This window comes from Mus caroli, unplaced genomic scaffold (assembly GCF_978045245.1).
Source record: "Mus caroli unplaced genomic scaffold, Mus_caroli_1 scaffold_2, whole genome shotgun sequence".
Lineage (NCBI taxonomy): Eukaryota > Metazoa > Chordata > Mammalia > Rodentia > Muridae > Mus > Mus caroli.
Genome location: NW_028227257.1, coordinates 63,150,992 through 63,290,659, shown reverse-complemented (window position 1 = coordinate 63,290,659; position 139,668 = coordinate 63,150,992). Strand labels below are relative to the sequence as shown.

At 40.5% G+C, this 139,668-nt stretch overlaps 1 protein-coding gene across 1 annotated transcript; it reads left to right on the top strand.

Moving 5' to 3' along the window:
- Window positions 1–55,048: 55,048 nt before the first annotated feature.
- Window positions 55,049–120,100, top strand: Spred1 (sprouty related EVH1 domain containing 1). The gene is made up of 7 exons (XM_021156206.3): window positions 55,049–55,325; window positions 89,714–89,888; window positions 98,696–98,864; window positions 100,156–100,205; window positions 106,951–107,109; window positions 110,901–111,002; window positions 112,870–120,100. The coding sequence occupies exons 1-7, from the start codon at window positions 55,294–55,296 to the stop codon at window positions 113,515–113,517; spliced, it is 1,335 nt and encodes a 444-aa protein (XP_021011865.1). The 5' UTR covers window positions 55,049–55,293; the 3' UTR covers window positions 113,518–120,100.
- The last annotated feature ends 19,568 nt before the right edge of the window (window positions 120,101–139,668 follow it).

Here is a 139,668-nt window from a genome sequence, read left to right as displayed (position 1 = left end):
ATCTGGTATTTTTAATCAAGGCTTGTTTAAGATTAGCTGGGCTCTAATTTGAGATTTTCCCCTATGTAATTACTAAATCCATAAACCCTAATTTTTTTCCATTTGTTTTGAATATTACCCTTTAAGCATTTTTCTTTTTCTTTTCTTTTTTATTAGATATTTTCTTTATATACATTTCAAATTCGATCCCAAAAGTTCCCTATAACCTCTCCCTGCCCTACTTCCCTACCCACCCATTCCCACTTCTTGACCCTGGCATTCCCCTGTACTGGGGCATATAAAGTTTGCAATACCAAGGGGCCTCTCTTCCCAGTGATGGTCGACTAGGCCACCTTCTGCTACATATGCAGCTAGAGACACAAGCTCTAGGTGTACTGTTTATTTCATATTGTTGTTCCACCTATAGGGTTGCAGACCCCTTCAGCTTCTTGGGTACTTTCTCTAGCTTCTCCATTGGGGGCCCTGTGTTCCATCTTATAGATGACTGTGAGCATCCACTTCTGTATTTGCCAGGCACTGGCATAACCTCATATGAGACAGCTATACCAGGGACCCTTCAGCAAAATCTTGCTGGCATATGCAATAGTGTCTGGGTTTGGTGGCTGATTATGGGATAGATCCCCGGGTGGGGCAGTCTCTGGATAGTCCATCCTTTCGTCTTAGCTCCAAACTTTGTCTCTGTAACTCCTTTCATGGGTATTTTGTTCCCTATTCTAAGGAGGAATGAAGTATCTACCCATTGGACTTCCGTCTTCTTGATTTTCTTGTGTTTTGCAAATTGTATCTTGGGTATTCTGAGTTTCTGGGCTAATATCCACTTATCAGTGAGTGCAGATCTAATGACTTCTTTTGTGATTGGGTTACTCACTAAGGATGATATCCTCCAGATACATCCACTTTTCCAAGAATTTCATAAATTTATTGTTTTGGTTTGTTTGTTTGTTTGGGTTTTTTGTTGTTATTGGTTTTTTTGTTTGCTTTTTTGCTTTTTGTTTTTCGGGCCCTGGCTGTCCTGGAACTCACTTTGTAGACCAGGCTGGCCTCGAACTCAGAAATCCGCCTGCTTCTGCTTCCTGAGTGCTGGGATTAAAGATGTGCACCACCACACCTGGCAAATTTATTGTTTTTAATAGCTGAATAGTACTCCATTGTATAAATGTACCACATTTTCTGTATCCATTCTTCTGCTGAGGGACATCTGGGCTCTTTCCAGCTTCTGGCTATTATAAATAAGGCTGCTATGAACATAGTGGAGCATGTGTTCTTATTACCAGTTGGAACTTCTTCTGGGTATATGCCCAGGAGAGGTATTGCTGGATCCTCTGGTAATACTATGTCCAATTTTCTGAGGAACTGCCAAACTGATTTCCAGAGTGGTTGTACAAGCTTGCAATCCCACCAACAATGGAGGAGTGTTCCTCTTTCTCCACATCCTCGCCAGCATCTGCTGTCACCTGAATTTTTGATCTCAGCCATTCTGACTGGTGTGAGGTGGAATCTCAAGGTTGTTTTGATTTGCATTTTCCTGATGATTAAGGATGTTGAACATTTTTTCAGGTGCTTCTCAGCCATTCGGTATTCCTCAGTTGAGAATTCTTTGTTTAGCACTGTACCCCATTTTTAATGGGGTTATTTGAATTTCTGGAGTCCAGCTTCTTGAGCTCTTTGTATATACTGGATATTAGTTCCCTATCAGATTTAGAATTGGTAAAAATCCTTTCCCAATCTGTTGGTGGCCTTCTTGTCTTATTGACAGTGTCTTTTGCCTTACAGAAGTTTTGCAATTTTATGAGGTCCCATTTGTCAATTCTTGATCTTACAGCACCAGCCATTGCTGTTCTGTTTAGGAATTTTTCCCCTGTGCCCATATCTTCGAGGCTTTTCCCCACTTTCTCCTCTATTAATTTCAGTGTCTCTGGTTTTATGTGGAGGTCTTTGATTCACTTAGACTTGACCTTAGTACAAGGAGATAGGAATGGATCAATTTGCATTCTTCTACATGATAACTGCCAGTTGTGCCAGCACCATTTATTGAAAATGCTTTTTTCCACTGGATGGTTTTAGCTCCCTTGTCAAAGATCAAGTGATCATAGGTGTGTGGATTCATTTCTGGGTCTTCAATTCTATTCCATTGATCTACCTGTCTGTCATTGTACCAGTACCATGCAGTTTTTTTTTTGTTTTTTTTTTTATCACAATTGCTCTGTAGTACAGCTTTAGGTCAGGCATGGTGATTCCACCAGAGGTTCTTTTATTGTTGAGAATAGTTTTTGCTATACTAGGTTTTTTATTATTCCAAATGAATTTACAAATTGCCCTTTGTATCTCAGTGAAGAATTGAGTTGGAATTTTGATGGGAATTGCATTGAATATGTAGATTGCTTTTGGCATGATAGCCATTTTTACAATGTTGATCCTGCCAATCCATGAGCATGGGAGATCTTTCCATCTTCTGAGATCTTCTTTAATTTCTTTCTTCAGAGAATTGAAGTTCTTATCATACAGATCTTTCACTTCCTTAGTTAGAGTCACACCAAGGTATTTTATATTATTTGTGACTATTGTGAAGGGTGTTGTTTCCCTAATTTCTTTCTTAGTCCGTTTATCCTTTGTGTAGAGGAAGGTCATTGATTTGTTTGAGTTATTTTATATCTAGCTACTGCACTGAAGCTGTTTTTCAGGATTAGGAGTTCTCTGGTGGAATTTTTGGGGTCACTTATATATACTATCATATCATCTGCAAATAATGATATTTTGACTTCTTCCTTTCCAATTTGTATCCCCTTGATCTCCTTTTGTTGTTGAATTGCTCTCGCTAGGACTTCAAGTACTATATTGAATAGGTAGGGAGAAAGTGGGCAGCCTTGTCTAGTCCCTAATTTTAGTGGGATTGATTCAAGTTTCTCTCCATTTAGTTTGATGTTGGCTACTGGTTTGCTGTAGATTGCTTTTATTATGTTTAGGTATGGGCCTTGAATTCCTGATCTTTCCAAGACTTTTATCATGAATGGGTGTTGGATCTTGTCAAATGCTTTGTCAGCATCTAACGAGATGACCATGTGGTTTTTGTCTTTGAGTTTGTTTATATAGTGGATTACCTTGATGAATTTCCATATATTAAACCATCCCTGCATCTCTGGGATGAAGCCTACTTGGTCATGATGGATGATCCTTTTGATGTGTTCTTGGATTCGGTTTTTGAGGATTTAATTGAGTATTTTTGCATCGATATTCCTAAGGGAAATTGGCCTGAAGTTCTCTATCTTTGTTGGATCTTTGTGTAGTTGAGGTATCAGAGTAATTGTGGCTTCATAGAATGAATTGGGTAGAGTACCTTCTGCTTCTGTTTTGTGGAATAGTTTGAGAAGATTGGAATTAGGTCTTCTTTGAATGTCTGATAGAACTCTGCACTAAACCCATCTGGTCCTGGGCTTTTTTTTTTTTTTTTTGGTTGGGAGACTATTGATGACTGCTTCTATTTCTTTAGGGGAAATGGGTCTGTTTAGATCATTATTCTGATCCTGATTTAACTTTGGTACCTGTTATCTGTCTAAGAAGTTGTCCATTTCATCCAGGTTTTCTAGTTTTGTTGAGTATAGCCTTTAGTAGTAGGATCTGATGATGTTTTAGATTTCCTCAGGTTCTGTTGTTATGTCTCCTTTTTAATTTTTTATTTAAAACCTAATTTTTTAAAACAAGTATTACTAGGAGACTTATATAGCTGTGATGGTTTGTATATGCTCAGCCCAGGGAGCGCACTATTAGGCGTGGCCTTGTTGGAGTAGGTGTGTCCCCATGGGCATGGGCTTAAGACCCTTACCATAGTTGCCTGGAAGCCAGTATTCTGCTAGCAGCCTTCAGACAAAGCTGTAGAATTCTCAGCTCCTCCTGCACCATGCCTGCCTAGATGCTGCCATGTTCTCACCTTGATGATAATGGACTGAACCTCTGGATCTATAAGCCAGCCCCGATTAAATGTTGTCCTTTATAAGACTTACCTTGGTCATGGTGTCTGTTCATAGCAAACATCTTACTAAGACAACAACATTGGCAGAAAATGTGATTATACACAGATTTGGGCAATATCAAGTAATGAAAATCTTTTGAATCACAGTTTGAACAGTTTCAATTACTTTCTTGGCTAGCGTTTGGTTGCCATAGAGGTTCAGAATAACCATGACAGCCAGAGAGAATCAGAAACATGCTTGTAGAATATTTAGAAATGGGGTGTGTTACATAAATGTGGATCCATCTTTTCTCTGCTAGGAAATAGGTAGTATCCATGTTATTCAGAAGTTTGTTCTTAATTATGATTGCAGCTTACTTTTTAAGTAAGCCCTTCAAAAGCTGTGTTTGAAGCAAGACCTTAAAGGATGTTTTTCTTCCTCCTGAAGGGAATGAACTAGTAAATAGACAACGTGGTTAAATACAGTTGTGTGAGCTTTAGGAAGCACCTATCAAGTCTGCAGCTCATTTGGAGCTTTGTGTTACCATGGTGCTTCAAGTTGCTTGATATTTCCCCAACTGCAAATGCAAGCAAATATGGAAAGTATGAAATGCAAACCAGCCTCCTCTGCAGATAAGTGTCTATCTATCAGTAGATCTTATGTAACAATGCATAAATTCCCAAGCTTTCACCAGTAGGCAAGGTCATAGCAATTAAGAAACAGTTTGTAACACATGCACTCAATCCAAGCAACAAAATTAAGGCCATAAATTTATTTGCTTGCCAAGTCCCTCATATTCACTTGTTACAAATGGTTTAATATAGATAGGGAAGGCAATCTACCTAAGATTCCCATGATTCCCTAGGAAGTAGCAATTACCAGCAACTACTAAAACAGAGAAAGTAGAAGAGAGCAATTATTACACAATTTCTGTTGCTCTTTGCAAGTGTAGGTCACAACAAATTTGGTTTTGAATGCTTTCATGCACACACTATGTGTGTGTATGTGTGTGTGTGGAGGTCCTTTAGAACTTTATGCCATTTAATGAAGTAAATCATTGAGGCAGTCTTCTAGCAAACTCACTTAGTAGGAATAACTCAAAGGCATCAACCAAATAATGATATATTCTTAGCAAAGGAAACCCCAAGGCAACAATAAAGTGTAAGAAATAGTACTTGAGCTTCCCTCCATATGTAGAGCAGTTTTACACTAATAGCTTTGACACTGTAGACTTACAGATATTGGTAGCTATTCTGAAAGCATCATTACTACAAATTTGGTACCCAAAGTCCTCCAGAGCATCTCCCCACCAAACCATCCTCTTGTTGGAAGTAGCCTTTTGCTCTCAATATGTAAAATTAATGCACTTGCTAAGGTAAGAAACCAAAAGTCTGAATGGCAGGAATATTTTTAAATTGTCCATCTTGTATATTAGTTCAAGGTTTGAATGAATCACAAAATATTCCCAGTGAAAGCTCACAAGTAGCACTCAGCATACCCCCATCTTACAAGGAAGGAAGCTTGGCCAGGAAGACTAAAGTGACAAATTCAAGACCACAGTTCTGGTTTCTGGCTAAGCTCTCAGGTACATTTTCAAGTGCCCCTCTGGAAGGGATGGGCCTTTTATCTCACATTCCACCAACTGGAAATGAAAAATTCTTTGAGGTTAACGACTTTTTCTTATGAATGTATTAAACCTAACGGTCATCCCCATATTTATGTCTTCAGTGCCTTAGGTGGTAACATCTACATGTTTGTGTGGACACCTGAAAGGGGGGTTTGTTTGAAGCTATATGGAGGGAGTAGGGAGCGTGTGCCCAGGAGTGTCGGAGATTGCTGAAATCACGCCTGCTGCTGAAGTGTTTGCTTCCTGATCCCACTCACCGTCACTGTGATCTGAAGCAGGTTGCCTGATGCCACTGAGCCTCAGACTATTTCTGTGACTGGGATAAGAGCTGTAAGCCTCATGTCAGCTTTTTAAATGAATCGTAAGGAAAAAGTAAGCAAAATGTCTTGGAGTTTGTGTTTAATTCTCTTTTCCTTTGTATTCATCAAAAACACACAAATGCACACACATACCACATGCACACACTTGTGCATACACATCCACAGAATGCCTGGGAAAGTGGTGTGAGAAGTGTGTCCTGTGATAGTAGATAGCTGTTGTTGTTAACAACCTGCCAGGATTAGGACATTTTGTTGTAAAGATTTCTTGTACTCATCTCTACTTTCCAAGTATCTACTGTCTTTCTACTGTCTTTTTTTTTTTTTTTTAAATCTTCAGATTGTATATTTTTCCAACAACAAGAAATGTCTCCAGTTTTTGCTGTGTGCTTGGTACCTTGTTGCTGTGTGACAAAGCCCTGCTCCCTGTCAGGGTGGTCTCTCTCCTAATCCATCTCTCTGATAGCACCTCACCACCTCCATTTTCACCACATATAGCCAGATATTTTTTACATTTACATATTCAGTTTCCTATGCTAGAATATGAACTTTTCATGAGCAAAAATTTTATTTGACTTTAAAAGCAAACTAACAGTTGATCAGTGTACTTTGGTTATAACAAACTCACAGTACAACGTTGTTGAATTATTGGTTAGAGCATAAAACTTGGCCAATAGCATTAAAAAAAATTACTTTTGCTTACATTAAAATGACCAGAAACATTTAGAAGTATAAGGCTCCCTGTATTATGTTCATGGTTCTTGGGGCCAAAAACTTGGACAGGGCACAAAGGACATGCATCTGATCTGCTCCAAGATGTCTAATACTGAAAGAATGGAGGCTTGACACTCATCCACTCACAGCTGAAGTTAGCCATCACTGAGCATTTAATGGGAGCTGGGGACTAGAACATCTATATTTGGCTTCTCCACATTGTAAACTAAGATCCTTCACAGTGTTGTGGCTACATTCCAAAAGAGAGTCAGGCAGAAATTGTACCCTCTCTGTGGCCCATCAAGAGTCATACAGGGTCACTTTTGTTGTACTTTAGTGTACAGAGAGAAGCTTGCCGAGAGGAATAAGTTCCACGACTTGATATAAAGCAGTCTGGGTCTGAAATCCACAAGAGTGGACATGCCACTGTGGATATTTTGGGAACAACCTGTCACAAGACTTAATGTTTCTAAAGCAATAAGATCAAGTTTTTTTGGGGGGGGAATTTTAGATATGAAGGGCTATTTTACTCTTCAGACTCTTAAAGGTGACCAGAAACTTAGAGGTCGTTTGTCTCTGTGTTGAGAAGGAGAGGCATAAGCACAGTGAGCCTGAGCCCAGCACCTTCTCCACAGAACCTGAGTAGAATCACCACCCACCCCATACGCAGTGAGCCTGAGTCCAGCACCAGCTCCAGTGGAGAGTCAGGGTGCCCGAGGGAGCTGCCCTTCTGTAACACAAGCCATGGCTCCTGCTGCAACCTCAGGTAACTGTACATTTGTCCATCTAAGGACTACCCTTAGATGCTCTTTAGAATGTTATCTCAGGCTGATGATTCCAGCCTGAGAGTTGGCCTTTCCCTTAGCTTAGATAGCACTGGATTTAGGATGTTCTACATGGCTGTAGGAGGGTATGAGTCTGAGTTCTCTGAGAAACAAAACCAACATTTTATGTCTACACACACACACACACACACACACACACACACACACACAGAGAGAGAGAGAGAGAGAGAGAGAGAGAGAGAGAGAGAGAGAGAGTATGAGGAGTCAGCTCATGTGATTGCAGAGCTCGAGAAAGTCCAACATCTGCCATCATCAGTCTGAAGCCTTGGAGCAAGTGGCAGAGCTACACTCCTACACTTCTAATACTATGAAAAGAAAGACTGCCAGTAGTTCAAGTCTGAGTCCAACAGCAAGGGAAAGCCAGTGTCTCATCTTGCAAAGCAGAGAGAATTCCCTTTTCCTTAGCCTTTTGTCCAATACAGGCCTCCAATGGATTGGAAGAGTCCTATGCACATTGGGAAGAAGAGCTCATTTTACCCAGTCTACTGGTCCAAACATTAGCATCACCAGAAGTAAAACTTAACCAAATAATCATTTTTTTCCAGCAACATCTACTTGCTTGTAGTTTCCAAACAATTGGTGCATTCTAAAATGGTAAATGACAGAGGGGCACCAATAGATATTGATCAATATCTCCATCCATTCAGGTTGCTATAACAATAACAACAAAATTTTGGGGCTGTATAGTTTGCAAGCAACACAAACTTATTTCCTGTTGTTCTGGAGACTAGGGAGTCCAAGATCAAAACTCAACAGCATACTGCGTCTCTGGTGAAGGCCTGTTCTCTTTATAAGGACCTTAGAAGGACTCTGATGCCAATGACAGGGGTGACGCCTTCAACCTAGTCACTTCCAGAAAGGCCCCACCCACCTTGTTTCCTGGAACAGTAGGTTCTACCATACGAATTTTGAGGAAACCTCAAAATTCAGAAGTTAGTAATAATGTTTTTGAAAGATGAGAAGACTGTGAAGAATGTTTCAAAAGAACTGGATCAAACGAAGAGTGTTTTATTAACAATAGAAGGGTTACTACATTCCTCAAAAATGTCAATGACCTCTGCCCATGGCTGTTATATATCTGAACTGGCCATAGCAGCTTTGCTTAGACAGCACTTACCAAAGGACTCAACAGAGAGGGAGGCAAGAGGGCCCCTTCCTGCCTAAGGTGGATTCCTCTAATAGGAACTTTGCTCTGGCACGCCCAGGGAACCAGACTGAGGCCATCTCCTAGCTGGGATACATTCTTTTCCCACTTTATCCCCCGTCCCACCCCCTAGTCCTCTCTCTCCCTTCCCAGGCAGTAGACCTATAGTATCAGTTCTGTCTCTCTTTTCACACTTCCAGCCTTTACCGGCCTGGTTTTCCAGTATGTTGCCTCTAATACATTTGTCTGTGGCTTGAACTTTGGATAAAGAGAAGCCAAATGGGTACAGTTGTGTGTTGTTCCAGATTAAAGGAGACCAGAGAGTTCTAAAAACATAAGCCGTGCCCTGGAAGTTGGGGGTGCCAGAGAGGATATTGTTAAGTCAACTCATGAAATGCAGCATAGGTAAAATTAGAGAAAAACCAATCAATGTAAATTCTTCTGAAGTCGATAATGTGTGTTGTGTTGATGGAAAGAGCGGGAGTTCCTAGGAAATACAGCTGAATAATTTAGAACTAAAGTACCCTGCTGCTTGCCATTCTTATCAGTGGTTCAGATAGCATTGTCTAGGTAAATAAAGGACTCAAAGTATTTAAATAGTGACAATGGAGAATGCTCTTTGTACTGCTCTGTGTGCTTGAAACTGTTCCCAAATAAAATGCTGAAAGAGTGGGGGGGAGAGGGAAGGAGGGAGAGGGAGGGAGAGAGGAAGGAAGGAAGGAAGGAAGGAAGGAAGGAAGGAAGGAAGGAAGGAAGGAAGGAAGGAAGGAAGGAAGGAAGGAAGGAAGAACAGACTTTGGGGAGGAGCCTTAGCAATCACTGGGTCAGTAAGAGAAGTAAATATCCCTCCTAGATGGCCCCACCTGGAGCCTTTCTATGGATGCTTACTAAGATGTACTCAACTACTCAAAGTTTCTCCCAGTGAGAAATCTTGAGATCAGTGTTCCAAATTACACATTGGACTCGAGCTCAGAGAATTAAAGTAAACTGAGGCATAAGGCCAAGAATTCGGATTCTACCACACCACAGCCCCAGAATTCACATGTTCACCCACAGCCCTAGAATTCATGTATTCACCCCACAATCCCAGAATTCATATATTCACACCACAGCCCCAGAAGTCATGTATTCACCTACAACCCCAGAATTCATGTATTCACACCACAGCCCCAGAATTCATGTATTCATACCACAGCCCCAGAATTCATGTATGCATCCCACAACCCCAGAATTCATGTCTTCACCCCACAAGGAAGTAGGTTGATTTAAGCAACCCAGAACATTTTCTTTGCTTATTAACAGCAGTGGTGTACAATACAGGTTAGAAACCTCTGTGGTGACAGTGCTTTAGGGTGGTCCAGCAGCAGATGAGGGATGAGGAAACAGAGAATTCTACCTCTGAAAAGACAGGAAAACACTGCGTCTTCCTCAAGAGCTCTGTGCATCTAACCCCTGCCTCCATTCTTTACCATCAATCTCTGTCTTGTCAAGAGTTTATGAGAGGGGATTTCTCTGTTGCATAGGTGGTCACAAATCCTCAAGACATAAAATTAACAACAGGACACCTTCACAAGAGGAGATTAATTTCAAGCAATTTTTTTTGCATGGGTGGTTATATACCCTCATGATATATGAAATTAATGGCAGGACATTTTCTTATTAGTAAGTTTTTTGCATTCATTTTACCTAGAAAAGTAACAGAATGGGTTATGGTAGGATTACATATGATAGCCACCTTTTCTCCTCACAAGTTTTAAAAACCATGGTTCATTGTTGTGGAATGAGAAGCACAAAACAGCATTTGCTGCCGGGCGTGGTGGCGCACGCCTTTAATCCCAGCACTCGGGAGGCAGAGGCAGGCGGATTTCTGAGTTCGAGGCCAGCCTGGTCTACAAAGTGAGTGCCAGGACAGCCAGGGCTACACAGAGAAACCCTGTCTCGAAAAAACCAAAAAAAAAAATAAATAAATAAAACAGCATTTGCTAAGGTGCCCCGTGTGTATGTGTGTGTGTGGGGGGGGGGGGGGAGGATGTGGGAGGGAATTACATCTTGAAACTGAATCCCCATTTTCAAGTAGGAGGCCTAAAGAATTCAAGTGAAAGTAAGATTTCACTAGAAGTGGTAAAGCTTCAGTACCAGTAAACTATGCTAAATTACCTGTGTCTGTTGGCATACTCTGAGGGGGGAGAACAACAAACAAACAAACAAACAAACAAACAAACATGAAAACATGCATTAAAAATACTACAGATAAAGCAAATCATATGCTTTAACGTTGTTAAATAATATACAAGAAGTCAAAGAAAATGAAAACTACGAGAGTCATAAATTCAGAAAAGCTAGAACTAGCCCAAACATTCTTTAGTAACCATGGTGCATCCATAACCACAGGAGGTTCCTGGGGTGGGGGATGGAGTGCGGGTCTGTACAGGTTATCCAGTGCTTAAGAGCAGACATAGCTCCTGCAGCAGACCCGGCTTTCATCCTCAGCAGCACAGTGCACCTCAGGAGCTTCTGTAACTCCTGTTCCAGGGGAGCCAATGGCCTCTTCTGTCCTCCAAGGGTGCCTGACGCATACATATTGCATACCCACAAGCATAGGTAAAATACTCATATACATAAAACAGCAATAAATAAATATCTTTTTAAACGTTGTTTTAAATAATGTTTTTAAAGAAAAAAACTGTTGGTACACACAGTTTGCAGGAAATTATGTTAGATTACAGAATCCAAACTGGTTTCATAGTCTGGATTTCATAGCTATATGTTGTCAAAATAACAAAATGCTATTTTTAAATTAATTAGTCTTTATATATTTGTATACAATATATTTTGATCATGTTCTTTACCTTGCCTGTCTCATCCAAAGTCTTCTCCACTTCCCTACCCTTCCAACTTTGTATTATCTATCTATCTATCTATCTATCTATCTATCTATCTATCTATCTATCTATCATATATCTATGTCTTAAAAAATTAAAAACAAAAGACGAAAGTAAAACAAAAAAACTAATAAATAACAAAAAAGAAAAAACCCAAACAACACATACATACAAACCATGGAGGCTATTTTGTTGGCCAACTATTCCTGGATACAGCTCCTGCACTGGAGTGATTGATAGACCTGGTGAAAACTGACTTTCCCTTTTCTAGAATGTATCAATTGCAAACTGTTTCTTAGTTAGGAGTGGAATCCTATACAACCCCTTCTCAGTGCTGGGAAGTTGTATGGTTTGAACCCATGCAGGTCTTGTGTGTGTATCGGCACAGTCTCTGCGAGTCTATATGTGTATCAACTCTGTCCTGTCTGGAAGACTCCAATTTTCTAGTCATCCCCGACTTCTGGCTTTCAAAATCTTTTTACTTCCTCTTTGAAATAAAGCCCTGAGCCTTGAGGGGAAGAGTTTGATAAAGGCGTGCCATTTAGGGCTGAATGCTTCAATGTCTCTCATTCTCTGAACATTTCTGGTTATCTCCTACTTCAAGAAGATGTTCCTTGGCTGAGGCTTGAACAATGCCCTCTGGTCTATGGGTATAGAAATATATCTTTAGGAGTCATTTCATTGCCAAGTTCCTTTAGCAGAAGAGGAATAGTAGCTTGTTCCCTAGAGCCCACGTCTGTGTCGTCTCAGCCTAGAGTGGGCCTCAAGTCTGATCAAAAAGTGGTTGATCATTTCTATAACCTTTTGCTCTGCTGTTGTACCAGTATGTCTCACAGCAAGTTGCTGTTGTAGGTTGAAGGGTTTGTAGCTGGGTAATACTGATACTCACTTTCCTCCTCTGGAAGCATGCTAAACATCAGTAGGGCTGACACATCTAGCTCAGCACCACCTTCATTTCTCCATATTCAGTGAAATTATTGGTTGACATGGGACAGGATGGTGGATGGGGGTGAAGTGGAGGGCATATTGTAAGGATTTGAATTTTTTTATCTACATATCTTGAGTATAATAATGGACTATGATGGTGACTATCTCTATTTATACATCATAAAATTGCATATAATTAAAGATATACATGTATATATGTATCTATATATACAAAGGAGTACATGTAAAATTGTGGAAATCAGAATAAAAGACTACAATAGGAATCAATGTCATCTTCCTTGTTGTGATAATGTACTGCAGTCACACAAGGCAGAGAAACCACGTGGAATGTGTGAGGACCCTCTACTATTCTCTCCAACTATGTGTGAATCTGCAATTATCTCAAAATTTTAAATTTTCTCAAAAATAAAAGTTTATGCATTCACACTTTAAATATTACCTATTGTGTTGGCATTTGCCTTTCACATATAATAGATGTTTATTATTTTAATAACACCTATGGAGACAAAGTTTTTATCTTAGCTACCAACGGTTGCCTTTCAGTGTTGGTGACAGAGCCAAGGGAAAGATATTTTGGGGCAGACAAGTGTCCTGATAATGTTCACATCTCATGATACTGGTAGGTGTCTGCTCCACCTAAACTACCTTCCTTCAGTAAATCAAAAGTAAAAGTCAATTCTTATTCATGTTGGCCTTATCCAACTTGTTACCTTTTTGTACATTTATCTGAGCTATGCCACTGAATGAGGCAAATAGAAAACCCTTATATTCTAATTTTCCCAATTTGTTTAATCAATCATAAGATGGGGAAAAAGGTCTATTTTTTTGTTTTGTTTTGGGTTTTTGTTTGTTTGTTTGTTTGAGACAGGATCTCTCTGTGTAGCCCTGGCTGTCCTGGAACTCACTTTGTAGGCCAGGCTGGTCTCGAACTCAGAAATCCACCTGCCTCTGCCTCCTGAGTGCTGGGATTAAAGGGTGCGCCACCACGCCCAGCGAAAAGGTCTATTCTTAAAAAGCTCTGTGTGTGTGTGTGTGTGTGTGTGTGTGTGCATGCGCACGTGTGTGCATTTGTGTGTCTGTCCCAAACATGAGACATAAATAGGAAGATTGAAAAGGTTTGTAAACCTTCCTGCCTCCCCTTCCTCCTAGCCACTCTGAAGGAGTCAAATTCCTTTTCTCTATTAACAATCAATCAACAAACATTTACAGCCTTTCCATCGAGCTTTCTGCCATTACTAGATCCTTCAGGTGAACCTCAGACACTCGAGCTCTTAAAGGGCATGAGGGATTTAGCTGAAGAAAGTAAAGATGAAACCACACACAGTAATGGAGTCCCACTCTGCTTCCAGACTGCAACTGTGGGTAGTTTTTAAAAATCAATTTGTGGTTCTGGACAAGTGGTCTAGACTAGCATAGGGGCTCAGAGCAGAGGCTCCTGGAAGGAGACCAGCAATTAGAACGTCCTTGTTATTGTTAGAATACTACTGGGCTATAATAGACCTCTTTTAAACTAGAAAATCAAAATGCTGAACTGGGAAATGAACATTCATCATCACTTAGGATTCTCGTTTGAGTGACTGAAAGTTTTCTGCAATTAGCACACTTGATAAACCTTCCAGGATGACACATGATCTATTCAGGATGACGAATTTATTAATTGCTTTGCATGCCTCTTAGTAATTCCACAAGTTAGAAATGTACTCACAAGTTTACATATATTTATCTCAAAGTCCTTGCATTTCCAAACAGGGACTTAGCTCATGATCTATATAAAGGAGGGCAGGGACTATATAAAGTATAGAGGAACTCTCTCTATTGTCTCTTCAATCCTATATAAATCTATTTTTTCTGTAACAGTTTATTAATTACAAAGCCTGAATAATTAACAAAGTTTGCCTATAATGTAAAGGGCTGAGTGGAAAGACCATAAGTTCAAGGCTTCACAGACCTACATATTAAGACTCTATCTCAAATAATAATGTAATGCATGAGAATATAACCACATCATAAACTGCCTTGTGGAAAGCCAGAGACAAGGCTACATGCAGATGTCAGTCCTTTCATTCAAATCCCACACTGTCTACCCTAAAACACAACTCCAGCAAAATCCATTCATTCAAGCTCGGGATAAATTCCTGAAATACAAAGCAATAACTAGAGGGAAAGGTCCTGAGACTGTCAGAATGGGGAAAGGAGACAAGCCAAGATGATTCTCCCTCAAGAGGAGAATAAGATGGGGTGGGCTGGCTGAGATGGATTATTCCAGAAGAGAACCCCAGTAGTGATCCTTAGGTACAGTGCCCTTTTGCTTTTTGTAGAAATGGTCATGTCTACTGGAATAAAGAAAGGGGGGAGCATTCTGTACTGGTATGTGGAACATTTTGTATCAGAAAGAGGGTAGACAAGACTGGCAGATGGTTCTGTGGCCCAAGGCCAGGTCCGGAAATACTGGTGTTGCCAGACAGAGATGAATGTGTGGGAATGACTGTAGTCCCTAAGTGCCCACCCCCAAAGGCTCTCCTTCATCAGAACAGAGGAAGGGATTGGGTAAGATGGATGTTCCCACAGGTCACGGGCAAGGGGGGGAGGGCAGAACAATCAATTCGCTACAGTAGGGCATCCCAGCTCTATCTCATGACTAGGGTAGCCCGAGGGAAATACCTGTTATGTAAGGAGTCACTGACATGATTCACCAAATCACACAGGATTATTAAAATGCTGCCTCCTTTGTCAGAAAATTCCTTACTGATTGTTTTCTTTAAGTAAATATACTTTCAGCAAGTCAGAAGATTCAAGTCACATTGGAAAGCGTTAAAACTTTAAGAAGGCTGAGGTCTAGCTTCCTTTCTTACAGTGCTGGAAAGGCTTTTTAGGACAGCAAACCACTTGCAAATCAAATCCTGAGATACACTGCCTTCTGGCTTCCACAAGGAGGGCCCTCAAAGGTTGGATAACCATGAACTGGAGATAATATGCCTGCAGAAACAGCCCCTACATCTCTGCTCCACTGTCGGCATTTTCTGAGCTGTGTAAATACAAAGAAAGAGAACTCCCAACTTCACAGAATACAGCTGAGAAGACAAGATGGTGATCTATAATAATAAAAGCAATTTTTAGAGTGATTCACATGGGACTTCTCAGAAATGCCAGTTCATTGTATTTCCCAAATCCAAAAAAGCCTAGAAGGGTAATTTCCTTTCACAGATCCGGGTAGAGGAAGCAGCATCTGGGGGTTTCCACAGTTCCTTCACAGTTCAAGGGTGCCACGACAATGCTCGGATTCCTAGCACCAAGATTCGGTAGCTGACTTTCTGTATTCTCGATGGTGGGTCATGTAGGAGTACTAATAGCCCTTCCAAGTAGAGGAAACAATGCCAAGACCCGGTTGCGTGTGTCTATGCTGTATCTCTGGATAGACTTTCAGTTACAGCTCATACCAAAGTCTTAGCACAACACAGACCTCTCCTTTAGGGTTTCCCGTGGTGCCCAAAAGATGGCTCTTAGTCTTCTCATCCTGTTGCCTCTAGATGAACCCAGCTCACCTACGCAAGTGCTGGGAGCAACAGGAAGTGCCCTTTGGCCATGGGCACGCACCTCTGGAATTCGTCTAGACTATTTCCCTTAGTGAGATTAAGAAATTTGCTTAAGGTCAGTGCCAGAAGCTGGCAAGACTGGGCTTCACATCTGGGGGGTGGGGGGGAGGTGCCAACCGCATAGCCTACATGTTCATGGATGATGGATTTGTCACCAGGTTCCCAACACCCACTTTCAGGGAAAAACTGTTCTGCCAGTGTGATTTGACAAGTGACTGGTCCAAGACAAGAATGACTCTATTCAAGAGCCCAAGTATAGACCACGAGAGACTCTCCAGCATGCAAGAGTTTGCGTTTCAATTGCTCTTCTCCAGAAGACATCTTGCAAATGGTGCATGCCTCTGGTTACTGAAGATCTGTCCTGAAACCAGTTACTGTGTTCATGGCAATTGCCTTGAGATCAAAGTGTAATAAACAGATTTCCTGTTTTCTAGCAACTCAAGCTTAGGGGGCTGGGGGTGGGAGTTCAGACATGAAAAATGAATCCGAAATGCAAGTGTGTGCTTCTCTGGCCAGGATAAGGTAAATGCCATGGGACAAAATCACCAATCTGTAGAAGGATAGGTACTACTAAAAGGATATTTTCTAAAGTCCCTAAATCTTTGAGCCCTAAGTTCATCTAAGATCATGCAATAATAACTCATATAACGGTTACTTTACCTCAGAATGACTTCCCTGGAAAAAGTCATGACTTGCTACTCCCATAAGCCCCTCATCATCCTATTTTTGAAAATTTCCCCACCACTGGTTTTTGTTGGATTTTTTTTTCTCCCTCAGAGTATTCTTGACATGTTAAGACTTAGCTCCGATCTTTTTTGAGAACGACATAATTGGCAGGAATGTGATCAAGGGCCCTATTCACTCACAACACACACATGCTGCATGGCTGAGTAGTGTTGGTTTCAGAGTCACATAGATGCAGCTTAAAGACACACACACACATGCAGAGAGAGAGAGAGAGAGAGAGAGAGAGAGAGAGAAAGAGAGAGAGATTGATTTCCAGATTTGCTGATTGTTACAATATGACTATTCTGAGCATGTGTCAGCACACCCAATCTATGCTGTTTAATCTTGTCTTTCAGAGCTGACTTTGAGGCATCCTATAGGTCTGATGATACTCAGAAGACAGACTGTAAGGCTGTTTGTTTTGATTCAAGTTTTGCAGTCACCATAGTCCCTGTGCTGTCTGCCCATCACCTGATAACCAAGGAAAGTCTCACAATCCTTTAGCTGTTGTGTTTTTGAAACAAAATAGAACTATCTTCCTGTCAAATACAACAGGGCTGCATACTGCTATTTAAAGATCATTTAAAAATAAGTTGGTCTGATCCTTTGTATCTGAAACTCACTGAAGTCACATACAAATAGAAAGTACAAGACTTTAATCTCCATTTTCATGAAATATGAAGATGCCAAACATTTTATCTGACTCCCTCTTTCTTGTGGTCAAGTGTCAAAGTCCTCCCTGAAATTTCAAACTAAAGAAAATTCTGCACCCACATATTCCCACCTTCAAGAAGCATGGGTCATTCAGGAACCCTGTTACTCAGAGGAATATGGGTCACCACTTCCAAATCATAAGATTGGCTCCAGTCTAAGCCAGGCAGTGGTGGCATATGCCTTAAATCACAGCACTTAGGAGACAGAAGTAGGTAGATCTCTGGGTTTAACTCCAGCCTTGTCTACAGAATGAGTTGCAAGACAGCCAGGCCTACACAGAGAAACCCTGTCTCAAACAAAACAAAACATAGACATAAACAAGCAAACAACAAAAAGATTGGTTCTAGTCAAAGGTGCAGAGGATTTCTTAATAATTTTAAGACTGGGTGTGTTTGTGGATTTTGATTAGTCATAATGAAAAAGAAAAGTATGCAATTTTTCAGAAAATAGGTTAAACTGGAGATTACTATGTTAAACAAAATGAGCCAGACTCACAAGAGCACATGTCAGGCTTTCTCTCTTGCGCATGGTACACATACACACATCCATACATACACATACACATACATGTATGAGTTTTCCAAGCAGATACAGTACCATGTGCAGTAGGAGGAAGGATGGTATCTAAGATGAGGGGAGGACATGAAGTTAGGGATGCTGAGATGGGGACAGAAATGGGTAGTGTGATGCAAATACTAATCCTCTTACTAAGAGCATTCCCCATGTCTCTCAAACACTTGGTTAATTCTAGGATCGTATTATCACAGGCCTGGTTAATCATTTTGACTCTTTTATTGGAAACAGTAAAGAACATTAACCATGGAATATCACCTTAAAGTATGGCTTCACAAATGAGACTGAATTAGATCTACCTATGTCAACATACATCCTGCCAGCCCCCTGTGGAAGAGAAGGGCAGCACTGGCAGTTTATCCAGCTGTGAGCGGGCATCAAATAAACATCAATGACCAACTCTAAGTTATGTTCAGAGTACCATTCCCTAGAGGTCTCCAGAGAAGCAGAACAAATGTCTATACATCAAGAAAGAGTGTAGCCGGGCGTGGTGGCGCACGCCTTTAATCCCAGCACTTGGGAGGCAGAGGCAGGCGGATTTCTGAGTTCGAGGCCAGCCTGGTCTACAAAGTGAGTGCCAGGACAGCCAGGGCTACACAGAGAAACCCTGTCTCGAAAAACCAAAAAAAAAAAAAAAAAAAAAAAGAAAGAGTGTATGGTCAGGATGAGGTAGATTGATTTTTAAGGTTCATATGAATATGAAGCTGAGCAAGCACTTGCAGTCCAGTCTGAAGAGAGTCTTCTGGAAGAACTCCATCTTCTCTGGGGAAGATCAGTTTTTCTATTCAGGCCTTCACCTGGTAGAATGAAGCACACCCACACTACAGTGTCTGTAAACCTCAATACTGATTGCAACCAAAAATAATTCCGCAGAAACATTCAGAATAAGATCTGACCGTATTCTGGCTACTACGGACAAGACAAACGAACACCTTCAATGATCCATTCCAAGACTCTAGTGGTCCAAGTGGATGGGATGTCTTTCTACTTTTCATTGTAAGGAGGAGGTTTGTTTCTTAATCCTGAGGACAGAGCATCCACTGCTGTATATTGTCATAGCTTCTCTGGGTGGGAACACAACCCCCCTCCCAGATGCTTTCTGAACACACAAATCAAAGCTCATGTGCACCACAGTTCAGAATGGAAGGGTAGCAGTTTCTGGAAGCAGCATGTTTGGAAGTCTTCCCTCTGTCAATACTGTTGTTCTTGGAGGAACAGGGCAAGAACTGTTTTCTTGTCAAGGACATTTTATCAGGGAAATAAATACCTTTAGAACTTGACAGTTCTAAGAAGCCATAAACGCCAACAAAGGAGCTGAAAGTCTTCCTCTCCCACTTATTAAAAAAGAAAGAGGAAACACCTCATGGAAGAGGTTTGCCTGGTAGCTCTGTGCTTTTCTGAAGAGGTGTGAGTCATAAGGTGTAAACAAGGAGCGGATGCCGCAAGGTCAGTCGGGTGGGCTGCACAGAGCCTCCTTGCGTTTGTGATACCTAGTAAGTTCTCATCAGTATGACCACTTGGGACTCTAATTCACAAACCTCTTCATTAATACTCAAAAGGGAAGGGTCATTTCCTATCTGTTTGTCCAGTTGCCCCTTATTCAAGAAAATAGGTAAGGAGATTAAAAACAAAAAAATTCCAGAGAGTATAAGAAACTTTCTGAAGACATTCTGTCTAAGGCCATATCTGTTTTGTTGCCTTCTTTCTTAGACACTTATAGCTCAGAGAAGTCCAGTGTACTTAGTAAAGGTAAAAGAAAGTTCTCAAAGTCAAAAATTGTAGAGACTATTTGATTCTGCACTTTCCTCTAGATAGAGCAAGAGATAATAGATGTAGGCTCAGCAAGCCTTAGAGTCCAACAAGGACTCCTGTGTACACAGTAAAAGAAGCAAGAAAAGGTTGGAGCAGAAAAGTCTGCCAGTATCAGCTCACGTAGGCAGCTCTCAAAGCCAAGACACAACACACATTGCAAGTCCAGTGCAGAGGGCTCAGGGATAGCTCACTACCAGAAAGCCATAGCATTATCACCTGGTTGGATCCAGATCAAGAACTGACTGCTCTCTGTTCTAAGAAGCCTTGTTGTTAAGGATGTATGAACAAGTCATCATGGGGGCAGAAAACAGATGGCTCACTCAAGGCAGAGGGATGATGGCAAAGGAAAGCCAACAAAAGATGGAAAAACTAAGCTTACTTTAAAAAGTAAAAGTAACCAGCAATGGCAACCAGAAATCCAAAGCACAAGGGAAGGGAGTGAGGGCTGAGTCCTACTGCAGCCTGCACTATGGGAAGGGACCCCAATGGGAGCCACTGACAAGCTAAGACCTGGAGGGAAGAGGGCAGTGAAAATACTTTATTCATCTCTTTTTCCTTCTGCTCTCTGACTTCTTGCCAACCCTGACCACTAGCCAGACCAAAGCAAAAGCCAGAGGCAAGGAACTCAGTTGATCAAGTCCAAAGCAGTCATCTTCACAGAGCCCAGAGTGGAGAAGGGTAGTAAATAAGTCATCAGGGACACACAGAGTACACAGTGAAGCTGGCCAAGGACAAACAATATATACTATCACCCAGAATAAGGTGGAGGTCTTAGGGGATCTGATTTTAGAATTGAGCCTGAGTCTTTTTTGGGGGGCAGGGGGATTCAAGCCAAGTACACACTCATTAAGAAAAGAGCAAGCTAAGAATTCTTTTGTGTTTTCAGGTTCTTGAAGGTACCCTCCCTTGCTCCTTTATCCCAAACACATCATGTCTTCTGGTTATACTCCTCATGTGCATGCTTGCTGGGGTGGCTTCTCTTTTCACCTTCATCTGTGTGGGTTATTAAGTTATTTTTCTAGAAGTCTTCTTTCCATGTGAGCTTCAATGAATATACTCAACTATATCTAGGGGAAGGTTTCATTAAAATGTTTTAATACCTATGTATTATGTTTACATATATAAACATAATCCAGAGAGAAGAAAACACAACCCGGAAATATTCAGTTTTATCTTTACCCTGAGGATGGAATGCTCCAGTTTGTTTTCTGCTATAGTCGTTGAAGAGTAATGAGACTTTGATCGTTTTCATCTTGGAATGTATTGCAAAGATGTTGACTTTGGGATCTAGTCCTCTTGCCTCCACCCCACCGGATATGGTCTCATAAGTTTTGTTGACATGAATGAATAGTTTTGTGTGCACAGCACAAGGATAAGAGAGACAACTGAGGGATCAGAGTGGTTATTTCCTCCCTAGAAGCACGAGGAATAAACTTCGTCCAACAAAGCAATCAGTAGTGTAACGATGTGTGCTGTTGCTTTTTTCTTCATTCTATAGGGACCTGTTGTAAGTTCACTTAATTAATAGAATCTTTTGTGTATCGCATTCAGAAGAGCCTTCCCCTTTCAAGGAGGAATCTAACAGCACAGCAAACATATGCATTTCTGGCTGCATTTCAAGACGTGTTTATTAACTAAGTGCTAGGGTGGAGGAGGGTTTTCTTGCCAACAGGATTCATAGGACAGCACTTGAAAGCAGATCAAGGAAGGAAGCAGTTCTGCGACAAGCATAATCCTCGCTTATAACTCCAATGGAGTCAAGACTCTCTGCACTGACCGCATAAACCACAAGCTAGCTGAAGAACTCAAGGCACCTGAGTTTAAACACAGTCTCCCAGTATATGAGGTGCTGGGACCAATCCCCAAAGCCACTTGAGTTTAGAGAAAATAGCAGCTGGTCAGATGGAGGCCATTTCCGACTTTCCCCCACCATTTTGGGCACTGAATTTGGAGCTGAGCACTTTCATATCCTGTTGCTGGCAAGGAATAGTCTATTCACCAGTAGACCTACTTCACTTCACACACCCTTTGCAAAACAACATTTTTGGAAGAAATCCAATGACCTATGAAACCAACACAGGGAATATGCCAGGTAATTAAGACACAGGCAGGTTTTCTTTGGTGCCTTTCTGCCCCTGCCACACTCCCTCCTACCTCTCTCAGCTTCCAAAATCAGAATCTCTCTCTCTCTCTCTCTCTCTCTCTCTCTCTCTCTCTCTCTCTCTCTCTCAGCACTCCCCCTCCCTTCCACTCCTTGCTGAGTGTGTGAAGACTAGGAGATTGGAATAAAAAGGGTTCATGTCAGGTGACAAAGCTGGCACATGTTAAACACTTAGCATTATACAGCCGCCCCTTCAGAGTGCTCCAAATCCATCAGTCATCATGGAAAAATTAGAAGCTTTACTGGGTTCCTGCCTCTCCAAACAGATCTTCTCAGCTCCTTAATGCACTCCATAATTCAGCATTTGAGAACAGAGCCTCAGACCAACAAGACTGTGTCTGTAACACACTGTCAGGCAACTTGGAAAAGACAGAGGGGAACAAGTCAAAACCATCAGCAATTTCATTAAGGGGATAAGATTAATCTTGAATGATGCCCAAGTCTGACTCACATTGTCAATTATATATGATCTCTGCAAGCAGGCCATTTCTCAACTCACTGAAACATCTGCACATTTCAATGGGCTGAGCATTACCCTATCCACAGCCTCTGGCTGTTTTTGTTGTGGATTATGTAATTTACTGAGTGAGCAGTAAGGAGAAGAATGCTTTCTACCTGCACTTTCTACATGAGAATATCCAACGATTAGGGCAATCGGCTAAATAGCCCAGAACCTTGGATTTCAACACCCTAATTTGCTCTGTGACCTTAGGCCTATTACTTCCCCTCTCCGGCATCTGCTATAAAATTGATGTGAAACAACTCTATTTGCCTCTGTCATCACTGGATCTGAAACAAACTGTAACTGCCATTCAAACATGGACTGGTCCCTGAAACAAATACCCAGAAGATTTGGGCTAAGATTCCTGGAAAGTGCACAATGGATATTATCTCAAACAACAAAATGTTACCACTATGATTTATCTTTTCATTTATGTGTAAGAAGCTATATTTAAAATGGGAACTTAGAGGTAGATATAGAAGAAGGAGGTGGAGGAGTTCAAAGCCAGTCTCAACTGAATTGCCAGCTCAAGAACAGCCTGGGCTCTATGAGACTCTGTCTCAAAAAAAAAAAAAAGTTGTAAAATAAAAGGAAACTTACATTTTTATCTACCAGTGTCAAGTAGAGCAAAAGAAATTAGAGATCCTGGGTCTGTTAAATGCTAATAAAAGTCACTTAAAAAAAAACCCATGATATATTCCACAAGATTAAAAATTATGTCATAAAGATACTAGAAGGAAGTAGGTTAATATTTTTATAACTTTATAGCTTTCCTATGATACCATAAAATTCAGATGCCACAGAAGGAAATCTGATAAGTTCACTACAGAAAACAGAAAAACTTCTTTGAGAAACCAAATACATATAAAGCCAACATATCAAAGAACGCGAGGCAACATTCGCATTTGACATGCCAGAAAAGACAAATGTCTCTAACATATGACATCTTTTAAAAATCTATACAAAAATTAGGAATACAAAAATCAAACAAAAGATATAAACAGGCCAACGGAAGAGAGAGAGAGAGAGAAGCAAAAACTGACCAACATGTGGGAAGACCCCCATCCTTGTTCCCAGTGCCTACAAAAGGAAGGTTAAATCAGTTATGTCTTCTTGCTTGTTAGACAGACTAATACTTCAATGCTTCTGCAACTCCTGACTAGTATAGTGTGGACAATGGCCTTTCTATATCCTAATGGCTTGTGTGGACACTCAAACGATAAACAGGCAGGATATATTAAATTTCACTTAAAAATTTAGTAATTCCTTTTCAAGATTTTGTTCTGCCGACATAATTCCATATATATATATATATATATATATATATATATATATATATATATATATATATAATTTACTTTAGCATTGTTGGCAATAAAACCTGGGAGCATCCACATGGTACAATACTGATTCTAGATCATCAGAATTATAGTGGGCCTATATATAACATGACCCAAGCTGTTGCAAGTGTGCCTTTAAGAGAATAAAATAATGTCCAAATTAATGAATATAGTACACATCATGTAAAATTAAGAAAAGGATGATATATAGTGTACTGGTTAGTTTTGTGTCAACTTGACACAGCTGGAGTTACCACAGAGAAAGGAGCTTCAGTTGAGGAAATGCCTCCATGAGATTCATCTGTAAGGCATCTTCTCAATTAGTGATCAAGGGGGAAAGGCCCCTTCTCTGGGCTGGTAGTCTTGGTTTTTATAAGAGAGTAGGCTGAGCAAGCCAGGAGAAGCAAGCCAGTAAGGAACATCCCTCCATGGCCTCTGCATCAGCTCCTGCTTTCTGACCTGCTTGAGTTCCAGTCCTGACTTTCTTTGGTGATGAACAGCAATATGGAAGTGTAAGCTGAATAAACCCTTTCCTCCCCATCTTGCTTCTTGGTCATGATGTTTGTGCAGGAATAGGAACCCTGACTAAGACATATAGTATGAGAGTGAGGGCAGAGTTGTATAAATGAACTTTTGCTGTTGTCTTAGGATCTTGGTTGTTTCAACACTTACAATAGTAAGTGATATTCACCCAGCATTCTAAATAGCAGTCTTTTATATTATCATCCAAACCTTCCTTTCAGAGAAAGAAACCCTATGTAGTGTCTCTTAGCACATCCTCCACCTTCACTCTGAGAAGGTATTGGAGACTGGCTGATCAGAGAAGGAGAGGGGAGGCTAGAGAGGTGCCATTCTCATAATGGACTTAGTGCTCCATGGAGGTTCTTACATCCAGAGAGAGGCTGAATAGAGAGAAAGAAAAAGCTCACTTGGGAGAGGATGGAGGCTCACCAGAGGGAGACAAGGCAGTTCTCCCACCTCTTTGTCTTTGACAGTCTCTGAACACTCAGAGCTTGCTGCCTGCTACTGCTGCAACAGCATGGTGAAAAAATACACTAGTGCTGGAGGTTGACCAGTTGTTCCCTAGAACTTGGCGCACTTATGGGTTCATACACTGTCTAGAAAGAGGCTAAAAGCCCCACAGAAGACATTTTAATTACTTTCCTTGTTGCTGGGACAAAATACTGACAAAAGCAACTTAAGGAAGAGGTTTCTTTTGACTCATAGTTCAAAGGATGTGGTCCATCCTGACAGGGAAGGTGTGGCTTCACCACTATGAAAGTGACTGGTCACATTGTATCCACCACCAGGAAGCAGAGAGCAATGGGGATTGACACTCAAATCCTTTCTTCCTCTGTATTCAGTCTAGGACCTCAGCCCAGAAACTTGTGCTGCCCACATGTAGAGTCTTTCCACCTCAATTAACCAAATCTACACACTCACTCACAGCCATGGCCAGAGATTTGTTTCCAATTCTAAATGTCATCAAGTTGACAATCGTGACTGGGCACCGCGACGCCATTCCTTGTCAACTTGACACCCAAACATTTCACCTTTAAGGCATAACCTTGCACTCCTCGTCAGTACTATCACTGGGGCTGTTAGCAATGACCTGCTGTGATAGAACAAAGAATAGGGACCCTGGTGGAAACAAGGACTATGGAGCAAAGTCTCCAAGCCTTTCCAAAGAGCCAAATGATCATCCCAGAAAGTAGTCACATCTATACTGTAGAAAATTCCTTGCTTCAGTTTGTGGCTTGTGTTAGCAGGGCTATCTCGGGAGGAATTGTGTGGGAGCTGGAGAAGTGTAAAAATCTATTTGGAGAGAGTCCTTAGAGGCTTGGAAATCTCCTAAAACAAACAGTTCAAGAGAACTGAAAGCACTCCCTGGATCTCTGGAGTCCATGAGAAACCCACAGACCCACCCCTTGCAGGCAAAAGCCAGAGCACATAATAGGTCTCCAATTATGGCCACTTTTGGGTGAGGCCTTATCCTTTTCTTTATGTTTTGTTTGGCTTTGTTTCTGTTTTGTTTTGTTTGAGAAGATGTTTCACTCTAGCCCAAGCTGGCCTGGACCTTGCAGCTATCCTCCTGCCTCAGCCTCCTAACTCTGGGATTATGGGCATGAGATACTTTGTTTCAGTAAGACCTTTTCTTTTTTCACTTTGTCTCCTGCCCCTCCCTCTGTCCTGAAGGATCCTGGGATCAGTATGGGTACAGTCATGTGGAAAAGCAAGGTTAAGAAGAGGAAAGCCAGACGCTACAGTTCCTTTCTCCCTTTCTCCCTGAAGGTTTCTAAATCAAGCCAGACCTAACCTCTGGCTATAAACAGGAGGTAGGAAGGTCCCTAGAATTTTATTTTATTTTTATTTTTAATCAAGAAAAGGGCAAGTGTTTGAACATCCGAACTAGTTGGAAAAGCTTCAGGAACTGACTGAGGTACTTACAACTCAGGGCCAGTGCCAAGAGGAGTGCAGAGTGAATTTGAAAGGTTGGATTAGAGAAGGAAAAAAAGGTGACCTTCCTTGTCCTCTCTTTCAGCTTCATTTAATGTCCAATTTAGGCCTGTGCTAAACATTCCTAAAAGGGCCAACAAGAAGTAGTTAACTGTGCTTCAAGGTACAGGATTAGAGTGTCACACAGGAAGCCTTTTTAAAATGCAGACTTTGGGCACCTTTTAAAAAATGACTCACTATTTAAGATAGGATAGCTTTAATATGGAGCTAATACATATCTTGTAGCCAAAATAATTTTCCTGGGGCATTTTAATATCATCCTTCCCAGAATCTTCTCCTTCAACTTTTACACCATCAACTACCACCTACTTGGCCTAACTGACTAGTACTAAGTAGACGTCTCTGGCTGTCTAGCTGCCCTTACAAGGCACTAGAACCTTTTGGCATCTATCCCTGCAGTGTGCTAAAAAATATATATATATAAAATTCTCAAGAGGGAGGTCCCAGACAGCCAGAGCTGTGGATAGCCAGACTTACCTAACCAAGGGCATTGTAGAGCATTCCTGAAGTCTTCAACTGTTGTCAGGGCTCCTGACACATTTATGAAGTCTATGCATTCCAGTACATTTCTTAAGCCTTGACTGACAGTTGCTGTCAGGGCTCCTAACACATATGTCACACAGCAGAAGGAGGTCCTGGTATGAACAAGGCCAGGTCTAGAGAGTTCAATGGCTGTCACTAGGATGCTCATTAATTCGCTTATCACTGTCAGTCAATAGCTAGTATTTTGATTGATTATTATTACCATGCCATGAAGTAGAGAAAAAAAAGAAAGAAAAAAAGAAAAAAAAATCTGGCAACGCTGAGGAAAGAAAAAACGGCCTTGGGTGGTTCTTTTGCCTATGAGCGATGTGGTTGCTAAGGTGTGCTTATCTCCATGTCTAGACAGTTGGGATCCAGAAACAGCCAAGCTCTAAGGCCTATGTCACAGCTTCAGGTCTCATGCAGCCATATAGCACCTCTAGATGAGTGCATCTTTGTTCCTGCTTTCCACTGAGGAAAACCTTGTTGTTCTCATTCTCTCAACTTCTCTAAAAGCTGTAGCTAGGGAGAGAGTTACATTCTCTAGGCTGGGGAGAAACAGCCAAAGAACTTTCCATTTAGCCCATGAAGAAAAGAAAGGCCTACGCTGCCATTCTGCCTGGCTTCTAGCTATGAGGTGATCTTTTTGGGGCCTTCACCTCAATGTTACCAGGGTTTTTCTGTTTTGTTTTATTTTATTTTTTATTTGTTTTATTTTTTTAATCCCAAATTGAGCCACCCTTCCTCCAGAATCACCCAATGAAAACATCCAGCATCTATTGAGTAGTGAAGTCAAACACAGAAGTCAGAGGCATTCTTGCATATCATCTCTCATCCTGTTGGGGTCATGAGGTTATGAGATACAGTGTAAAACAAAAAAGATAAGGGTCTGAGTAAGCTAAAAGGGGAGGAACATTCATGTCTCTTCTGAAAACTGATAGAGATGTATGTCTTTTTGATATTTTCCTGGTTCTTTTAATGCCAACTGCCATGGTGCTTGCAGGAGGAGTCATTTGTGAACACAGAATTACAAGGAATTTAGAGGTTGTCTGGCAGTCATTGTGGTGGCCATCTTTGTTCTAATCAGTTTTTGGCTAGCCCACCCAAAGAGGAACTTATGGCATTCAACCAACCTGTCCTCAAAGATAATCATGATTAGGACAAGGTACCAGGACACTGCCTGGGCTTTGTCACAGCCAGCCACCTCTCCAAAGCACCTACCAAGTTAACTTCTTAGCAGCTGTCATCAGGGCTTCAGTTACAGCAAGATGACAGCCATCAAAGCACCATCGATAAGGAGAGCCAGTTAGGACCACCTAGGAGTAAGCAGTACAGGCTGAAAAGAGCATACTGTGGGTCTTCTGGCTTTAAGCAAACGACAGCAGGAATGGTCAGGAACCAGGATGACACAGATCATTAAGTCAGGGTCAAGCAGCAGGAGGAATAAAGACAGAGAAAGGAGCAGTTCAGTAACTTGACTACTTAAAAAAACAAGATGGGGGAGGGGAGCTGAAACAAGGAACTGTATTTCCAGCAGACAAAAAAGCTAGCTTCACTTCTGGTAGAATGTTAGGGTATGTAGGACCTTAATCAGCTGGGCCATGCCACGGGGCTCTGGAAAGTTAAATGACTGACAGGAAAATTAACCTGGATTTTGGAATGTGCAAGTGAAGATAACTCTCTCTGGCCAGTTACCACAAGACTGCCAGGAAAGGAAGTTGCACAAGACAGAAATGTAACAATTAATTAACAATGCAAAAGAGCCGGCTCTGAAAGGGAAGGACAGGAAGCTCTCACAAACCTATAAATTATTCCTGCTTATTGAGTGCTAAAAGCACAAGTTCTAGATGTATATAAATAATATATCCCTGTAAATAATTGAAAACACAAGGCAAATTACATAAGCAGAAGCCAACTCTAAATTTAGCAAGGCCAGTGGCTCTTAGATCCCTTACACATTCTCTAAGGCCCAGCACCTTGGCTGGAGGTGGGGAGGTGGGAATGGGGGGGAGGTTAGGATCCTACCCTATCATAGAGAAATGACTACAGTATTTTCTTTCTTGGACTTTGTAGCTGCTATATCTTTTTTTTTTTTTAATATGGACAAATGAGCTGTAAAATCTCTTCCAGACTTGGCTTTCTGTTTCTGTGTTTTGTGCAGATACTAATGTCTTGGAGCATCCCAAACACCTCTGAGTTTCAAGTTTGTAATTTATGTTGGGATTGGTCCTTAAAGCAGCGCTTCCTCTAGTGACTTGGAAATCTCGACTTGCTGGTTGTGAACTAAAAAATGACTGTCTTCAGCAAACTGTTCTGTAGCTACCACTTTTGTTCATGAATTAGCTAATTGTTGTTCTCTCCTTGGGAAGTTAGCTTGTTGTCTGTTTCCTTTGGAGGAAGGCTCCACCTGGAGCCAAGAGCACTGGTATCAATTAAAGAAATAGGCTTCAGTTCCTTCATTGTGCAAAGTACATGGGGAACAAGAAGACCCCATGCTGCAGTTTCCTCTAGTTCTGACTGCGGTCTGCCTTAGGGGCAACTTATCAAATTGCCACCTGATTAATGAGAAAGGGAAAAGTTAGATGCAGGAGGAGTTTGGCAAAGCTTCCTTTATCCTCAATTGTTTAGATACAGAGGTAATGACTTAATCACAACAGCTGTTATTTAGTATTTAGGGACCCGGTGATAAGCACACACATTATCTCTGGTCTTGTAACCACTGAGGGAAATAGATATTATCATGAAACTCAGTCTCAAAGGTTAAGTAAATTGTTTGTGACCACATAAGAGACAGAAATAAGAACCAACCAGGCTCTCATCTGACCTTAAACCCCGTGTTTGGTTAATCACATTGATTCTGAGTCAAACAACACACAATGTCTTAGCCTACCACGGTGGTACAGTTACTCCCCAAGTTCCAATATTGTAAGCTTATATGAAGACATTATTTCAGAATCTTGGACACTTCTCTCTTATTGTCCTGAGTTTACACTTGTTTTTACCCAGTACTGCAGCTTGAATGTTTGTATCCCTCCACAATTTATGTTGAAACTTAATCTCCAATGGGGCATGGCCTTGAGGAACTGACCAGGTCATGAAGGATCCTCCATTCTGAATGGGATAAAGGGCCTAGAATGGAGATCAAGAGAACATTGAAATTTTGTTCTGGCATCTTATACCAAATGAAGGGACAATGTTTAACAAGCCTCTTTGGAAGCAGAAATCAGAGACCAAATGTATCTTGATTTTGAAATTTACAGCCTCCAACTGTAAGAAAAAACTTCCAGCTATTCATAAATTACTCGGGCTCAGATGTTTGTATCTGAGAGCAAATGGATGAAGACACCTAGTAGTACAGAGTTGTACTTAACCACAATTTAGGATGTCTCTGCTATCATAAAAGCATTTTCATGTTATAGAAGAGGAATACACTAAGCTATGAATCTTACATCTTATCCTCATTTGTATCTCTCAGCAATTTATATACTCCCTTAAGTTGATCATAGTTATTAATCAGTGCAAATTTATATGACCATTAGCCATGCATATATACAACTTAGAAACCAGATATAGATATGTAACTTCTTGTTTAATAAAATAAAATACAAAACTTCAAAACAAGGGGAAATGCCTGCTTGAAGATTTCTCTCAGAAGTCAGTTCTGTTATCCCAATTGTAAATAGTCTAATCTAGCCTGGGGTGAACACTAAATCAAAGGGATCTCAAAAAGTGAGTGTTTTCCAAATGAGAAGCAGGCATTTAAAGCTACCAACCACAGATCGAAAACTACTGGAAAAACTGAACGGCTATTTCCCTGTTGGAGTTTCCTTTTAGTATAGAATGACTTTGCAGAATTGAACAAAGTCTTTGGGGCACCAAAAATTGTTTAAATTTCAGGCATTGAAACAGGATGAAGTGTGTTTGGTGTGTGATAGTAAAAGAAATAATTCTTAAAGAAGAAGGATGCTGCACACTAGTATCAAAATCTGCAGCCCCTGCTGGTCATCAGCACTGTGATTTACTGATCTATGACCCCTTTGTCTCCAACTCCATCCTCTGATTGCAACTGTCACTGAGTCACACAGCCTGCTCTAGGAACCATGCCAATTTGATTACAACAACTGCTTGTGTGACAGAGAAAGTTAGTTTTCAGGGTCCTAGCAAATGGTTCACCCAGGCTCCTGGTTCTAGGACATAAAGTTTGGCTGTCATTCATAAGATGAAAAGTTAATGGCGCCTAACCTGATAAACCAGCGATCTGAAAAGTCTGTGTAAGCCCAGACTTTTATAGACAGACAGACAGACTGATGAGACCCTTGGCTCTAGGAACCAGATATGAGCACAGTGACATTTCTCAAACGCTCAGTGACCAGGAGCTCAACACCTTTACAATCCGGTTTTTACTCTCCATGGTTACAGTGTGACTTGCTCATTTTTGAATCCCAGATGTCTAGTGCCTGGTATATGTACACACGATATTTATTTAGCTAAAGTGGAATAATTAAGTCACCTAGTTACCCTCTAGCTTTATTCATTCCCAAGTCTGTTTGTGATTGGGGAACAGACCCCTGAGAATTTTCATATACCTTTAGTCTTTACAACTGAACTAAGTCACTTCATATTCAACCAAGTTTTTTTCTCTCTGTAGAAACCAAATTTTCAAGAGGAAGAACAAAGCCAGGCCTAGTAGCACATTCCTTTAGTCACAGCACTAAGGGGGCAGAGACAGGTAAATCTCTGTGAGTTTGAGGATAGCCTGGTCTACATAGTGAGTTCCAGGGCAGCCAGAGCTACATAGTGAGACCCTGCTGAAAATAAATAAATAAATAAGTAAATAAATAACAAAATCTTAGTAAATAATATCATGTTCTATTAAGGAAAAAAACCACATACATATGCATGTAAATAAGTCGGGCTACCACTATAGCAGCGCTATTAAGTACATTACTTCATTTTCATGTTTATGTGCTGATGTTGGTTTTTATTTAAAACATAAGTTAGGACACTAAAATTATCCAAGCCCCAGGAAAGCAACATGCCTCTATTTGATCTACTACCCCCGTCCCATGCCACTACCTGATTGATAGTATACTTGTTTCATTTAAATAGCTTACCCAATAAATTCTTATTAAGTTGCATAAACAGGTAATTATAGGAGTAAAAAAATAAATAAGCAATGATATCAGCTGCAATGCAATTAACATTTCTTTGTTAATATGTGGGCATACATTAGCTCACTTGGTTATCACAGTAAAACTCTGTGGTGTCACTGGTAATCTTCAAATGTGAGGAACCTTAGAGAGATAAGGGATGTGTTCAAGGTCATTGTCTAATGAGTAGCTCAGCTGAAGTTCAGCCCAGAGCTCTTAGGCTCTGGGGCTTAGTTAATACAGAGACAGAATCAACAATATGGATAGTCAATGGGATTTCGGAGCCTGACACTACTTGTAGAGTCCTAATGGAGAAAAAGACAGACTGGGCCAAGAGCCCCGCTTTGGTGAGGACAGCAATGACCACACAAGCAAAGTCCAACTTGGCAAATCCCAGTAAGTATGCTCCCAGTAAGAGTCTGTGCTTTGTAGTCATCACCACACTTCCTTCGTCTAGAACATTCTTCTCCCTGTTCTGCCACTATCTCTCTTTCTGTTTTGTAGCTGGGGTGTTCGCCACAACATCCTGCACACTATAGATTTTTTTGCTCTCTTCCTCTTGGTCTGAGTCAAAGCTGAGATTTTTTTTTTTTTTTCAAAAGCTGTTCTATGAAGAAACAAAGGGACAGAGGCTTGGGAGATGGCTCAGTAAGCAAAATGCCTCCCATGTACTATGAGGACCTGAGTTTGATCTCTAGTGAAGGAGCTGGCCTCTAATCCTGGGCACTGCAGAGTTGAAGATAAGAGCATGTTTGAGGTTTGCTGCCCAGCCCGATTGGCCAAACGAGTGAATTCCAGGCTCAGAGAAACACCCTGTTTCTAAATATAAGGGTGTGTGTCGGGGGGAGACTTGAGGAAGACAGCTGACAACAACCTCTGCCCTCTACATATATGTCCACCTGCAAGTAGAATCCATGGAAATACCAGGTAGGTGTGAGAACCTATAATTCCAACTTCAGAAGACGGAGACAACTGGCTAGTCAGACTAACGCTATCAGTGAGCTCTGGGTTTGACTGAGACTTTGCCTCCATGAATCAGTTGGAAGAGCAATGGAGGATGGTTCCAGACATCAACCTTGGGCTTCACATGCCTAGACACACATGTACATATACCTACATACAAAACAGAAAAGTCAATTAACCAAGCTGGGTGACTATTATTACTTTACAGAGAAGCAAATCACTCAGTACTAAGGGAAAATGATAGAGCCACCCCTGCTTGGCACAAACAAACATTACATTCTTGTCTGTTTCAGTTGTTGGAGAAGCTCTTCCCTGAAGAAGGATAAGAAACTAGGATTTCAGCACACTTCCTAAGATGCAGTATATGAACGTTCCCACTGAGTCAGGCTATATTGGCCCTATCTGTGACCTCAGGCAACAGTGGTAAATACTGGGAACACAAAAGAAAAAGGAGAATCTCTCCGAATCCCCCATGTTAATGCACCCAGATGGTCATGGTGCTCTCTGAGGTAGGTGTGTCATCTGGAAAGGAACCAGGGCTGTCAGTCACTTCTGAATCGCAGAACTGCAGATTAACAGTTAGGGCTGGAACAGCAGGAACAACCTCCAGAGATGGATGGGACGTGCTTTTGCAATGCTCACCTGCAGTCCGTCTGCTGCCTTCAATGCACTCACTGTGCAAACAGCCCCCAAAGTGAAATCTTTTCCAAACAGACCCTTTCTTTGGAAGAAATACCACTTGTATATTAAAGCAAGTTCTATAAGGAGATGGATAAGAAGTAGCAAGAACAATCCCAGAGGAGAAGAGAGGGGATGAAATGATTAGAAGATGAAGGAGACTTTTATAATGATACCGTTGGTGTGGGGGAACTACCTCATTGAATAACATATAGATAGTAATCAAAACTGGCTCCAGTGACCTGAAGGATCCACAATGGCCTTTTAAAACAAGACTGTTCGGAACATAAAAGTTGATTAAACACAAAACTATTGATGGGTACCAGTTCCCTCCTTCCCTTTCGTCCTTCTTGTTCTTTTCTGTGGCACGTAGGATCAGACCCACAGTCTTCACTGCCTAAGCAATATCACATTACTAAGTTACATATGTAGACCAGCTCTTCAATGGTAAGTTAAGAAAAACTGGCACGTATTTGACTTTAAAGGATCACACTATAAGCAAAATTAATGTTTCCCTTACTAAGTTCATATGAGCGCTAGCCTCTTCTATTATGGATCTTTCTAGCAATAGTTACAATATCTTGGGTGGAACTTGATTATTTTACCTTCAGCAGGTTCTTTGGTTTATCCTGATGCACCTCCAAACCCAACAACTGTTGGCACTTTGTTTAATCACTACCTACCAGCGTATTATAGATACTGATATGTATAGAGATATACCTCTCTGGGGCATTTAATGTATGTTTTCACTATTATAAATCATGATACACAGTCCACCTTCATAAATCATAATCACCTTCATAATCAGCATTCATTGAGAGTTTCCTATGTGCTAGCTAAGTTTATGCGGTCTGGACAAATTGTTAAGATTTACTGAGATAAAAATCTGTGTATTGTAAGGGTTTTGATGCTTATTTCCAACCGGCTACAGCAAAAGATTAGCTCTATGGACATTCCACACTTTTTATGATGGAAAAACACTGATGGTTATGTTGCATGGTGACTAGCATTCAGCTTTCCACTCGGTAAGCACCCTCAAACAGCTGCTTATTCGAGAGACTTAGAAAAGATAAGGCCCCGTGTCCTGGCTCCCACTTTGGATCTTAGCTGCTATTGTTTCTAAAAGTAGCACTCCTGAGTGGTTGCTTCCAGGAATGTCTACCCAGACTGAGCCGCAGAGACGGTTGGCTGTCTCTGGGAACTGGCACACTTCACATGCTGCCTCATCCAGGACCCACCAAGGAATATAGCTGCAGTCAAGGGAAAGCAGTAGTGTGGAATTACTGGGTTCAAGATTTTTTTTTCCCAAATAAAATCTGATAGCAGATTGAAAAGTGCTCTGATATGAGAAAAAATTGTAATGACCTAAATAAATGGCCAAGCGATGAAGAAGTTAATGCAAGCCAAGAAAATGTAGCAGTCAGGCACAGAGGAGTTATCCAATAAGGGAAAAGATATTTTTTCTTCTGTAGTGGTTTGAATAAGAATGGCCCCATGGGCTCATAGGTGTGAATACTTGGTCCTCAGTTAATGGAACTGTTTGGAAAGAATTGGGAGGTGTTGCCTTGTTGGAGGATGTATGTCATTAAGATTGGCTTCCCATACTACTTCCAGTCATCTGCCTTAGGGACCACTGCTCCGCACCACTCCGGTCTGCCTGCTGCCATGCTTCCTACCACAGCAGCCACGGACTAACCCGCTTCAGCAATGAGCCCAGATTAAACACTTTCTTTTATAAGTTGCTTTGGTGCTTTTTCGTAGAAACTGAGTTACTTTTTTCTTTTCTCTTCCTTTCTTTTCTTTTCTTTTCTTTTCTTTTCTTTTCTTTTCTTTTCTTTCTTTCTTTCTTTTTTTTTTTTTTTTTTTTTTTTTTTTTTTTTTTTTTTTGGTAAGACATCTTCTTATCTTATTTGTAAATTTCTGTTGTGCATCATTTATGGAGAACTTCGGTTTCTGTTTATCTCATATTTACAATACCAGAGCCATGAGGTGGGCCAGAGAAGTCACTTTGAGGTGTGGTGTTTACCTATGTAAAGTCAATGGAAGGTAAGTTTTAGTCACCTAAAAAGACATTCTTATTTGATAGGGGCAAAACCTTACAATATTTATTCAGAGACAAAGCCACCACATTTTCAAAGAAATCATGAAGGATTTGGTGCAGAGAGTAAAGTGTGGGTTATATTTCACTTCGACTTGGAGCAATGCTATGAAAAGGAATTTTTTTTTTGAAACCTGGATAAAATGTCTACTTACAGGACTTCTGAAAACCGTCAGTGAACACAGTAAAAGCTAAGGCACCAAGAAGCTGGGAACTGAAAGCTATGACATCTGACTGTCACCCAAAAGCTGATTGCCTACATGACGTTCTTCTCTTTCTCTCTTAGCCCTTATAATCAACTCTCTAAGAACTTGCAATCTCTAAATAGAAATGTTCTTTCTTTGAGGCAAAGTACTAGATGGGATATATAATAATTACTAAGTAAAAGTGTATTCTCCTCCTGGATGCCTATAATGTGCCTACAACTGGATGCAATATAATACTTACTGCTAAAAGGTACATTTTCCTCTGCTCTGCCTACAATATGCCTCTCACATTGTGTAAATGCCCTCATCTTTCCAAAGGTTAAAAAAAAAAAAAACAAACCTCAGCTGTAGGTGTTTACTGTTGGTCTCATGGCTTGCTTGTCAGAGCAGTCTGATGTTGGAATCAGTTGACATGTGGGGACACAATAGAGAGGCAAGGGAACAGGGTGCTTCCTGACATTTCCAATAAGGAAGGTTATGAACCATGACAAAGATATATATGTGTATATGTATGAAGCTGGCTAGCATTGAGGCTACAAGACTCATTAGACTAAGCATGTATGAGGTGCTGGCTTGAGTGCCTACTGCTGCAGTGGCCCAGTGGAGACGATGGAACGATTATGAATATGGGGAATCAGAAGAGCACTGGTTTGATCTAAGGAGCAGTACAGGCAGGATCAGACATTCTGCTGCTGGTGGTTTGTTTTGTTTTGTTTTGTTTTGTTTTGTTTGTTTTGTTTTGTTTTGTTTTGTTTTGTTTTGTTTTGTTTTACTGCAGCCACCTTGCCCACCTGAAACCAGGATGTGGTCCTCAGTGAATGTTCATGGTGGCTACTGAACAAAGACACATGTACCTGAACCTCAGGACACCTTCGATCCAGTTCTGCCTTTCACTCTCACTGGCCTCGGGGAACCCACTCTCCTGAGACTCTTCCATCACTGGGACAGGTAGGGCATGGACCAAGTGATGTCTTTGGCAAGTATGAATGCTTACGTTTGCCCAGCTCTGGCTCAGCACGGGAACTGCCCCTGTCCAATTCTAGCATCCATGGAATTACAGTGAGACCACACAACTTACCACCACGTTGGTCAGGCAGAGGCATTCCTAAGCTGAGCCAATGGGAGAGCTTTGTTTTTCTCAAGGAGTTTCAGAACTGGAGAGAAAAGGATTCTGTTGGCCTCTTTCTGAAGCTGAGACTATACAGACCAGCAACTTGTTGGTTGCCACCTTCAGCGATTTGATATGAGTGGTAAACAGAACTGGGAAGGAAGGGAGGAGGGAAAGAGGGAAGGAGGGGAGGAGGGCATAGTCATTAGATAAAATAGGAAGACAGATGACTTTCAGATCCGTGATCCCAGTTAAGTCTGAGAGCTGATGCATCCCCAGTCTTTATGTAACATAATACTACAGAATCCTTATGCTACTATTAAACGCCTCAGTCAGAAAATTAATTCAGCCACTTGGCAAATAAATTATCTATTAATTGAGATAAAAAATGGTTATGTCCAATACATTCACACATCTCTTTCAGGCCCAAGTGTTGAAGATTTGAAGGGTTGTGAAGGCTTAAGGGGAGGCGGACAAGAACATTCCATACCACAGAAAACAATTTAACAGATGCTGACTTAAAGAGAGAGTGCCTTCCCAAAGGCAAGTGCCTAGAATGGGGACCACAACTATACTTTAAGTTAGGATACATACCAGGAAGTTAAAGGAAGCATTGCCCTACCTGAATGTGTAAGTACACACAGAAAACAGGCAGCCATTTCCACAATCCCGGGAAAGCTGGAAGGCAGGCACCCTCCCTGTCACTATGTAACATTTTGACATTTGGCTTCATGTGTTCTCTTTAAACTTTACTTTTAATTTTTAAAAAGGAGTTAAAATATTTGTCAACTGCCTCCTTCAATTTGAGCTTGAAGGCCACACTTGAATACTTCAATGTGAGGTGAATACCACACTGGTTAACTTTGTCCCAGGTCTGAAACAAGGTTCTGTCCTCACAAAGGGTCAAAGCAAAGGTCTTCGTAAAAAGTGCACAGGCACAAAGAATAGGTGCTTTAGAAATACGTTAGGCTGAACAATATCAAGTAACTACACAGAATGTTTATAGTTTGCCTTCATGCTCGCAGTTCATGTCCCTAGATTCTCTTCACTGGGTAGCAGAAGAGCTTTGCATTTACTACATACCCTAACAAACTGTCTGGAAGCAGCGCTGGAACGGCGGATTCTGAAGCCTATTTCATGGGACTCTGAGATAAAGGCCTTTGTAATGAAGTCCGGGGAACCCTTTGATGTTGTGCTGTGGGTCTGAGTTTTCATCCTGATGGCTGTCAAAGAGGCAGAAGGCCGGCTTGCCTGCCACCCTGCACTATTCTGTGGCTGAGAACCATGGCCTCCTGTTACTGGCTCATTTGTCTTTATGTGTAGGTCTGTACTGTGATTGGCATCTGTCACTGATCTGTCAAGGAGACACATTTAATGGGGCCTCTGAAGAAACACAGATGTCCTAATTTGACACTTGCAGCAAAGAACAAATGACCCTATGACTCCAGTAATCTTCTAAAGAGGGTGAAAGAGTCTCAGGAGGTACACAGAGGAAAAAAAATATAAGAACTTACATTTTTATTTGGTCTTCATTGCATTCATTTTTTAAAAAATTCTACTTTAGAATTTTTTAAAAATTAAAATAATATATTACTAGAGCAATGTATTTATACTATTTGTATCTTGATTTACTTCATTTATTTTAAGGTTATCAATGAAAATATCATTTATTTTTTGAATGATCTTGGGGTAGGCAAAATCATACTGTGTTATAATGCTAGATTTGGCTAGAGCCAGAGGGTGCTTATCCAAGCCCTACTGTGCTTTTGACTCATTTACGAAATCTTGAGCAAACCCTTCACCTGAGTTCTTAGTTTTCACATTGGCTAAATGTATTTATGGGGTTTCATGACCTTTTGCATGTAGGACCGAACAAAATTTTAAATAGTGTATAAATTTCAGTTACTACCACTAAATACTTCTTTAAAATTCCCTATATGAATATTCTAGGCTATCACTAATAGGTACGTTAAGACGTATATTCAAATCTGTAAAATAAGTTTTGTTATGGCAAGAGACAGTCTAGTCTAATTTGAGGGTAATAATTATTCCTCTCACAGTTTCAATAGAAGAAATAGTTTCAATAGAAGAAAACTTCTTCCTTTTGCTATTGTTATCTTAACATCTGCTCTGTTTCATTTTAATCCATGGCTTTATACAGAGACATCCAAATAATATCATTCACAAAATACTCTCCAAAGAATTCCATGGCTAAAGAGAGGAAATGCTGGCAGGGAGCTGCACCCAAATTCATTGGCTCGGGCTATTATACTACTTCTATTTTGCATTAATTTTTAAAACGAGTGGTCCAAATTTAGGCCAGACAGGAAGGATTTGAAAGAAAAAAAAAAAACCAGAAGATGGATAGAAAGAAAAGCTCTATGAGTCCCTTAATCTTTGTTTTGAGACAAATTCCCATACAATTAGAGTGAGACTAGTACCACTGTCTCTCAGAAAGTGTAGTTCCATCCTTGATGCTGCTGATGTCATCAGGCAGATAATTTGCTGCTGCAGTGAGGGGCTGTCTTTAGGAGTGTCTCTGGACTCTTCTCACTAGATGCCAGTGACATTCCCTCCCGCCCACCCCCTGAACTATGACAACTAAAAATATTTCCAGACATCATCAAATGTCCTCTCTCTCTCTCTCTCTCTCTCTCTCTCTCTCTCTCTCTGTGTGTGTGTGTGTGTGTGTGTGTGTGTGTGTGTGTGTGTGTGTGTATGTGTGGTGGGGGCTGGCAGAAAGAAACTGCTCCCAGCTGAGTGCCACTTGGATGAAGTGGTTTCCTATTTTTCTTTTCTATTGTGATAAGTGGGTCCAATGAATTAGTTAGACTCTTTCAGAATGTTTTTAAGTCTAAACTTTCTACTTATTTAGGAAGTTTGTATTAGACCTATAGCGCCTGTGAGGTGTAAGTGCAAACCCTCCTTTGGAAGAGTTCAGGTCTTGGCATTTCTGTGGACTGTAGCATGGGGGAGGTGAGACACTTGCTCTTTCTCTTGCCTCTCAGCATCTACTGTCTTCTCCCTTCTGGTTTCCTCCTTGGCCCTCACTTTTCTCTTTTCTCTGTCTGTGCCCTTGTCATGGTTTCTTTCCCTTCTGACACTGCTTTAGTTACACTCTGGTCATGAAGACCTAGGGCTGTGGTTACAAAGCCAGATGGCCTGACTTTGAAGCAGAGCTTTGCGACTTTCTTGTGAAACCTCCTCGAGCTTATTTAACCTCCATCTGCTTTCGTTTCCTTCCCACTGAAATGAGGGTGATACCAAGAGTCTCTCTCTGTGGTGGGATGAACGTGAACAGAGATGAAGCAAGTGAGACTGGGCAGGAGGCGAGCGGCCAACAGCATTGGGTATTACAGTCTCTTCCTTTCCACCAGCATAGATTATATGGCACACTTTCAGAGTCCAGCAACGCCCATCTGCATCTCTCTGGAGAATTATTGTTCATTACTGCTTCAGGAAAGAAGAAGTGGGTACCAGCTTCTAGGAGCTGACAAAACTGCTCTGTGCTGGGACAACATTACAACAAATGTACTGGGGTTAGTTCATTATAAGCTAAGGATACAGCTCAGGAAACTGAGGCAAAGAAATATATGAGAAGAGGGTAAATAGTAGAGCTCTCTGGAGAAGAACCATGAACGACATTAAAGCTGGTAATTAGGGAAGTACAAAAACAAAACCAGCAATAGAGTATTTGCGTAGGGTGTTACAATTAATAAAAATTAAGAAAGATCATTATCCTTCCTTATGTGGGTGAATATAGAGAAAATGGTACTGTCATTCGTTACTAGTGAGAAAATAATTGTTTAAAAAAAAGACATACTTTAGAGGGAGGATCTTTAAAATGTTTATTCTCAAGTCAGCTGTAGTATTTTACATTCAGGAGGCTGAGGCAGATAGACTCTGGAGTTTAAAGCCACAGGCTACAGAGAAGGCAAGACCCTGTCACAAAAATACAGTAAGTCAGCAAACAAATGAACAAATTCTTCCTTTTAACTTAAGAATGCGACTAATGTAAAGTTTCCTGAGAGAAATCTTTACGTTTAAGTATAAATATACTTACTTTAAGATAAGTTTACAGGGTGTTCACAAAAGTGCTATTTCTGACAGGAAAAGATGAACACAGTAATAAGCAAAGATTGATGTAGAAACAGATCAATAAACAGATGCAGGTAACGTCCTGTATAACCACACCACAAACTACCATGTGACTGTTTCAAAGAATAAACACTGCTATAAAGCATGCACGAGGCATGGTGCCATTGTGGCATACGCAAACCCATGTCTACTGCCTGCACATTTGGGTATACAGCAGAGAGTCTGAATTCATATGTTCTCAATTGCCAACAGAAGTCCCTTGTGGACATGGAGACTTGGTGCCCTCTGACTGCAGAAATTTATGACAGAGTTCCTAGTGCTTATAAAGAACACTTGATCTAATTTAAAAAGCAATTTAGTATCATATTCTTTGCTCCCTGGGACTCCTGGGAGTGCTGTGTATAACTTGGTTTCTTTTTCCTGTTTCTGTGAGAAATGACTCTGACAAAAGCAACTTAAGGGAGAAAGGGTTTCTTTTCCCTCACAGTTTCAGGATCCAGCTTATCATGGCCAGCAAGTCCTAGCAGTCGGAGGTTGAGGCTCCTGGTTCCATCACATCTGTACTTTGCAAGCAGAGAGATGGTGCTTTCGATCAGTTCATTTTCTTGTTTTGTATGGTTCTGGGTCCCAGCCCAGGGCATGGTGGGCAGCCCTTCTCATTTCAACTAATCTAAGCAAGATGATCCCTCACTATGTGCCAACGGCTTCTCCCCTAAGTGAGTCTAGTCTTACCAAGTGGACAGTTAACACTAACCATTACAGGATGAAAAACTCAGGTAAATGTTCAAGTCCAATGGGGCTCAGTTGAGGTGACTACATTTCTTCCTCTGATATTATTTTGTGTGTGTGTGTTTTTAAATTACTGTTTAGAGTTACACATGATGCCTCAGGTTACAGGCTCTTCCTTCAGATATCTAGTTCATAACACAGGATTTCCATGTACTAACGTTGTCGAGATATTTAGGGAAGACAATATATTTTAAGATATAGTTTACTGGTCTCTTTTTATTATTCTTTGTGGGGAGAAGGATGGGGTGAATCAGAGTCTCAGTCTGGCCTCAAGTGTGCATGCACCGAGGCTGGACCTCATCTCACTGTAAAACCATGGCTGATTAAAAGCTGGCGGCATCCCCTACTGCTTCAATCTCCAAGTACCGGTCACTATGCCCAGCTAAAGCCTCCTGGATCCTTAATTTGATATTGAGAACATATACTGGAAAGTTAAGAACATTTTTCTTTAAAGGATAAAATAGAGATCGCACAAAGATACAAGTAGTAAAGAAATTTTCCATGCACCAAGAAGAAAAGAGAAACATTAGCCAAAGTGCAGAGTGTGCGAGATAGATACAGTCGAGGCCAGGCTGATGGCCTGGGACGATCAAAAGGGATAAGAAAGACGAGTACTGGTGGCTAGGTTCTCGGCATCAAGCAAAACCACATTCAATCATGTAAAAGGCCACCTTCTCTGGGAGTTTGGGTATAGATTAGGGATTGCTGGGCTAAGCCAAAAAGGATGGATATGACACACAACTGCTAGAAAATACAACCGAAACAAATATAAGCTGGCTCTGTGCACACTTAGGAGGTTACTGTGTGGTAAGTGCCCCACTGGTTTTCTCCAGTATCTATCTTTATTTCCTCAGGGCAGGCTGCAGGGGAGGTGCTTTGACAGTCTTTTTCTGTAGGGCTTCACACTCAGGCCTTGGTGTACAAAAGCACAGGAGAAAACCGAGAACCACACACTTGTCAGATCTCTAGGCTCTGGCTGGCCTCTGGGAAGCTGAGTCCACACAAACAGCAGTCAGCACTTTATGTTCACATTCTCTGTGAACACATGGATGAAGTCAAGGTCAAGGATGTCTTTCACTTCCTTGTTCTTATTTATGTTTCACAATAATGCTTCATGGTAACCTGCTGTTGTCTTTACTGTGTGAAGCAAAGCTGGCCGCTCCCATGCAATACTTCACTCATGGCTCTTCACTTATAGCTCTTACCAGGTGACCTCTCCTTATCAGGTGACCTCTCCTTACCAGGTGACATCTCTCCTTACCAGGGGACATCTCTCCTTACCAGGTGACATCTCTCCTTACCAGGTGACACCTCTCCTTACCAGGTGATATCTCCTTACCAGGTGACATTTCCTTACCAGGTTACCTCTCCTTACCAGATTACCTCACCTTACCAGGTGACATCTCTCCTTACCAGGTGACATCTTCACTACACTGTTTCTTGACGTCAAGGAATGTGTTTATTTCATCTCCAGTATGAACCTGGTATTTAAAATGAATATCCCAACAAATGAAGATTTTCTTCTGATAGGGAGATCTGTGAGTTTATACAGATAAACCAATCCTTTGAGAGTTGAATCAAAATATTCTTGATAGTGAAGTCCAGGTGGCTGGAATGTTTTCAGAAGAGTCTCCATATTCTTTAATGAGTACTTCAGTCTTATACTTACTGTAAGAGATGAGTGGTCTTCCTCGTCCTCCCTCTCCTCTTCTTCCTTGGGTTTTTAAATAGGGTTTCTTTGCATAGCCTTGGCTGCCCTGGAATTAGCTCTGCAGACCAGGTTGGCCTTAAACGCAGAGATCTACTTGCCTGTGCCCCCTGCGGGCTGACATGAATGGCATGTGCCACCACGGCTCAACTACCTGTCAGACTTTCTAATGACAGCCTTTTACTTGAATGACTAGGAACTCCCAAAATATAGTTATAAATTAAAAGTTGCCTTATGAAGGGTAATGAATTATAACACTCATAGTAACCTCTGAAATACCTATCTGATATCTCATTTCATAAGTTATCATAGCAATAAACTGATACATCTGAATATTGAAATTTTATGAGAAGGACAGATAGCTAATTATAGACTCTAAGCAAATAGAATTAAGAATACTACCATGGTCCAAAACAAGAATAGCTACACACTGCTTAGACGTAGGCTGGGCAAATATTTGCAGAAAGCAAATTTGTTTTCCCAAATCAATTCTAAACCATTTTGTAGAAACAGTCAGGAGATGTAAATCTGTAAGCACAGCGAGGCAGGTAAGAAAGAGGCTGCTCAAAGGATGTGGACTGGCTTGGCAAGGGACCCAGAAGGAAGTCTGGGACAACACAACAAAGGAAGGAAGCCTGAAATAAACAAAGATTGGCTAAAACCCAGGAGGCAAAGAGGGTGTGAAGTGGTGTAGGGCCTTTGATAAAGAGGTTTGGAGCCCAGGGTGGCTCTCTAGTGTAAAGGGGAGACAGTATGTGCTCAGCCTTTCAGCCTTGGGAGAATGAAGACAGTTCTTTATGGTGAGGTTGGTGACAGGCCAGCTGTCACTACAACTGGAGAACTTATGATTTGTCTTCAGCTTTTTATGAGGCCTTTTGTTTGTTGTTTTGTGTTTTGAGGCAAGGCATCTCTATGTATCCCAGGCTGTTCTGGAACAGGCTATGTAGACCAGGCTGGCCTGGAACTCACAGAGGTCTACCTGCTTCTGTCTCCTGAGTGCTGTGATTAAAGGCCTGCACCAGGATGCCCAGCTTGCATGAGTAGCTTTATTATATAAAAGTATGTATAATAATACAATAGATTTCCAAAATGGACACATTTGAGGATGTTGCATTTGTTTCAACTAAAAAAAGTCATAACAGTTATTACTTGCTAGGCGTTCATTCAGTCAGGTGGCATTGTTTAGTAACTAGTTTGCCTTGTGTCTACAGACCATGGAGTCCTCTGTGGACCTACAGCAGCCCTATGGATCCTGCAGACCGTGGAGTCCTCTGTGGACCTACAACAGACCTGTGGATCCTGCAGACCTCGGGGTCTTCTGTGGACCTACAGCAGCCCTGTGGCTCCTGTAGACCTCGGGGTCCTCTGTGGACCTACTGCAGCCCTGGATCCTGCAGACTTCAGGGTCCTCTGTGGACCTACAGCAGCCCTGTGGATCCGGCAGACCATGGAGTCCTCTGTGGATGTACAGCAACTCTGTGGATCCTGCAGAGTGTAGATTCCTCTGTGGACCTACAACAGCCCTGTGGATCCTGTAGACCTCGGGTCCTCTGTGGACGTATAGCAGCCCTGTGGCTCCTGTAGACCTCAGGTCCTCTGTGGACCTACAGCAGCCCTGTGGATCCGGCAGACCATGGAGTCCTCTGTGAATGTACAGCAGCCCTGTGGATCCTGCAGAGTGTGGATTCCTCTGTGGACCTACAACAGCCCTGTGGATCCTGCAGACCTCGGGTCCTCTGTGGATGTATAGCAGCCCTGTGGATCCTGCAGACCGCGGAGTACTCTGTGGACATACAACAGCCCTATAGATCCTGTGGCACACTGCACACAGTTACCCTCTTTTCTTGAGCTTCAAGATCCATGAGCAATTTTTTTTTTTTTTAAATCTTATAGACATGTGCCATCACACCTCGCTGCCTCATTAGAATGGCGTTTTCTGCTCTTCAGTCCTATAGTGTAACTATGGAAACAGGAAACTAAAGGGAAGGGCAGGCAAAATGGCTCAGTGGGTAAAGGAGCTTGCCTCCAAACCTGATGATCTGGATCCCATCCCTGAGATGCTGGAAGGGGAGAATTCCCTGGAGTTGTCCTCTAACTGCCATATGCATTCCCCCAACCCCAACAGACACAAATAAATGAACATTTAAAAGAAAAGATTTAGATAGTGAAGATGTTATTCAAAAGAAATAACTTTTTCTCAAATAATTTCTAGCTCTTCTTTCACCTGTATCAATTAAATGTATATATTCTGAAATTGAATTACAATTGCATATATATACATATACCTTGTCTACCAGGTAAAGCGATGTTACATATAGCTTGTATGTTGCACACAAATGAAGAGTGTTTAAGATTTTTAAAAAGTTTAATAGTCAACTTAACAATTAGAACAAAATGGAGAATTGTAAGAACCCCCAAAACAGTTGTGTTAGAAGTATTGAGCTTTTATGCAAACCCAGACAGGAGTGAACAAGTTAAATTCTAAGGTAACATTACAGAGGGAGCTGGACAAAAAAGAATGGATTGTTTGTTTTTGGAAGTCAGATATGTTTTAAAGAACAGAAGGAAGAAGGGACTGTATTAACTCTAGGACCTATTATTAGGTGAGGAGAAAAACCAGACCACAGTTACTTAGGGAAGGAAAAAAAATATTTCAGATCACAGTTTCTACAACCCATCATGGCAGGAAGGCAGGGCAGCAGGCATTTGAAGCAACTGGTAATATTGTATCCACAGTCAGGAAGCAGAGAAGGACCAGGGCTGGTGCTCAGCAAGCTTTCTCCTTTTTAGGCAACCCAGACCCCCAGTCCAGGAATGGTACCATCCAAGCTGATGGCAGTCATTCCCATATCAATCAGTCCTCACGGATGTCCCCAGAGGGCTGTTACCTACTCTGAGAAGCTGACAGTCAATCCTAACCATCACAGGGAGGCAGAGTTCCCAAACTGAGTTGTAGGTCTACAGGAAACTAGGTAAGCAATGTGCCCACCAGAGGTGAGCTAAGGTAAGGCGCCAAGGTGTGAAGTTACAGGCTGGAAGGAAGTGGGTAACGGGAGCGAGGGCAATGGCTCTGTGTGTTGGGACTAGAGAAGGAACCAGATCAGCGAGAGGACTGATGACCTTATGTTTTTGTATTCTTTGAGTCTGGACAGCTCTGAGACACAATGTTAGCAAAAGACAGCCTCACCTGCAGATTATCTTTTATCAGGCCTTGCTAAACTCCAATGTGCAGATGAGTTACCTGGAAAGTACTGTTAAGTAAAAATTTCAATTCAAGAAGGATGGGGTAGAGGCTAGAAGCCTAATTTCTAACCAACTCAAGGTGATGCTTTGCAGCTCTGAGTAGAAAGGATGGACACTTTTCAGAAAGTATTTTCAGAAAACAAATAAATTAGTGAATTTATGTTCCCCAACAGAGATATCTCCTGTGGGTTTATCAAAGACCTTAACTATGAGATTATTCTCTCTTTCACCTTTAGTAGATAAAAATGAATAGGTAATCATTTATCAAAAGGCAGAAGTCCAGTGTCCTGAATCAAGCCAGTGATAACACATTTGAAAGCATAAACATTGTTACACGTCCATTTTAACAACAAGTCCCTGTATTATTTATAGCAATATACATCTCTACACAAAAGTGTCCAAGACAGCTTTCCTGTGATAATAGAAATGTTCTATAGTTAAGTATACACTAAACACATGTCTGCTGAGCATTTGAAATAGCCCTAGTACACCTCAGGAATAAATAGCCACACATGGCTACTTGCCACCATGTTCGTTAATGTTGTTGACATCACCCAAAGGTGCCAGATACCCAGATGATTTTTCCTTCTGATGAGGTATGCTTGCTACTAAGACTCTAATTTAGCTACACATTTATAAAAAGAGATCTCAGAAGTCTCTAGGCCCTGCCCTGAGAGCTGATGGATTATAAAGAAACTTAAGGACCATAGAAGCCAATTGAAAACAACCAGGGAATTTAATCCCCCTTCTATCTAAAGGTAGATGGTTTCGCCTGCCAAACCAGCATCCAAAGGAGTAATGACTCAAAATAGAAGCATGTGCTACCTAGGAGCCTGTGTTTGAAATATTCTATAAAACACTGAAACACATAAACAGGAAGGAGCAAGGGGGATGGGGAAGAGAAGGCGGAGGGGGGAGAAGAGGAGGGAGCTGGGGAGGGAGAGTAGTAAAGGTGCAGCTCTAACTGTACAAAACCCAGACAAGTAGCTTAACCTCCCTGAGGTCTAATTCTCAAGTCTCTGTAAATTGGAGTTGGTAATGGTCCTTACTGGGCAAAGACATTAAGAAGCTAAGGTCCTACAGGACACTAAAATCCTATACAAAGGTTATTACTCACTAAAAGGAAAGTTAGTGCTATAAAATGACAATCTGAGAACTACCTAGAATCTTTTCTTACTACTGTTAATAATGTTTGTATTGCATGCACATAGCCTTAGAAGTCTCTTGTGATGCATATTTGACCCTTCATGTCTGCCGTAAGGGAGCACAGCCCTTATGGAATGGGAAAGCAGCAGCCATCTGGGAGGATGGTGGTAGATGGGAGTGCTTTATTTAGTAACAAGGGTCTGCTAAGCATCCTCCCTCCCAAGATTACACTGAACATAAAGGAAATCGCAGACTGCTCACTTCCCTTGTACTCATCCCAATCTTGTGGAAACTTCCTGTAAAAGGCAGTTATACCATTAAAAGTAAACTGATTTCACACATACCGGATACAACCAGACTAACAATTGCAGTCCCTAGGGAGAAATAGAAAATAGCACACTTGCCTTTCATACTTTACATCATTCTGGAAGAACACGGAAACTCAGTGAAGAAGAGAAGCAGGCTAGAGGCAAGGGAACTATTTAGAAACGCAGTTACTGTTTTGTAATTCCACTGAGGGGTAGGGCTCATTAGCCACTGGATTGATTATCCTACAGAAAGGGAGAGAGAGAAGGAGGGAGAGAAGGAAAAAGAAGACAACAGGGAGGAAGATGAGAAGGGAAAGGGAGAGAGAAGGAGGCAGGGAGTGGAGGAAGAAGGAAGGGGAGAACAGGGAGGAAAAAAGAATGAGGAAGGGAGGGGGAGAGAGAGAAGAAGAAGGGGGAGGGAAAAACATTATACAAAGCATATTGCACCATGAAAATAGAGTCAAAGTGTGAGCATTGATGCCTAGCAGCTATGAGGGAGCAATGCTAAAGTAAGGGTGGGGGTGGGGTTCAGAGACAGAAGGGAACTAGTCCTTTAAGTACTAAGAGAACCTCACGTGTTGGCATGGCTCCCTCCTCTTGGGCTTGCCAAGTGTACAAATATCTGCTGAGAGCAAAGAGTACCAGACATGGCGTGTGTGTGAAATGTGGAACCACTATATATCCAAGTGTGAGGAACTTGTGGTTCCAGCCCAGAGTCAGGCTACACAGCTTTACCTTTATGTGTAGATAAGACCTTGGCACAATCTTCTACCTCAAAAGCTCTGTTATCAAAAACCGCTGCTAAAAAGAACACCAAAAAATATGAAAAGTAGCCTGTTTCCTCAGGGAAACCAATGTACATTCATAAAAAGATAACTGCCAAAAGGTCATTAATACATTAATAATGTATAACTAGTAAAGGCTGAAAGGAGAGATAGATGCTCAGAAGACATCTTCATAGGAAAGATGGTTACTATGGAGTGCAGTGTGGGGAGACTGTGAGGGGCAGAGCATAGGGAACCATTTACTGTCCTTGCCAATTTCATCAGTTGCATCTCATACTGCTGTGAGAAAATAATCCCCAAAGAAATGATTTAAGAAAGCAAAGCTTATGATATCAGGTTTTGCCAATTGTGCTGGGAAAGACATAGTGGCAGGTATTTGCGGCAATGCGTCCCATGCCATCTACGAGCAAAAGGCAGAGACCGATGGGCGTTGGTCCTCAGTGTGCTTCCTCTTTTGTTCAGTCCAGGACCCCAGCCTATGAGATGCTGCTGCCCCCAGGGAAAGTGGGTCTTTCCACCTCAGTTAACTAAGTAGAAAACCCCTCAAAGACCTGTCTCTTAGGTGATTATAGATCCTGTCAAGTTGGCAAGCAATGTATCAACCACATGTGAACTATTTTACCTGACTCCACCTATGATTTAGCTTTTCTGAAATGATCCCATCCTGGTCTCACTTGACAATCATGGTTTTGCTCCTCTCTTGTTGGCCCTTGGCACTACTCATAATTATTCCAGTTTCCTGGAATAATGGAATATATGACAAATATAACCAAAAGCCATCTAGGGAGAGAAAAGGGTTCATTTGACTTCCAGGTTACAGCAATGACCCCAGTGGTTCTCAGCCTTCCTAACATTGTGACCCTTTAATACATACAGTTCCCCAACCATAAAATGATTTTGTTGCTACTTCCTAACTGTAATGTTGCTATTGTTACAATCTCTGATAACTGTAGTTTTGCTACCGTTATGTAAGTACCTTACCCTCAGGCTGAGAATCCCCTGCACTACCTTGCAACTCGTTGGTGTTTGGTGGCTGTGGCCAACTTTAAGAAGCCGAAGACAAAGTACAGAAAGCTTGCCAACTGTGGGAACCAACTATTGTGGCCAGCCTTCTTCCTCAACCCCACCCTCAGAGAAAAACAACCCAGCAAATACAAATGTCCCCTCCCTTGAAGAGCCAGAACCTAGCCTTAGAATCCTTGACTAGTAGCAACCGCCAGAGCTGGACCTTAAGGTGTAACTGTGATGTCTGCAGCTTCTCACATACAGGAGAGGCTGGTTTGGGGTTTTGGTTTGTTTGGTTTTGATGCTGGTTAGAGCGATGGCTTTAGTTACGAATGTATGAGGAGAAAGGATGACAAGGTGCTTGCAAAGAAAGCGGAAGACTGTGAAGGACTCAAACAGTGGACTTCTGGAAAAGGAGAGCTGTTGGGCATACTACAGCCATGACGACCAGAGCCTCGAGCTGAGGGCCTCGCTACTCAGAGCTGGGGGGTGGGGGGAGAGTCTAAGGCAGAGCTCTTGCTTAGTTCACACAAGATTCTGGGTTTGATCCTCAGCACTTTGGAAAAGAAGTACAAAAAGAGGCATCCACAGAAGATGAGTGGAAAAGACCTTTATAGAGAACATTTCGGTATAAAATAGTGAAGGAAATATACTTACTGTCTTAGTTAGGGTTTTACTGCTGTGAGTAGACACCACGACCAAGGCAAGTTATAAAGGGCAACATTTAATTGGGTCTGGCTTACAGGTTCAGAGGCTCAGATCATCATCATCAAGGTAGGAGAAGGGTAGCACCTAGGTAGGCACGGTGCAGGTGGAGCTGAGAGTTCCACGTCTTCATCTGAAGGCTGCTAGTGGAAGACTGACTTCCAGACAGCTAAGGTGAGGGTCTTAAGCCCACGCCTACAGTGACACATCTCCAAAAAGGCCATACCTCCTAATAGTGCCACTCCCTGGGCCAAGCATATACAAACCATCACACTTACCTATAGCCAATCTTGAGTTCTCAATCTCTTTGGTCTTTTATTTTGAAGTAACTGGCAGGGGCAGTTCAAATCAGGGGAAGACTCTGCAGGCCCTTTAGCCTGGTCTTCAAAGGTAGTCCCATGGGGCAAGTCTGTGGACTTACATGCAGATTCTTGAGACAGATGGACTGGGTCACATTGTTGTTCGGTGTTCACTTTGGAGACTACTGCTTGAGATAAAGCCACATGATAGTGGACTGCAAATGCTACCAGGTAGATGAAGATGTTGCAAGACTCTGCCATCAGACTTCCACTGATGAAAGAGTTCTACCAGCTCACCCACTTCTCCCACCAATACCAAAGCAGGTTCCGAGGCTAGTGGGACTGCTCTCAGGCCCACACAGTAGCAAACTCTGCATCGAGTCATCCAGTGTCCTGGAGCTTGGGCCCCTGGTGGACGCTTAAAGAGTTTGCAGTAGCAGAGGTCTTCTTGCCCCACGCCACTGGGACATATCTTTTGTATTTTTATACTTCAAGACCCAGGCACTAGGCTCTGAGCATCCTTGTAAGATCACTTCTGTTCCACAGTTAAACAATATTTTAATGTACAATATATATTAAACTGGTTCTGTAAGCCAGGCAGTCCTTGAACTTTCAATCCTCTGACCTCAGCCTCTATATCAGCTGGAATCATAGGGGTGTGTCAGTCAGGCCTAGAATGATTGAAACTTGAGTGGGCAATATATAATATTAAAGGTAAGTAAGATCGTCAACTACTGGTAAGTGGTGGGGACTACAAGGTCCTCTTAAGATGGACACAGAAGGATCTTAACTAAAAAGAGTTGGTAGCTTGACCACCACCTACACATTCATTTAGGCTGTTGACCAGTCTCTCTCTCTCTCTCTCTCTCTCTCTCTCTCTCTCTCTCTCTCTCTCTCTCTCTCTATGTATGTGTGTGTGTATGTATGTATGTATGTGTGGACAGCACATTACTTGGTGTAGGATAAAGACAGTTTTCTCATCTTACCCAAAAGTCAGTTCTGATGATTTCTGGGCTGCACAGGAGCCTCAGACAGCTGTGTCTCCTCAAAAGAGAAAGCTGCCTTTGCAAATGGCTAACTTTGTCCTCAATCATAACTCTGATGGTTATCACTGTTGATGGCTTACCAAGGGCCAGGCCATGTGTCTACTGGGGTGCACAGGAAACGACAGATGGTTATTTGTTGAATGACTGCACAATGCCGAGTGCTTTTCAATTAACCTTCACATGCCATCACTTTGACATGGGCTTTAGAACTTCTGTTTTATAAAATTATAGTGAGAACTGGACATACTACCACCTCAGAATTTGTACTAAGTGCTTTATGTGTGTTGCTAGCCCATTAATCCATATAAAAGCTCTGTGAAATAGATGCTATTAGCCACATAAACTAGACAGAATTTAAGTGAGTTACTTAAGAACAGACTCTGGGCGATCAAGCTCTCCCCTCCCACCTCAGTATTGGGGATTTAGCTGAGGGTTTTATGTCTACCTCCCCCCACTCCAACCCTGGGCCTTCCACTAACAAGGTTAGAACTTTGGCCCCTTTTTCATTTTAAATTTTTATATTGAGACAAGGTTTTGCTAAATTAAGGAGGCTAGCCTTGAACTGGTTCTGTAACCCAGGCAGACCTTGAACTTGGAATCCTCCTACCCCAGCCTCCACATTAGCTGCCAGTCTGGCCCGGATTTAAACATGAGTGGGCAAAGCCAGTTAGTACCTGGAGAACAGACTAGCACCTACACTCTGGAGTTCAGGTTCTTCACATCCTAAGATCAAGTTCAAAATGGTAGGGGTGGAGATCTCTTCCCAAGCTCCACTCACTCACTCCTTTTTCCCATCCCCACTTGTTCCTACGATGAACAATCCTGCAGACGTGGCTGGACGTTATATAAAGAAACCTCAGTGATCCACGGTATGGGTTTTTGGTGCACGGCTGGCTGGGTTAGCGCCTTTATTCCTTCGTCAAACACACATTAGGCACTCTTATGTGCACAGTACTGTTAGCACATTAGTATGTGCTCATTCGGAGAGCAGCAATTCTGAGGATTCCTGGAAACCCTTGGCTGAAGAGTGACGGTTTCCTTAGGAGGCCCGCCGGACTTCTTCCCTTGGAATTGTTCTACCTCTCAAGGTGGCTGGAACAGGAAGCTTCCTTCCCAGGAGGTTAAGTAAACTTGAGAACAAAGTGAAAAGCCTATCGCAAAACCGCCTAGGGAGACGCCACAGGAACTTAGGAGCGCTAGGGAGTCAGTCCCCCAGGCCATCTTGTGTATAGGCTGACATCTTAAGAGACAAGATAATAGAATTTATAGAGCTAGGAGTTCCTAGCCCTCAGGTCACAAAGATCCCAGGCTCCAGCCCTCAACCTTAGAAGGTTCTTGTGCAAAAAAGATCTTTTGGGATGATTGCATACATTGTCCTCTGACAATGCAAACGTGACAGCTGCCTATCCAACAACCGTTCCGCCTCCGTTCGCCAAAGTTCGTGCCACACAGACTTCTCCTGCGCTATAGTTATGCAACCTCGCTCGCAGCGGGAGTTATTTCCTGTGCTGCTGGATGCGCCAGATTCATGTAACCCGCCTACCCCGGGCTTCAATGGAAGCCGTTCTCCATTAACAAGCACTCGTGCTTCCAGAGATGAATGCCCAGCATTGCAAGCTGTTTGCGCAGTGAGAATCGCGCTGCGAGGAATTGAAACCAACTCTTTCTACACACACACACACACACACACACACACACCCCACACACACGCACACAACTACCCTTGTGCAAGAAGCAAGGGAACTGCAGCAATGCAACTAGAGGGACAGCAGGAGGAGCTCGCTTTGCAGTCCTGGCCTGTAACCCCCACTAAGAGATGAACTCATGCCAGTTCCATTCTTTGCAAGAAAAACACAACACACGCGCGCGCGTGCACGCGCACTGAGCAGAACGGAGTGGCCTCTCGATTTCTTCCCCGAGCACACGGTGTGCTGCCCGCTCGTCCCGGCAACCCGGATATTTCAGGCCGAGTAACGGGGACTTGCGCGTCGCAACAATGCCAGTCCCGGAGCAGCTCGGCTCACAGCTCCCACCCCCGCCCCCTTTCCTCGGCGTGCCAAGAGTTTGGAGCGCGCGCACGCACACGCGCGCGATGCAGTGCAGCGACATATCCCTCCGCCACCCTCCTCGCCCCGCTCCCGCTGCCCGACGATTTGGGAAGCGAGGGGAGGAGGGAACTACTTTTCTGAAACTTGTTATGCTGCCCACGATCCGGAGCTGCAGTGATTCGACTGCGGGCCGCGGCTTTTAGGTTCCCCCCCCCCACCCCTCAGAGGCCCCGCGCCTCCGGCTCGCAGCCGCGCCCCACGTCCGCCCGACCGCTCCCGCGCGAGCCCCGCCGGCCCAGAAGTCGCGAGGGACTACTTCGCCTGCCTCTCCCGCGGGCGCCCCCGGTTCGAGCGGCGGAAGGAGCGGGCGGCGTGAGCGCTTCCGCCGCCCCCCTCGCGGCTCCCCTCTCGCGGGCGTGAGGAGCGGGCCGCCGAGCAGCGCTGATCTCGGCCCTCCTCGCCTCCGCTCGGCACTGTGCCCTCGGGCTCCGACGCTCGCCTCGCGCCCTGCCTGCTGCCCCTCAGCTGGAGCGCGTCCGAGGCAGCCCCTGAGGGCCGACCAGGCGCGCCGCGCGGGCAGCCGGCGGCCAGGCGGGAGATGGTGCGCGGCACCTCGGCGGGACCGCGCCGCCTCCCGCAGCCAGCGCTCGGCTGCCCCCCGCCGGCTCCCGCCGCCCGCCCGTCGCCGCGCCCCTGAGAGCAGCACCGCCTCAGCCACCGGCCGCGTCCCCATCAGCGCCCGCAGTCGCCCGCGCCGTCTCGGCTTCGCACCCGACCTCGGCGCGGCGAACCGCTGGGGTCGCCACGGCCGCGCTTGCTGCCGCCGCCCCCCTGCGGGGGTGGCCGGGCTGCCCGGCTCGCGGGGCACCGCTCCGAGTGAGGCATCCACCATGGTGAGGCCCCCGAGCCGCTGCCCGCGCGCCCCGCCGGCCGTCGTCGCCCGCCGCCCCTCGGTGCCGCCGCTGCCGCTGCTTCCCTGCCTGCTGTTGCTCCTCCATCTCCTGAGCGGATCACGGTGAGGGAAAGATGAGCGAGGAGACGGCGACTTCTGACAACGAGTAAGCGAGCCCTGGCCTGGTTGAGCCCGGGGGGCAGCCCCCTCCCCCCAGCCCGTCCCGCCCGGGAGGTGATAGATGCCCGATGTGTCGGGCCATTTTCTTTAATGGCAGCACCCCTTTCCATTCGTGCATTTTCGCCTCTCTGCTTGGGGAAGGGTATCGAGTGCAGTGCAGAGGCGGCGTAGCAATCGGACGTCTCCGAGACGGAGTAATAATGTGGGTAGCTCAAAGTGGAGTAGAAACTACCCTTTGCCTGCCCTTCACTCCGGCGTCAAACTCGCCCCCCACCCCCCCTTGAACATCCAGCCACCCTGCCTTTACAGCTATTTCGCTCAGAAACTAATGTGTGGGAGCACCTCCAGCCGCAAACTGCTCTTGAATCCTAATTCGATGATTCAGTGACTCCTAAATACCGATTAAGCCTTCGCCCCCCGCCCCACTTTTTAAACTTATGACCTATACTATTCTAGTAAAAAGATAGGGTTAGGGAAACATTTTAAGAATTAAATAGGATTAAGGACACCTGGAGTGTGGGCGATGTTGAGCTATTGTGTTTTTTTTTTTACCTTCCGAGAGTATTGAACCCGTCTTAATCAAGAACAGAGTAATTAAAATTTTTGAATGCTAGGGTTTGGCTTCCGTCTGTGAAAAAGTACGGTTTACATTGCCGAACACATTGGTGACTTCATCAGAGCTTGATCCATAAGTTTTTGCTTATTTGGACTGTCCTTAGGTTTTCCAAACGAATCACCGTGCCTTTTAAATATTTTGCTTTAATGTAGCAGCCACTTGAAGGAATAATGGCGCTGTAAGAGTTTCCTGTTGAGAGTTAATTTGGGGCCGAATTTTGGTGTCTGTTTTTTCTGTAATTGAATTCAAGTTTTGTTTGTATTTGGAGGGCTATGAAGAAAATGAAGTCTAGTCCTTAGGATGCATTCCTTTAAATAAAGTGCATTCCTCAAGTCAGATCTTTTCGAGAAGGCTTTAAAGGCCAGTGTCGAAGCCCGTTTATCATAAAATAGCAGAAAAATGCCGAGCAACGTCCCCCCCTTTTTTTGAAAAGCACGCATTGAGGAGCGGGTGTGGAAGGAGGTGGATTGCTGCAGTCAGTGCAGTCTAGAAGCAGAAGTGGCCGCCATGTTCTCTCTTTTTGTGAATCGCCCTCATTTGCATAGCACACTTCATTCATAAAAAAAAATAATTAAACATCCATCACCTTGGACAACTTGAAAGGATTTCCTAAGAAAACCACTCGAAGCTTGTTTGTCCTTGTGTAGATTTTTGGGTTCAGTAAGTGAGGAGAATTTGAAGTTTTAGATTAAAATTTGGAACATACGCGCGCACACACAAACAACTACCCCAGTTCTCAGAATGTTGACACAGTTATGTGGGAAATATCAGTTCGGGGAGGTGCTGGGATCACGTGATCGCCTCCATTCATAAAATACCTGGCTGTCCATTCACAGTGCAGTACACTGTCACTGCCTTCCGCAGACTAGATCTATTTTGAGCGAGATCAAGAACCCTGTCTCAATGCTGGGCTGGGAGAAAAACTGCGGAAATGCTGAAGGGAATGACGGGAACTTTTATTAGTATCTTGCAATAAAGCAGCTGGGAAAAAAATCTTAAGATCTATTTTAGAGTTGGGGAAAGATGTCTTACCATTTTAATAATTTAGAAAGTAGTATTGCCTTACTACAGCCAAAGAACAAATGATGGATGTGGATTAAAGCAAATGTAGAATATATTGTTTCCAAACAGGCCTTTTTTTTTTTGGTACTATAGTAAATTGAAAGTGCAAGTCAGTGTATGAAAGAGATCTCAGTGGATAGAGCCGTTGTTGAACTAAAATGAAAAAATATTAATGATTGTTTTAATTCTCAAGATACCGATGCTTTCAAACAGCCCCCCTCCCAAATGTACTTATGGGCAACTGGGAAATTATTCATTCAGATTTTTAAAATTGTTTTCACAACGATATACTGCTATATTAATACATTGTCCTGAGGAGCCTTGTAACTGTTAGTTTGGGTAGTAAAAGGGTGATCTCTGAGAGCTTTTTCATGGGGCAAAAATGGGTGGTGGTGGTTAATGAACGTGAAGAAATGATTATGTTCATCTGCCAATCATGGCTGCTCAAGCTGACACTGCTTACTTGTGCCTTAGCTCAACCACAAAGTGGATTTCTTGGAATGTCCCTTTTAATCTGGTCATTGTAGATCTCATCTTTAACATAGGAAGGAGGTGAAGTTTTGAAATGAAAACTCATTATTTGTAATCACACATTAGGAAAAAACAAGAGAGATTCAGTAGAGCCCTTTTGGGCTTAGGTTTGGTTTAAAATGGCCTTGTTTTAATTTTTTTTCTTTTCTCTCTTTTCTTAAACTATCCTGCATAGGGATTTGATTACAGTAGAAATTATTCTTAACACTTTATTGCTTCATCTTTTTCTTTGTTTCTAGCCTTTTTAAGAAGATGACTATAATCAATTTCTCAGAAGATCGTGTTAACTTCTAAAAATTGATAGCCATTATGCTAAAATGTAGTAGGGCCTTTTAGGGCCCTCATTTTGAAAAACCATTATTTGAATTTAGATTTTGTGTGTGTGTAGAAATAGGTAACTGAGGTTCTTACATATCTAATCAGGAATTAGTGGAAGATGTATTATATAAAAATGTAAAGGGCATCTTAACAGTGATAAGTCAAATGAGGGAAAAATGAATGAGGATAGGATGAAGCCTTAGATTGTTTCAAATTCATGTTTAAAAATAAGATTTTTTTAGGCAGGTCAGATGGCTCAACTGGTACAGGCACTTTACACCTTGCAACCTCATGACCTGAGTTTCATTTCAAGGACTTACATGGTCGAACCTGCTCCCACAAGTTGTACTCTGACCTCCATGTACCCCTACATTCAAAACAACCACACAAATAAATGTACTAAAACATTTTTTAATTAGATTTTTCAAAAGACAGTAAGCATGCTCTAGAAGTAGACTGCTTTATGCCACAGATAAAGGAACGAGCAATATAATTTTATTTTTGAGGTTAATACTTTATTTTCTGATGCTCCAAATGTTTCCAGTAAAGATGTACCTTATATATAATGGATTAGCCTTTAAAATACAAATTTGAACTCTTAAGTATATATTATGGAATGCATAGGGCCTTGGTAATTTGTTGTTGACTGCATATAACACTGCATAGCCTTTGCCAGTCTGACCAAAGCGCTGGGAGGAGTCAAGTAGCTGAGAAACCAAGCATTTTGTTTACTGTGTGCACATCAGTCAGAACCACCTGCCATGTCAGAACTAGGCTTTTTAATAGCAAGCTGGAATTTACAGTAATTTTAGACTAGGTTAATTAAAATTGGATCACTTGAGATAAATTTGTGGTAGTATAATCTGTGTTAGAACCATTTTTCCTGTCAAAAGTAAAATTTGTGGTTATATCTATCATATAGTACTTCGTTAAAAATGTACCTCGCAGTGGCATTATGTGAGTATGTGTATTTAATTCCATTTGTCTAATATATGTATATGATTATGCATACATTATACATATAGTTAGAAAGTATTCTAGAGCTTAATAGAAGGAAACATTGGGAAGCTGTGTAACAATTATTCAGGTAATTATGTTCATGTGGGTATCATGGATAGATACATAATGTAAAATTTGTTTAGAAGTCAGTGGAGCTCAATGCTTGTTCATCTTCACTTCTCCTTTCTGATAGAAGGCTTTTGATTTTGAATTGTATGTTTTAAACTATGCTAACCTAACATGCTCAAAAAAATAAAACAAAACAAAACAAAAAACTTGTGGAAATAATTTTCCTCCAGAAGACTCAATTATGCCGTGATCTCCAACACTCTATCGTCCTGTATTATTGTGTACTTGATCCGTACTTATAGTCAGATTTCAGAAATCATCCTCATTTACACATTTTTATGTCTGTTATTGCTTCTTCTTTCATAATGCTTGTTATACACTTGTGTGTGTGTGTGAGACTTTTTACATTAGGGATCATTTGGCTTTGTTAGAAAATAGGCCCAAAAATTATGGGAAAATAAATTATATTATCTTTTAAAGAAGATTTACCCTTTTATTTCCTAAGGCCAAAATTGGCTTCATTTTTGACATGTTATATTTTCTCAAGTTCTAGATATAATAGTTGAGACCTAAAACTATTCTGGATACTCCTGGATAATCATTGTGTTGGGCTCTGAGCTATGCACTGTATCAACAAAAGGTACTCATTTATCTGATTGATTTAAAAGATTTGAAAGTTTCTTTCTTTACAGCTTCTCCATGGTGCCAACTATAATAAACTGTTAGGAATAAAGAAGCCCATTGTTGGGGAAAGGGTAAACAGTATAGGCTTCCTCACTGTATGCTGTTGCTGGTGGAGGGAGAAGACTGTGGGGGGAAAGAGGGACTGACAACCTAGCTCTGATTAGGGTAAGGTGACTAGTAGGTCTCACTAAATGTTGGGAAGGTTGATACTCAGAGGTCTACATTTCTTCTCTAACCTTCAAAACTGCCAATTTGGAAAATAGTTTACCCACTCATGCAAGAAAACTAGTTCAGAGACAACTTATTTGTTGTGCTACCATGAGATAGCAAGGACTAACATTTGTTATGTAATTGTGTCCTTTACATATGACAAAATATGATGTTCGTATTTTGGATTTTTTTCACATCATTTCAAGCACTGTGTGAAAAGCTTTATTTAAGAATTACATAGTTAATATTTATACACACACAAATGCAACACACCCTCACCCCTTTTCTGAGTGGAATTTCATAGTTGAATGATACGGTAGATTAATATATGTGAATATTTTTGCTATGTTTGAGTTATCATTCTAAAATGTTACTTTTAGTTATTATTGTATATCCAAGGAATGGTATACATTAATGTTTACTAGTCTAATATTGTTGGAATTTGTTCTGGTTTTTTTTTTGGAACAGTATGGAGATTGACCTTTAATTTTTTTAATCTGTATCTGCTGTTTTATCCTTGAGATTGTCTAGGAAGGTCACTTTTTTTAAATTAAATTATATACAAAAGAAAAAATAGTATATGAGAATACTTAGGCTTTGAAATGTCTGTTCAGTTCTCTGAAAATTATAATACCAATTATAATACCATTTTTATAGAAAATGAAATTTTATTCAGATTTAAAATGTGCTGGGTGGTAAAGTAGAAATGATTTGTTTAGAAAAAATGTTTTAGGTTAGCCAGAATTTTTGAAATACTGCATTATATTTAGGATTAAAGTGACCATTCAGAGGTCACGTGCGTATGTATTTAATTTTTAACTGTTTTGTGCCCTGAGAGACATGCTTTTCTTCTAATTCTGTGACCGAGGGTGAATGAAGCTGGCTTATTTGTAATGGAAGGAATTTGAACTAAGCATTATGGGTTCTTCTAATGTGCTAGTAGTGCATGATTTGTTTAAAGTTATCAGTGGGACATATACTCTCTTGATTTTGCTAATTATATTATTTTTGACATATTTAAGCAAATGCTGCCTGATACCATGGCAACACAAACACACGGATTTTGAATAAAAAGGAATAAAATTTGCAAACAACCAGATAGGTACATTCAGAAACAAGTTGGGATTACTAACCGTTTTATTGTCATTAGGAGGAGAAGTCCTCCTATCTATTTATTCCAGCTTCTTCTCAGACTTGTTTGGTTTAAATAATCTCTATACCCTCCAGTTAGGTGGGGACAATAAGGGGACTAGCATCCGACCCCATCAGCATGGATTAGTGAACAGAAAGCTACTGAACTTGAATGCTAACTTCAGGAGCTCCATAAGGAACCTGTTAACATCATGCCAGTCTCTAGAGCTTTACTTACTGACCAGGAACACCAGGAAGTCATTCTTACTTGGTCACTTATCAAAACCCTGTTAATCTAACACATTTAGTTTCAGAAGTTAACACAGAATACAGGTAAAATGGTATATTATTCTCCAGCATTTAGTTATTTTCTATGACAGGTTTGGTATCCTAACTGTACCCTAACAGTCGCGAACGAGAGTCATTAGATCAATGAAATCTGTGTCTGTGATACTTGGAATGAGGACTTTATTTATTTATTTATCTTCTTTCGAGAGAGGCAGTGTCTCATTATGTAGCCCTGGCTGGCCTCAAATTCACAGAGATCTGCCTGCCTCTCTACCTTTTATCTAACAAACAAATTAATGCTAGTATACTGTGAAATTTTGCTTTCATGTTTTGAGTAAAGACTGGAAAGAAGAGGCAGATACAGAACATGTATTGGGAAGACCAGAGAGATAAAGTTCTAGTTCTGTATCGTTTTTTTGTTTTGTTTTGTTTTTGTTTTTGTTTTTTTGCTTCATTAAAGAAAACAAGCAGAGGCTTGGTGGTACATGCCTTTGATCCTAGCACTCTGGAGGCAGAGGCAGGTGGGTCTCTGGGTTTGAGGCCAGTTCTGGTTTACAGAGGAACAGGACAGCCCAGACTATACAGAGAAACAGTGTCTGGAAAAACCAAAAACCCGACCAACCAACCAAAAAACCTAAAACAAACCGTTACCTATCTATAAAAAGCTTTTTTTTTTTTTTCTGGGAGCCTGTTAAAGCTTTGGATTTGGAACTGATCTCTTCTCTCTTCTCTTCTCTTCTCTTCTCTTCTCTTCTCTTCTCTTCTCTTCTCTTCTCTCCCTCCCTCCCTCCTCCCCCCTTCCTCTCTCTCTTTTCCTCTTTTTCTTTCTCTTTCCTCCCTCCCTCCCTCCCTCCCTTCTTCCCTCCCTCCCTTCTTCCCTCCCTCCCTCCCTCCCTGCCTGCCTGCCTGCCTGCCTTCCTTCCTTCCTTCCTTCCTTCCTTCCTTCCTTCCTTCCTTCCTTCCTTCCTTCCTTCCTTCCTTCGAGGCAGGGTTTCTCTGTATAGTACTGGAACTCGCTCTTAGACCAGTCTGGCCTGGAACTCAGAGATCTTTCTGTCTTCTCCCACAGATTAGAGGCGTGTACCACCACTTCCTGCCTAGGGGCTCTTAAAATGGGCTTACTGCCTTTCTGAGCTCATCATTTTAGGTGGAAAAGGACACGTTTTGTACAGTTTCAACTCAAGAGCGTTCAATATCCCAGCATAGGGGTCAAAAGTTGACTTCCTTGGCAGAAATGGTGCTTTTCAGTTTCGGTTATTTCAGGAGGTAAACAGTTCATGTTCTTGTAAGCTGTGATCCAGCGGAGATCTTTTACTGGGAAGAAAGATTTGCGAGCCAGTTCACTGTTATTGGTTTAATCTGTTAAAATTTTATTTTTAATTGGGCCAACCAAAAGTCTGTCAACTTATATGTAAGCTGCCATTTTTGGTCATAAACAACTGTAGCAAAAAAAATTAGTATATATTATCATTAGTTCCTGATATTTAGCCTGCTATTCTGATATAATTAATTTTTTAACTCAAGAATAACTTTCTTAGATATGTAACTCTGTGCTTGCTTTAGGAGTTAATTGGAAGTTTATTGATAAATTAGGTGAATGTACATACTTTGAGGCTTGTTTGACTAAAAAATACTAGGTAGAAGTTGAGAACATGTAGCAAATAACCTTAATAAATGCATCAAACCAGCGTATAGTTTAACTTTGTGTTTGGGGGGGGGAGGGAGGGAGGGAGGGAGAGAGAGAGAGAGAGAGAGAGAGAGAGAGAATGAATGAAACCTTTAGCCACCCTTTGTTTTCCTTGGCAGCTTTTCTTCTGAGTCTGATATTTCACATACAGACTGGACTGCTTTGAGTCTGAATCTGTAGAGTGTGTGCTGTGTGTCCTCTGGTACAGATCAAAGGAAAAGGACAGTTTGTCTTGTAGTTACTGATTAACTTCAGCTCATCCCATTATTGCATCTATCCTGCCTTAGATGCATTTAGTTGATACATTAGGGAAGTATAGGCAAAACAGTTCTAGCAAGATGCAGACTTGCTGGTGGATCTCTGAGTTTGAGGCCAGCCTGGTTTACATATTTGTTACTCTGTCTCCAAAAGAGTAAGATAGATATTTTTAAATGACTTTGAGGACAAGAGCAATTAAAGTGAAGAAAAATCTACTAAAAAAAGTAACTATGAAACCTCTATAGACCTTTCATATACATAAACTTTATTTGAATATAGTTTTCTTTTTAAATGTAAATATAAAGTTATTAACATTAGATTTTAATAGGTCAAAAAGCAATAGAGTTATTTATTAATTCCTACTTGATACATTTAATATAAAGACTGTTTCTTTGGTTTGGTTTGGTTTTCCAGAGACAGGGTTTCTCTGTGTGGCCATGGCTGTGCTGAAACTCATTCCTTAGACCAGGCTGGCCTCCAACTCAGAGATCTGCCTGCCTCTGCCTTCTGAGTGCTAGGATTAAAGGCACCCCCCCCCCCAGCTATCTGTATATTTTTAATAGTCCTCACTAATACTGTAATATTTCATCATATTGTATAAGAGGCTGACATATCTTATATTCTCCTTAGTGAATGCTAGGTTTCCAACTCTTTAATATTACAAATAACATCATATAGTTGGTGTACAGCTGGGATCCTAGAATTTACAAGGCTGAGGCAAGAGAATTTTAAGTTGACAATTGCAAATTTCAGGATAGTTTTTGCTGATAGTAAATTCCAGGGCAGCATGTCTCTGTCTGTTTGTCTCTGGTGACCTCCCCAGCCCGCACCCTCCCCCGTGTGTGTGTGTGTGTGTGTGTGTGTGTGTGTGTGTGTGTGTGTGTGTCTAGACCAGAGAAGGATGTGTAATGTTCTGCTCCAGCATTCTCCATCTTATTTCCCCATTGACCCTGGACCTAAGCTGTCAGGCAGCAAGCTCTGAGGATCCTTCTCTCTCTCTGCCTTCCACAGTGCGGGGTTATAGATAATGTGGGTAGACAGACTTTATGCAAATGCTAGGGATTTGAACTCAGATCCTCATGCTTTGCACAGCAAGCACTCTTATTCACTGAGCCATCACCCCAGGACTTTAATTTTTTTGAAAGCCTGTGAAAGGGTGTTAATTTCCAAAGAATACAAGTTTCTTTTAATGATAATTCAAAGCCTTAGATTCATTTTGTATTTTTCTTGCCTATTGATTCGAAACGAGGCTTGGGAAAGTTAAGAAACAGTAAAACTTCTGAGTTGTTAGTACTAAAGGTACGCACCACCACTGCCTAGTTCTTCTGAGGAAAAGAAAAAGCAGCCCCCCCACCCCTGAAATAACTCTTAAGTGGTGTTTACCATTAGTCCTCCTTTAAAAATAAGGAAATTGAGCAGGGTGAGGTAGTGTATCCTTTGTAGTTCTAGCCAGTAAGGAGCCTGAGCAGAAAGATCACAAACTTGATGCTAGACTGCTTTCTACTCTGTCCTTAAGTATCTTTGTTTGTTTGTTTGTTTGTTGTTTGTTTGTTTTTCGAGACAGGGTTTCTCTGTATATCCCTGGCTGTCCTGGAACTCACTCTATAGACCAGGCTGGCCTTGAACTCAGAAATCTGCCTGCCTCTGCTTCCCTAGTGCTGGGATCAAAGGTGTGCGCCACCACTGCCCGGCTCCTAAGTAAGTATATAGGAGCTGGAGAGATGGTTCAGCAGCTAAGTGCACTTGTTCTTGCAGAAGACGCAAGCACTGTTCATAGTATGTCACAACCATCCCTTACTCCATGGGAAACAGTTCAGTCTCCTGACATCCATCAGTGCTAGCACTTAATGTATACCTGCAGATAAAATGCTCATATATTTTACCACCCCACAATATGCTTAAGTAGGGCTTCATTGCTTTGTGATCTCTATTAAAGGAATATATTTACTTACGTGTTTATCATAGATTTGTAAAAAATATTTTTAAAGATTTATTTATTTATTTGTTTATGTGTATGAATATGCTGTCTTCATGCACACCAGAAGAGGGCATCGGATCCCATTACAGATGGTTATGAGCCACCAGGTGCTTGCTGGAAATTGAACTCTGGAAGAGCAGCCAGTGTTCTCTTAACCCCCATAGACCTTGATTTTGTTGTTGTTTTTTGTTTTGTTTTTTGAGACAGGGTTTCTCTGTGTAGCCCTGGCTGTCCTGGAACTCACTTTGTGGACCAGGCTGGCGTCAAACTAAGAAATCTGCCTGCCTCGGCCTCCCAAGTGCTGGGATTAAAGGCGTGAGCCACCACGCCTGGCTGACCTTTTAAAACTCCCAATAGTATATTATTATATATACTACAGTATATATATGGTATCTATTTTATAAACATCTTATGAAGGTATTAGATTTTCTAGACTGAGTCACAGGCAGTTGTGGGCTGCTTGATGTGGGTACTGGGAAGAGAACTCTGTAACAGCACTGCGCACTTAACCACTGAGCCATCTCTGTAGCTGCGTACTTAAGTATTTTTAACATGCATTTAAAATTCCTTGGTGTTCTTATGTAACACTTCTTTTGTTACCACACTGTATTTTGTTTCCCAAGATTATTTGAATTATTTCCAAGTATTTGCTGTCATGAATGTACTTGTTTGTGCTCCTGGCACATATGTGCTAAGTGTTCTCTTAGGATATATGTAGGAACATAGGTTGTTAAGATAGTGTGAATTTTGAAGTCTATGAAGCAGTGTCCCCCTCCCCCAAAAGAACAACAAAACGAATGTGTATGTCCAAGGATTCAATTTATACTTAAGAGTGGTCCTTAAACATTGCTGTGATTTTAACTGGTATCTTGAATATCAGATAATGAATTTTGATAAAATTTCCCACGAGTGTTTTTCCAGGTACTGAACTGAGCAAATTAATTTATGAAATCAATGAACTCATTTAATACAAGGAACCCTATGGTGTAGGTACGGCGAACTCATTGTATGGATGAGGAAACAAAGCCTGGTAAATCATAGTTAGGATTTAGACTTGGTTAGGTTACACAGTAGACTCGGGCTTCCGCCCTGTGATGGTTTTCCTTTGTCCAAATTACTGATTTTTTTTTTTTTTTTTTTGGTTTTTCGAGACAGGGTTTCTCTGTGTAGCCTTGGCTGTCCTGGAACTCACTCTGTAGACCAGGCTGGTCTCGAACTCAGAAATCCGCCTGCCTCTGCCTCCTGAGTGCTGGGATTAAAGGCGTGCGCCACCACGCCCGGCAAATTACTGATATTTATATTTCCTAATCTCTCTGTCTTTTCACCTGCTTTTACTCATCTCTTGGCCTGTATGTGTTCATGATAGAGCATTGTCTGATGCATAGTTGTCTTTTGAAAAGAATTTTTAGAATTTGTTTCCTCAGTGTTAGAATGGGTAAGGTGACTGTGATGATTTCTAGAACGTTTCCAATTATTTTATAATCTGACTTAATCTCCTATTCATTGCATCATTAATTTCAAGATATTATTTGTTTTATTTTGCCTTTTTTAAATTATAAAAATGTAAAACAGTTGAGAAAGACTTATTCTATTATATAAATCTGATTACAGTTAATTACTTTTATGGATTAACCATTTAGGTTATTTAAAAACCTGCAGTGATTGACACACATGCATTGCTTTATATTAGGTTAAAAACTAACCTGGACTTGACATGTATTAACTCCAAGTAAGTGTTTTGTACACCGGTAACTGGGCTGTTTCTTTAGCACTCTTGGTGGTTCTCTTGAGGTAGTCCTTTATGAAGCCAGTCATCTGTATGGTCTTCTGGGTGGTCAGTTAATAATGGTGAATTGTGTTTTATTGTTGTTTGTGCGCATTCTCTCTCTCTTTCTCTCTAATTTAATTTCATCTTTATTTGTATGCCTGTCTATGGGTGCCCACTCAGGCCAGAAGAAGGCATCGGCTCTCCTGGAGCTGGAGTAACAGGATTGATTGTGTGTTGCCTGTTGACATGGGTGCTAGTGACCAAACACCAATCTCCTCCAAGAACAAGTGCTCTGCATCACAGAGCCATTTCTCCAGCACCAAATTTTTGTTTACTAGTTTTTAAAAGTAATTATTTCAAAAGTGATAATGCTAACGTTGGAAGAATTTAACAAATTCTAGCAAAATGCTAGAACCCAGTAACAAATGGCAATCCCTATGCTATGTGTGATAATCTAAATGTCAGTAGCATTTACATTCGGGTCATGTGAAAAAAAGTTTGTCTGCTTCGGGAATGAAATGTCGTAATCTTTCCATATCTTAGAGGTCACTAAATGTTGCAGTGCAGAAGACCCGAAGAGCTTACTCATTTGTTGCATTGGAATGACATACTGGTAGTAGCAGCCAGACAGATGGAAATGAGGATGCTGCTGTGTTTATTATTCAAATACAGTTCATCTCCCACAGTTTGCATTGCTTCTAGGCTTGGCACACTAGTTAGCATTGACACCGAATGAGGTAACAAACAAGCATTTGTTGAGCATTTATGAAATCCTGGAGGAAGGAAGGGAGTTACTACTTTTGAGGCATTAACATAATAAGCACTAGGCATGTAGATAAATAGAACAGGGTCATTCTCAAGCAGTTCTCCTCAGGTTTACAAATAATTGTTAGTTCGTTGTAATGCATGGCTTGGAGATAATGATTTAACTATGAGGAGCAGTACAAGTCCCCCCCCCCAAATTAGAAAAAAATCATTTATAAGAGAAATTTTTTTCATGTGCACTCACTTTCACAGTTCTAAAGTCTTATGATTTAATGTAGCTCCAATCTTTGCTGACTGGAATATCTTGAAGTTCACATGGCAGGATAATTGTTATCTCTTAATTAGTAAAGGTTAAAGGGTTAGTTTGTTATGGCTTAAAATAAAGGAGCAAATGAGTACTGTGGAAGTAGCCTTTGTACCTTTATATTTTATATGTTGTGGATGAAATTTTGTGAGTATATCTTGGGTATTATATATATTTATATACTGTCTGGTGCTCCTTCCCTAGAAAGAGCTTTGACGTGAAAGATTGATAATTGTTAATTGTTAATGCAAGGCAGTTAGCCCAGTTGGGCCACCATTGGAGGTAGTAATAAGTAGCATGATGAGGTGCTGCTCTAAAAGTCATGCTCCAAAAAGCTGCGTTTTCTGGTCAGAAGACAAAGGGCTATTTAGGATGAAGAGCAGGGTTTGCGTCGTAGACTTCTCATCGCTGGCTGTGAGCAGATTGAACTGTATTTTCTTTCCCCTTTCCATTTAGTTATCCTGAAACTGAAGACTTTAGGGATAAAGATGAGGTAGAAATAGTGAAGAAACAGGCAGTTTCGTTCATTTGTCATTACTTCTCATCAGCTTACACATTCTAAGGCTGAGTTTTATTTTAGAGAAGAGAGCTATTGGTAATTACAACTACTCATATTGCTGTCTTGCTTCAAAAAAGTTGTATACTTGAGTATCTTACATTCAGTGATGAATTTAATTCTTTTTAAAAAATTATTTTCCTCTTTTAAGTAGTGATCCAAATATTCTTTGCCCTTAGCTTAGACCCAGAATTCTACAGTTGACAGTTCAGTTCTTCCTGTAGACTTGGTGTATTTGAGTGACAGGAAAGAGCAAGTGTCTGCTTCTTGCAGCACCAAAATCCAACAAGTGATGGGAGCTGCTAACACTTCCCAGAATCTCAAAGCAAATCTGTGGGGTTGAGGAAATACTCTCTTGGGAAAGATATTAGACCTCAAAAGGTAGGAATCAACTTACAAAGACACAGCATCCTTAGTCAGTATCCTAAAATGTTAGTATATTGCATAGCCAAATGCAACAGTTAACATATAGATTATATTGTCTATGAACAGTGTGACTATCTACTAATATTCTTGAAATTTCACAAGTTGCCCTAATTCAGGATGTATTTCATGATTGTATGTTGCAATAGGTTGTCATGTATTGACAAATTAGTCTCCTGTAATCTGAAACATCTCTTTAATTTCTTTTTTTATAATCTTGACCCTTGCCTGAAAAGTACTAGGCAGATAATTTGCAGAATATTCCTAAATTCAAGGTATCCATTTTTGGCAACAATACCATGTTACAAATGGTAGTGTATTCAGTCAGGAGGTTGGTAAGATGAACTGAACATTTTGCTAAGATGCTGACCATGTTTCTTAACTGGTTAAGTTCTTTTTGTAATAAGCAGCTTATGAGGGAGTTTTCTGAGGCCTGAAAAACACTGTTATCTGGCATATATTTACCATTTTTCTCATTTATTGATAATTCTTATCTATGACAATTACTGTGAAGCTTGCCAAATTATTTTTCTATAACCATGGTTTCTCTCACTTTTAATAATTTGGTATGTGGTAGAAAGGCTCTCTCTTCTCATACTTACATACATCTTTAGTATGACTTGTAGTGCACTGACAGTGTAGTTCCCCTGGAGCCACTGGGAAGCACCAACGTGTTGTTTTCTATGTCCCTCTGACAAGCATTCTCGAGGCTCAGGAAGTGCTTTGCTCGTCCTAGCTTTGGAATCATTATTTCTTTAAGGAGCACTGGTTGGTTGTTTTTTTTTGTTTTTGTTTTTGTTTTTTGTTGTTGTTGTTGTTGTTGTTGTTTAATTGGAGATTTGTATTTAAAACCTTTCTAGCTGTGCTCATTGGCTTTTGGAGTAAGGTCCATGGTAGTATTTAGCTTATACTACAGATGGAGAAAGCTGAACTGAAGTTAAAGGTGTTTACTCATAATATCCAATAAAGTTGTAGGAAGAGTTGGAATATGAGCTTAGACTTCGCCTATCCAAAGGTGGAGCTTGATATTCCTCCCTTATATTTGACCTTCTTTACTTTTTTTTTTTGAAATAGGGTCTTTCTCTCTCTCTCTCTCTCTCTCTATATATATATATATATATATATATCTCCCTGGCTCTTCTGGAACTCACTGTCTAGAATAGGCTGGCCTCAAACTCAGAGAGATCCGTTTGCCAAGTGCTGAGAATAAAGGTGTATGTCACCACTCTCTGCTTCACATTTTCTTTAATAATAATTTTGCCTTTTGCCTTTCTTGGACACAATATAGTTAAAGTATATTAGAATGTGTTTGCTAATAGTATAGCTTTTTTGAAGCAGAAAACAGTCATTGCAGTCCTAAAAAATATTCACACATTTGCTCTGAGTAAGGCTGTGTGCTAGATCTTGGCAGTTTTGGATTGCGCATGTGCATGCTGGAGACACTGCTGAGGGGGTTTTGTCCACTGTTTTTTAAGTACAGGTAGGTGGTGCGATGATGGTGATTACTTCATCTTCTGTGAACTTAGGTGGCTTTGATCTGCATGTAATGTATAGAAAACATGACACACAAACACATAATAGTAGATTTACTTTCGTTTTTGTGTTTACCTTGCCTCCATTTGGTGTCTTGTCATTTCATAGGTGATATAATATAACCTTGCTAAACATTTGTAAGCATTTTATATTTGTTGCTTAATTTTCACTAAATGCTGTTTTAGCACATAGATTTCAGTGATTTGTCAAAGATGGGACAGTTTGGTAAATGAAGGCGCATTTAAATATTTTTACACTGTCTACTGTGAAATACTGGTTTTGTTGCTAGACTTGCTAACTATTCCTTCTTAGGTTGAAACTTTCTATTTAAATATACATACATGCATGCATACATACATACATACATATATTTTGACTTGCACTTTTGATTTTATCTTATCTCAACTTTTACGTGATTGATAAAACAGTATTGTTTATCATTAAATAGTCTCTCAGAATAACTTTTTATGAAGCATTTCACTGGGCAGTGTCTACAAAAAGACTTGTTACTTTTTGTAGCAGTAGACTGATGCTTGCTTGCTGAGCATTTCTGAGCATAGCAGTTGTTGTATTTTGTAAGTCTCTTTGCACACATACAAAAAGTATGCATAAAGCTTAATCGTTAGTAATAATGAAAACAGATCTGAAGACAAAAAAGCTCACTTTTGTTAATAAAGAACTCTTTAGGAATCTTGTTCACAGTTAGACTAGCATGTAAATATATGTACCATCTATTTGTTTTTTTTCACTGTCTTAGTGAATGTTAATAAGCTAAGTCTCCTGAGGTCTTCCTGGGGATGGTCATAGCTGTTGTGACTCAAAAGTACAATAAAATAAAGTCCAGCCCAAAAGACCCAGTCACACAGCAGGTATCTTCACAGTAGCAAGCAGTAAATGTTTGTTGAAATTATTACTGGTAGTAGTAAGCCACCACAAGTAAATGCGAGCACGTTCTTACTGTAGAATAACCTCTAATCAGCACATGCTAAATATCTATGGAAACCATGGAGGGCAATTTACAGATCTTTGCTGTTTCACAAAAACATGAAGAAATTTGGAATGGAAAGGGATTTGTATTAAATAGGACTGTCAGAGTTTCTGTTGATGAAACACCATGACCATAAACAGCTTGGGGTTTAGTTTGATCACATTTCCATTTCATGATCTGTCATTAAAGGAAGTCAGAGCAGGAACTCAAGGTAGAGCTAGGAACCTGGAGGCAGGAGCTGCTGCAGAGGTGTTGCTTTTGTTCTCCATGGCTTGCTCATCTTGCTTTATTATAGCATCCAGAACCTTGTGCCAATGGGTGACATCACACACAATGAGCTGGGCCCTCACAAATCAATCATCAAGAAACTGCAGACTTGCCTTCAGGCCAATTGTATGGAGGCATTTTTTTCAGATCTTTTCTTCCCAGATGACCCTAGCTGGTGTCAAGCTGACATAAAGCTAGCTAATTCAAGGAACTTATTTGAATAAATAACAATACTAAAGCCTGGGATTATAAGATTTGTAGCTCAGACTTTTATAGTTCTATTGTGTCTGCCTTGGTGGAAATTTTATCTTCATTATTGTCATTTCAGTGTTGTCCCCACTGAAAAATGTTACCCCTGTATCACCCTCCCTATAAAATCGGTCACTTTTCTTTGGGGGAGGGGTCTTTTTTTTTTTAGGTCTATACTGCCTAGCCAAATTCTACCTTCTGTAATTTCCCATTCCAAATAGACTCATTATCCATGATAACACAAATGTCTATACTGGAAAATAATTTATTTGGGGTAATCATCATCTCTTGTTTTTAGGGCTGGATCATAGATAACAGTAGTTAGACCTGGACTTTCTTAAAGGTATATATAGCTTCTAGTCAGAATTTCTGCTAATCCCTGCCATAGGTCCATGATAAAAACTGTAAGAGCACTATTTAGGCATTCCCAGTAGCTAGGCAAGTTCTCAGTGAGAAGTTGAGTACCTCAAGTCATTTGGTCAGGTGCTTATGTATTTTATAGAAAAAAAATTTTAAATAGAAGAATGCAGAGATGATAAGACATCTATATTCTTATTATCCAGTGAATCACTGTTACCGTCTTCCTCCCAGCTTTTTATCTAAATCTCTTACTGTTACCGTGATAGTGGTTACAACGGAGTTGGGCTGTCAAATCTGTCTTTTCTAGAAACATGGAAATGATGAAACTACATGATCTCTACTTTGGGTTATGGAAGATTGGTGGTTAGCAATGTATCCACCAAGTTAGTGAGTCTGTGTGTGGACTGCAAATTCCATTTTCTTGCACAATCCAAAATAATTATTGGCAGAACCAAATGATTTAGAATAACCCAGTGCTAACTTAGTGTCTTACAAGTAAAGGATGCACTTGGATTGTGAATGTGTACCGGAAGCAGTGGTTTCCCTGGTGGTGAAGCTCCTCGGGGAAGAAGAGGAATGGAGAGAGCTTATTCTGGCAGCCAGGAGGCCACTGGGACTCTGAACAGACAGCAGTCTCAAGTTGGCATACTCAAAAATCTATGATGAGAACATCCTTGGGCAGAGAATATAGTAGTAAAAGGAGTAGTTTACCTCTAGATTTACTTAAAAGTGTGGAACTGTGCCCATTTCTTCCTAGGTTACCTTGACATTTTTCTGACAGGGTCTTGTCTTGTGAAAAAAGCAAATAAAAACCATTTTAAAGTGAATTTACAGTCATTTATGGATCTGAAGCTATTTGCGGGTGGGGGGCACAGTTAAATGATGATCTTGGAAAGTACAGGCCATGGCTTCTAACAGGCTCTATTGCCTTTAATTTAGGGAGTATAATACACATAGAAAGAATGATGTCCCAAAGAGAATGTGATGGATCGTTTGTAAGTACGTGTGCCTAGCCTAACCTGCTACCTTTAACTCAGTTACTAGTTATTCCTTCTAAACACGCACACACACACACTGTTGTGATGAATCTAATCTGCCAGTTTGATAATTAGAGAGTAGATTAAATAAAGACAAACAAGTTGTAGGACCTACAACTGGTCAAATGGAGCTTTGAGAAAACTTGATCAGTGAACTAGCTCTAAATAATGGGAATCTCGTGATTTTTTTTTTTCACATGGTAAGAATAAGTCATATTCTGTTCCTGAGAGTAAAAGTAGAATGAACAGATGGAAGTTTTAGGAAAGATAGCAGACTTTTGTTCTATGTATAGAGACAAAACTAAGTTCCTAATGCAGTTTGTCTGATGGTAGAATAGGTTGTCTTGGGGAGTCGGAAATCATAGTTTCCAAGTGAGAGAGATTGATCGTCTGAATTTTTTACAAAATCAAGTGCTAGGTTTTAGTTAAGTTGGTCTAGATCTTCTAGAGTTCCGTGTACTTGTTTAGGGTCCATGCTTTTATTGTTTGTTTTTGTTTTTTGTTTTTGAGATGGGTTCTTCTGTTTAGCCCTGACTGTCCTGGAATTTGCTTTGTAGATCAGACTGACCTTGAACTCACTGAGACCTACCTGTCCCTGCCTCTCAAGTGCTTAATATGCTTCTCTATTTGTTCAGGTTTGCACCCCCACAAAGTGAATGTTTGTATAAAAATGAAACAGTGCAACAATGCTTAGCTTTAGAGAAAGGCTCTACAGTTTGAGATTTATAAATGGAGAAAAAAATTGACCTTCGGTAGTTGTTTTTGACAAAGAAAGCAATATGCACATTTGGTTTGTGCAACAGAAATTTCGAGCAATTTCTTCTTTCCCTTCCTCCCTTCCTCTCTTCTTTCTTCCTGGCATTTGTTTGCATGCCTGCCAGAGGTTGAAGTGCCCACTGTCTTCCTTGGTCACTCTCCACTTTATTTTCTGAGACAGGGTCTTTTACTAAACCCTAAATTCACCAATCATCTAGTCAGGTTAGCCTATCTAGCCAGTTTGTTTCAGGGATCCTGTCACCACCTCTGAAGTGTTGTGATACACATGTGCCCTGACATTTATATGGGTGTCTGGGATCCAAATTCCGTTCGTCTTGTTTGTGGGCTTGTGCAGTAAGCATTTATTCATTGATAAGGCAACACATATTAGTTCTTTGTTTAGCTCGGTGCCTGGAGAAAAATATCCTGTGTTTAGCAAATATGGGCCTGGGTTCAATCCCCACTGCAATTTTTTATCAGCATATTTTTCTTATGTAGACTTATTTTCTGGATTGTCATAATCGGGTAGGCATCAGCATTGCTGCATTCATACTGTTCCACACTGTCATCTACATGATCTGCAAATACAACTAAGGAATGCGTTAACAATTCCCTATTCAGATGTACAAACCATGATTGGTATCTTTGGTTCATTCCAGTTTTGTTTGACATAAAAGCTGCTGACCTAAATGGATAAGCAATACTAGAATGATTTGAATTTGTGGGTCTTGGAAACACTTGGAATGTGTTATCTGTGTCTGTTGATTCGTAGCTGTGGAAAAATGTGTTCTGTATGCCTGTAGTGTAATTTTTGACTCATTAAAACTTCAGAAATGAAAGCTTCATATACTTAAATGCTTATTTCTAGTACTGGCTGTTTTTATTTTATTATGCTATACTCAGAAACCCTTCTGAGGAATAACTGTGGTGGTATATAAGTACTTCATTGTCAAGCCTTTTTGTTTTTAAACCACATTTCTCTTGCTGCTCTGCATGTGAATTATGAGGCTGTTTTGAAGTCAGTATTGATCCTAGTTACAAAGCTTGTAGCATCTAGTGTATTCCAGGAAATTGTTGGTGGCTGAACACTAAGGGGTTAATGAGAATTTCAGGGCAACTGAATGGTAACAAGGTGAATGAATGCATTTGTGGAGTACAGTGTTTTAAGGTTGTGATGGTTGGGGTCTGATTATGGAATTGAAATTTTTTCTGTAGATGCTACTGTTTTCTTACACCAATAAAATTGCAACTAATAGAGAATATGTACCCCAGCCAAAGATTACTTTCACATAAATCAGACCTCCTTTCTAGGCACTTTAATTCAAAGCACAGAGCAGAACAAGGACACAAAGACAGCGGGGATTTAAATCCTCACTTAGGCTCTTAAACAAGATGTAGTCTTGTCAGTGGGCATTATTGTCAGAATTGAACATGTCTTGAACCTAGTTTCTCAGGCATAATAGGCTACTGAAGTCTTCAGCGCTGAACGAATAGTTTAATACTCTTAGAGATCAAATTATTTTGTTTCATTGTTTTTGCCATTATAAAAGAAGAAAACAAAAGTAACCTCTCTGTTTTCTGACCATGGTGACATGTTGTGACTCTTCCTTAGGAGCAATTATCCTTGTAGAAAGTCTCTCAAACTGAGATCCTGGCTGTTTCGAAGTCTACTTCCTTGTACTTTGTCAGTTTGTATATAGTTTGCTTCACAATACTTAGTTATAGATTTACTTTTAGCCTCTTGCTTATGGGCCTCTAAGTTCCTTCCTTCCTTTCTTTATTAAAGCTTTATGCATGCAGTCTTGAGGATACCTCCATTTTTCTGGAATTGATTTCTAGATGTAAGATGTGTGGATAGCCTGAGTTACAGTCTTTTTCATAGGCTTCTGATTTATTTACAGAGCCTCTGTTAAATACATAGAATAATTCCATCAGAATAAAACACCTTAGAAATTTGATGGCAATTTATAAAATAGTAAAAGAATTTATTATTCTCCTTACATTATTAAAATTAGTTATTGTGAATACTTTGATAGAAACTATATATTATTATGTTGGGAACTTGATAATAATGTATTTTGTTTGTGTGGATCTGTGCATAGATATATAGAGAGACTAGAAATCAATATCCAGTGATCAGTTTTTATTTTATTTTTTTTTGAGACACAGTCTTAGAGAACTTGGAACTCTATAACTCAGCTAGATTGGTTAGCCACCAAGCCTCAGTGATCTTCCTGTTTCTGCTTCCCCAGTATGGGGATCACAGGTGCACACTACTGTGCCCACCCATTCATTGCTGGGTTGGTTACTGGGGATCCAAACTCAGGTATGTGGCAAGCACTTTACCAAACAAGCTTTAATGTACCATTTTATTTTTAAAAATCCAGTGAATTTGATTTCCCAATTGAAAACAAACATACATGTCCTATGATTGGCTTGGTCACTCAGGCTGTCTGTCGCCTTTGGACATTATTAGCACTCGTGTCACTCATCGTTCTGTTGCTGCTTGACTTTGTTGTTTTGGGCCTGTGGTGAGAGGGGCGTGTCATGGAACAAAGCTGCTCACTTCTTGGGAGGAGGAGTGTAGGATACGACAGGGTTTCCGCCATTTCCCAGTAGCACCCCAGCCTGGTGACCACACCCTATAGTACATGGCCTTTAGTAGTAGACAGTGGCGATCCAAGCCATAATACCATGCCGAATGCTTATTCCGGGTTAATAGCTTCTCTGTACCTTCTGATCTCAGTCCTTACAGGTTTGTAGTCTTGGAGATCATCTGATTCCTGTAGGTTTTGTCTCACCCTTTGTCTCTTAATGCTTATTCTCCATGAGTTTTGTTAAAGAGAATAGATCTAGAATTCTACTTTCTAGCTCTTTCTATAAAGACACTGCTGTATTCCCAGGTTTCAAAATTAAAATAGTATCAGAATTCACATAGCATCTTCTTAGCTGCCTTTCTATCTTTGCTTTCTTCTGGTTATTCTAAGCTTTCTTGATTCCATTTTTTAGTGTATTTATTCTTAGATTTTCATCATATTCCTCAGCATAGAAGCCTAGAATAATTTTATTTTTTAATATATAAGGCCATCTACCAGTAAATTCCCAGGTTGAACTTAATTTTCTTGTTGTTTATACTCTTCCAGCTCATGCTTGGATAGTATATATGTATTTTAAATCTTGCACCATATTTGTAATTAAGTCTCTGCCCATGTTATTGCAGTGTCCATTTATAGTCTTAGTCTGTCAGTGCGTCTTGACTCTTCCCTGTTGAGACCTCCTAACTTCTCCTTAGGGTTTCACCCCGTCTTCACTCTTAGGTCTTCTCATTAAGTGAAGGTGCGTTTGGTTCAGGATTAGCGACTAAACTAAGACAGACAAGATAATTATACTGTGGAACTCAGTGCCAAGATTTCTGAACACTTCCAAAAAGAGAAACTTAGTTGGTACTCTCTAAGTAAGGATTTCATGAAACTTATGAGGTGGAGGTCATTAAAGAACTCTTAGAGCCAAATTTAAAATGAAGCTCAGTTTATTTTAAAGATAAGAAGCCCCTTTGCTTTTAAGCCTTTTTGCTACACTTATGAACCTCAGTTGCAGAGAATTGTGTGAAATTTCTCACTGGCGTTTGTATACTTTGTCTACACATGGATAGTTGTGTTTTTTATACTAGAGTGCAAGAGAGTCCTCTGTAACTTCTTTAAAGGAATCCATCAGCCCAGAGCTCTGAAGGATTAGATAAAAGGGTTTGTTTTTGTGCATTGCTAGAGTATGTGTAAATGTAAATACATTCTCTTGATTGACCTGGGAGACTGTTCAAAGCTTTATGCTGTCTGTCTCTTGTGAGTGTGCTGGGGGATGAAACCCAGGGCTGCTGGCTTGATAGGCACATGGGCCACCACTGAGCCACCCAGACTTGCCTGAATTTACTTAGGAACACTTACATGTGAAATTAGGTGTCAGAAAATATAAGGCTTAATTTAAGGATCTCTCATTACTGTAGTCTACAAGGGAATACAAGAGATTGTACTGTACAACCCAGAGAGTCTCTTTTCTTTAAAACAGATCAGCCATCGGACTGTCCTTCGAAGCTTTGATTCACGGGTGGGGTGGGATGGGGCGGGGCGGGTGTATGTGTGTGTGATTGGTATGTGTCCTGGCTTTTCCATTCTTAAAATCTGCTACCTGTCACCTGGCCAATTTTGTGAAAACTCTACCTTGTTCTCTGCTTTTAGACCCAGGATACATATTTGCTGTTATTTCAGAGTCTTGTATCACAATCTCCTTTTTCCTCCTCTTATTTTTACCTCTTCCAGGGACTTTTTTTTTTTTTTTTGAAACTAGGTTACATGTAGATTGTGCTGTGACTTGGCTAAGTGGTCAGAGCTGACCCTGAATTTCTGATCCTCAAGTATTGGCATTATAGGTGTGTGTTACACATGCACACACATTATAGGTGTGTGTTACACATGCACATAGTCAGCCTTCATTGATTGTGAAGAATATCTTCTTTGTTAAAAGTAACAATGATTAATAAGTCACCATGAGGAAAATGGGCTGGCAAGATGGTTCAGTGAGTACAGACAGTTGTTGCTGTTCCTGGGGACATCATTTGATCCCTGGACCTACATGTAGAAGAAAGAAGTGACTCCAGCAGGGTGTCCTGACCTCCAGGCATGTATGTGGTACAGGAACTCCCACACACAAATGTACACACAAAATAAATGAATATATCTTATAGCAAATATTAAAATAAAATCTATGTGTGATAAATGACTATTTTCTACTTATGTTTATCTATATATCATGCATGGATATCATTAAAATTGATACTATATATAATCAGGCAGTGTCCATGTTCTGAAAACTGATATTAATAAAATGAACCACAGTGAGGAAGTACTTATTTAAGTATTTGTAAGGAAGTACCTGTTTATTTAGTGGCTTTTTTGTTCTAGATAGCAGTAAACTGTTAAACAAATCAATTCTTTGTGGAAAATGACTTTGAGTGGATTTTAGCTCTGGTGTGTGGATATTCAGCTGTGTTATTGGGTGATATTTTGTCTGTTGATGAACAGCATGCGGCTGGGAGGACTGGGTGACTTAGACGTGCTGGAAAGCCAGAGTTGCTTTCTTCCCTTGTTATGACTGTAGGAGTATAAACGATATTTTGGGTCCTCGGTAGAGCGCAGCTTTTACCTACTTATGCATCTGCTTACATGGACTCATTTTATTAAACTAATTTAATAACTAAAAGTGCCATAAATAAATAAATAAAGCAAGCAAGCAGCTGGCTTTTCTTTTCTCCTCTCTCTCTCTCTCTCTCTCTCTCTCTCTCTCTCTCTCTCTTCAGACTACAGATCAGGTCGATGGTTTTTTGATTATTTAGTTTAGCTGAAAACAGTCCATTAAGAGTGAATAAATAGCATCAGAGGAGTTATAAAACTGTTAAGATGCAGATGTTAAATGCCTAAGAGTTCATAAATCAAGCCAAGATCTAAGGTTATATGTCAGTTTGTATATAAAGAAATGAACATTCTACTAGAGGAAATACAAAGGCAATATCGATTCACTTATTTATGAGTGCATCCGTTTCTAAAAGTGTTCGAACGCCTTCTTTCTCTGTAATGTCCTTTCACATTGAAGGTTTTTTTTAAATTTTAGTGTATGCGTGTCTCACCCATCTCTCCAGCCCCTCCCCTTACAGTTTAAAAGAAACTTCCAGTATTGTACCTATTAATTTACTTTCATGTAATTACAGAGCAGCCATCAAAATTGACATAGGCTACTTGAACTTAGTAATGCAGACCAGGATGACCTTGATGATGATAGCTTTTTTCTCTCTCTCTTTCCTTGACTTGGAGTTTACTTGATCACTGCACCCATGTGATTCTAACAAACTTGATTCTGGGTACATTTTACTCAATCTGTTGGTGTTTATATTTGAAGTAGCATACCATATTCAGTGCTGCCCTCTTTAGTTACATAGTTTGACTCTGTTTTTTATTGGACAGCACTGCTGTAGGACAGTGAAAATTAAATCGATTTATATTGCATTTAGGTGGAAAGGGTATTTAAAAATTCAAAGATTCCACAGTCTTGCAGTTTCTATTTTCTGATTAGTGTGGCCTCTTAAGAGGAAGTTTGCAAACTGCCTTCTGTGGATGAAATGTTAGGATTATGTAACCATGTAAATACACTAAAGAGTTCTGGATTCTGACTGAATTCTCATTTGGCTGTTTAAGTCACCTTGTAGGGCCCACACACCAAAGTCACTATGGAAGGTAAAGAATTTTTAGCTACTTTTAATGTCTCCTTTATCTGTTTTTGTTACTCTTACCTTCACCTATTTAGGTATTTATTGGATACTTGGAGGTACCTCCAAGACTTTCACATGTTGACCATGGTTTAGAACACCCAGTCAGTGGATTTTAATACTCAGTGTGAGTTTACTCTTAACTTTTCCTCCTTGTTATTTGATGAGTCTGGGTCCCTGCCACTGACTCCATGTCTTTCTTGTATCCCCAATTTGATTGCATTACCCTTAAGGATGGCCTCTTACAGCTTACTCCACCTATCTGCATTAAGTGCCAAGATGTTATGTTGACTCTCAGCATGCATATAGCTAAATATTGCCCCTACATGAGTTTGGTAAAGCAAGTGCTTTTCATCTTCGTTAAATGAAGTCATGTGCACAGAACCTCGGAGGGGTTCACAGTGGCTTCAGAAGGTCTAGAAGTTCAGTGTAGCAAGTTTTGCTGACTTAGCAAAAGCCACCCTCCAACCTTGAAAGTAAAAGGACTTCCCTTCTTAGGATGAGCCCCAAATTTCCTTGAATGGCGATCTATTACTAAATGCTCTTGCTACTGCCCCATAGAGCCAGGAAGTATAGTAAAGTAGGATACTACTTTATCCTACGTATATATAAACCCACAGTTGCCATTAAAGTTTGCTGACATAGATAATACAAGTAATGATGGCTGAGCAAATTTTTTTTTTTTTTTAGCTAACAACACAGAAATGAGAATAGACTTGTACCTTCTTCCTAGCTGGCAAGAAGGAATTTCTCAGATAGATTAAGTTAGGAAGATGGAGCAGTGCCTACTTTTGCTTTAAGTATTATTAACCACACTAGCCATTAACCATTAAATGTTCATTATCCGAGTCTTGGATTCACACCCTACTTGATGGGAACATTTACAAAATAATTTCCTCTCCTGCCTGTGTCTTCCTAGCTCCTCTCTCAGGAGGTGTCTTTACACTTTTTTCACAACCCACAGGAGAACATCAGCCTTCCTTTAGGCACGACCTTGCTTGAGTTGCCTATTTAGTTTCCACAGAACAGCTACTGAGTCTCATGAGATATGCCCAACATCTTTGGAAGGAGCACATGTTGGTTGTTCTAAAAAGGAGTGTGGGAACGTCTGGAACATCAGCTTTTGTTGGAGCAAGTTAATGAAACACGGGGCATTATAAGTAGTAAAGTATCAGTTCTTTCAAGTTGGTAGAGGATACGCGCATTATGTAGGAAGTAGTAGGTTTGGACATCATGGAAGAAAGAGAGCAATTAGATTTGCTGAGTCAAAGAATGTTCATATTTTAAATTTTGATGGATATTTATAAAGTACCTTAAAACCTATTTACTAGCTAATATTTCCATATTTTCTGTCTTCTGAGCTAGTAAATGCATTGTTGGCATTTGATTATCTCTAATTTGCATCATTTTTATTATAACTAAGATTCTTTATTGTTTAAGAGGAGTGCCTTTGTTTGTTTGTTTGCATGTATTATTTGTGGCAAAGAGAATAGATAATGTACTCAACACTTCTCCCACCAAAGGCTCTTACCCTAAACTCTGGGACTCGTAATAAATACACTAGTAACCTTCAAAGTTTGACTGAAGTTAGCGCTGTAGTGGAGAGCTTGTCTTGGATTACCTCAGGCTAATCCCATAGGTTTCTAAAAGCAGTGCTTTTCCAACTGTGGAACTATGATCAGAGAGAATTAATTTCAGGAAGATTCATACAAAAGTAAACCAAACCCTAACCCTAACCCTAACCCTAACCCTAACCCTAACCCTAACCCTAACCCTAACCCTAACCCTAACCCAAGGGGCTGTAGACTGAAGGAATGTTAATGGTCTCTAGGAGCTTTTTCTCTCCTAGAGCCTCTTGAAAGGAATGCAGCATTGCTAATACCTTTATTTTTGCTAAGTGAAACTGAACTTTCAAGTCAAAGAGCTGTATAAATTTGTGTATAAACTACTCAGCTGGCAATGTTTGGATTGTGCCAGGCTTTTTACATGGGTGCTCACATGAGACTTACGTCCTCACGCTTACATGGCAGGTGCTCTGTACTCATCTGTCTCCCATGGCTCTCTTACAGTTTTTTTGAAGACAGGATCTCATTAGGAGATCACTGTGTTCTTCAGATTTGAGATTATGGAAATCACGTGCCAGCTGTCGAAGTTTTAAGTATGTACTCTGGCATGTTGATGATATTGTCAATTAGAGCTTTGAATGTTCATTCAGCACCTAGTCATCCTTCAGATTAAAAAACAAAATTCTGCTTCTCTTTGAGGACTTTCCAGATATCTGACTTGGTTAGATGTGTTTCCATTCTGTAAACAATTGGTGACAGACTTAGAAAATTGATTATTGATTCTTAGCTATGACTAATAATCTTTACTCAAGGTTTTGAATGGGCCTTGCCTCCACAAAACCATAGTAAATACAAAGCAAGACATTTCCAGAATATGCATAGTAACATTAGAAAGTTAATTTAATCAGATCATTATTAGCCACCTGTGTCTGAGTAGACTCAGTGCTAAGCATGTCATATTATGTCTTTGTTTACTTCTTACAACACTTTGGTAATAGGCATTACTTTACTTTATAGGCCAGGAAAATGGAATAGGGAAAGCCTAAGGTTATCTCACTTTTAATCGGTGGGATTGCCTTAAAACTTTAAACAGGTTTTTAATTGCAAAATACAGTTTTAAAAATTAGAATGTGGAAACAATTAAAAAATCAGATGTCTGGGACTAAATTAGATTCCATTGGACAACAAAGAAGCCAGAAATATAAACTGGATAAAAGACAGCATCTTCAACAAATGGTACTGGTCAAACTGCACGGCTGTGTGAAGAATATAAATAGATCTGTATTTGTTACCCTGCAAAAAAACTCAAGTTGAAATGCAGGATAAGGCCAAGATACCCTGAATCTGATAGAAGAAAAATAGGAAATAGTTACCCAGGAAAAGGGTACCTCAATTGTCCCATAAAATTGGCCTGTGGACATGCTATGGGGCATTTTCTTGACTCGGAATTGAGGTTGAAGGGCCAAGCTCACAGAGGGTGGTGTCATCTCTGGGCAGATAGTCCTGGTTTGTATAAGAAGCAGCTTCCTTCCATGGTCTCTGCTTTATTCCTGCTTCCATGTTTCTGTCTTAAGTGTTACCTTGACTTCGCTTGATGACAGATTATAACCTATAAACCTAATAAATATGCATTTTCATACCCCAGGTTGTTTCCAGTCAGTGTTTTATCATAGCAACATAAGCCATATTAGAGCACACAGACATGACGTGTACACAGATACATGCATATAAACAGCATTTGGTACTTTGGATTGATGGCTACTACCTGGGAAATGTTTCTTTTACCTTTAAACTTACTAGTGTAGAAGAGTAATTAGACTTAAAACTTCCTAATTGTACTCAGTCCTTCATTTTCTTATTCAAGTGAGAAAATAACTACCCTCAAGATTAGTACAACAAGGTTCTGAGAAAGATCTCTGAAAAGCACAGACCAGTCTCCTCCCATGCTTACTGCACTTTGCATTCTTTTATCTCAGTAATGAGTAATAATCTTACTCATAGCGTGCAAGGCTTAATTACTGACTCGTAAGCCAATGTGGTGATGCTTGCCTATCACCCCAGCACCCAGGATCTGAGACAGGTCTCAAGTTTGAGGGAAACCTGGGCTACACCCTGAAATCCTGTCTCTTGCCATCCCCCGAATAAAGGGGATCTGAGCAATCTCTTTGTTATGTCTTTACCTGAGAGGTGCAAAGCCTCTACAGGAAAGGGAACATAGTTTCTCTATTTTGTGTATGTGTGTGACTTAAAAAATAGTGCTCACCAGTTAATTGACTAGATGACTGAGTTGTAATGTGCTGGTTTTCTCAGTGTTTACCTTAACACTTTGAATGGTAAGGGTGTTCCTGAAATAGGCCATAATGAATACTGTAAAAATAATAATTAAGAAATGTTGCAGTAAATCTCCAACCTAAAAAAGCCCAGGCAAAGAAATCACAACTCAGTTGATATGAATAAAAGCTACATGTCAGATTGGGCAGATCTACCACTACACTACTATATTCCCCATCTATGAGACCCCTTATAACTTGCAGTTTCTCCACACCATGTGCTTCTGCTCCATTGTCCTTCCTTCCTTCCTTCCTTCCTTCCTTCCTTCCTTCCTTCCTTCCTTCCTTCCTTCCTTCCTTCCTCCTCTTCCATCGCCCTCTCCCTTCTCCCCCAAACTTTTCAGCTCCACCTTCCCTTCTACTGCCCAATCACCAGCTCTAGCCTTTAGTCACCTGTATATGTGACTCACTCCTTGTCTGCAGTCCTTCCCAGGAAAGCAGAAATAGCATCAAAATACAAGGCCAGGGATAGCCGCAACAAAAAAATATTTTGTCATTGTAAGCATGAGGTGGGGGCATGGACAGTTAATTTGTGTACTGAACACAACTTACGCGGTTCTAGTTTTCAATTTGTGGGGAAGAGGGGCAGTTAATTATCTTTTATGGTTAGAAAGTGGTAGTTTTCCTCTCCTGTGTATAGACAACTTCCATATCATCAAGACTTTTCCTCATGCTTTTCTATTCATTTCCTGTTGCTGCTGGAACAAATTGCCACAGCCCCAGTATCTTTAAGGCAATAGAAATTGTTATATTGTAACTTGGGAGCCAGAAACTTTAATAAACTATTTAGTAAGCTCACATCAAGATGTATGTCAGTTGGTATATTATAGAAGAGGATAGAGGCAGAGGAGAGGCAAAATTAGGAAAATAATTTATTTTACAAATGTTAAGGATAGTCAGACAAAGCATAAAATATAGACAGGTGATTGCAAATACTTAGCAACACTTGAGAGAAGCCATAGCAGAACAAGAAATTCTATTTTATGTAGCTATGGTTGAAAATACATTAATTGAAAATTTTGTGGTTAAAATTATATGCTATCTCTATAAAAGAAACATACATCTGATTAAAGAGCAGTATAGGAGTGTGTGTTGTGGGCAGGTGTTAAGCTGAAGAGATGACTCAGTGACTAACAGTCTTTCTACTCTTTCAAAGGACCAGATTCAGGGGGTCTGATTCCCTTTTCTGGCCTCTGTAGACACTGTGTGTGTGTGTGTGTGTGTGTGTGCACGCACGAGTGCGCATGGACACATATGTCCCCTCACTGATGCGCATGTGCACATATACATAGTATTTTTAAAAAGTACAAAGAAACAGAATTTTGGGAATTCATAGTCCCTTCTAAGTTATACAAATGGGACATTAAGGTTTTTTGGTCTAAAGAGCAAATTTCTTAATAGGTAATATTCAAGCTCCATCATTAGGATAATAGTTCTTCACTACTTAACTAAGCTTACAGCATTCTTTTTAAAATAGTCTATTTCTTCTGGTGAGGAAGTTCTTTGCTATGGCATGGGAGTGGAGGTCATAGGAAAACTTGGGAGTATGTTTTCATCTTCTATCACATGGGTCCTGGGGATGAAACTCGGTTGTCAGCTTGATGGTAAACGTTTTTACCCATTGAAAAAGCTCTCTGACTTCAAGAAGTGATAGGTACTGGAATTCAGCTTGATTTATGTAAGAGCCATGTGCATTTTTGTAAACAGTTGGGTCATCTTTTCACCCACTTTAGCATCTTAAGTAAACCGTAATCTTACTACACTTGCAGGAAAGCAAAACCGCAGTAATGTTCCAGGAAGAAAAATAAAACTGATGCTAGCCAGTTACAGTTCTGTGAGTCAGTCTTGTGCCACTGTGCTTGGTTACTACTTTTTCCAGTTGCTTAGTTAACAGAAAATAAATATCAGCTGATGATAATAAGATAAAATACAGCACCTTAACATGAACAGTAAACTGTGCTGGTCATCTTCCCATTGCTGTGAAAAATACATGAGGAAAACAGCTTTAAAGGAAGTAATCTTATTTTGGCTTAGAGTTTCAGAGATCTCAGTAGGTGATGACTTGGCTCAGGCACTTTGGGTCTGTGGTAGGGTCAATAGTATGCTAGGGAATTCACCCCCTCAAACAGCTGCTTAATCCCTACTGGGAAAGGAAGCAAAAAGGGGAATGGAACAAGGGCCTTATATGTTCTCTGAGGGCATGATCCTATGCCTTACTGTCTCCTGCTAGTTCCACTTTGACTAAGAGTGATATCAGCTGAACAGCAAGCCTGCAGCATGGACGCCTTTAGGGGCGGTGCTCTTTTTCTGGAGATCACAGGGTTTAAGAGAACATCTTGACAGAGAACTGGACTCTTAGGAGACAACAGTTTCCTGTTTCTTGATCTACGACTTTACAGTCTGCATAACTATGGGAAATAAATGTCTGTTCATTAGACATTGCTCATCCTTGTGTGTTACTGTGGTAGCTAATTCTATTGTTCTAGAGTTGTTCAAATGAGAGCAGAGATCTGATGTTTAGGTACCATATTAGTTTTAAATAAAAACAAGGAAGAAACAAAGAAAGTCCTTTAAGAATGGAAGTAGCCCTGTGACTTTGAGAAGTTCTGAGGAGAGGATTGGTAGAGACTAAAGAGCGAAGTACTAAATAGTATAGATATAGTGGTTCTCTGTAAAGTCAGTGCCATCCAAGCAAAGAGTTGGATTGTCTCGGGTGATAGAAAATTACCACTGTCTGGTTTAAAATAACTAGAATGGCAACTTCAGTTTTAACTGTTTCTGTCTCATCTACTTAAATACAATGTTTACTGTGTGTGAGACACTGTTTGCTTGTAATAAAGATGGATACTGTTAATTCAAAGATGAGGCATAGAAGCTTTGGTATCTTATCAAAGTCTCAGAGCTAGTATGTGGCCAAACCTACATCTAAGTTAAGGGCATTAACTAGAATCCTCACTTTCTTCTTTTTCCTTTCTTCTTCCTCTTCTTCATTCTTTTTTCCCCTCTTATACCTTCTCCTTCTCCCCCTTCTTCCTCCTTTTTCTTCCTTCTCCTCTCTTCTCCTTCCTCCTCCTTCCTCTTTCTTTTTCTTCTGACAGGTTCTCATTGTGCAACCTTGGCTAGCATAGAACTTGCTGTGTTAACTAGATTAGGCTGGCTTCAGTCGTACAAAGTTCCATCTGCCTCTGCCTTCTAAGTACTAGTGTTAAAGGTGTGTGTTATCACAGTTAGGCAAATCTTCACTGTTAACCATAGTACAGGCAGTATAATAATTTTTTGTCAAAAGACTTGTGTCCAGAATATATAAAGAACTTCTTAAAATAATAAAAAAAAAAGACTATAACTTTTTAAATGGGCAAGTTAGGCATGGTGGCACATACTTTTAATCAAGTACTCTGGAGGCAGAGACAGGTGGAGATCTGTGAGTTTGAGGCCAACCTGCTTTACATAACACATGCATTCTGGGCTAGCCAGGGCTACAGAATGAGGTCCTGTCTTTGAACATTAACTTTGTACATGGTTAAACACGCAGCTGTCTTGAGACCTAATAAATTTCATTCCTAGGTAATGAAGAGAAATGAAAGTATTGCTTGTATAGCTCCCTGTCAGCTACATAGTGAGTTCTAGGTTGGCCTGGGTTACCTTAGACCCTCTCAAAAACAGGAATTAAAGAAAAGAAGGTCTGTAACAGAGCTCCATCATGGCTTACAAACTGGAGTCATCAAAGTTTCTCTTGTGTAAGAAGTCAATAATGATTCAACTAGGAGACTATTTAGTAAAGTTTACAAAATGAACTTCTGATACACTAAAAAAAATATAGCGAGTAAAAAAAAAAAAAAACTATGATGATAATGCTCCTTGCTTCAATTTCTATGAAGTCTTAGCATGGGCCAAACTACATATTATGAATAAAAACAGAAGGCAAAGGGAATTCTCTGGTGTAGCAGAAATGGTATATCTTAATTTCCATGGTGGTTCTTCATACCTTAGTCTTTTTGGGCTTCTGCAACACGATGAAGCATAACTGGGTCGTCAATAAACATTTCTTTCTCACAGTTTTGGAAGGATAAGAACTTCAGGATTAAGTTGTCTGCTGAGGGTTCACTTTCAGGCCCATGGTGACTGACTGACCCACTTCTAGTGCTCTGTCATCACATTGGGGAGTGGGGGAGTGAGGTATGAGGACTGAGTTTGTTTTCTAAGGCTGCTTCATGGCCCAAATACTCCACCTTTGGGTTTAGATAGCAATGCATTTTTAAGGGACACAAACACATGTAACAAGCTTCACATTTAAAGATTTTGATAGTGCCTATATATTTAAAATGGACTCATGTTACTGTGTATAAAGTTACCTCAGTAAGAAATAATAACAATTTATACAAGAGGAGCTGAAGGGATACCAGGAAGGGAGAAATTATACTTTACAATTTTTAAGAATTAAAAGTAATAGTGGAAACAGCAACTGAACCAAAGAGGAACTTTGGCACCAACATAATGCCATGTGAATAACAAGCAGCAGTTTAAAGCATGCAGAGACACAGAACTGTTGCAGAGAACCTCAGCTGATGAGATCCTAACTAACACAGGCCTAGATCATAGTCAGTATTTTTTCAAAATCTGCATGATCAGTAAAAGTTTCAAAAATAAAGGCTTACATGTCAGTTGTATAGGACGCAATGCATTAAATGAATTTCCTAGATTTTATGTAAATACTCATTGCTAATTTGGTGAGAACATTATGGAATGGAACTAGTCTCTTTTAAGAGGAGAACCTCACAAAATGACAACATGAAAGATTTCCACAGATAAGTTTGATTGAATAAGCAGGACATTTACCCCTCTATTATTTATTAAAATGGTATAGACTTCTCACTGGTAGAAGAAAATTTGAAATGTGGGCTTCTAAGTTTATAATATATTCCAGAACAGTTGGGAACTTATAAGCAATTAATAAATATAGCAATAATTTGTTCTTGTCTTAACGTTGAAGCAAATGTGTGCACCCATAGGGTAGGTGACAATTTTTCTATGGGATCCATGATCACATGTTCAGGGTGGTCCAGATACGCTCTCTCTACTAAAATGAATTGAAATAGGAGTCCTATAGTCTTACTGTAGGCTGAATCTTCAAAATAAAGAATAATCTGTAGTGTGTGAGTTTTCCCTTAAAGTTAGGGTTTTCCCCCATGTATTATTATGGCTGTAAGTAATATACACAGCAGTTACTACATAGTAATTAATGCTGTCTTTGGCTTTTCAAACAAGACCAACAGATTGACTTTCTTGTTGTTATGGAAGACCTAATTCCTCATCTTTGCGTCTGTTTTAGTAATAGTTATGCACGAGTGCGAGCTGTGGTGATGACCAGAGATGACTCAAGTGGTGGATGGCTACCACTTGGAGGGAGCGGACTGAGCAGCGTCACTGTCTTCAGAGTCCCTCATCAGGAAGAGAATGGCTGTGCAGACTTTTTTATCCGTGGAGAGAGACTCAGAGACAAAATGGTAATGTTTAATATAGCTGTCACTGTAATTTTATGGTACTTTCTGAAAAAATGAATTATCTGTTTAAAATTCTCACTGATACATTATTTACGAGAGAATTAATTTTACCTGTGACTCAGTGACTATTTCTTGGGAATTGCTTTTATATTTATGTTAAAGATGTGACTTTTTCTAAGTGGGTCTGAGTTATTGCAAGGGGCTGCCACTTTACTGTTTAGTTTAACTAGGAATGTTCACAGATAGCTCCCTACCCTCCCTCACTTTCTCCTTGTTCCTTAGGCCAAAGGTCAGCAAATCCTAGTCTGAAGGGCAGATTCAGGCATGCCACCTGGTCTTTTTATTGGTTTTTATTCAGGCCACAAGCTAATGAATTTTGGGGGGTGCAGGGGGTTATTTATTTTAAACATTTTCAATGAGTTGATGCCTGTAACCTCAACTGTTAGGAATCCAAAGCAGAAGGATTATGATTTGAGGTCAGCCTGGAATGCATAGTTCTAAGCTACCCTGATCTGACCTACACAGAGCGACCCTATCTCAAAAAACAAGGGCTGGTAAAGTCAAAGAATTTTGTGACTCATAAAGTTAGGTGAAATCAAATTTTAGGGTCCATAAATAAATAGTTTTTAATAAAAAAATCAATTTATATGTATATAGATGTTTTGCTTACATATTTGTCTGTTTACTCCACCCATATCTAGTGCCTTAGGAAGCCCGAAGAGGGTATTGGATTCCTTGGAACTAGTGTTACAGATGATTATGAGATGCTATTTGAATTCTGGGAATGAAACCCCGGGTCCTCTGGAAGAGCAGTCTGTGATTCTAAGTGTTGTGCCATCTCTTCAGTCCCATGCCAATTGTGTTTTGAGTTTAGCTGAAGTCATTCATTTATATTTGTTACTGTTTTCATGCTATAAAGACAAGACAGTAGTAGCAACAGAGGCCTTAAGTGAATGGTTCTCTGCAGAGAAACTTTGCTTATTCCTGCCCCTTAGACTTTTGGAGGTCTCAGGTCTCTTAGTTCCCCATAAATCTTTTTAGCCACATAAGATAATAACCAATCTGATTACTAGATTCACTGGCCAATCTGATTCTTAACACAATCATTTTCTACCTTTGTTTATGTTTTTTTATATAAAAATATTTTAAATGGCAGTTTACTGTTTGATTTTAATTGTCATTTTTAATTAGTGTGGAAGGCTTATTCTCATTTTATCTGAGAGCCCAAACCTAAGTATCTGAAGTTGAGTAGCATTAATGTCATTCTTGTATTAAGGAAATAGCATATACATAGAAGCAAAATAGAAATTGTGTTGAAAATTCCTAAGTTCCTTTAAAGTAACTAGAAACCCTTTAAATATATTTGTAGATGAGTTAGTTTTATGAGAAATATTTCAGATTTAAATCATTTTTTTTAATGCATGAACATTTTGAATGCAACTGGGATTTGGATTTCATAACGTTTTTCACTGAATCATTTCAATAGCATAGAAAGTTGGTAATCTAAACTTTGGCCAGATTTCTCCCATGGTTAGAATTATCCTAAGTGATCTTGAAATACTCCATTGTTTTGTGGGCTTATGATTATTTCCTAATGTTACACAAGGCACAATGAACCACAGTTAACTAGAATATATTCAGTTTTGTGGAAAACTCCAGTTGAAATCAGAGGATAATAGAATAAACTTATAAAGTTTATAAAGGTGATTCTGTACCCACACAGAATGGTGTCTGCACATTTGATGCTGTTTGAAGCCTGGCGACACTAAATAGCCACCATGTTGTAAGTAGTCTCTCATTTGACAACCAGGTTTGTTGAAAAATAAGTTGTAGATGTTTCCTGTGAAAACTTGAGTAATAAATAGTTTTTAAAAACTAGTCAAATATGGAATTTAAAATTGGAGAAATGTTTTCTAGTAAAAACCATTTTAATGTTAATTATGGAACCCAAATGTATAATTTGAAGTGAGGCTGCTCTGAGGTACCTCACATTGATGGAGACAGTGAGTGTTTAGTATGTAGCTTAGCAATACAATGCAGAAAGTGAACCTGGGATTCAAAGGAACAATCTTATTACTGACAGGACGAGAGAGAGAGTGGGGAGATAAGGAAAGCACATCCGCAAGCACAGTGCCTGCTCCTGGGACAGGACCACCCATAATGCTAGTGGGAAGAAGAGAGGGTTTCTGGTAGGCTGACCAGGAAGCGAAGCACGCATTGTTTCACCTAACTGTTGGCTGCAAGGAAATAAGCAGAGCAAACCTAACCTCAAGGAGACTTCACTTCCAGTTGGAAGGTTGCTGTGCTTGTTCAAGAGATACACTGTAATGAAGCATTTTTGGTTATAGAGGCTTAGGGACAAAGGTATAGGCAATAACTCAGGAGTGTATAACTTGGAAATAGGAAAGTATGCAGTCTCAAGTCAAAGGAGACAGAAGCATTGAAATCAAGAGATAATATTTAAGGATGGCAGTGTCTTTCTGTGACTTGTTTTGTTGATTTGTTTTATTTATTCTAGTTCTTTACCCCCTTCCCGCCCCCTGGGGTCTAGTTATTGTTTTTTCAAGGTTTTCCGACTACAAATCTGGAAATCCTTAAAGTTCTTTCCAAATTAGTAATTGCTTTCTTTTAAAGATTTTCCTACTAAATAAACATTATATTTTAACAGTTTTCCATGTGGTAATTAATTTATTTGCTAGACAGTATCCTATATCTGTTTCTGGGCTGCATCTTCAATGTTCAGTTCCTTAGATGGATTACAGAAGTGAAACTCTTGCTCTTCAGGCTCCTGAATGAACTGTAGCCTTTAAGAAAATAAATACTAGGAAGAGGTACATAAGGCCACTGCTGACTAAGACACGTACTGGGCAAGACTAAAGGATGCTTATAAGACCCCTGAAGAAAGAAGTTTGTTGTTTGTTTGTTTCTGGTTTCCCCCCATGATTTGGTACCCTTTTTCTGACCTTGTGCGTCAGGCATGCACAAAGTACATAGACCTGTTTACATGCACATAAATCTTTAAAAGTTTAATTAACAAAAAATCTGGCAGGAAGGAGACTGTAAATAGATGCTCACATGTTTCCAAGTAATGGTAGAGAGCAGATCTCCATTCTGTTGCCACAAACCAAAAATAGAATTGGGTGAGATAGAGTACTTTGAGAAAATCAGTTTTGCTGTTAATAATTGGAATTGGGACAAATGCCAGCAGTGTTCAGCCAGTCCACAGTTAACCTGTGCATTTCAGAGTCTAGCCACAGATACAGAAATAAGTTATGTATGCTCTTAGTATCTTTCTGAATAGGTGTAAGTAAGCTTTGTGACTTTGTTTCAGCAGTAGTGTTACAGCAGTTAATTCTTTAACACAGCTGATGTTCCTTGAAGAGGAAAAACCCTGCTGGTGACCATTACTGTTTGCTGTCTTCTGAAGGCTTGTGGTACCCAGTGCATGGAAGTTAGGATTGGGAGTTACCAGTTACCCTGCCAGCTGTCAGACAGCTTCACCTTTCCTACTGTAAATTTTTTTGAGCCCATGCCTCCCATTTCTTAAGATTCAGTTGTGTGTTTTAAATGCTATTGCACTGATTTATGCTGATATGGTGTGTTAAACTTATCAGTTATGTTGATGTTATCTTTCTCGTTGTTGCCTAATCCTGGTATTTTCCTACTAGTTCTCCTGTCTTGTTCTGTTCTGTTCACCTTTGAACTGTAGGCTGTTTCTTCTTTCACTTTCTTGGTGCTGGGGATTGAATTCAAGACCTTATATTTATTAGGCAAAAGTTTTACCACTGACCTACACTTCTGTCCAGACTACTAAATGTTGATACCGTCCTAACTACTGAATTAAAGTCTAATCTTCAACTGAAATTATTGGCGGTACATACTAGCTTTCTCCACTACTTTTTTTGTTTTTGTTTTTGTTTTTCGAGACAGGGTTTCTCTGTGTAGCCCTGGCTGTCCTGGAACTCACTCTGTAGACCAGGCTGGCCTCGAACTCAGAAATCCGCCTGCCTCTGCCTCCCAAGTGCTGGGATTAAAGGTGTGCGCCACCACCGCCCGGCTCTCCACTACTTTTTAAGATGCTAAATAATAACCTGACCATCTACACTTTTAGTTGGCTGGTTAATTAATGTTAATCCTGTCTGTATTTAATCACTTACAGTTAGAGCCTTTCTATGTGCTGGGCTTCCTGCTCAGGCTGCCATAATACATTATTGATGGATGCAAAAATGTATGTCTTTGTAGTTCTGGATGTCACAGAGTCGGAGATCAATGGTGTTACCTGCTTAGTTTTTGATGAGGGCACCTCCTCGATGGCAGACTCTATTCACCAAGTCCTCTGGTCTAGAGAGAAGAGTGCTGTTAACTCTTTCATTACAAGGGCACTTGCTTCATAATAATTTAGGCTTGGTCTGTATGGCCTCATTTGACATTTGCCGCTTTTTCACAGGCCCTGTCTTCAAAGAAAGCCACATTGTAGGTTGGGCAGTAGCATAGGAATTTGCAGGGACCAAGTTCAGTTTCAGTGGCTTCCTGCTTAACTCTTGGTTGGTAGATTTTTAGGCAAACATACTTTACTATGTTATCATAACTGTGTATAGAGGATTTAGATCTTGCTGGCAGTAGTTGTCCTCGTTGTCTATTACTTTCTCTTTTTTTAATTTTATTTTTAATCTTTTTTACACTCCATATTCCATTCCCCCCACCGCCCCCCCCCATCCTCCTACAGTTCCACATCCTACACCTCCTCCCCACTCCATCTCCATGTGGATGCCCCCCATCCCCCATCCCACCTGACTTCTAAACTCCCTGGGGCCTCCAGTGTCTTCAGGGTTAGGTGCATCATCTCTGAATGAACACAGACCTGGAAGTCCTCTACTGTATGTGTGTTGGGGCCTCATATCAGCTAGTGTATGCTGCCTGTTTGGTGGCCTAGTGTTTGAGAGATCTCAGGGGTCCAGATTAATTGAGACTGCTGGTCCTTCTGCAGGATTGCCCTTCTCCTCAGCTTCTTTCTGCCTTCCTTACTAGACTGCTCTTTTCTGTCAGTGCTGAGTCTGTGCTAGCTAGCTCTTCCTGGGAATCTGTAACTATGCACGTGCTTTCTCCCAGCCTTTTTTTTTTTAACAGACTCTTGTAGAGTTTTAAATTTTGATAAAGTTCAATATATCTTTTTTTCTTTTACTAGACTGTGGTTGTAATGTCAAATCCATGAACTCTTCTCCAGCTGTGGTTTCTGAGTCTATATCCTGTAATTTGTTCTATGAGGGTTATAGTTTTGTAGTTTATATTTAAACTCATGGTCCTTTTTAGACTAATTTTTAGTTAATGTGGTACTTAAATCAAGATTCTCTGTTTTGGGGCAGGATGTTAAGACTGTGGTTGTTGTTTTTCTCTGTAGCATGTCTTTAAGAGGTTGTCCTTCCCCCTTGAGTCACCCTCTGTCTCCTTTCAGATGAGTGAAGTAGATTTTGTAGGCTCTCTCTCTCTCATTCTCCTGCTCCTCCAGTCTTTCTGCAGACGCTGTATCCCATGCTGCTGTCCTAGGAGAGGGAGCCCTCTCACTGTTGTCTTCTCTTCTCAGGATTGTCACAAGGACCACAGCCTTTTCCTTCTGTGTAAATTCTAAATGCTGATCTTTCCTATCTCTAAGAAGCCTTACTGGGACCTTCACAGAAATTGTTTATGATGAAGCATCTAAAATCTTTCTGTTTAGATCTCTAAATTCTTAAAATTTAAAAAAAGGCATATTTATTTTGTACATTAGATATTAAGTTCTTTTGGTTTTTGTTTTCTTTTTTTTTCCAGTTTTTTTTTATTAGATATTTTCTTTATTTGCATGTCAAATGCTATCCCGAAAGTTCCCTATACCCTCCCCCAGGTTTTTGGTTTTCTTATCTGCTAAAATTTTTATGCTCCAAACTCATTTTAAAAATTCAGCCATGGTTGCCCCAGATAGGCTCCACACCCCTTCTCCACCCTTATTTCCCCTGTCATTCTTAGAGTTGTCTGATTTTCATGCTCATTCATTAGGCACTTAGAAGTAGTTGTATATTTCACTAAAGAGTTAGGTTATTTTCTAGAGAGTACAGTCTCTGTGATTCCTTTTTTAAAATTTCTTATTTATTTTATGTATATGATGAGTACACTGTAGTTGTCTTCAGACTCACCAGAAGAGGGCATAGGATCCAATTGCACATGTAGTTCATGGGAATTGAACTCAGGACCTCTGGAAGGACAGTCAGTAGTACTCTTAACCACTGAGCTATCTATCCAGCCCTGTGTGATTCTTGGCCAAGATATATTTTATGTTGTCAGTAAATTCATTTAAATGTTATACATCTTAAAGACCATCTTTCATGCATTTGTTTGCATGTGTATGTGGCAGATGAAACTTTAATCTTGTTCAAGTCGACTTTACTTTTCCTACTTGGAATATATTTTCTAGATCTCCACTTACTTTCTCCATTTTATATGATCCAAGATCTTGCTCAGGGCATGGCCCTATCCACAGTTGGGACAGATCTTCACTCAATTAATGTAATCAAGATAGTTCCCCACAAGTGTGCTTGGGGCCTGTCTCCATGTGAAGTTTAGATTCTATAAAGTTGAGAATTAAGACTTAACTAATTCAGTAGCACTCTGAATACTTTGTGTGTTACCTCAGTTACTCAACGTAAGCTGGACAGTAAGTAGAGATAGAATGGGGTCCAACAGGTCTTGGGTGCAAGGCCCACAGACTTAACAAGTTATTGTATCAAATTTCTTTTTCATCATCTTTCTTCTTGCTTTGGAAGTGTGGATATTATATTTCTGTGTATTATGTTTTTCATAACTCAACATTGTTATTTTGGACACTTCAGTAAGAAATATTAATGCTCATTTAATGCTCATTAATGCTTTATGTGATGAATATACATGAGTGGATTTGGATTCACTGAGGAAACCCTTCTGGGTCTCTGAGAGTGTTTCCACAGAGGTTTAATTAAGGAGGAGGAAAAATAAACCCAGAATGTGGGCTACACCATCCTGTGGGCTAGGGACCTAGGCTGAAGACAAAAGGACCAAGTAGCTCCAGTCTTCATCTTCATGTCCTTCCTGACTGTGGACTCTGTGTGTGACCAGCTGCCTCATGCCACTGCTGTTTTTCCTGCTGGAATGGGCCTTACTCCTCAGACTGAGTCAGAAACAACCCGTTCTTTCTCAGTTATCTTTGTCAGGCATTGTGAGAAGATAGCTAATATACTACCTCCCCCACTTTCTTTTAATTTGTAACTCTGCATAATAGCACAGAGACCTTGTTTTTTCTCTTTTTCTTTAATATTGAATTTTAATAAATTAATGGTAGTAGTAGGATATTTTTCATTCCAGAGTTTAGTACAGTTTTTATAATTAACATCTATTTACTCTTAACAGAATAATAGGGATAATACATTTTTACTTTCCAACATATGTATACTTATTAATAATCAAGATTTCAAAAAGATACTAATTACTTTTTAATTTGTTCTTTGCTAACCAGCCACATTCTAAATGGATCAGTCACACATCAGTTAGGGGTTATTTTTGACAAAGGCTGAGAGTATCTCCCATATTAAAGACTTCATATAATATGTGATTCTAGAACCTTATATTAGAAATTTTAAAAATGTTATCAGGCATGATTAGAATATAGACTGAGGTAAGTGACATAATTAGAATTAAAACAGATAAAATGTTTCCATGTTAAATTTAATTGCATATAACAAACAGCATTGTCTTAAGAAACACTTCCAAGTATTGAAGAGCAATGGGACATCAAATTATAGCCTCCATAGTACAGTTCAGATAACATAAACAGAAGTGTTCAGTGAGGTGTGTACTTCTGTGGCAGACTACTCACGTAGCCTGTGAGGCCGTAAATGCAAAAGTAGACAAACAAATGAAGTGAATGTATAGAGAGAATGTTAAAGATAAAAAGTAAAAGGAAGAAACGAAGTTTACCAGTTGTTACTTACCTGAAACCATTTCAGAAAAACAAAACAAAACAAAACAAAAAACAAAATAAAACAAAGATACAAAGCTGTGTTGTCCTGCAAATTACATGAAACTATTACTCACTCATTATAGGATCTATTCAATACTATTATTGTATTTTTAAAATGAGTATTTTCAAAACGAGGAACCAGAGCTTTGAAAAGTTATGTACCAGAGCCAGGCATGGTGGCTCATACCTTTAATCCCAGCACTTAGGAGGCAAAGTCTGAGAGCTTGAGGCCATCCTGGTCTACCTAAGAAGTTTCAGACCAGTCAGAACCTTCTCAGGGAAACCTTGTCTCAAAGGAGAAAAAAAGGTTTATAACCCAGCTATTATAATGGCAAACAAGTGATCTGCTTCTGTAGTGGATCTCTTCAGAAATTTAGAGAAGGAATGGCTGGAAGATGTAATTAATGGGGACACTTGTCTAGCATGCACAGGCCCGTTGGTTAGACCACCAGAACCACAAGGGAGAAAGGTAGGGTGATTTTTGAAATTTTCTCGTGTCTGTTCCCCAGATTCTCTCAAAAATATTTCTAAGTCTATTCTTCTAAGAGTTTTGTATGCAGCACTGTGTTTATTCTTTTAAATTACAGTATAAATATACATTTTGTTTACGATCTGTATGGTCTTTTTGACCCCGTCTTAATTTCTTTATCAAGTTGACTTGGTGAAGATTATAATCGAGGCCTCAATTTATTTAACATGCTCATTGTATTTATAGTCCTCAGTGTTTGTTAAAAGCTACATTGGATGCATCCTGTGTGTTCATTAACTTTGGCACCTGACTTTGCAGGTGGTTTTGGAGTGTATGCTTAAGAAAGACCTCATCTATAATAAGGTCACTCCCACCTTTCACCACTGGAAGATTGATGACAACAAGTTTGGCCTTACCTTTCAGAGTCCTGCTGATGCCAGGGCTTTTGACCGAGGCATTCGAAGAGCTATAGAGGATATTTCTCTAGGTAGGTTTCATTATTATCTGAATATTATTTATAAATAGTAGATATTCTTTTTTTGAACTTTGACCTAAAGTGGTTGCTGTCCTTTAAAAGGTGTTTAATAATAGAAAAAAAAAAATGTTCCAAGAATAACAGTCAGTTTGTGGTAAGACTCAGTAGTCGAACATGCCTGTTAGCACAGTGCTTAGGGACTGAGGCAGGGGGATTGAGAATGTGAGATCTTCTTGGTTTGGGTTATTTAGTAAGCCTGTATTTTAAAAAAGCAAGGAGACAGAGAGTAGGAGAGTACAAGGTGCTGTTTTCAGAAAATTTGAAGGAATATAAACTACTTACGAGGAAACTAGAGATGAGCATGGAAATGCTTAATGCTAAGTGTGTTTTCATACTGGGTGAAGCTGGTTAGTTTTGGCATATTTTTTAAAGCTCTCAGTTGATTATATTTTTAGGTAAGTTTTATAAAACAAATATTTTAAAGAGAAAATTATTATTCATAGCTGTTAAGATGAAAGTGATACATTTCAATTTGGTTTGACTCTCAAGCCCGTATTTATGCCCTTGTAAGAGAACACTTCTTTTTCTAAGATGGAGTAAACTGGGTACACAGTGCTGAGCCAGTTTTCTGTTTAAGGAGGAATTGCACATACGCCTCACCAAGATAGTATTGCAATGTCTTGTTAAGCATTAAATGTCATTATCAACAGTGTTCTCTTTCAACAGATTTACTAAATTTCTGTCACTTAGTTTTTATCCCCCAAAATAAACTAGACTACTTTTTACAAAGGTTACATTCCTTATCTCATGCCTGCTTCATGATAGCCATGCTTAGAGCATAAATGCAGAATATTCTGCTACCGTACATCATTTTGCATTCACTTATTATAACTAATGGCACTCTTTAACACCATACAAGCTTATGCAGACATGTGCATGCACTGCGTCAGGCAGATGGACCTTGACTGCCCGTAGTAAATTAAGACTGACTTCATTTTTTAACTTGAGCAGCTGAAATTCTGATTCTGAACACATATGTTTCCTGGGTCAGACAATTTAGAAAAAATTGAATTAGTCACATTTTGACATCACTAAACAACCAGAGAAATGTAACACAGCTAGAAGCTTAGCCGTGAGAGAAAGTAAGTGGAAACCTGCCAAGAGATGATGGAGACAGTCACGTTTTATTCTAACAGAGGAGGAAATGTAAGAATCTGCTTTTTGAATGTTGCCAGGCAATACAGAAGTCAGTCAGTCATATACAGAAATGCTATGCTTAACTAACTTTGGCCTCTTTTCTTAGGGTGCCCAGCGTCAACAACTGAGGCTGAAGGAGGAGATGATGATTTACAAGTAAGTGGTTTGGCTTGAAAGGAATTTAAAAACATTTTCTGTAGGAAATGATTAGAATTCATAAGTAAATTTCAAAGAACCTGTATTTACCTTGGTCTTCCAGATAAATGGAATCATGTCACAGAAAAGTTTGTCTTGTAAGGAGTTGTACAGGTTGCAAGTATGAAATCTTTAAGTAGGCAGGCTGACATTCTGGAAGCTAGACGAACCCATGCTGCGTCACTGAGCTGAATTTCCAGCCCCCTCGGGACATCATCTGTGTTGATGAGGCCTCCCGTGTTGAGGGAAGGCTCCTTACGTTCTGTACTGGCTGGTTGTGTGTCAACTTGACACAGCTGGAGTTACCTCAGAGAAAGGAGCTTCAGTTGAGGAAATGCCTCCATGAGATCCAGCTGCAAGGCATTTTCTCAATTAGTGATCAAGGGGGAAGGGCCCCTTGTGGGTGGGACCATCTCTGGGCTTGGTAGTCTTGGGTTCTATAAGAAGGCAAGCTGAGCAAGCCAGGGGAAGCAAGCCCATAAGGAACATCCCTCCATGGCCTCTGTATCAGCTCCTGCTTCCTGACCTGCTTGAGTTCCAGTCCTGACTTCCTTGGTGATGAACAGCAGTATGGAAGTGTAAGCTGAATAAACCCTTTCCTCCCTAACTTGCTTCTTGGTCATGATATTTGTGCAGGAATAGAAACCCTGACTAAGACACGTACTGTATATTGATTACTTGTAGTCATATCCAAAGCATAATGTGTGGCAAAGTTTAGATTAGTGTTTATATGATACCATATATGATTTGGCAAGCCAACAAAATTAACAATACACACCTGTTCACTACTTTCCACTTAAGAAAGTTTATAGAAAAAGGAATTGCAAATTGTTAGTAACGTATAGTCAGGAAGATGGCAGCCATATCTCCATACCAAAAAGTCCACAACCGTGGCTTATACAACAGAAGAACATTCCAATGGGAAGTTGATTTGGCTTAATGGTATTTTTAAGTTTGTACATCTTTACTTTTGTACATCTATGTTGTCCCCAAATTTCAGACTTAATTTATGACATGGAAGCTCTTTTAAGCTGCTTTTTTTTTTTTGGAGACATCTTATATAGTGAAGTCAAACCTTCCTTAAAATGAGTAGAAAGGGAGGCCTTACTTATATTTTATGTGTGTGAGTGTTTGCCTGCATGTGTCTGCACAATATACTTATAGTCCTGAGGAGGACAGAAGAGAGAATCTGCCCTTGGAACTGAAGTCACAGACAGTCATGAGCCTCCATGTAGGTGCTTGGAATAGATACCCTCACACCAAGATCTCTGGAGCATGGCAGACAGTGCCAGTACTCGGAACAACTGGGCTATCTTTTCAGCCCCAAGATAGCACTATTTTAAGAGTCCATGTCCAGGGTTGAAACTGCAAAAGAGAATTCTTAAATTCACTGTAACACTGTACAGTTTATCTAGTGGTATGCCAGAGTTTCAGAGAATGAATGAGTGGGGGAGAGGTGCATGTGTGTAATAGGGATTGTGCACCCAGTACACATGTAGAAGTCAGTTCTTCCACCGTGTGGATTTCTAGGGGTTGAATGTTTGTCATCAGGGTTGGTGGCAAGTTCTTTTATTCACCGAGTCATCTCATTGGCCCATGGTTACTTAATTTACTACAAGTTGTTTTCTGACCATCATTTGTAAAGACAACTAGAATATAGAATATAGTTTAAAAGTATAACATAACCTGTTACTCAATTTTTCAGCTTAGTAGAAGATTCAAATTTAAATGAATATTTTGAGTGAAGATTATCAAATTTAAATGAATATTTTGAAAGGATTAAATGTCAAAGTAGAAATCTCCATTTTGAGTATTCATTAACTTCTTCAACAGATATTAAAATCTCTGCCATAATTATTAGATACAGGATTATTTGGCAGAACATCTTCCTGTTCTGAGCAGTTTACTGTCTTGTAGTTGCCAGGAAGCTCTGGGAAGAACTTTCTTTTTCAGTTACCTTTGAATGATCTCAGAACTGGTCCATGGTTTGGGTTTAAAGTCCTATCTTGTTTGTATTTTACTTCTAGTGTCAACTACAGTCCTGATTATAAACATAGTTGTTACTTAAAAACATTTAAAAGAAACATTTTAAAGAAAGATGCTAAATTTAAAGTTGGGACTTCAACAAAAAACAAAAACCAGCTGTCATGTTCTTGTTTTCTTAGACTTTTCTAGTAAAACAATTAAAGTTTGTTTGCTTTTGTTTCTTAATTCTGGTTTGTGTTTGTTTCAATGTCATTTGTAATACTTTTCCATCCAGATAAGACAGAATATTGGCAGTTTTAATTAAGACAACCTTAATTGAGATAAACACAAAATGCACCTTGTAACAGGCTTGAGATTGCACAAAGAACAGATCTTAGGTGCTGTACTTCTGGGAAGAAAGAAGACCCAGCTGTCAGAAGTTAAAAGGCTTAGTTTGTTTTACTATTGAGAAGCAATCAGCTTTAATTTTTTTTTTAATTAGATGCCATAACCAAAATGACTAAAAAGTCTCATTTATATTAATTGATTAAAATAATCTTCACACTGTGGGGCATGAATTGTTGGTGTGCCGATTTAGAAAGGTGTTTAATACAGTTCTGTTTCAGAGTTGAACACCTGCCTAGCTGGCCTTTAGTCCGTGGAAAGTGCATGTATTACACACAGCCATCATCTCTTAGACCATCACATAGCTCTAAAAGTTTCCAAAGCTTGTTAGGTTGCATTTTATTATCCATACGTCACATACATTTTTATTCAAAGTTTTTCTTAAGGTTTATTTCTTTTTATTCTATGTGTATTGGTGTTTTGCTTGCATGTATGTCTGTGAGGGTGTCAGATCAACTAGAACTGGAGTTACAATGGTGAGCTGCCATGGAGGTGCTAGGAATTGAACCCAGGTCCTCTGAAAGAGTACCAGTGCTCTTAACCACTGGGCTCTCTCTCCAGCCCTTTATTCAAGTTAAAGTAAAGTGTAATCTTGGGCTAGAATCTTAGAAATAAATAGGGTTGTCAAAAAGGGTTATATGAAGATTTATGTGGATAGCAAGAACTATATAACTATTGCTTATTATCTCAAAAATAGATCTAGGAACAGTAAATAATCTCTGCAGACTTAAAAGTACCTTTACGTCAAATTAACTTTTCATTGGAATATTTTGTTAATGTAAGCCAGGACATGGACTGACTTTTCTGCACTGTTATTTTTCAACAGATATTATGTCTTGACATTTTATATTCCCTCCTTACTGTTTCATCATAATTGCTATGTTAAGGTTGCTTAAGTAGAATAATCTATGCTAGTGGTGTTTCTAGATAAAATTCTTGAGGGAAACATGGCAGCACAATACCTTTAATCTCAGGCCTACAAGAGACTGACAGATCTCCATGACAGCCTAGATGACATGGTGAGTTCCAGAATACCAGGGCTACATATTTAGTTAGACCCTGGAGTGCACGTGAGGAATCTAGTTTATTTCTAGTCATAAAAAGCACCTGAGGAGATCTGTTAACCAGAGTAGGAGTTGATTGTGGCCATATCTAAACGGAATGTGTGTGCTTACGTTAAGGTGAAAGAATTAGGAATTTGTTTTTTGTACTTTATACAGTTTCTGACTGCTATAGTTTGTATATGTATTTATATATATTTATAATTAAAGTTTTGCCTTATTGGATATCATCTAGCCACGTATTTAAAATATTGATTTGTGATAACTTCAAGGATGAAATTCTTGAGCAGTGCTTTTAAGATAAAGTTGAACGTTGTGAACAGTTGTTTCTTTCCCAGTGCATCCCTAGGAGCCAGCAGTTACTTAGCCTTAGCAAAGTGTTTGGGGTTCTGATTCTTATCCTCCCCACTTAGTGTGTGCCAGTCTCTTATAGCCTTGGTAGTTGGGACTTTACGTAGAGCATTGAAATAAAACCCAAAAGGTCTTTATGAGAAATGATGGACAAAGTCTGAAAGAAGATCAGCTTGAATCCACATTAAAGTCTGATAGGCAGGAAGGATACAGGAGATGGGGAGGGGTGTGGGGGGTGCTTTCAGTCACACAGTGGGTAATGAGAAGAGGAAGTAGACTGGAAAGTGGCTGGAAAGGCTCACTGTTTAGAAAGTCATTTTATGTACATAAAGACTTAATCTGACTCAATTGGGAACATCAGGCCAGGGTGTAGAAAAAAAGATATATTATTTAAAATAATGGTGACTAGTTCACTGGTAGAGTATATTTGTATTATACTTTAAAACATTATGATTATATGTCAGAAGTAAGGAGAAAAGCATAATCTTAATAATTTATGAAAGAAATTAACAAAAATTATCAAACTGGTTCATCTGTTCAGCATTGTATAAAATGTTAGTTTGACTTTTTATAATATATAAGTAATACATGCTTTGTTATACATTGTATGCATAGCACTTTCAAACACTTGTTTGGTCATTTCTCATATCCAAATGAGACTTTGGGTTTTTAATGTCTGAGACCCATTTAAGTATATACTTACAAATTGTTGCTCAACTTCACAGAACAGAAATACAGAATTCTACCCAGGTCATCATAGCAAGCTTAGACAATATAACTGATCTGTGTTTGTTTACATACATAATTTACATAAGACTTACTGTTTTGGAAGAAACATTTTGTTACTTCCTTACAGTGCTGGGGATAGAACCCAGGACATTGCCTGGCTATACAAGGGCTAGTACCCAACATTAATTTAGAATTCTTAATTGACTTCTCAATTAGGCTGTACTTCAGTAAAAGACAACCTAATCAAAAAACTTGATATCACTAAAGATAAAGTTATCTTATAATTACTATTGCTGCTCCAACTCATGGTTAGGATTTTATAAGTATCCCTTCTAGCTCTAAGGCTGATATTGTAACCAGTTTATAGTAAAAAGTTGGTCATATAAATTTTGTATCCTATTTTAAAAAGTGAATCAAAACCTCCGGTCCTTTCTCTTAACCATTTGGTTTTCACATTGTCTTAAATTTCATTTGTATGGGGTGGGTAGTTTTAAAAACTCTTAAACAAATAAGCAAGTTTCTGTTTCTCCTTTTCTTTTCTTTTCTCTTTCTTTTCTTCTTTCTTTTTCTCTTTCCAGTTTTTAAAATGTGTACTGAGTAACAGTGTTTAGCCAACTTCCTTTCAATAATTTAACATTAATTGTCATTCTGGGGCAACTGTTAGAAAAAGAGGTCACAATATAAGATAGCTGGTTTTGACATAATTGGCTTTACTTGGCAGTAGGTCCTGTATATTTTAAACTTTAATTGCTTAATTCCTGGTATGATGACTACTTTTCACTTAAATGTTACAGTTATTTTCTAACTTTAAAAAGTGAGTTCTGGAGAAATTAATGGCTGGAGACAATTGTTACAGAGGAAAAAGTAAAATTAAAAGATCCTAGTTAGTTTATGTAATTTACTTGTTCACTGTAGAAGTAGCATTAACAAACTCTTTAAAATTTATTTAAGAAATGAAATATATCAGCCACCAAACTCACACACTATTGCACAATGCCAGAAAGATTTTGCTGAAGGGACCCTGTTATAGCTGTCTCATATGAGGCTATGCCAGTGCCTGGCAAACACAGAAGTGGATGCTCACAGTCATCTATAAGATGGAACACAGGGCCCCCAATGGAGAAGCTAGAGAAAGCACCCAAGGAGCTGAAGGGGTCTGCAACCCTATAGGTGGAACAACAATATGAACTAACCAGTACCCCGCGAGCTCATATATCTAGCTGCATATGCAGCAGAGGATGGCTTAGTGGGCCATCACTGGGAAGAGAGGCCCCTTGGTATTGCAAACTTTATATGCCCCAGTACAGGGGGATGCCAGGGCCAAGAAGTGGGAGTGGGTGGGTAGGGGAGCAGGGTGGAGGGAGGGTATGGGGGACTTTCGGGATAGCGTTTGAAATGTATATAAAGAAAATATCTAATAAAAAATAAATAAATGAAAAAAAAGAAATGAAATATACATTTTGAACCTTTACTAACACTATAAAGGTTATTCTAAGTTATTTTAGAATAGTTTGGGTCATAATTTAAGCCAGTGAAAGTACTCATCCATTTCTACTTGACTGTCAAATTTTCTTCTCAAGTGATTGCACATTAATGGAGATAATAGCAAATAGTATAATCTACACTGAAAAGAAATGGGAAAACCTAGGATTTGTTTTAAAGTGTGCCACATTACACTTATGTAACATTTTATAGTCATTTTTGTTCGTGACATTTTGGAATGGTGTTTCTGATGACTGATGTTAATTAATTGAGTATATTCTCCTAAGTGTGATGGTATAAGTGTCTATAAGCCATCAGCAAGTTCAGGCTCATGTTTAACTTAACATAATCATGGACCACTGTTGTTTGTGTATCAGTATAGTTTTTACTGTGTGTTTTCTGTTTTTAATTTGTAAATTGTTATATATTATATATATATTTGTATTTCCCTCCTAATGTCTTCATCTTCCATGTCTTTGTATTACTCTCAGTATAATTAGATAAGTCATCATTAGATTTCTACAGAACAGAAGTCTTCATTTCTTTAAAGTCGTTACTAATAAGAAAGTCTATTTTGTCCACAAAGTTTGTGTTGTAAATTTCTTCTTATCATGTACCTTGAGTTCAGGGAATTGCCTTTCATAGTGATGGCAATGGCTTAGACTTACTAATTGTGCTGACGTATCTTTCTTTGTTGACGTTGTTCCCATCAGACAACTGAAGAAGACACTTCCCGTCCCCTAGTGAAAGATCACTTTTTCCAGCAAGAGACAGTTGTTACCAGTGAACCTTACAGAAGCTCAGACATAAGGCCCTTACCCTTTGAAGATCTGAATGCCAGAAGAGTCTACTTGCAAAGCCAAGTCAGCCAGGTGAGAAGACGAATAATGTTTCCATGCATAGCTTATATAGAAAAGCTGGGTGTGCTATAGAAAACCACCACTCTTTTCCATGTTATGAAACGATATAATGGTTACATAGAGGGAGCCTAGAACTTCCACAATTGATTTCAGGAAGATACATGCAGTCTTTATTACAGAGCGTACCATGAGCAAAGGTGTCTGTGATTTGGTAGAAAATCACACATATTAAAAACAAAGGAGGGGGTGGAGAGATGGCTCAGTGGGTAAGAGCACTGACTGCTCTTCCGAAGGTCCTAAGTTCAAATCCCAGCAACCACATGGTGGCTCACAACCACCCATAATGAGATCTTCTGGTGCATCTGAATACAGCTACAGTGTACTTATGTATAATAATAAATGAATCTTTAAAAAAAATTCAATTCTCAGCTGGGAGGTAGTGGTGCACACCTTTAATCCCAGCACTTGGGAGGCAGAGGCAGGCGGATTTCTGAGTTCGAGGCCAGCCTGGTCTACAAAGTGAGTTCCAGGACAGCCAAGGCTAAACAGAGAAACCCTGTCTCGAAAAACAAACAAACAAACAAAAAAATTCAATTCTCAACAACCACATGAAGGCTTACAACCATCTGTACAGCTACAGTGTACTCACATACATTAAATAAATAAACAAACAAACAAACAAAGGAAAAGATGCAGAGAACTGGCACTAGGTCATTGAATGTTCATACTGTGGAAAACACCTTGGAGTTTTATCTAGTGTGTTTTTCATAAAATTGAGTACATAGTTTTCTACAGCGTTGTACGAGAAACCAAAGACAATACTGAACATTTTATACATTGTCAGTTTTAATCAAAAAACAATTTGAAATAACCTTGCCATCTGCATTCCCACAGGCAGTTGACATTTCCTAGAACACTTATATTATTCTTCTTCTTTTCTTTTATCCTGAAGTAATCAGTAGGTGGAAATAAATAGTATTTTGTTGTGATTTTAAGTTTTACTTTTCTGATTACTAGTGTGTTGAGCAAGCTCATATATTGAGTTGTCTGGTCTTCTCTTACTGATTTGCAAGGATATTCTTGCATTATTTTGGAACTAAATCCTTTGTTAGGTAAATGCCTTACAACCTCCTCATTGTTTAGTGTTCTGGTCTGTAAGTTATGTAATACCAGAATTTACCTCCAAAAGTTATGAAATTATGGTAATAAAATATGGTATGTAAAGCACTTTGGAAAAGTATTTTATTAAATAAAGAAAACAGTATTATTCCTGGTCTTTTATAATTGAAATGTGTCCTGATCTCCAAGATTGTAGACAGAATAAGACAGGTAATGGTCTCAATTAATAGGAGTTAAATTTGATGGGTTAGTTTCCTTTAACACTATATATTTGTCAGGGGTTAGTATATAAAATTATGGGTTTGATAATGATGTTTTTATATTTACCAAGAGTGAAACAACATCCACACTTCTGTAGTGGAGCGTCATTGTCTTTATTCCCTACATAGAACTGATTTGTTAGAGCCTCCCCTACTGGTGCATAGTGCCTTGTGTCACATACCAAGTTTCCCTGTCTGCCTGGGTCTGCTTCTAGTGTTTATGATGTGTCTCTGCGCCTGGACCATTCTCATCTTTACTTTAGAATCCCAGCTCTGTAAGAAATGTGGATGTGCAGCAAGTGTCGTGACTTAGCAGCTTGATAACTTTAAGTTTAATTTTAAGTTTTTTGTGTGTTTTATATTTGAGTTGTTTTGAATCTGTGCATTAGCTTAGGGAGACTTTGGTGTTACTCATGAAAGTAATATATCCTCTACGTAGTTCTTCCTCTGTTTCTTATAACATTTTCTCCAAGAAAAGAGTCTGTATGTCAGATTTACTCCTTTATATTTATTTGCCATTATGAGTGGAATCCTTTTAAAAGCTCTCTTATCACTAACTTTAAAAAAGCACTTTCTCTGGTTTTCCAACTGATAAATTATCCTAAAGATTATAGAAATAGTATGTAATTTCCAGTGTTTTCAAAAAAAAGTACCACTTAATTGAGGTGTATCTTTTAACATCATTGTTAAAAGAGTATAAAAGCAATATTCTCCATTTGTCTTTTCACTTACACATTGCATGAGAGAACAGTATCTCTTTTATTGATCCATCAGTGTGGATAGTTGCAGAGTGTGAATGTGTTTATATGGGTGTGTGTGTGTGTGATTTTTTGAGATAGCAAAAATAGGGATAGTAAGTGAAAATGGACATTTTTACTTTTAAAAGACTATTCCTACAAAAAAATTTACAGGAAACTTTGAGGTTTTGTTTTCTGGGTAGCACTGTGGATTGAAGCCAGGGATTTGCACATGCTTGCCCCAGAGCTGTATTCCTAGCCATTAAGAATATGTACTTAGTATATAACTTGAGGTCATTATACTCAAGCCAAAAAAGTTTTTCTCTTAATTCTTTCTCTGTAATGCTCTTCTATTTACTGTTGTTTTAGTTTTAGTTTCATTTTCAAATTATACTTTTATTAAATGTGGCAAGGTTTGGATTCAGAATATTTCAGTGCAAACAATAAAAAGAAAACAGTGACTGAAACACTGATGGTAATGATGATTGATATGGGAATTCTAAAAAGTAATTCTGATAAAATTCTAATAAAATTTTAACCATAATCTGTTTCTATTCTTTTTTTTTTTTTTTTTTTTGGTTTTTCGAGACAGGGTTTCTCTGTATAGCTCTGGCTGTCCTGGAACTCACTTTGTAGACCAGGCTGGCCTCGAACTCAGAAATCCACCTGCCTCTGCCTCCCGAGTGCTGGGATTAAAGGCGTGCGCCACCACGCCCGGCTCTGTTTCTATTCTTAAATGTTCTTTACAACTCTAGCTAAGCAATCTATCAGGACATTGACTGCCCTTCTGCTTTTTTTTTTACAAAACATAATTCATACACTAGAAAATTATTCTTTTTAAGGTAGTTAGCATTCGGTGTTTTGATATATTTACAAGATTGTGCAACGGCCATTACTCAATTCCAGAGCATTCCTGTCACTTGGGATAACCCATTAGGGATGTTGTCTCATCCCCCACTTCTTCCCCCCTAGCTGCACTGTTGTGACACATGCTGATGCTGAAGAGTACTCCCCACACAGAGGTCTTCCCATGGCATGCTGTGTTACTTATGTTCAGTCAGCAGTGGACAGATAATTGTTGCTCTGACAGGATTTTACTTTGTAGTCCAGACTAGACTAGTACTCCCATTTTGTAGGCCGGGTTGTCCTTAGTGGTCCTCCCTCAGAAGCCTCCAAAGCACTGGGGTTACAGGCATGGCTTGTTTGTTGCAAGATGTTACTTGCTAAGTTGGATTTTTAAATGCATTTTTTTTTTTACAACAATTCTGTTCAAAAGTAAAATGGGGGAAATGGTTCTGCTTTTCTTTTTTTAAGACTTCTTTATTTTGTGTGTATGAATATTTTGTGTACATATATGTTGTACATCACACAGGTTTGGTGCCTGTGGAGGTCAGAAAAGAGCTTGGATCCCTAGAACTCAGTGACAGATGGCTATGAGCCACCATGTGAGTGCTGGGAACCAAATCCAGGTCCTCTGCAAGAGCAGCACGTGCTCTTAACCACGGCGCTATCCCTCCAGCCCCTTACCTGTTCTGCTGTTTATTAAACGAGGGCTGGGGGGGGGGGCTGGGCCTGGGGGCTTGTTAGACATGACTTTATAGTTTTGAAATGTATATTGGACTTGGTTTTGTTGAAAGTAGGAAATTTATACTGCTGTCACTTAATATAGAAATTATTGGAATTTTAGATACCATTCAGTCAGCAAGGCCTAGACATTCAGGGCCGAAGTATGGAATATGTACAGCGGCAAATATCTAAGGAATGTGGGAGCCTAAAGTCCCAAACTAGGGTAAGTAATGTTCATTTATCTCCTGGTCTGAAATGCCGCAGCTTAGCATCCAAGAGTGTATCTGCCTTCTGTATGCCTAAACTCTATTCAAGCTGAGTGGCTTTTGAATTGCATCATCAGATAGGACAAACAGGAACTGGAATGTTGTTAATTTAGCGTATGCATCCCTTCCCCTACATACAGTAGCATGCACCTGCATCCAAGAGTCCCAAAGGTTTATACTGCTCCAACGTCTACTCTTCTACTTTAAGTCCTAGTAAGTCTTAAGCTGTCATCCCACCAAAGTGTGGGTGGCCCTTGGGAAATGATTGATCTTGAGACAAAATTTCTCTCCAGCTGTGAACCTGTGGAACCAGATAGAAGATAGCTTCTAGAGTACAATGTTAGAAAAGCATAGGGTAGAAATAGTCTCATCACAAAAGTGAGGCTGAAATGAAGGTGCCACAGCTCACCCTCAGGAAGGCAAAACCATAATAAGCATTTCATTCCATTTTAGGACATGGAATTAATCATCTTTGGGTTTGGGTTTGTCCTATTTTGCTCTTGATTTGGTAGTCCTCCACGCTTCTGCCTCACCCCATGTCTCATTGCTGCTGTCAGGGTCTTAGAATACCAAAGCATGCATGGTCTACTGAAATAGGAGACTAGGCTGCCCTCTTAAACTGCAGAAGATATCTCAGCCTTCAAATTCAGGCTTCTTTACTAGAGAGCTCGGGCATGCCTGGAGCCACACAGTGCTCTTGGCATGTTGTGAAGAGATCCAGAGATTGAACCTTCTGTCTTCACCCTGTCCTGGCTGCTTTCGTCCATGTTGGCAGCATTTTGCTTTATCCAGCTCTGCCTGGTATCCTCTCCAGTTCCCCAGTGTTTTTAATAAAGTGTTACTGGAGATTATTCAATTGCTTAGCAAGTCCTTCAGTTTGTCCTTGCGTGTGTGCTTAAGACACACACACACACACAGAGAAAGGATATTATAAGCAACATGAAGAAAACTGCCACAGCTTCAGCATTTCTGAATATCTTTACATCCAAGTTTTATCTTCCAAGTGTACCAAACATGATTGATTTTGCCACTTCCATTTTCTTTCTCCCAGTGTCCAGTAGTATGTTTTTTTTTTTTTTTCAGAGTCCTCACCAGGAGGACCTTATAGGCCATATTCTTCCTGTAGTTTCTCTGAGGCTCTGACACATATCATAAAACACTTTTAGTTAAAAATTATTATCCATTTCTACATTTTTAAAGCTGTATTACAGTGGCACCCAGCTTCTTGGCACTAAAAATCTGTGAAACAGCACCACGGATGAGTAGATGGAGCTTCCGTTTTAAGGAATTGGCTCATCCAGAAATGGGATACAAATCCAAAATTTAGTCCAGGTCTCGTGGCGCAGACCTACAGGGCCAGCTACTCCAGGCTGTGGCAAGAGGAATGAGCGCACAGGAGCAGCTTTGATAGCCTCGTGAGACCTTACCTTAAAATACAAAGGGCAAAGAGAGATAGCCGATGGAGCTCAATGGTAGACTGCATATCTAGCAGGCATAAGGTTCTAAAAACTTAGAATCTTTAATCTTCAGTACTAGAAAGAAAGAAAAGTGAAATATGCAGGATAAGCCATTAGCATGGAATGAGGGGAAAACTGGAGCTTGTGTGTAAAGGCACCCTGCTGGCAGAACTTCCTCTTGCTCTACTGGGAGGTAGTCTTTGTTTCAGGTGTTGTCTGATTGGCTGTGGTTCAGCAGCTGAAGTGTTGATCTCAGTTAAAACTTGGTCACAGAGCTCCTTGAATGAATCCCTAGGTGGGGGTCATCCTACCACACTGACATAAAATCAACCACCATCGTCCTTACTGCAATTTTTATCTTGTCTAGGTCCCTTTGAAGTCAATCAGACATGTCAGCTTTCAAGATGAGGATGAGATTGTTAGAATAAATCCTCGAGATATCTTAATACGTCGATATGCAGACTACAGACATCCGGACATGTGGAAAAATGACTTGGAGAGAGATGATACTGACTCCAGTGTTCCATTTTCTAAACAAGACAGTAAAAAGTCAGACTATCTCTACCACTGTGGGGATGAGACTAAGCTAAGTTCTCTGAAAGACTCTGTGGTATTTAAGACACAGCCTCCCTCGTTAAAATTTAAGTCAAAACGAAGAAAAGAGGATGGGGAACGTTCTCGCTGCGTGTACTGCCAGGAAAGGTTTAATCATGAAGAAAATGGCAGGGGGAAATGCCAGGACGCTCCAGATCCTGTTAAAAGATGCATATATCAAGTTAGTTGCATGCTCTGTGCTGAGAGCATGCTATATCATTGTATGTCAGACTCAGAGGGAGACTTTTCTGATCCTTGTTCGTGTGACACTAGTGATGACAAGTTCTGCCTAAGGTGGTTAGCCCTGGTAGCCCTGTCTTTCATTGTACCATGTATGTGCTGCTACGTCCCTTTGAGAATGTGCCATCGCTGTGGTGAGGCATGCGGGTGCTGTGGTGGGAAACATAAGGCTGCTGGGTGAAGCAGTCCAGGGCCGGCATGAGCTTAAACCTTCATCTCCAGGAATTAGCTAACTTGGATTTGTGGAAGCTGTTGGCAAGCAATATGGAATCTTGCCGGTATCATTGGGGCCATGCGTGGAGGAAGCAGAACTCGTCAGTTCTTGTGATTTACAGATGCCAGCCATGCCTGTCCCTGAGTGCATGGCATGTTCTGGGACAGATCACAGAGCATTTTCAGAAGGCAGTCATTTCTGGTTATTGACTACAAAAGGTCAACCTAGAATAGGATCCAACTAAAAGGGATTAATTTTGGCATTTTCATATTTATGCACTAGGTGATGGGACTTTTTAAAGATTTAAATTCTTTAGGACATTAACTAAAAAGTGCACTAAGGGACAGTGATTTCAGTACAGAAAAGTTAGTACTTGGGAAATTAAAAGAGATAAGACAAGTGCAACTAAATCATTAGTTGTTTTTTGAAAGCAGTTTTATGTATAAATAACAAATGTTTATATTTAACTAAATGTAAGGTACGAACTATGACATATTAAACTTTTCTTGCCCTTCCTAGTTCTGAGGTAGATGTGCACAGACATATCTGCCACCACATTCCATATGTGTTGAGTATTTAACTCATGTAGTTAATAACGTTTGTATCCATGTGAAAGATTCGGTAAGTTCATCCTCAGTTCTCTTGGGCTGCAGTTTATATTGAGTTATATCTGTACATTCTGGAAATCTAAAATCTTTAAAATACTCTAATAGCCTTGAGTGACCAACCTTTTTTTTAAAGCACAGATGTACTTGTCTAATGTTCTGATGGAAATGTAACACTTATTTTTATATAAAGAGACTGAGTAAACAGAAGAAATTGAGGGTTCCTTTAGTTGTTTTGTTTCTGTGGTATTCAGCCAGCAAGTTGTTTTCTTTCAGAGTGTCCTCCTTCAGAGAACTTAACTGCATTTATAAACGTTTTACAAGGCAGAAGCAAGCGTTAACTGGATAGTTAGTGTGAAACAGTTTCCGCCTGAGATCTCCATTTCTCATTCTGCTAAGCCAGAATGCGCACAGCTGTTTTACTGATTTTCTGTGCTTACTACTCACATAACAATGGTAATTAATACCTTTCGGTTGCATTTTATTATATTTCTGGAGCAAAGTTACTTTGCATTAACACATATGCAGAACTCTCCCAGGAAAGTATTTAATCCGCCATTGTGAATGGAAATCTTATACACCACATTCCTGTCGCAGAGCATTTGTATCATGGGATGTTTGATTTACAAAGTAGTGTGATACGCTCCAGCAAACAGGTTAAAAATACTTTGAGGTCAAATTGTCTTGTTTTTGTTTTTTTAAAGTGTTACTATTAAAACTCTTGTGAGGGATTGTTTCAAAATACTCCCTCAGGAAAGAAAGCAGTGTGCCTTTTTTGCCTTTTTTTTTTAATGGCTTAAACTTTCTGAAGTGATAAAAATGAAAATCACACTACCATTTGAAGTCCATTCTCCAGGTTTTCAGTGTCATTTCTGTGCAGTCCGTTTTATGTGTCACACTTTGGCTTGTGTTGGCTTTCTTTTGCCCCAGATCAAACTGAACAATGTATATGTATAACACTATCTGTCTGTAAAATACTTTTTTTAAGAAAGCATTTATATTTATATGACAGCTTGAACTGACAACATTATGTATATAGATCATCTTGAAGTATTATTTCACATTGAAAAGAAGAAAAATATATTGATAACTATAGATGTTATGAAGAAGAGGCTATTTCTAGTTTTGTACTAAAAATCAATTGGATGAACTAAATCCAAAACCGGACACTGTAGCAGCAATTTTCAGTCTTATTTTTACTGTTTCTACATTGGAGGCTGCTGCACAGGTAGATGATCTTCGTCCTTGCTGTTTTCAGAGGAGCTTGGTTTCCTAGAGCAGACTGTTACCTTTCAGGATTCCTTTTTCTTGCTGAATAGAGTCCTGGTTTTCCTTATGAGTGATTATTCATATTGTAAGTTCTGGGTTTATAATTCAGGTTGGAGCAAGGTGTGAATAACTAAAGAAAATAACTTGCTGGCCATAGGAAATGCCATGGAAATGAACTGTGTATATACTTCTGAGAAGAACAAAATTAATCACTTTTTTTTTCTGTTAAGCACTAGTCACTATAGTGCATCTCCTGGTTCTGTACTGTATTTTATACGCAACGTACATGCTTTAATATTTTAATGTTTGTGCATTAATATTTTCAGTTTGTTTTAACCACTTTGCTGCTAAGATTTTGCCATCCCGTTCCCATTTTTTCCTTTACAATTTTAAACATTTCTCTTCATTAAAAACTATGATAATGAAATTGTTTTTTTTAACCTTGGATTTTTGTAATTAGCACACATGAATTCAAGCCAGTCCAGAAAAGAAACTGATGATATAATGTTAATGAGTCCCTTTGTGAATTAGATGGACAGTTTAATCCAATTCCCAACATGTACGTGTAGGTGGATTCAAGAATGATTTCTTGTTCACCGTAGAGATTGGGCGCTGCCATTGGGCATTTTCTTTAAAACTTCTCTTTTGTCTAGAATGTAAGCAGATAGCTCAACAAAACTGGTGAAGTCAAAGTAAATATTGAAAATGAAATCATCTGAATGGCGTGACCCGAAGATTCTCCAGCTGCTTGCTCCTGATCAGTAGTTCTCAGAGGATGCTTGCAGCCTGTGGGGAAGCCTTTGATTTCCTGAGCAGGAGTGCTTGTGGAGCTGCAGTGCCACCTGCTGGATGGCTTTAGACCAGCACTGAAAAATGGAGATGGTGTCCCCAGTAAAGAAGGGCTGTGGGCTGTTCAGGGTGGCCACTGCCCACCAGAGAAATCAGGGGTCGAGGAACAGCACTAAGGAGTGTAAGTAAGTCTTTCCCCAAATGCATATGGTTGCTGGAAGAATTGAAGCACTTGTCCCTTACACATCCTGATTTAAAATATTTATTGAAACTTGGAACTGGCAATCAAACTTACATATGTACTGAAGCATTTATACAACCAGTTTCTTCAGCTCAGAAGCCATTACCAAAATGGTATTCCTATTTTCTTCCCAGTACCAGTCAGGGAGATTTTTTTTTTTTAAAAATAAACATAATTGCCTGTATTTTATCATGACAACTCCAGAGAGTGTGTATGTTTCTGAGTAGATGTTGATGAGGCAGGACTTAAACTGAAAGAGGGAAACTTGAAACTACCTATTTCCATTGGTGATTCAGCGGTGCCTAAAGTGAGCTTCTGAGGTATTACAACGCACTTTGGATTCATGTGCACAGTGCCATCTGATTCTCTGGGTCAGCCGTGCTTTTCCTCTCCCTCTCTCTTCTCCCGTAGCTAAGTGGCCCACAGGCATTTCTTAGTGTTCATGTCGGTCTTCAAAGTGCAGAGAACATGGTGGAGAGAATTTTATGGATCTTTTTTTCTGTTAAAATTGAATGTCTGATTATATTTGCAACATGTAACTTGGATTAATGTGTTTTAAAGTAATTTTAATTGTAGTCCAACAGTACATTGAGCAAGTGTAACTTTTCTGAAAAGTAACTTGGAGAACTTTAGTTAACCGATAAAACCAGTTCATTACTAAATGTCGCTGATCTTCCTCTTGATTTGATCCAGATTACACTTCTGCGTCTTACAGGGAACACCAAAACGTTGCTAGTAAATGATAGTAGAGAAATAGGGGAGTCAAACAGAAAATATTAAAAATATGCACACACAGACAAGCAGAGGTGGTTTATACAAACCAAAATGAGGGTGGGGAGGGAAGGAAAATTACAGGGGGCTGTAAAAGGTACCAGTTACCGAGCAGCTGGGCAATTAGAAAACTTTCAGCTGCTTTGGTACACTGTTATCCATTGTTCCCAAAAGCTAACTTTGCAAAAGCTATTAGTTTTATTTCATTTTTTCAAGAATTACCTAGTCGAAAGCCTTTGTATTAAAGATGCACAGGTTTTTGTGTGAACAGGTTTTTTTGTGAACAAGTATGTTGTACATTTGCTGTTATCTTGACTTCGGAAGTGCCTCACTTGTATATTACCCACCCACCCCCACCCCCACTAGGAGCCTGACTGCATCTTTCTAAAAAGCAATGGAAGCCCGCTTAACTCCTGTCCTAATGCATCTTCCCACATAGAGCCAACTAGCTGAGAGCTGTGAGTATATCATGTAAATACGCACATAGGAGTTTGTAACTGCTTTTGTTCCGTCATATCATGTAATTGGACATATCAGATGGTAGACTATTTGTTTCAGTGATTTCTCCTCCCCTGGAATTACCTGATTAAACCAAATTGTGAAATTTAAAAGGGCTTTTCTCACTTCTTCAGAACATATAGCTGTGTAAGGTCCTAATCACTGGAGAAGAAAGCAGGGAAACTGGGCACTTTCACCTGAATGTGGTTTCATTCTTATGAGCTGTGTTCTCTAACTGAAAGTTTACCTACAGTTCGACTTCGGCACCTCACCCTTGATTCCAGATGATTGTTAGTTGTTAGTTTACACAGTTCCTAGTTTGTATCCATGCTGCAGGTGCAATAATTAGCCACCTTAAGGGTGTGTGGCAAATGTTTAACAAACTGAAACTTTGTGTGCAAGTGTGTATGCACTAGGCACTAGCCTTTGTAATACAGGGAAAATAAGGGCAGAATCAATTGTGATAACATCTTGATACCCAAACAATGCTTTTAGATTATTGTGTTGTAGTTATTTGAAGAATGAACTGTACCCCAGTCGTGTGCCATGGCACATAGTTGTGATTATTTATAGGCTTTCAGAAAGTTACTTATGTTGTTCACATCAAGTCGGTACCAAGCTTAAGAACAGTTTTAGAGCAGGGAAGTTGAATAGGGCCCTAATACAGTGGTATGTCCAACAGCATTGCTTATGGGGACAAACAGATGGCATCCTTTATGGCTAAGGGTGCTTGCTAACTCTCCTGGGTGACCTTAGTGGTCCCCAGTACCCATTCAGGCTGTTCACAATGACGTGTAATTACAGTTCAAGGGGATCCAATTTGCTCTCTGATTATGGAGGACACATACACACATGGCATATATTCATACAGATACATGCACATCAATAATTAAAAATCAGTGAATGTGTAATAGCTGGAGTGAGTTCCTTTAAAATTAACTGCTTTGAGATCTTAGATCCTTGAAATAAGTGATGATTCAAAAATCTATGTAATATTAAGTCTAACAAAATAGAGGGTTGGTATTTTGTGTGTGGTTTTTTGTTTGTTTTTTTGTTTTTGTTTTTTAATCACTTAATCCTTACTTATGGGTCTCTGCTTTCCTAAGAGAAAGGTTTAGATTTGGGAGATTAAAAAGTGCTCCTAAGGAACATCCTGGCTGCTACCACGTTTCATCTGACTAGAGTCCTGGCGCAGTTCTGCATGTGTGTCGGCTTCACAGGACAGGAACAGTTAAGTGAGATCAGGTGCTTACTTGATATACCCTACAATTAGATCATAAGAGGATCATGTTTTATATTCTTCTTTACTTCATTTCTGGGCCCCTATTCAACCACCTTACTGAGGCATGGAGAGTCCCTTAAAAGTGACAGCATTGGATTGCAGTAGACCACTGGAGGACCCTTGAGGCCTGGCCGCTCTACCTGGTCCCTCACTGTAAGACGCTCTTCACTGGTGATGCTTTCCTACAGGGGTTCTCATTCACCAAAGCAGTAGCAGATACTGCTTCCCCTTGAAGCCAAGGAAAAGCAGGATCTCAAGTGAGTCGCTATTGTTCCTCAAAGAATGGCCGGCCATTCTTATGTCAGCTCTCCCATAAGCCCTGTCCTTGCAACCAGATTGAAGTTTATAGTGGGGGCTGCTTCTTAAACATGGCAAAACTACTGTCCCTCTTTCCTCAAAGTTAATGGCTGTACTAAGGAAATAACTTAATAGCTAAGAGGCTATGAGTCAGAAAGAAGGGCAGAACCAGTTGGAGATTTGCCTAATTTTCTGTTACTTGCTAACTCATTGTCAGATGGGAACTGTCACCTTAAGTTTCTTTAAGGGTGTGTCACCGATCTTTGTGTCCTCCATACTTTCTTTCCTACTTTTTCCTGCTTTGAAAATATTTCTTCAACTTAATATGTGGAAGAATTAATAAAAAGGAATTTTAATGTTAACTTTTATACACAGGTGCACACACACACACAGCCTCACCTCCTGTTGTTCTTAGAAAGGCGACATCAATGCAAAACACACAGCTGTTGCACCAAAAAGAAGATGAACAAATTATTCTTAGCCAAGTATGAGTGAGTATGGCCTAGGAACATGGATTCAGGTTACCCCGAATGACACATTCTGCTGCCGAAGCTATTGCATAGACTTTTATGGTCACAGAACAAGTCAGTCATGAATGCAGTCCCCACATACACTTGAGGGGACCTTAGGCAGATGTGTTATAGTGGAAGGACACCATTGCTAAAGGTCTCAGATGCTGTGTGGTGACTATTTTTTTTTTTTAAGCTTCATGGTGGAGTCATGATCTGATCTGCTAAATCAGTACATTCCAAAGGTTCCAACTGGCAAAAGAGTCTCAGACATGGAGGAGGCATGATAAAATTCTTAAGGAATTCTGGTGGCCCAAGGTGATTCTGATTCCTGGTCTGCAACATTAGAAGTCTTCATAATGACAACGTTCTAATTAGTTTGTAGAATCTGTAACAGATGTGGTTTTTTCAAGGAATGTCACGTCATACCAAGAAGGCCTTTTGTGGGAAGTCAGTGATTTTACTCTGCCTTACAATGTAAAAGAACAATTCATGAGCTTCCTGCTAGTTAGTAAATCTTATTCAAGTATGAAAGCAACATACTTCTAAATGATGTGTTGTTACTGCAAGAAGATGGGAATTTAAGAACAGTTACTTAAGGAGATGCTGAGGCATCATTGGGTTCACTCAAATTACAGGGATGTAAGGTCCCCTTTACATAAGCATGTCCCATTTAACAGGTCCAAGGAAGTTTACATATTTGTGCAAGGCTACTTAACAACCTTCATTAAATTTAACTCAACTACCCAGGTGTGTCTCTTCCAGAAAGTTAAGGATGCTCCAGTTCTCAGTGATTGCCCTCATCTCTCAGACCTTTGTCCTTGCTCTTCTCTGCCTCGATGGACCGCTGCACCACTACCCATCCAGTTGGCCTAGTCATCACCCTGAGCCTTGCACTGAGATGGGAGTGGTGTAAGGCTCAGGTATGCACAGCTCCCATCTCAGAACAAGGCTCGGGTGTGCTCAGCTCCCATCTCATCAGCACAGCCTCTGGTGTGCACCATTCCCATCGCTTTCCAGGCTCAGGTGTTTGGGGATTTTTGTTTGTTTTGTTTTTTTGGTTCTTCTCCACTTATGTAAGTGCTCCTTGCTTCCATTCTTTGACCTCTGCCTTATCCACAATGACACTGAAGCAATATTAAGGTTGCAAAAGGAAATCGGTGCAGGACTGGAGAGACGGCTCAGGGGTTAAGAGCACTACAGAGAGTCTAGGTTTGTTCTCCAGCTCCTGCATCAGGCAGCACACAGTTGACTGTAATTCCACTTCCACAAGATGCAACACCATCTTCTGACTCTTGTGGCCACCTGTATACACATGCATATAAATTTCATACAGGCACACATAAATAAAATTAAATCCTGACTTCAGTATTAAGGCCACTAAAAGAGTTATGCTTTGAATGTTTAGATGACAGTAGAAACAGGGTGAGCCTCTACCATGTTTGTGCAATGCCTTAGATTCTAACAAAGAGGCCTCTGTTTGCTTCCTGGTCATAGTGCAACTTCAAGTCTATTGTGCTGTGTAAATGTGGGCACCCATCCATTACTTCCTGCACCTTGATCTGCGATTGATTAAAATCATTTCCCTTTGGAAAGAGAAGGTTATTAAAAGTTGGTGCTTCTGAGAATGAGCTCACTGTCCTGAGCACGAGAGGCAGGCACTCCCAACAACCTGTCTACTGGGGTGTCCCGTGTGTTATCTTAGACTTACTTCCTTAATGTCTGAAGCCCCTTTCTTCTAGTGAATGGTTCTTTTCTTAGGGCTTTAATTTGTTCCCTGCATGATGGTTAATCTTGATTGTCAGCTTTATCATCTAGATTTCAAGGATCTAGGATCTCCATGGAAATGAGCCTCAGAAGTAACTGAGGTGGGAAGGAAGACCCACCCTAACTGGGTAGAATCATTCTGAGGTAAAGGGGGAAAGCTAGCTAACCTCCAACACTGACTCGTCTCCCTCTACTTCCTGATGCAGAGAAAGCATGATCAGCTGCCGCAGCTCCTGTTGCCGTGACTGCACCACCAAGAGGAACTGTATCCTTGAATCCTTTAGCCAGAGTTTCTCAAAATTACAAAAAAAATAAAATAAAATAATAAGAGAAACTATTTTCATATGTACCTAGGAAATTTATTTAAATGACTATATTGGGCAATACATTTCAAAAGACTTGGTTATAGGTACTTCTCATCTCCGTGAAGTTATATATCTAAGAAACATTAAAGGGCTTACTCACTTGCCCTGTGAAGCCAGGCATGGTAGCACATCCCAGGAATTCCAGGTCTCATACAGGGAAATAGGAGGCTGAGGCAGGAGAATCCCTGAAAGTTCTTGGTCCGATAGCTTGGCATAGACAATGTTGACCTCTGATCTCTACTCACTCTGTGGTACTTGGGCACCCACACAGGAACATATATATGCACACACAGAAGAAATATTAAAAATACTGCAGATTAATGTATTGTTAACAAAATACAATAAGACCTTTTAATAAAAATTTAAGATTAGGGCTGTGGAGATGGCTTAGTGGTTAAAGAACTAAGAGTTAGATTGCCACCAGCCTAACGATCTGAGTTCTATACCCAGGACCCACATGGTAGGACTGTCCTCTCACTATCATGGTTCTGCCATTGTGTGTGCGCTTATACACATACATGCACGTGCACATAATAAATAGGAAGGGGATGTTTTAGAGAACTTAAGATTTAAGTCAGAATAACAGTAATAACAGGCACCAAAACATAGACACAGCCAATGTGTACTTAAAGAAAATGTTAGACCTTTAACATTTAATTGTTAAAAGGAGAAAGTCTCTAGAAACACTAACCTTATTCTCCAGTGCAAACCATTCTGTTTGCAAACTCTTAATCCACATGGTTCATTTTCGCGGCATGGCTATTGCTTATGGTGAGAAACTCTAGCATGTAATAAAGCCACTGCATATATAAATAACAAGATTTCACTAATACAGTTCTTGTAGATTTTCTTGAATGAATGAATGAATGAATGAAACAGAAAGCGTGAGTTTGTTTCAGAGTTCACATCTTTCTACAAATAACTGGAAACTGTGCAGGTAGGAGGATGAAGGTAGGTATAAAGATCATAAAGGGAGCACAGACAAGGAGATTGGGTACCAGAGGAGAAAGGAGAGGAAAGAGATGGCAGGGGGGAGGGGAGGGAGGGAGAAGAAGTTCACATACACGTGCATGCATGTACATGTTCATATGTATGGAAGTGCATATTCTCTTGTAGGTGGAAGCTAGAGGTCAGTCTTGGGTATCATTCCTCAGGCACCGTCCAAAAATAATTTTGGTGGGAAGGGGACAGGGTCTCACTAATCTGGAACAGGAGAGGTAGGTTAGGCTGGCTGCTATGGAGCAAGCACATTCTAGCACACTCTTAAATAAAAGACAATCAACAAAGCCATGGGATATGAAGGTCAAACCTGGAGCCCTGTGCATACAAGGCAAGTGCTCTACTGACTGAGACCCCCACCCCCACGCCCACCCCTCATTCAGCAGACACTGGAGGATGACACTGGCTTGGGGAACTTACAAATGCAGGTGGCACCATCTCTGTAGTGGTGGTTCACCTATTTTTTATGAACACAACCAATGTTTCCAGTTGCCAGCAGACAACCACACCATCTTTCCTTACAACACTGTGAGCCAAGACTAACTCATGTGCTCCCATTCTGCCTGCGAGGTTTTTACGCGTTAATGTGGTTGGAAAACTGAGTTCATGACATGAATATGACTTAAAATTCAAATTTCATTGTAAAGTTGGCATTATAGAATGTGCGTTTGTGTTGACTGGATGCTTTGAATTGTGCACCCACCATGGAGTAGTGCTGGGTTAGCTCTCTCTGCAGCCCGCAAAGCACTATCTGTTCTCTGAAAGATTTGTTTTTAAAGGTGTGTGTGTGTGTGTGTGTGCGCGCGCACACACACACACACACGCGCGCACGCATCATCCAAAAATAATTTTAGGGGGAAGGGACAAGATCTCATGTGTCCTTTTGACTGAATTTGCATTAACCTATTTACTTAGAGAGGATCATTCAGTGACTCTGAAACTCAGAGATTCTACTAGCCTGCCTGGTCAATGAGCTTCCAGAACCCACTTCAGTAATCTACGTCCCTATCTCCCAGTGCAGGTTTTACAGGAGTGCTCTGCTGTTAACCTGCACAGCTTAGACACTGAGCATACTGGGGAAACATGGAGTGAAGAAATGACAGATACGTGTACAGAAAAGCTGGGATTGGATGGGCCATACCCTGTTAATGCTGATCCAACAGCAGGGAAACCCAGCCAGTTTATTTAATACACAGTAGGGAGGAGGAGGAGCTAGGCTAGCTAGTCTCAGTAGGAGGTCCTCATGAGGGAAAGTGTGGTTGGTAGTTTCTACACAGTGTCTGTGGCATCTCTACTGGGATTAGGGGAAGGCTTGGCTATTCTGAGCCTGACCTAAAAAGGCCTAACCATTCCCATGGGTTAGGGGCACTGAGGTCTCTGATAGGGCCAAGCTCTCAGAACTTCATCTGCTCACCATACTACCCGTTTTTATGTGGGTCCTAGGGATATGAACACGGGTCCTTGTGCTTTCAATATAGGCACCTTACCGACTAAGACATTCCCAAGTCCATTTTTGTTTGGTTTTATTTTATTTTTTGTTGAGATAGGTTTCCACTTATCCCAGGCTGCCTTCAGACTCATTATGTAACAGAACAACTTTACACAAATGATTCTGCTTCTTAAGTTCTGAGGTTACGAGCATACACAACCAAGCCCAGTCTTACACGGTGCTGGGAACCAAATCCAAGGTTTTGTGCTTGCATGCTTAACAAGTGTCCTAGCAGATGTGTTGCATCCCTTTCTAATCATTGAGGCTGATTTTAGGCATAGGAAGTCTGCTCTGTTCACCTAGCACAGCCTACCATCGCCTCTCTATTGAACAGGCCTCTAATACTCATCAAATTCCAGGTTGTAACTCAATGTGTAACATTCTAGTCCCTCTCTGAAGAGCTGCCCTGTTCTGACTCACCTGCTCACTCAACCCCTTTGAATTTTTCCCCCCAGAGTTGAATATGAAGGGAGGGCTGCTGAGGAGAGTGCTTGGTGTGGCTTTGGTCCCACTTGGAGAGAAAGGATGAGGAGACTGGGTCATTTCCATCTTCAATTGTCCTTATACTTTGCCTTGAACCACATGTCATTTGAAATAATCTGCATGTCAGCAAGGTTGACTTGTCATAATGGGGTTAACTTAATGTCATGTTAGGCACTGGGGATATATATATATATAGTTCCGTGAGTGAGAACACTTGCTGTAAGCATGAGGACCTAGTGAATCCTGAATACCCGTATAAAATCCCAGGTATAGCCATGTGCAACTCTAACTACAGTGTTGGGGCTGGGCTGAAATAGCCCAGAGCCAAACCCCCCCTCCAAGCCAAACATTGAGTTCCAGGTTCAGTAAGATGCTATGTCTCAAAGCAATAGAGGAGGACACCCTGAACACTTTCCCTGAGCTCTTCACATGCATCCACACACAGGTGTACATGTGTACTTACACTATACATAATTTAACTCCCTTACATTTTTTTTTAAATGAGGGCTGGCAAATTGGCTTGCTGGATAAAAACACTTGACATGCAAGTGTAGCATCCCTGGAACCCATGCAAAGATTGAAGTTGGTCACTGGCCTCCACATGCATGTGCCCACATATCCATGAATACACACACACACACACACAATAATGCATAGTTTTTTGTTTTTTTTTTGAGAGGCTTGAGATAAAGTTAATGGAAGAGAACTTTGTAGAACATACAGGATCCTGTGTTTAATCCCTAGCACTAGAATAACATATGAGAGTAGTATAGTAATTACCAGGGAGCCTGAGTATCAGTTGGATTTGTGCTTGTTTTACTTGACTGAAACCCTGGCTCTTCCTCCAGCTAGCTCTTTGGGCCTCAGCAAAATAAGTGGCTTGGTAGTAACTGAGAGCCAAGGTTCCCTCAAACCTCAGAGAGTCTAGGATTTCATAATGGGCTTAGCAGCTGCAGGTTTTTGAGGATGTGCCCAGAAATATACACAGCAATTGGATCAAGATTGTGAATGCAAGAATCTTCAAATAAGGGGTGCCTAGGAGTGATGAGAATTTTGCTGAGGACAGAATGAAAACCTGAATGTGAATAGACTTTGAATATGAAGCCCTGCCTATCTATATAAAGAGTGAAATGCCATTTTCAAAAGCTCCCTGTTTCCCTAACAAAAATGAGTATTTTGTACCCATGCTGGCTCAAAAAAGGAGAACACGTGCTGGACAAATATTCTTTCTAGAGAGGGCATAAGGGTAGAAGGCTCACTCCCACACCCCTGTAGTATGAGACTTCAGCTCAGGACAGACTTCTGCATTTATCTGTTCCTCTTGCATCCTGGGTACCTGGTCTGTTCCCTTCATCTGTCCCCTGAAACTTCAAATCTGCTGCAGTGGCTTCTCACTGTGCCTCGTGCAAAACCACAACTCCCTATTAAGGCTGCCAAGACATGGCTTCCTTAGCCTTCAGCCCCACACCTTGTCACACTGGCCTTCTCTTTCATCCCATGCTTCCTCCCACCATAGGGCCTTTGCTCATGAGATCGCCATGCCTGACATCTGCCACTGCTGGCTGCTCCTACCCGGGTAACAGCTACACAAACAAGCTCTATGTGAGGAGTCTACCATTGTGCCTGGCAAGAAACTCTTAAGTAAGATAGCAGGCTATGCCACACACATTTGATAAAGTGGATTCAGGGAGGTTCTGTGGGTGGTATTTCTATCAAGCTGCAGAAGGAGGAGAGAGAATTCTGTTCCTAGGGTCTCAGACCTGGATCAGGAGACCACTGAGGTAGATCCTGGCATGCAAGAAATCTGAAGCTTCTGAGCTCTGGCAGCCTCTCCCAGTCTGCAGCTCACTCTGCCTACAGTTGGGTTGAATTTCAATATTTTCTTCTGCTTTGTAATATTTTCAGTAAACCCAGGGACAACTTGGAAAAAAAGAAAAGAAAACACCCAGTATTTCCTCTTTCTTTGTCCCTACAATGATAGTTAGGGTTTTTCTGCTGTGAATAAACACCATGACCAAGGCAAGTCTTATAAAGGGCAACATTTAATTGGGGCTGGCTTACAGGTTTAGAGGTTCAGTCCATTATCAAGGTGGAAACATGGCAGCATCCAGGCAGGCACGGTGCAGGCAGAGCTGAGAGTTCTAAGTCTTCATCTGAAGTCTGCTAGTGAAAGACAGACTTTCCGGCAGCTAAGATAAATTCAGCTGAAGAATTACAGATGAACTGTATAAAACCCAAGGACCCAGAAAAAATATCATAAAGAAATTGGATCTTACGTTTTTGGGTGCCATCTATCTCAATAAGGAGGACTAAGAGTTCTTTCTAGCTTCTGGCTATTATAAGTAAGGCTGCTATGAACATAGTGGAGCATGTGTCCTTCTTACCGGTTGGAACATCTGGATATATGCCCAGGAGAGGTATTGCAGGATCCTCCGGTAGTACTATGTCCAGTTTTCTGAGGAAACACCAGACTGATTTCCAGAGTGGTTGTACAAGCTTGCAATCCCACCAACAATGGAGGAGTATTCCTCTTTCTCCACATCCTTGCCAGCATCTGCTGTCACCTGAATTTTTTATCTTAAGCCACTCTGACTGGTGTGAGGTGGAATCTCAGGGTTGTTTTGATTTGCATTTCCCTGATGATTAAGGATGTTGAACATTTTTTCAGGTGCTTCTCAGCCTTGTTTAGCTCTGAGCCCCATTTTTTGAATTGTTTTTTTTTTTTGTTTGTTTGTTTGTGTTTTTTTTTTTTTGGGGGGGGACAGCCCTGGCTGTTCTGGAACTCACTCTGTAGACCAGGCTGGCCTCGAACTCAGAAATCCACCTGCCTCTGACTCCCAAGTGCTGGGATTAAAGGTGTGCGCCACTATGCCTGGCCCCATTTTTTAATGGGATTATTTGATTTTCTGGAGTCCACCTTCTTGAGTTCTTTATATATTTTGGATATTAGTCCCCTATCTGATTTAGGATAGGTAAAGATCCTTTCCCAATCTGTTGGTGGCCTTTTTGTCTTATTGACGGTGTCTTTTGCCTTACAGAAGCTTTGTAATTTTATGAGGTCCCATTTGTCGATTCTTGATCTTACAGCACAAGCCATTGCTGTTCTATTCAGGAATTTTTCCCCTGTGCCATATCTTCGAGGCTTTTCCCCACTTTCTCCTCTATAAGCCCCTCAACAGAGGAATGGATACAGAAAATGTGCTACATTTACACAATGGAGTACTACTCAGCTATTAAAAAGAATGAATTTATGAAATTCCTAGGCAAATAGATGGACCTGGAGGGCATCATCCTGAGTGAGGTAACCCAATCACAAAAGAACTCACATGATATGTACTCACTGATAAGTGCTTATTAGCCCAGAAACTTAAAATACCCAAGATATAAGATACAATTTGCAAAACACATGAAACTCAAGAAGAATGAAGACCAAAGTGTCGACAGACACTTTGCTCCTTCTTAGAATTGGGAACAAAACACCCATGGAAGGAGTTACAGAGACAAAGTTTGGAGCTGAGACAAAAGGATGGACCATCTAGAGACTGCCATATCCGGGGATCCATCCCATAATCAGCCTCCAAACGCTGACACCATTGCATACACTAGCAAGATTTTGCTGCAAGGACCCTGATATAGCTGTCTCTTGTGAGACTATGCCGGGACCTAGCAAACACAAAAGTGGATGCTCACAGTCAGCTATTGGATGGATCACAGGGCCCCCAATGGAGGAGCTAGAGAAAGTACCCAAGGAGCTAAAATGATCTGCAACCCTATAGGTGGAACGACAATATGAACTAACCAGTACCCCCTGGAGCTCATGTCTCTAGCTGCACGTGTAGCAGAAGATGGCCTAGTCAGCCATCAGTGGAAAGAGAGGCCCATTGGTCGTGCAAACTTTATATGCCTCAGTACAGGGGAATGCCAGGGCCAAGAAGTGGGAGTGGGTGGGTAGGGGAGTGGGGGTGGGTATGGGGGACTTTTGGGATAGTATTGGAAATGTAAATGAAGAAAATACAAAAAAAAATAAAAAAGGAGGAGGAGGATGAAGGACAGTCTTCTGGGCCACATTGAACGTGAGGGGTCTGCATAAATCAGAATCAGACAGGAAACAGAAACACTCCCAACTAGGTAACTGAGCAAAGTGGGCAAGAAAACCAACATGGGTGGCCCCAGGACAAGCCAGAGCACAGACAATGCAAAGGAGGAACAGCAGGCTGGCCCTCTTGTAGTCTGAATAACTGACTCCACCAGGGAGCACTAGCCTCAGAGGAAATGGTTTCTCCGACAAAGGGATGCAAATGCAGAGGTCTTACTTGCCTACTTCCCATCTCCTGCCTTTCAGCAGGCAGAGTGGGGGGTAAGAAGAGGGGATCAGGCTGATAAGGTGATTATCACTAACAGACAGAAAGGAGAGAGGTTGAGAATGATCTGGAGGGAAACTGGAAAAGATCAGAACACAGCCAGTGTAGATGGAGGCTTTGGTTAGGCAAGCCTGAGAGTTAGAGGAGAGGTCTACAGCTGGAGCTTGATAACCAGGAATTGCCATGTTTCACTCTGAGGGCATGAGAGGGCTAAAGCCTGCACTCGAAGCACCTTATGGAGCATGCGCTAGCAAGGGTCCTGAGAAGGATCAGCTAGTGAGTTAGAGACACCACAGAGCTCCATCAACAGACTTCCGGAAAACAAGGGGTCGGTCTGTACATCTATCTATTCCACTTCTAACTCTCTGAGACACAACTCTTTCTCAGGGTTAGTATTCTAATTCTACAACTTTCTGCTAAAGTGCAAAAGGTGAAGATTCGAAAGGACTGGATTTTTTGGCTTTTGAGTTGTTTTTGAGTTCAGTGAAGTTTGCAAAATAACTGGGAGACTTACATGAACAGCTGTTATGTGACCCCTAGAAGGAAATATGCATTTCTAAAAAAAAAAAAAAACAGGCGACGGATAAACAATGAGTGTACTGGGAGGTCAATCTGAGCAGAGGAAGAGGAAGGCTGGGAATAGGGCTGAGGCAGGGGAATATTTCACACCAGCTCCAAAGAGCAAAGCATGTTTCCTGATTCTTCTAAAAGTTTTAGCCATTTTTGGAAGAGAGATGATTGTGGCTATTTCTGAACACCACGTTGCTAGGTGACACCATGGGATGAATACCATGCTAACCTATCACTGACTTTCAGAACTAGCATCGAGGGGGGGATACAGGGGTGGGGACAGAAGCCAGGAAGGCATTCAGAGGTACTGGAGTGAGAAGTGACTTGGATGAGTGAATCAGTCTTATCAAACCCTTTGGTTTTCCCCTCTTCATTCCAGTAAAAGGATCTATTCAGGGTCTTAGGGCCAGCCTACCCCTTGTTTTCATTGGGGCCCCTTGTGGCTAGCAGCTCTCCCTCCAACCCCCCTGCTTTTTTTTTTTTTTTTCCTGCCATGACATTTGGCCTCCTCTGGGAGAAAAGCAGATCTTCCTACAGAAGCCAAGTCAGGAAGTCACCAGGGAGGAAGCTGAGAAGTCAGACTCCCCATGCAGCGCGCGTCTGAGAACAGCTTCTTCTAAGTTTGTAGACCCACAGCGTGGGAACGTGTGGGAAGCCATGCATCTGTGCTTATGTGAAGACACCAGGGCTTCAAATATGGTATCATAAGTGACAAGGCTGCCTTCCAATCAGCCGATCATCTCCCTGGCATATCTCCACATCAACTGGAAAAAAAAAATGTTACCTTTACTTGAGAAAACATCAGTCACCATTTTGAAATGCATCCACAGAAACCTAAGCTCCTAAGGTATATTTGCCTCTTAGAATTCCCTTAGCTTGTAAATCCCCGGGATCCCATGGCTAGCTAGAATCAATGATTGGCCACCGTAGGATCTTAGTCAGCATCCTGAGGGTGTGGAGAATTTGTGAATGCCTTGGTCCATTCCCACTTTGGAGACACAGACCTGAGTACAATTCTAAGGCAGATGCGAGTGCGCTTACTGGAAATAGGGCTTTCCACACCCTCTGTCCTGTGGGGCCATGGTGAATCTAAAGAACCTCCTAGTGGCTGGAACATCCTATTGAAGGGGTCCTTTCCTTTTGCTCTTGTGCCATTGAGCTTGGAGGGACTAGCTCGTGCATTCTCTCAGGGTTGTCACAGCCATTCCTGCTGGTGTCCTCTCTCCTCCAGAGAGCCTTTCTACAAGAAAAAGTTGTCATCAGGGAGGCTACCTCTCCAATACCACTCTTGCCTAGAGACACTGCAAAGCTGTTAAGGATATTCTACCACAAATGTTGAATGGATGACTGCTCTCTGTAGAGCTTTTAAAAAGCTACATCTTTTCCTCCTGATGATACCGTTGCCCACCAAGGCAACCTGCTACCTTCTTCTGCTGGCTGGTGCCTTGTCAACACTGTATGTCATGGCCCTGTGTTAACTGAAGCCAGATGTTAGGTTTTTCCTTGTTAAGACAAAGTCTCAGTCCAGACTGGCCTTCTGTCCACCACGGAGCTGCGGATGACTCTGAGCTTCTGCTCATCCTGCCTCTATTTTCCGAGTGTTCAGAGTTACAGGAGTATACCGTGGAAGCCAGCTTTTATGCAATGCTGAAGGTCAAATCCAGGGCTCTGTACGGGCTAGCTATTTCCTAGCTCTAGGTGCTATCTTTAAAGGTGTTCTATTATGGGGAAGTTCGAATCTCTACGAAGCACTTGATTCTTCTCTTTTGGGTGCTAACTTCCGACAGGGTGAGGTGGTTTCTCACAAGCTCCCAGAAAGCCACCAGCAGAGCTTGAAGTAAGTAAATGCGTGACTTGCACCACACTTAATGTGTTTATCCACTACAAATACTGGCTTTGCTTATGGTCACACTGCCTTGCCTTTGGCTAGTAGTTACAGTTTGGCTTGCCCAGAAGTCTCAGTCATGTTACTGCTGCTGTACCTTCAGTTCTTTATTCAATCATCAAACCTTCCCCTGCTTGTTTTCATGCCTTTGTCTGCATGTGTGTGTTGTCATTCTATGAACTGGCAGCTTCCTCTTACAATATTTGCTTATTATTCGTTTTACCGTGTAAGTGTAGATTCATAGTTCCTCAGGGGGTTTCACATACCCTTTGCAATGACCACCAGTATAACTTGTTCTTTTAGAGCAGATTTGGTCCATATGAGCCCATTCCCATAGCTTCCTTCACAGGCCTGTCAGTGATCATGTGACCTTCTCTCTCTGAGCACTTTCTTACTATCTGGCACCATAGATATACCAGGCTTGCTTCCAGCATTTCCCATCTGAGCCCTACTTTGTTTCAATGGAGGATGCTATTAGAAAAAAGTGCTAGATGTGGGCTGCTACTCAGGAATTGCTGCTCTCAGCCTTTTCGGTGCACAGGGGTGCATACATGCATTTGCACAAACTCACACTTTTACATCCATCTCATCTGTCAGTCCTGACCGTCTATTTGACTGATTGTCTATTACCTTTAGATCTATTTGTCTAGCAACTTTAAACACACACACTCAAGCTCACTATTTTTATTTATTTTAGGCTTGTTTATTATTATTGTTGGTGGTGGTGTGTGAGTGTGTGTGCAGATGTGTGAATGCCACAGAGAACAAGCAGAAAGCAGAGGACAGCTTTCCACAGTCCATCCTCTCTCCACCATGAGATCTGGTAATAGGACTCAGGTCATGAGGCTCGCATAGCAAGTGCCTTTCCCAGCTGAGCCATTTCTCAGCCTGAAACAATATCACTCTGATGGTTCAGCCACTATAGGGCTCCAGCCTCCCTTCTCCTGTGTTTGTGCCTGTTCATTTGCTGTGAGAGATTTATATTCTGCTATCATATGCTCCATCTTCCTCCACCCCACTCAGCTCCATGTAGCCCTCTGTGGGTATCATGCTGTCTTCAGTGGCAGCATGGTCCTCTGACCACCCCAGGGGGGTACCAGGTCCCTCTGATTCTCCCATTCCGTAACCTTTGAAACTATTTGAGTCGAAGTAGGAAGGGTCAGGAAAGAAGGTGGAAGACAGGGAGACAGAGAGGGGATAAGAGGGAAAGAAAGGGCAAGAAGAGAGTATAGGGGGATTTAAGTCCCTTTTTTTTTTTTTTTTTTTTTTTTTTTGAGACAGGGTTTCTCTGTGTAGTTTTGGCTGTCCTGGAACTCACTCTGTAGACCAGGCTGTCCTTGAACTCAGAAATCCGCCTGCCTCTGCCTTCCAAGTGCTGGGATCAAAGGCGTGCTCCACCACGCCTGGCTTAAGTCCCTTTTAAAGAAGAATTCCACAGAAATAATTATTCTCCAATAATTCAAGTATGGAAAGGACTTTAGCCTATCACCTTTGAGGCTTGCAAGGATATAATCAAATGGTTTTGAATTTTCAGGTGCGAAAACTATAAATGATCTTTGACTTGAGATGGGATTGAGCCCCAATAACACCATTATAGACTGAAGCTGTCCTGTTGAAAATACACCGGGCCTACCTCAGCTTACTCAGAACCCTTCCACCAGCCTAGAACCCTTCTGGCAAGCCGTACAGAACATAAGACATGTTCTAGAGTAAAAATGTTGAATATCTCATGAGATATGTGAGTTGAGATGTAAACCAGTATGGTTGTTTTGACAGACTCTAAAAATCACTTAGGAGATGGACATCTGTCCATACCTGGGTGGCAGGGCATCTTGATTATGGTCATTAATGAGAGAACTATTTTAACTATGGGCAGGGGATCCTGGGGTGTGTAGAATGGAGTAAACGGCCTGAGCACTAGCATGGGAGCCTTCATTCCTCTCTGCTTGCTAATAGCTAAAACTCCATGACTAGGTAAGTTAGTGACTGTTTGTAAGGAACCGGGACTGTTGCTCTGAAGGGCTGTGGTTGGTGTGGAGGAGTAACCATCCAGACGGTAATCAATGACTGCCAGAGGGACAAGAAAATAATGGAGCATTTATGTACCTTTGTATTTAATGCAAAATTGGAAAAATCATGTGCTCCGAATATTGAACAGTGAGCTCTGCATGAGAGTCAGCCACATCACACATATACGAACCAAGCTAACAGATAGTATTATTCAGCTTCCAAAAAACTTAGCCTTGAAGAAATGTGCAAAAGAAGTTTGCAGACTCCTATGAAGCAATTTAGGATGGAAGACCGTGCTGGATGTCAGTGCATGTTTTCATTCAAGAATTGTTATGGCAGGACCTTAAAGTCAACCCAAGGAATTAAAGACCCAAAGCTCGTTTCATGTGTGAATGTGTGTTCTCCATCCTCAGGAATGGCTCCACCCTGCATTGCCAACATGATTAAGCTATACAACCCAGTAATCCAAACATTGTGAGAAACCTTTACATTTCTTCTAGCTGTGTTTAAATGTACATTCTGAAATAGTCAATTCAGCAACACATTCGATTTCTCTAAACCTGAAGAATAGAGAAGAAGCTTTGCTATTAGTCGAATATTTTCAAAATTAGCATTGGAAGACATTTGCTATATTAATGTCTGGAATGATTCATAGAGACTAGAATGGCAATGACTTAATCCGTGGTCTGATGTTAGAAGACCATACTGGATGTCAGTAAATATTTTCATTCAAGAAATGTTATGACAGGACCTTAAAGCCAACCCAAAGATTTAAAGACTTAAAGCTCGTTTCATGTATGAATGTGCTTTCTCTGTCCTCAGGAACGACTCCACCCTGCATTGCTATTTCAAATACCGCCAACATGATTAAGCTATAAAAACCAGCAATCCAAACATAACAGAAACTGCTGGCCATATGACTGTCTTAGCTTCCTTTCTTTAACTGTGATAAAATGCCCCCAAGAAAAACATCATAAAGGAGGAAGGGCTCACAATTCCAGGTCACAGTCCATCACTGTGGGGAGTCCGGGAAGCAGGAACTTAAAGCATATGCTCACATCACATCCACGGTCCAGGGCAGTGAGAAAAGGACAGATACCTGCTTGCCTCTGCTCAGCTGAACCTCTCCCCTTCAGGCACTCCAGAGCCTAGCCTATCAAGTGGTGTCTTCCTACTTCAGTTAACCCTATTAAGAATGGTCCCTCACAGACCTGCTCAGGGGCCAACCTAGACAATTTGTCATTGAGACTCCTTCCCTGGGTATTCTGCTTGCATTCGATCGGCAATCAGAATTAACCATTACAGTGAAGATTTAAAAGAACAAATTAGGGTGGGAAGTTGTCATTCAGTTAAATTAGGGGCAGCTAAACGATGGCCCAGTTTTAAAGCTGGCCCTCTATTTGTTTCTGTGATAAAGCTTAGTTAGAACACAGTCATGAATGCCTGTTTGCTTATGGACTGTCTGGGGTTTCTTTGTACCACGACAGTGTTGCTTCATAGGTATGACAGAAATTATAAGCATCCTAGAAGGCTCAAATATTTACACACTGTCATTTTATAGATGGTTTGCTGCACTCTCTTTGAATCAGATGCAAGTATATTCATTGTTAGTCCTGATATGTTTTAGCAGCGAAGTGTACAAAATCTATTTGTGTGAATTGTGTATAATTGCTTAAAGGATGTAACATTTCAGGAGTGAGTATTTTAAAGTTAAAAAAAAAAAAACAGTGTGAATACAAAAGTCTCTATATAAGCAGCTTCTGAAAGGAGTTCACTGCTGTGTGACCCAGACAACGAGAGATAGGCTGCTGGAATTGGCAACCCAGGGCTGTGTTTGAAACACATTCCACACATCACTCACAGGCTGCCCTGGGCGAGGCAGACATCTATACATGGCCACCAGCTGTCATCGGGGAGGTAAATTTTATACAAGTGAAACCTGGTTAAATGCACATTATACTTCACAGGCTGTCCTAGGCAGCCAGTGCCGAAGCACTTGAACTTAAAGCTCCGAGTCTGTTACCAACACGGGGATAGTCATTCTCTTGGCAGATGTTTCTTCTTCTAACCATGTTCTCTCTGCTTCTCCCTTGCCCCTTCTTTTCCTTTCCACAGCACACACTGTCTCTGTCCATCTCTCTGTGCTTTGGCTTAAACACTTCCCTCTGATCTACATCCAGCTTACAGTTTTGGAAGCTGTGCCTAATCTGATGTTCAGCTCGTGTTCACTGATGTCTTACGTGTGTTTTCCCCGATTATTTTATGCATCCTGATTCTCCACCAGTCTTCTCAGAGTTGTCTTTTAGTTACGTGAGCAGATTAATCATATGTATTTTTAAGTCCATAGCTAATAACCCCATTCTCTGGATCCATTGTGCACTTATACCCTCTGTGGGTTCTCTCTTTTGTATTTGATTGGATATTCTGTCTTTGAGGGCTTAGTAATTCTTTCATGAGACTCTGACATCGAAGAGATCTTCTCAATCTCTGGCTTATGCTCTCCTTTGCCTTCGCTTAAGTGGGGGTGCAAGCAATGTGGGGCAGTAGTTAGAGATCCCCTTGATTCAAACGAGAATTAAAAAGATTGGGAGCTGGACTATACTTATTAAGAAGACTAATCCAGCTTTGATAGCTATTGTCTGTGGGACAGAATGGGGAATCACTAGGTAAATGGACCCCGGAATATGCCTGTGGGGGGTTGTATTAAGTTGATTGATGTGAGAAGACCCATCCTGTGACCCTGGACAGGAGAAATGGAGAAGGGGAGGTAGGTAGCAGCTCACAGTCACCCATCTCTGATTCCTGACTGTGGATGTGATCTGACAGCTGTTATGAGTGTCCATTGCCACATCCTCCCTCCATGATGGAAATCCTGGAGCTGTGAGCCAGAATAAACTCTCCTTCTTTAAGTTGCTTTTGTTGGGTATTTTGTTACAGCAACAGAAAAGTACTTAAACTTACAGAATGAATCTCTCTCTTTCTCTGTATGTGTGTGTGTGTGTGTGTGTGTGTATATATATATATATATATATATATATATATGACTTATTAGAATGGGTTACAGGCTGTAGTCCACTTAGTCCAGCTATGACTGTCTACCAACAGAAGGTCTAGGAAACCATTAGTTGTTCAGTCCACAAAGCTGATGTCTCAGCTGGTCTTCAGCATACACTGGAATCCCTGTGAAACAGTCTCCAATGCAAGTGGAGGAATGGACTTGCCATTGAGAATGAGATCGAGAGCAAGAGTGAGCAGTCAAAGACAGAGAGCTTCCCTCTTGTATGTCTTCTATTTAGGCTGACAGCAGAAGATGTGACCCAGATTAAAGGTGGATCTTCCCACCTCAGAAGATCTCCATCAAAGATGTATCTTTCCACCCCAAAAGAGCTAGATTACGAGCGAGTCTTCCCACTTCAAATTATTTAATTACAAAATAATCCATCTCAGGTGTACCCAACCCCAGCTATAGTCAAGTTGATAACCAAGAGTCGCTCAGCCGCTGGCTTACCCCAGGCTCCAATGCCTCACATACGATGGCAGGCAGAGCTAGGGCTGCTTGACTCTCTCAGCCCATTCTTTTTAGAGGGAGAAACAGGTTTAACTGCAGTGCTTGGTTCCCCACCCCCACACCCCATGAACTTGCCAATACCTTCAGATTGAAATTCATTTCACTTTTTCTCTTTCAACGATTACATAGGAAAATACTTCGGACACACCCCAGGCCAACAAAGCTGGCAGGAAAACTTCAGAGAGGATGAAATATGAATGTTTTTAATTTAATAAAAGATCAAATATACTTAATTACCTTTGCCATTTTCTCTGTCATATAGTTATGGCTAGTATGCTCCCTTGCGGATTGTTACAGAACATTCTTGATCTACTGTTTTAAGGCAAAGATGAAGTCTAACAGAGAGGCACCATATTTTATAAGTGCTATAGAAAGAGAAAATTGCAGAGGAGCTCTCTCTCTCTCTCTCTCTCTCTGTGTGTGTGTGCATGTTTGTGTGTATTCCCGTGTCCCTGTAGATGTACATCATATGTACATGAAGGCCAAGGTTTGCAGATGGCTTTTTTCCTGGATTTCTTCTCCACACCATCTTTTGAGATAAGGTTAGTTTCTCACTGATCCTAAAGCTCACCTATTGGTTAGATTGCCTGGCGAGTGAGCTCCAGACTCGTCCTGTCTCTACCTCTCCAGTGCTGGGGTACAACCATGCCTAGCTTTTAAGTGGACCCTAGAAATTCCAGCTTGGGTGCTCATGTTTGTACAGCTAGCACTTTTCCTGCGGAGGCATCTCCCAACCTGCAAAGACATCTAAAGCACTCCACCTTGTCACTGTTTCTCTGCTGCAGAGCAGGCTGGGCTAGCTGCCATGAGCCTTCCCATGCTAGGCTAGCTCCTATGAACCCTCTCATGATGGGCTAGCTCCTATGAGCCCTCCTCCCATGCCAGGCTAGCTCCAATGAAGCCTCCTATGCCAGACTAGCTCCTATGAACCCTCCCATGTCTGGCTAACTCCTATGAACCCTCCCATGCTGGGCTAGCCCTAGGAACCCTCCAGTGCCAGGCTAGCTCCTATGAACTCTCCTATGTGCACCAGTTTTGAACAGTAGGACTCATAGCTTTCTAATCTATTTAAATTTTCTCACTGAAAAAATAAATTATGGGAGTCTTGAAGCCATTTGCTAAAAATAAAGCAACTTAACATCTCATCCTCTGCCTAACAACAGCAGAAATGGAAACATACTCAGTTCTCACTCCCACCCTGAAACCCTTGGCATTTGCATAGCTGGGATTTACAAAGCTAAGACCTATAGTTGTAGTTTAATGAACATAGCCAGAGCTGAAGTTTTCACATTTGGGTTTACATGTCTTTTCTATTTTTTCTAATTCTAGCAGCCATTAAGATGAAGTATAAAAATAAGTTGAATGTAGGACCAAATATCTGAAACACATTCAGCAATGTAGTAACAGTTTATTAAGGAAATAAACAATGATCGTGTACTTTGTGAATGATTTTGAACATTTTCTAACATGTTACTGAGAACACACACACACAAATAAATATTGTAGCAGACAAAACAAAAACATACTGATACACAAGTACTAATCCTCGGAAGTCCTTGCTGATTGGTATGCAATCAAAATCCTCCAGTCCTGCCACTCTAGGAATTTGTCAGAGGCAGTGTATACTGGAAAAAAAGCAGTGACTATATTTCCAAGACAAAACAAGACCCTAAACTGTTGAAAAACAAACAACTGGGCTAGCATCCATTTGAACTACAGAGTCAGGCACCAATCAGAGGTCCTGCTCCAAATGATTTCTCATCTTTGGTTTCAGGTGTCACCATGGTTACACAAAGTTCCCTGGAGGCCAGAGTCTCTTCTAGCATTCTTTGGCAGTCAGGAGTACAAACTATAGGTGTAGGAGAGGGTGATGGTGGTATTTTACTTAGTCTTTGACAGCTGACAACTGAACATCTTTCTGGCTTGCACTTGTCCCCTAGTCCTTCTGGAAATCCCCATGGAAACCCGAACACCCAACTTTTTCCTACCCTGGAAGGCCAGCCCTGAGCAGCCCTGGTGGAGTGGAATGGCCTTGATGACAAGGCCAGTCCAAGGTCCTTGGCAGGGCTTGTCACCACGTTGCTGTTCTAGCTCTTCACTGTTCTTGAAAAGATTCTAAACCAATCAATAAGTCCGTCAGACGAAATGTTTTTCTGCCCAAGTGAGTCAGGGTCACTTCTGATGCTCACACCTAAAGACTTTAAGACATATACTGGCTTACTGTGATTTTGTTGTTGTTTGTCTTACTTTAACATTATTAAACAGAAAATTATTAAGTACTTTTTGAGCATACCTTGTTATAAGTTTTACCAACTGACTGTCTGTCTATCTGTCTGTCTGCACTGTCTGCTTGCAGAATG

Coding starts and splice junctions, on each gene's coding strand:
- Spred1 (XM_021156206.3), top strand. CDS start 55,294: ATGAGCGAGGAGACGGCGACTTCTGACAACGA. Junction 89,889..98,695: donor AGAGACTCAGAGACAAAATG/GTAATGTTTAAT, acceptor CTGACTTTGCAG/GTGGTTTTGGAGTGTATGCT. Junction 107,110..110,900: donor TGCAAAGCCAAGTCAGCCAG/GTGAGAAGACGA, acceptor TTGGAATTTTAG/ATACCATTCAGTCAGCAAGG.